Here is a 122,484-nt window from a genome sequence, read left to right on the forward strand (position 1 = left end):
TCAAGAAATCCACATTGAAAAACGATAGATAAAAGGTTTTTACATTGCATAAGATAAATAATTTTTACCTGTTAGGTGTTCTACGTGCTATTCACACAAAAAGGAGCTATAAACACAAATTTCGCAAATCAGTCCGAGTAGAGTCAATGCACTAATTTAAGGAATTTGTGAAGTTGTTGTTATTATTTAAACAAGATTAGTATACCGTTTGAATGAGGATAGACTAGAGAAGTTTTGATAAAATCCGAAGATCGCTATCTCTTTTAAAAAAAAAATTATACCCTTGTAAACTTAAATGTTCAGTCCATTTTTAACTTTTCGGAAAACTTCAAAGCTGAATTTTAAAAAAACTAGATGATATTTGCCAATAAATTTAGATTTGATGCAACCCTACATTAATGCACGTCAAAACAAAATATTTACTTTAGGGCTGCGCTTAGTAGTTTTTTTTGAAATCGAAATTAAATGATGCGATTTGGGTATTTTGGTGAAATTACTAAAAAAAAATAATTTAAAAGTAGCCGCCTGGTATGGAACGTGTTATGGGGGCTGAAAATATAGGAAATGACCCATTCTATCCGCCAAATCATTTTGGCACACGATGCGCCAAACACCCTGTATAACGATGTTTATTAAAAGTGAACGTTATGTGCGTTAAATAGGACACTGGAAACAACATAAATAATTTCGTTATGTACGTTCGTAAAAATAGTACATTTTGGCTCAAAAAAAAAACGGAAAGTCACACTGACTTCCAAGGATTTATATTGTTCATTTCAATAAAATCTATGAAAAAACAGCGAAGCTCATGAAAATTTATCTATGACTGGTAGCGTCTAATACCCCATTCAAGGTTCAACTATTTGCACGGTGTTCGCAAAACCAGCTGCTAAAGCGGCATCTTTGTGCCGCAATGAGACGTTAATGCAGCGCTTTAAGCAATCCTCGTCCTCGGTGCCATCTGATCTGAATCAAAGGCGAGCACCTGAGCTCCGCTGAAGCGGGTAACTGGACCGGGCTGGTTGTGCGTATGGCACGGTCGACAGTTCCAAAATCGCTCTTATTAATAAGAGCTTTAAAGCTACACAAGATCCCACTATGTATAGCTTGATGAGCTCTTGTTTGTACTGTACGTACATAGCTTGTGATAACGCGACGGCGTTTGCCCTTTGAGCACGTCTTATATTATTATGGATGTAGTTATGTTAGGTCTATAAGTTTAGTGCCTTGTCCGAGGTTCATTCTAAAGCGTCATAACTTATGTAGATCATGCTGCCAATAATAAGCCAAACCCCAAACCACGCTTCACCTTTCTTTTTCTTTCTTTCATGTCCAGAGTGTTCTGAAACTTGTGAATATCAAGAGCCTTACGGTATGCTGTTTCATGCTCTTTACTGTACGGCTTTGATCAAATCAAAAGTAAAAAAACTTTGTGTTTCTTTTAATTCAGCATGAGCGATAGAGACGAGAATAGCCAAACAAATGACGTACGTCATGTGATGTCTACGGTCATTTATTATAATTCCATTAATGTCTCGTGCGATCAAGGGATGCGGTCACTTACCGTCAGACCAGAGATCCGGCAGGTCGTGTTAATGCGTCGGCCGACTGTGGCCTTTGATCGAATTACCGTATCGATTGGACGCTACACACCGCTCTCTTGTCGGAATGCATCGTGCGTGCAATCGATTCAAAGGTCTCTGACAGTTTCAAACTATGTATGTTCCTAATCCACCTACGGGACCTACGCATTGAGTGTGAGCGTTTATTTCCTTAAGATTTGAATTTATTTTAATATCTAACGTGCAGCTTCCGCTCTTTGCGTCTTGTGATGTATATGATCATCTTAGTCGAAAGTGAAATATTTCTTTTTGTTTCGGTCTCTAAAGTGTAGTCTCCACACGTTGCGTCTTGTGATGTCTACGGCCATTTATTATAATTCCGTTAATGTCTCAAGCGATGTGGTCACTTACCCCGTCAGACTAGAGATAAGGCAGGTCGTGTTAATTGCGTTCGACATCTTAATCTCCCCACTTACAAAAAGGCTTATCGCCCTATATCTTCTTAGCACTTGCCATATGTTTGTCTCGAAGCGCTGGTAGGGCCCAAAAGATAAGGAGACATGTAAAGTGCCACATACTTAAGGGCTACCTTTTTTATTTACTGTATTTTGACGTTCATAAGTGCCACTAGTGGTCTAAATTGAATAAAATATTTTTGATTTTGATTTACTATAACCGTCACACCGACCATGAAACTGTCACTAGTCTACTGTGTCTAGTCCGCCATAAATTTACAAAATTGCGAACCTTTTTATATTCGGACAGAGGTGTTAAAACGGTATACATATTCAGCAATTTGATCACAGAACGTAACAAAAAACGTTTTTCACACGTAACTATCAAATGTAAACGCGCCTATTTGTTGAAATGTTGAGTGATGTAACAAAAGGTATTCGTTCAAATGAATTAGAAAAACAAAACATTTAAAGTGTGTTTCAATTTTAGATGTTATAAATAATACTCGCTTTTGTACTTTTATACATGTTTTTTGCACCATATTTAATCTTTTCATGTACAATAAATTTTATACATCGAAACCTAAAAGTAAGTGTTTATACTCGATAGTTTAACCTTCTTTTTTATTTGTACTTTGCTATCAACCAATACCGATCACTCAATGTCAAGTGCAAGAAATCACGACAGAACGAACAGCGTTTGTATTTATTCAATAATTTCAGTAAATATTTGTATTTACTTACCTATTTAATAAGTGTTGTAAGTCAGAATAAATATGTTGGTAAAGACATCGACACATTAAGTTAAATACTCGGACTTCTTATGTGATTATAATAGGGTCTATTTTGCTACAAATATGTATAGTCTAATGTGCTGTCTATAGATTTTTGATAAAACTACACTGACATCAAGGACAGGATCTGACCCCTGACACTTAATCGTGATTTATGTTCGGTTTCCAGTACTGACTTTGTAATGCGTGTGATTCAATGCTTGAACTACATTAGTGTGATTGATTTTTCTTCAAACATTCTTTGGAATACTTATAGATAGGTAGGTCGTCTTTTTCAAACATTAAAAAGTATTTGTTTTTCTTTCCCTTCAAAAGAATTTAAGAACTTAGAGAATAAAACAGGTTACGTAAGGTTTTCCAGAAATAAAACATATCTGAATATCGAATAGCCGTATGTAAATGGCGCTACATTCCAGACCTTGTTAAGGAATTTACAGCCATTCGGCATAAAATAGTGGCCATTTAGGCCGAACACCGCAATTTGGCCAGACGACAACTTACCATAACGGTGATATTGCCGCGGACGACAGGCCGAAGAATAAATTGAATAAACAACACTTTTGGAATGGCCGAACCGAAATACGGTTGTTACGTGACCCCCTCGCAAATGGACCCGATTATACAATAATACCTGCCTCTACAATTTTTCTTGGGTAGCCAAGGCAATAAGGGAAAGCTATTGTATTAGTTAAATTAATCTTTATTTCCAAAGCACAAATTGAATTTAAAAAAAGTTATATGTAAGTACAGATCTTTCTTTGCTTTACGCTTGAAGATGACAGCATATGAGTCGTATAGTTATGATGTGTGTAGAGACGATGGTGATTCTCACGATGCGAACTGCTCACATGTTCCGAAGGGCCTCCTCAATTTCAATAGGTGCTTGACGCGTCCACATCGTAGCTTACAGTCTCTTGCACTGTGCAGCCTCAATTTTGTGGTCTCAATCATGGTGGATCTGGTGATTTATAAAGGGACTTAATGTTTTACCCTTTAAAAAAATGAAAATCATGTAGGTTTACTTTAAGCGACCGTTTTTATGTTTTAATTAAAACCGCGCGGCGTTCCGCAAGAGAATTCTTCACTGTTGATATTTCCTGAAATGATTGATAACATAATTCCTCCGTTAAGCCGAAGGGGGCTTTTCTATCCCACTCCCAGCATATTCGCACACGATCCGATGATCCTTCTTAGAATACGCCGCATCCGGTTCCAAAGCACAGCATTTTCCAAAAGTATCACGTGTAATTCCTAAAAATATACACATAGCTAACGTGACACGCTGCGTAAGTCGTAAGTGCTTCTTGACACGAGTCAATCGAGTGAGTTGAAAGGCCTCTTCACCCTATCAATGGATACTCGTAAACACTATGACATGCTCTCTCTTTTTGTATACAACCATAATACAGCTAAGAATAGTGTTTGCCTACTTTGTATTGACAGTTGACTGAATTAGCCCTCGTAATATTACTTGCCAAACAGCAAATTACGCCAGTGGCCATATTTTATTTGCTGAGTAACTTCGTATCAGCAACTTGGCAGTTTAAGTTAAACGCGAGACGTTTAATTGAAGACTTGATTTCAATCAAACTTGTTACAACTCCGGAATGTCATTTGCGAAAAGCTTTCCGCAAAATGGCCTTAAGTTTTCTTAATTTATTTTCTCAACCGAAACGTCGTTGGGCCCGATGTTGTTAGAACGATTAGAATGTAAAATTAATAACTACTAGATTGAAAAGAAACAATGTAACTATCTGAAAACTCTTGAACAGAATTATTTTTCTTCTTCTCAATTTCAACTTCTTTCTTCAGATTCAAAAAATCAACAAGCAAAGAGCAACTTTACCGATGTGACATAATATTATCACAATATTGTACGGGATATACGAACGTATGCGAGGTAGGGATCTTGTGATCATTCGAGTATCGACAGCCAACGTCAAACCGCAAGTCGAGCACTGAAGCTCAAAATGGATACCATTGTATCTCTTAAAGCCTACGGAATAGGGTCGATAAGTGGGCACTCTCTGGGGCCTGTTGTACGCTTCGATGGCCTATTGTGGGGCCCAGAAAGCCCTTCAAGCCGCGTGAGTGGCTCGCAACGAAGCGGAGGGCTCATAGTGTGCTGTCAGTATGTAAGTATGTAGATCATAGTGTAAGCTTGGGTATACATACATCCTTATTAAAGCGAATTTTATTCAAGTGTATCGAGATTATTCACGCATTGTGAATATTGTGTACGTGCGTTTATTGAATCGTAAGATATCATTAAATATTTAGATAGGTCCTACTTTGATGATATCAAAGTTTTCTATCAGCTGTTCAAATATAATTATAAATCTCTATTGATAATAATTGTAGACGTTGATGTAGAAAAAAAAAACATCGTTTTGCGAAGAATGTAAAAGGTACAAATACCTGATTTGATTACCTCAATCGATTCTTGAACTTAACCGTCTCTAAAAGCTTTCATAAGTACAAGTTATTTACTCTAGTTTTACATTCATCGTGCCTTCTATTTGCATATTTAGACGGTGCACCTCGTCGCAAAAATAAATTTGCTAATTTTCAAGATACACGCTCAAAGTCAATGAACTTAAAAAGAATTCGCCAGGCGAATTACATTTTTCTCCGCCCCGAAACTTAAATAAAAATACTTGAACGACTATAATTTACAAAACAACAGAATTAATACGATTGTTGCATAATAAATAACCTGAGATTTGCGAACAACTTCGCGGCAGCTTTGAGAGGGACTTATTTATCGCTGAGAATAACTTGTTTCTTTGATGAAACTACATTTTGTTCGATGGAAGAAAACGTAATTTTCAGTTATTCATCATCGTTACTGTAGTTGAATTTGTTATTCAAAAATATGAAAATCAAATCCATTGTGTTTTATTGAAATGAATGTAATTTTTTAGTCTGAGCCCTAATTCGTTAACTAGAATGACCTGCACGACCTACATAAGTCTACTGCATCTACCGGCATTAAGAAAAATATTTCAACAACGACCGACGTACCTAATACACCTAATATACGATTTATTTACAAAATACTCTATAAGGTCCGTTTATTTTACACTAGCTTTCCGCCCGCGGCTTCGCCCGCGTGGAATTTTGTCTGTCACAGAAAAACTTTATCGCGCGCGTCCCTGTTTCAAAAACCGGGATAAAAACTATCCTATGTTCTTTCCCGGGACTCAAACTATCATAAACACTATCATATCATAAACAAACAGTATATAAAAGGTTGGGGATGAGTTGCCCTGATTACTTTTTCATACCGTGAACATTCAGTACTAATGTAAAATAAATGTAATTACTAAAGTATATGCCAGCGTGCTCGCTACGATGCCTACGGTGCTACGAAATGCGCAGAGCAAACCGTTTCGTAGTCGGTGAAAGAAAAATCTGAAATACTGTGAATTTTTTAAACCGCCTCCTCACTTTATGACGTAAACTTATTCATTACGCCTAAGCCGCAATAGCTACTGGCCGTGACATTTAAATGCATTGTGTTTGTATCTTCAGCGTACAATAGGAGCCTATTTACATACATTAATAATAGCATTGACCGATGACAACTTAGCATGTTTTGTGTCATGACAAAGACATTGTTTTTTAAAGTATGTTACGTAGTATGTAATTGCTGTAAAAAGTACATACAAAAACTCTTTTTATGCTTTTCTCGTTCGCCGATCGTAGTCCACTCGTAGCATTGTTCTTATATTACGATATAAGGGACGTTTTAACATGTTTTTGTACATATTGCAGTGCCTCGCTGCATTTGTATGAGTAAAAGCTGAATTTAATTGGACATTAAATTAGTATTATTCATGTAAAGTGAAGTATGATTTATGATGTTTTTCTAGATTTGTATTACAGTATAATTTCTTTCTCTAAGTCTGAGTAATGTGCATTCATTTAATGTAATTCTAAAGAAATATATCTTCTTTTACGTGTTATTTTTGTTTTTGATTGTCAGTTTTTGATGCGTTGTTAATTACGTTATTTATTGCAAATTATTTCCAGTTGATTTGTGAAATGACACCAGCTTTAAAGTATCCACACTATGACCTGCTTAATTTTTCAAATTATTCCTAAAACAAAAACCACTCAATGGATTGGCTTCAATGTAGTCGTTTCTCAAGTTTTTAAACTGGTATTTTAATAAATTAACCCGTCACAAGGCGGTGGTATGGTGGATTTATACCGGTCGTGTTGGCTCGCGCCGCCGGAGCTTGGGCCAAAATCACTACAAAATGGGTCGTAAATGCAAAGCGACGTCGTAAGTGGTCGCTACGACCGACTGTCTCCTTGCTGCAGGTGGGATAGGGTTACGAATAGTGTTGCCAATGTCAGTGTAATTATTTTCAGGACTTAAAAAAAAATATTTCCAAAAGAAAGGTGATACATATACCTGACAACATTACAATGTACGCTATGCACTAGATACTTTTGTTTAAAACTGTGATCATTTTCAGGACTCTTTTTGTTTTAAACTTTGATGTCAATTTTTTTCCATTACAGAATAGATACAGATATTACTCGTGAAAAAAAAGTGCTTCTTGTTTAATTTTACTGAGACGTTCTGTAGTGACTTCAACCATTTAAGAACGAAGCTAAGCAAAACACAAAAGAAATTAATGTTAACGCGTTCCTAAACTTCTGCTTAACTTGAATATCATTAGAAGATCCCATTGTTCTGAGAAACTCAGAAGCACGTTGTGCCGATTTTCTATTACACTAAAAGCATGATCTGTTAAAACATAAGTCTCAGATTTTCTAAAAAGCTCAGTAAGTACCTAACTACACAAAGTAATCACTTTAAGTTCTGATAATTCAGTAAACAAAATTGATAAAAGCCGACAAAATATAAATATTGCCAAAAATCCCTATGATAGATACAAAATTTCAAATAACCACAAGTTTGTCCTAGAATATCCCACGATCCCCAAATTCATGGTGACCCTATTGTAGGTATGCGGGAAATGTTGATGGGCTCCCGCTTACTGCCGGGATATGGCAGATGGTTAACATGCAAGACCTTAGCTTAAATTGAGACATTCGCCCTGGGGATGTATTTGTATACTACGTACGTATTTTTACAGCGTTCGGATTCTATACGATTTGCGCGATCCGAGCGAAAATTGTAATTTGCTAAAAAAATACATTTACTTAAGCTAGCAATTATAATGTACCTATCTTACTATCATGGGATGTATACCTACGTTATTTTTACAGCGTTCGTATTCTATACGATTTGTCCGATTAATTTGCTAAAAAAGTACATTTCATACATGAGCTAGCAATAATTGTAATGTGTAATATTGCATTAATATTCACATATCTATGCCAAACACCAACCAACTAGATGGTTGTCTTGTAGAAAGTTGAAAATTCAGCATTACATCGTATCAGCTGTCTGTCGAGTGTCGTAAATCAGTGCTAAGTGCAATACTATAACAAATTATGTAAAGTGACTTTCTTTAAAAGCATTTGTAATAATAACAAGATTGTTTTGCCATATGCGTTTACAAAATACTCGTAATATTTAAATTTAATTCTTGCTAGAAGTAGCTGGTAACACCGTAGAGAGACACTGCAAAATGTAATAACGCTGGTAACATTTCTTTACGAACAAAACTACAAGTGACACGAAGTCGAGCGCGAAATAATTTCACAGTCTCGGTTCACGACGGATTTTAGTGGAATATGTCTCATTTTCTTAACAAAATAATGTTCTGACGGAGAATTTCCAAGAAAATACGTTAGTTATATGTATAAACTATAGGATGATAACAGTAATAGCAGGCCTATTCATCTCCGCGAGTTTACATCGAAAACAAAACACGCACGATGGCCCACCTACGGGATACTATTCGACAAGGCCTCACATACGAGCGAACATTGACTCAAGCACGCGTATTCATGTGTATGATGGAAGAAAATAAAGAAAATGGTATACTAAATACTGTGCAGTATTTAATTGCCTAAATAATAATAAAAACACAGAATGTACTTCTTAAGTTGCCTCAAGACACTGAGAGGCAAATAAGTAGTTAATATTATTCATGATAATTCATGCTAAATCATGTATTTCCTCCGCCATTTTCCGCAGTTTGGCACCTCACGTCACATCATTTTACCGAAGTCAGCCCTATAGCTTCGGCGCAGTGCCGATCACTGACGTTTGTCAACAAAATGGTGCTTGATTCTTGAGACAGGCTAAATTACACCATATTGTTAACGACATTGAGCATACATTTTTTTAAATACCTTCGCGAAGTAAAACTTCTGTACGTAGTACTTATTATTATTCTGTGGTAATAGTTTTGTTATTATATGGCCTTACAAACTATTGTTACTTGTATAATAATGCATCATGCACATGTCACCACGCTTGACAACGCATGAAATGCTCGTCTTGATTTTACGATAAGCATTGTAGCAGATCGTAGTCCGTAGCACCGTAGCGCTACGGGCTACGAAGCTTGCGCGCTGATTTAGTGACGAGTGAAACAGATTTGCTTCAGTTAAAACAAGTTACATAAAGTGTATATTTATCAGTGTAGCATGTATTTATCGGTATAGTGTTAGTGTATATTTATCAGTGTAGTGTTTTTGCATTACTTCATTAATTTATTGACATTTAACAAAAGTGTATAATTATAACCATACAGTGTTAAATTAAATGTTAATTAACTGAAACAACCTCTGTAAATCACATTGGAATGTAAGTAACACAGTAATACGTATTCGTCAATCAGTTTGTTTTGACTGAACGTAAAGAGGCTCTCGTGAACCGTCGGCTTACGACGTGAGCGGCGTATAAACTACGTAAACCTTTTTTTAACTAGTTTCCCCGCGGCCCTTTACAAATAGAATTGCGGAAAACCTTCGCAAGTACAACTTAAACATTTACGCTACTTTGAATGGGGTAACATGATGTCCTTATGTAAACTATTTGGTGGGTATGGTTTATAAGTTCGTTTTGATATTTTTGTAAAAGAAGAAATACTCTTAATATTTTTTTAATTTCTTTATTTTAATTTTATTAAAAATACTATTAATGGGTATATGATTAATGATGATTACTGTCCGTGGTGTGTACTCGAATATATTTTATTTAAAGGTTATTAAACCTTTGTTTTGTCACCTGTCATCCGCTTTGCACTGGAGGGAAGTCGGACCTTCGAACTCCTATGTTCTTCTGATTAACTTCGTTGCGGGTCCAACGAAAGTTTAACTTTCCCCCGGGACAAACTTGACCTTCACTGGTTGGGTTTTTATTCCCACCTCTCGTAGTCCCGTTCTTCTATTCATATACGAGTATATTTATCATTGATTGTATTGCGCAACTGTACGTAGTGCCTACATATACTTGAAACAGTTGTCTGTACGTTAGTCACATCGCCAGTCTACAACTAGAGTTGCCAGCAACACGTGTAGACTAGAAATTAAGCGATAAAGGAAGTTGCACAGCGATCATTCACATTTACTGCACTGTATCGCATAACTGCGCTCGCTGCATGCGCCAATGCATAACTTTATCGATAAACTCAAATATTAACCCGAGTAACCGACCTCGCCTCGAGACTTCGGCAATTAGAGAACGTGTGGATTCGATTCGGCGATATTTCTTGAGAAAATAACTCCGTTAACGATTCAATTTGCGTTGCGTGCGATTCGATTCTGATGACGTCCGCCATTGTTTTCTCAAGTAAAATACGTGTAAAGAAAGCAAACACAATTTTATGATTGCTATTTATTTTATTATGAAATAAAATATTTATTACATTGATATTTACGCAATCCACAATCTCATGTTTGAGAGTTACTAAGTAAATGAATAGAAGTAACACAATAACTATATTTAACCTTCAACTTTAACGTCTGATATTTAGGCAACACAAGAATCAATATTCAACAATACTGTTACCTACTAGATAAGACTAAAATCGACTAATATGGGTACACATACGATGTGTATCTAATCAGGCTAAATGTGATAGATTGTTATTAATAGAGCACATTCGTTCCATGATTCTTTTATTTTATACGTCTGGATTCGGCTAAATACATTCTAATTAATCCTATTAATTGTAGGCGATGTTTACCGCGTCACCGTTTGTTTGCCCCAGGCCTGTTTGATTTGGCTCGCATTCGAAGGCCTGTGAATTGTGGCTGCTGTAACTTGATCTCTCTATTCCGCTTTCTTGTCTACTTCAGAGTACGGAACGAGTAGGGTTGTGGAGGTCTGTTTGGCTGGCTGCCGTAATGGCACTTGCGTTTCGTAAATTATGTTTTATTCATGCCGCGATGCTCGCTGCTGCGAGCAACTGGCTAATTATTGAGGTGTTCGCTTGTGAGATTTGAGCTCAGCTGAGCGGAGCGGGTCGAGTGTAGACCGGATCGCCGGGGGCGAAGCGAAAAGCGGAATGAGCGTGAATAGTGAATAACTCATTTGGCACATATTTCATGAGCTCCTGCACACAATGTCAGTGCCTCCACGTTAATTTAACGTTTAACTGAATTACAAGAAATGAGGGATTTATTTTCTCTTGCTCTCTAGTTTAGTAGCTCGGGTTGAACTTTACTAAAATGATTAATGCTAGAATTGTAAATTCGAATTAGCTAATTGAAATTTGGATTATTATTAGCCCATTAGAAATGTATAAAATTGGTTAATCAAAGTAAAATATTTTTAGATATTGTTTCCTTTTATAGGTTTTTGGTTCAGGGTTTATCCACCCCCGAAATTAGGCGTCGACGGCACGTGACGAAAATATTTTTTCCTATTTGGCCTAATTTTCTGACAAAAGACGAGAATAGCATTACTCTTCGCTGAATTGTTTTCTATAGCCACCTAATTGACAAACTGGGTTAATATAATGATATGCCAGCGTGGGTTGTATTGAAAAAACACTATTACAAAATTAGGCTTCTTTTTTCTTTTCAAACAAGAGATTATTATTTTATTGCGTCTTTTAACTGGTTTTTTTGTCATCAAATTCTTTTGTTTCGTTTTTAGTCAATAGAAAAATATTTTTGAATTGTTTAACTTAGCTTCTAAATAAGCCCGACTCAGTTTTTGTTTTTCGAGGCTTTTCTGTTTTCAAACACTTCTATTTTTCTTCTCAACTCTCACTGAAAATTATTTACTTTTGTATTTTATGTTTTTTCAATTTATACAGCTATTTCTTGGCTGAAAGCTAATAAGACCAAAGCATCGATGGCAGGGCTTCTGAGCGGGGCTGGCAGTAATAATACTGCCTCTTTATATTAAAGCAGACTGTAATTTTCTTAAAGGTTCAGGCTTTGGAGACGGTGCCACGAGATTATATTTATTTCAGACGTTTTTGTGGGTCTTCAAAATGTTCAGCTTTTATCTTATTAATACAGAACTTGGAAGTTTTGTTCTTGTCATTATAAGTTACAAGTTTTATCTGTGATTTTTCTTATCCTGAATTAGACGTTATTCTGTTGGTTTAAAGTTATTTTAATTGGATTGTGACAGACAAAATGGCCTGCAAAAGGGTATTTTTTTTTAATCAAAAATCATATCGCGTCAGTACACAACATAGAACATCAGAATGATTGTCGTTTTTAAGATCTCTGGCATAGGTTTCCATCTTCATCAGTGGACTTTTGTAATGCTGGATTGCGGATGTTTAAACTTTAAATAGACAGTTGGACGCGGTTTAACTTTTCTAAGCTTGACAGCAATCTGAGAATTCCGCGATAGTTCTAATCACTCAAAGAGATGCGTTTAATCGCTGAACGTTACGAAAAAGAAAACAATGACAATAATAATAATATAATAGAAAGTTAGTAGAGCTCATAGTGTTAAAGGATTACATACGAGGCAAACACTTGAGGTCAACGTTGCGCCCATACTACACCGGCGCCTTGACCGCGCGTTTGCGGTGCTTACGAAGTTACCAAGTTCTGACCAAGTTGGACGGCTAAGTTCGCAGTATGTTACTTTTTTGAACAACTTTGGTTATAAAAACTGCTTTTGAACTGTCTTTTAACTGAGAAGTTTAATAGTCTTCATAAAGGACTGGAAAGATTTTGAATTTTTATATAGATCCACACTGACAGTACGCGTGACACTAAAACCAGCCATAAACTGTAAATAAAATAGAGCTTGTTAGGCATTACAATTAGTTTCAAAATCCAATTGTTTTGCTTATCTTTTTAGTCATGATAAACATCTGCACACTTTAACACTTGTTAAACTTTAAATAGAATTAAACCTTTATACACCTAAATACAATGCAAACTGAAATTGCTAGTTCTTAAGCGCATTAGGGTTATATTTACCGTTATTAATTCTGAAAGGGTTAAAATGCTTTTGTAATAAACCAATCGCGTGTACGAGAGGCTTATTTGTCGACTTCCGCACTAATGGAACCATGCAATATGCCTTAATAGCAACGGAAAATCTTTCAAGCTGGAAATATTTTAAAATAATTGTGCTGCTATTTTTATGCTATCGTTCAATCTTAATAAAAGCTTATTTAAAAGTATAAAAAATATGTAATGCAGATTTTCAGATTTAGTTAGCAATGTTACTAAAAAAAACTCGTAAAACTAATTTATTTTTGCAAAAAGGCTTTTAAAAAGCACTTTTACACGTCCCAGTTTTAACCCTACCACTGCTTCGGGACAATAAATGGGCCAGTGCCCGCATTACTTAGTTTTTGTTCAGACAATAATACATACATGAATAACTAGGAAAGGTACTAAAGTTCCTTGAGTCTATGTCAAACAATTATAAAGTTTATGTTTAGTTGTTTAAGCAGGTAGTTAAATATACGAGTACTTAAGTTAATCCTCAAACTCTATGTATATTTAAATAACTAAAATTTTAGTCTAAAGATTTGACGTGATAACATCTTTCTTAGTGCAGAGATAAGGACAATTCGCCCTTTTAGCTGTCTCATGACACAAAATTATAAATTTTCCCAATTTAATTTACATAGTAAGAAATAATTTCAGCTAATTTGACCCTTGGTACATTAAAAAGTCTAAGAATTTTACTTCTTTAATGATAATGATATGATTTGAATGTAAATTATATTTCTAATGTTATTATGTATTAATTATACAAAAATATAATATTTTCATCAGCGAAAACGTTTTAATGACAGCTTACAAGGGCCCCAGATAAAAACGATGATTGTATAATTGATCAGGTAGAATACGGAATGGATAACTCGCCCGCGATTTTATCTCTAAGTGCTCTTTAAAATATTCACAAGGACATCCGAAATAATCTCACGAACCGGCGGCGGACAACACAAAGAATTCCGTTCAAAGGTTTTACTTTCACTGCGGACGTCAGATAAATTTCCAAATAAAATTTCATAAATATTCTTGATATATTCACGGTCAGGCTTTTTATACTTTGCCCGCGTGGCTTATCAGGATTATCTGCGGATTTGGTGAGGATTTTTTTAACTTGTTCGCGTTTTCGACCGCTTATTGCGTTCTCTCCGGCGTGATTTGCGCGAGGCCCTCCTGCAAATATGTTTAACGTGCCCTAAATTTCCCTTGTATTTATAGCCCTCCTTTGGACCCGAAACTTGAGGCTGAATAAACAGCCTCCCGTTGTTTGGACAAAGAATTATACATAACACACTTACTATTACAGACTGGGAAGGTTCAGTGTTAGTTCTTAAAGTTTGCTCGGTTTTATTAGACGTCTCAATTAGATTGAGTTCAAGACGTTATGTAAATGCATGTATGTAGTACCTACTCAGCTTTTATCAAGTTATAATCTCAATTGTTTTATTTTTGAAATAAACTTTTGTTTTATTTTTGAAATAAACTTTTGTTTTATTTTTGGTTCATTTGAATGTAAAATTTACAGAGAACTGCGAGCTAGCGACATAACTTTAAGTTTGCCGTCCCTATATGGCAACCGAGTTATGAAGCTGCTGAAATAGGGATAAACTTAGTTTAACAACTCTTGAATTTCACTGCACTGCAGTGTTTAATCGACCATCTTGGTCGGTCACGATAAACCGAATATCGGGAGGGTCTAATTTGTTTATGAAAATACGCCACAAGCTCGCTGCACACACACATCGTCTTTTTATGTTTATACATAAACATCATGAACTCCGTACTATCGGTAAACTTGTAGGTGGCCCAATTTATTTGTTCATCGTTTTTATCACCTCCGTTTAAATTACCGATGTTATTTCAAGAAGCTGAACCCAATCTAATTTTAGCTCTCCTTTTCAGGTAACGCGAGGTGGGATGCCACAGTGCTCGTACACAGACGCCCGCGTTGTATCATAGCAACGCGTTCACCCGGCCGCGTCGCGACCGATGCGCGCGCGCTCGTGACGCACCCCGTTGTCATGGTGACGGCATGGCGCGCGCTGGCGCTGCTGGCCGCGCTGCCGCTGTGCGCCGCGCTGCCGGAGGCGGTGTACCACAATCAGTTCGCGGTGCACGTGCCGGCTGGACCAGAGCACGTGGATAGCCTCGCGAGGAGGCACGGCTTCGTCAACCATGGGCAGGTGAGACGCTGATCTTGTATTGTTTTAGAATCAATGTATGTATGTTGGCGAGTTAGATAAATGACGATCGCCGTATGAGTATTCCTCTCGGTTTCTTCTAAAAACAAGTGAGTATCGTTCACCCGGCTGCGTGCCCGCTGGGCCGGAGCACGTGGACAGACTCGCGAGGAGGCACGGCTTCGTCAACCATGGGCAGGTGAGATGACGATGTTGTTTTGCAATAAATAGGGGTGTCCACTTTGAAAAAACATCGATGTTTTTTTCGATTCGATATATTGAAACTGTACATCGATTTCTTTCGATGTATTGGAAGAAAACATCGATGTTTTGTATAAATCGAGTACTTTTTTAAGATTTTTTATAATCCACTAATTTAAGCATTGTATTATTAAAAAAACCGGCCAAGTGCGAGTCGGACTCGCGCACCGAGGGTTCCGTACCATTGATTTATGAAATTAAAATTATTATTTTTTATTTAAGTTATTAGTATGAAAGATTACGCGGTAATAAGCGGTTTACGATTTACGAGGTATTAAAAAAAAACTACTTACTAGATCTCGTTCAAAACAATTTTCGTTGGTAGTTTTTATAGTAATGTACACCATATGTTTTTTTTAGATTTTTCATTTTCTTATTTTAGAAGTTTGAGGGGGGGCTCTTCGAACGCCTGCTGCTGCGCCGAGTCCGCCCGCTCGTCCCGTTGAGAGACGAGCAATTCGGATTCCGCAGCGGCCACTCCACCACACTGCAGCTGGTAAGGGTGTTGCACATGCTGGCCGACGAGAAGAACCAGGGCCACCGCTCCGTCGGGGTGTTCCTCGACGTCGAGAAGGCCTTCGACCGGGTCTGGCATGTCGGCCTGCTGTACAAGCTCAAGCCGCTGCTCCCTCCTGCGCTGGTGCACCTGATCGCCTCGTTCCTCCGCGACCGCACGTTCACCGTGGTCGTAGAGGGAGAGGCCTCCCAGCCGCGCAGCATCAGGGCAGGCGTTCCCCAAGGCAGCTGTCTGTCGCCGACGCTATACGCCACTTACACCAACGACATCCCCACCCTCCGCGACCATCTTCGAGAGGGAGAACGGGATGTGGCGTTAGCGTTGTTTGCCGACGACAGCGCCTTCATTTCATCATCGCGCAGCGTGAACGTGGCGACTGCGAGGATGCAGCGCCTTCTCGACCTGCTGCCCCCCTGGCTAGACCGCTGGCGAATCGCGGTCAATGTGGGCAAGACCGCCGCCATAGCGTTCGGGTCGGGGAAACCACCGCCACACCTCACACTACGTGACCAGGACATCGCTTGGGAGACCACGGTTACCTACCTCGGGTGCCGCATCGACCGCTCGCTGCGCATGGGGCCACAGGTGACCCATGTGGTTCGCCAGGCCCAAATCGCGCGCGCCATCCTGCGCCCGGTGCTCAGCTCGCGGCTCCCCTTGAGGACCAAACTGATGGTCTACAAGACGTATGTCCGGTCGCGCCTCACCTACGCGGCCCCAGCGTGGTACCCCCTCATCTCCCGAACCAACAAGGAGAAGATCCAGGCGCAGCAGAACGTGTCCCTCCGCGTCATCACCGGGGCGGGGCGATACGTCCGCAATGACGTCATTGCCCGGGACATCAACGTGGAGACAGTGGAGGAGTTCATCACGCGCCTGGCGCGGGTCATGTATGACCGCGCGGACAACGGCCCCCACTGCCATCTCCACAACATCGCGCCTACACCAGCCCGCCCCCCGGGCAACCGCCCCCTCCCCCGGGACCTCCTGCTGCCAGAAGCAGAGGACGCCGACACCACCCAGCCTGCGGCGCCTGCGAGACCCGTCTCCGCACCAGCCGTCACAGCACCGAAGCCACGCTTCAGAATAGTGACGGCCCAACGCCCGCATTAAGAGAACACAGCACCAACACCTACTGCAAACATATGACTGCCTGAAAGCTCCCTGGCATCCAAAAACCGCCCGCTCGCTGGTCGTTCACTGGGCCTCGACCAACGTCGACTCACCCGGTGGGCTGGTACCGCGCCGAGGGCGGGACAGTGGTGCCAGGTAGAAGCCCAGGCAGTCCGTCGCCGAAGCGACGACAAAACCACCGACTGGCAGTAGCTAGTCGAGATGCTGCACGGGCCATGAGCACAAGCTCGACGCCCGAACCGGCCAAGAAGGTCGAAGACCTGTGATCGATCGCAACGATGCGACTGACCTGGCACGCCGTCGATGTCTGGGTCAGCTGGGCGCGGCGCGGGCGCGGCGGGCAGGCGCCGGCCGGCAGCCAACCGGCGGAGCGCGGCGCCATCCAGCGGCCCGGCGCCGCCGCCGCCCTCCCACTCCTCGGATGAAGACGATCGCGCCGGCGACGCCGCCGCCTCTCCCGCGGCGCCGGCCGAGGCGGCTATCTCCTGCGGACGATACGGCGGGTCAAGCAAGAGACGGGGGTTAGTATGTATTATGTCACCGTAAAATTGTGAATTTCGTCAGATTATAATCTGACGTAGTTAAATTACGTCAGATTATAATCTGACGTAGTTAAATTACAACCTAACCTAACCTAACCCACTGTTAGTTTACAATCTAATGCGTTATATTATAAACTGACAGAGTTCACAATTTCACGTTGACATATACAGGGTTTAATTTTTAACAGATTTTAGTCGGTTCAATTCCTGGGCGTGGCAAGCTTTTTTGGAAATCTTTTAATGCAATTTTATTTATTTTAAAAAATAAAGGAATGTTTTCTTTGAGTAAAATTTTCTATCTATAGCCTGACCAGGAACATAAAAACCCTCGCCATGTTGCGGAAAATTAATGGTACTAATTTCTTTTAATGGCAACAGTAACTGAAAACTTCATTGACATGTCACCTTACAAGTCAGTCTATTGTTGTCAAAGTGTAAACAAACTTTATAATAAATGTGCGCAATTGATTTTGTGAATTAAATTGCTAAAATATTTTATAGTCGTGAAAGAAAAGTGGTTCACACACAATGTGTAAAAGTATTTGTCGAAGAGAAGTACTAAGGGTTCGGACAATATTTTCATTGAATAATGTTTCCGACAAAGGTTGTCAAATTGACTGACATGTTTGTCGTATAGTACAGTCAACTATGAAAATTTGCTGTGGTTTGTTTCAACCACCTATTTTAAAGTTTTTTGTCACTTTGTAAGTGTTGAATTTTATGGAATTGGGAAAGAAGTACCGAGTTTGAAGCGTTCATGAGCAGACATTGTAGTTGAATATGAAAGTTTAGAATTTGATTATTGATGAATAATAATAAAATCCTACTTGCTCGATCGAAGGTTTCATTTAATTTATTTAAACCAGTTTACCTGTTTTATAATATTTTTTGTTACTTTATGAAAATATTAAATTAGCCCATAATCCTGAATCCTGATACATAAAGTTAGCCTATTAATTTAACACAGGTACGACTGTACCCAGTGTTGCACTATCAAATGCAATTGACGCGCCTCTATGCCAGGGTTTTTATGTTCCTGGTCAGGCTATACAGTATGAAAAGAGGTTTCCCTCCAGGTGGCATTACAAAATTCTACCCTGTATATGTTACAGTCGAAACCACTTTAAAGTACAAAAATCAAAAGTAGCCACTTTTGTTTAACTGAAAAATATAATCAAAATTCATACAAAGTACTATAGTGAAAATTACTTAGATTTTGAGACTAACACTACACTGTACAGACTGTTTTTTATTGCAATAAATCTTCATCTTTGCTTGGCCCATTCCTATTTTATTTGGGGTCGGCCCTCCGTATCATGTGTCTCCGTCCTCAGTCCTGGGTCGTCGGAGGAGTAAAGAGGCCCAAGTAAACATCGATGTTTACTTGGGCCTCTTTACGGTCCTTATTTGCTACGGCCTTTATTTAATACTAGCTGTGCCTGCGACCTTGTACGCGTAAAAACTCGTTTTGGCAACATTTTTCATTGTTGCTCTGGTCCTATTACTCGTAGCATGATGGTATATAGCCTAGAGCCTTCCTCGATATATGGGCTTTCTAACACTGAAATAATTTTTCAAATTGGACCAGTAGTTCCTGAGATAGCGCGTTAAATAAACAAACAGACAAACAAACTCTTCAGCTTTATAATATTAGTATGGATTGCGATAAATACATAAGGGAGAGTCCGGTAATTTGGACCAGTTTTTTTCAATCCCATTTTACACATAGTTTTCTTTTGTTATTGCTAATGTTCATGGTATATAATTAGAAAGAAATTATTGAACTTACTGTTTCATAGGTATTAATCAACACAATTGTTGTATATTTAGCACAAATCAACAAAATACGAGTTCAGAGCTTCGGTCCAATTTAGCCAACCGGTTCGATAATTTGTACCACAGGTTACTAAATTGGATTTCAATAAATTTCAAGCCTATAAAAAAACTATGGCAAAACATTATACGATACATCCTTAACAAATTAGGTAACGAAAAGGAACAGTAGTTAATAACATAGACAATCGATATTCTTTTACACGTTATCACAATTTTAAGTAAAAGTTTTGTAATTCCAATTATCGTAACGCACACTTGTACCTAATCTACTTTGCCAGTCTTTTGCTTTCATTTATTGTTAGTCAAACATAACTACGCTATTATAACTTCAAAATATGATTTACTAAAAAAAATTCAAAATCCTTTGGTAAAGTTCCATACAACTTGATGTGGTACAATTTAGCCGACTAGGTGATAGTGCTTTTAAAAAATCGGTAAAAAATATAGCATATAAATACCGAAAAATGTTTTAAATAATTGTAATCCGCACTAATTTACGCTTCTTAATAATATATTAGAAACACCCTGTGATTAAATTTAACAAAATTATAAACTAAACATGCATTGTCAAAAGTTACTTGAAAACAATGAAAAAATACTTTTCAAAATAAAACACACGTGTTCGTTGTCACGGCAAAAACCACATGGCCGATATTAATTGAATTTAGTTGTGTATCGCTGAGTGTTGCAATTACAGACATTCAATAAATACTTTACGAAATATGAGGGTGGTACAATTTACCCGGCGGTACAATATACCGAACTCTCCCCTAATATTTAAACAAGGTCGGGCTCACCTTCTCCTGTCCGAGGAAGACGTCGTTGATGTGCAGCAGGAAGTCGGTGGGGTACACGGCCCAGTCGGCCCACGCCTGAAGCACGCGCGTGACGCGCGCGCGGAACCCCTCGCGCTGCAGCCGCGAGGCCAGCGCCTGCCACGCCGCGTGGCACGCACGCATTACGTCCGCCAGGCGCGGCTGGAAACTGGGAACATTCATTTTTTGATAGATCTGTTGCAGTCAAAACCATTTTTGACTGATTTTTGCAGTCAAAAGTGGTTTGCCCTTGGTCAATATCACTTTTGACTGATTTGAACCTGTAATACTTCTTATCATATTTTTAAGAAATCTAGGTATTTGTCAGGCAAATATAAGTAAAATCATTACTTTGTTTGAAGTTTCAGAGTAAGCGCACACCGTTGATTTTTAGTTGGCCGATAGTTGTGCCCGATTTCAAATTGTATGAAGAATCGGCCAAATCGAATCGGCGTAGTGTGCACACTCCCATACATGCCCATACTGATCAACAGCCCGACTAAAACTATCGGCCGACGAAAAATCAACGGTGTGCGCCTACTCTTAATCAGGCGAAAGCACTTTTGACGGATCTTTGCAGTCAAAAATGGTTTTGACCGATCATGAGTGTTGACTGTAACAGATCGATACCATTTGTGTGAGCTCGTGAAGCACTTTTAGGCCCAGAACAGACGGTGAAATGCAACTGCAACGAAACTGCAACTTTGTTATGATTCTGATGAATGAAACTGAAACTGAAAGTTTCAATCTGGTCGCGTCATATGTGGTCTCTCAACGGACGCTATGGCAGAAACTTAGATGCAACTCAAAAGTAACTAGCAGTTGCAGTTTCGTTGCAGTTGCGTTTCACCGTCTGTTCTGGGCCTTAGGATCAATAAATCAGTTCTACGATATTAAATATTGTGTGGCTGTACTAAATGTAAGCTGAAAACATTTAATTAGATCCAGTTTATTCTATACTCTATTATAGATACTCAGCGGGTACTCAGGTAAGTACTCACGCGCTGCGGAAGGCGCTGGCGTTGGTGAGCTTGGCGCCGGCGCTGTGCAGGATGTCGGACAGCAGGTAGAGGTGAGTGGTGGCGGGTACTCAGGTAATGAGTGGTGGCGGGTACTCAGGTAAGTACTCACGCGCTGCGGAAGGCGCTGGCGTTGGTGAGCTTGGCGCCGGCGCTGTGCAGGATGTCGGACAGCAGGTAGAGGTGAGTGGTGGCGGGTACTCAGGTAATGAGTGGTGGCGGGTACTCAGGTAAGTACTCACGCGCTGCGGAAGGCGCTGGCGTTGGTGAGCTTGGCGCCGGCGCTGTGCAGGATGTCGGACAGCAGGTAGAGGTGAGTGGTGGCGGGTACTCAGGTAATGAGTGGTGGCGGGTACTCAGGTAAGTACTCACGCGCTGCGGAAGGCGCTGGCGTTGGTGAGCTTGGCGCCGGCGCTGTGCAGGATGTCGGACAGCAGGTAGAGGTGAGTGGTGGCGGGTACTCAGGTAATGAGTGGTGGCGGGTACTCAGGTAAGTACTCACGCGCTGCGGAAGGCGCTGGCGTTGGTGAGCTTGGCGCCGGCGCTGTGCAGGATGTCGGACAGCAGGTAGAGGTGAGTGGTGGCGGGTACTCAGGTAATGAGTGGTGGCGGGTACTCAGGTAAGTACTCACGCGCTGCGGAAGGCGCTGGCGTTGGTGAGCTTGGCGCCGGCGCTGTGCAGGATGTCGGACAGCAGGTAGAGGTGAGTGGTGGCGGGTACTCAGGTAATGAGTGGTGGCGGGTACTCAGGTAAGTACTCACGCGCTGCGGAAGGCGCTGGCGTTGGTGAGCTTGGCGCCGGCGCTGTGCAGGATGTCGGACAGCAGGTAGAGGTGAGTGGTGGCGGGTACTCAGGTAATGAGTGGTGGCGGGTACTCAGGTAAGTACTCACGCGCTGCGGAAGGCGCTGGCGTTGGTGAGCTTGGCGCCGGCGGTTGGCGAGTTAGATAAATGACGATCGCCGTATGAGTATTCCTCTCGGTTTCTTCTAAAAACAAGTGAGTATCGTTCACCCGGCTGCGTGCCCGCTGGGCCGGAGCACGTGGACAGACTCGCGAGGAGGCACGGCTTCGTCAACCATGGGCAGGTGAGATGACGATGTTGTTTTGCAATAAACGTCCTCACGTAAAAGACAATTGACGGCGTTGGCGAGTTAGATAAATGACGATCGCCGTATGAGTATTCCTCTCGGTTTCTTCTAAAAACAAGTGAGTATCGTTCACCCGGCCGCGTGCCCGCTGNTATTAAATGGTGCCAGCGAATGCCAGACAAGTTGGTAACAAATATTAAGATTTATGGTACAATTCCAAGACGGGCCGCAGACCGCAAACTGCAACCGCAAACTGCAAAACTACGAAATCGGTAGCGCGGCATTGCAGCTGCGGCGTGTATACTGCAGATTTTATAGAGTTTTGCAGTTTGGAATTGTACCCTTAGACTCCGCCTTTATCCGAAACTATCCGTAACTTTTGAATCAGTTTCGGTTACGGTTATGGACATTTTTTTATTTCGGATATCCGATAGTTTCGGTTACGGTTACGGATATCCATAACATCCCTGCTTGGTAAGATGGCCCTCTCCGTCCCGCTCATACCTTTTGAAATGGCTTCTCCACCTCACTTAAGCCAGAAACTGGAATTTTGGGCACATTAGAATAATATTTTTAACCAAGGTAGATAAAGTTAAAATCGGGATTATTTCCAATAAACAAAAATTGTCGACAATTTCACCAAGATTTTACAAAGTGTTATACCATTTTGGAATCCTTACTAAATGCGCCAAATTATGACGTCACTTGCCACACTCGCGTAGTACAATTTTTTTTCAGTACAGTCAGTTTAAATTAGGCAAAATTTTTATTTTGATATTTTTTTGGGGAATATTGTATTTTTTTCATCCAAGTTGGAACAGCTGGTTTTGTAATTTTGATAACAATTTAGAAAAGCTTTATTCAGGGTTACATAACAAAAAAAACATTTGGAAAAAGTGAAGACCGTCACCGGGAGTAGAATTTTTTGATTTTTTTAAATGCATATTATTTTGACAAAATGCCACATATATTTTTTTTTTTATTTTTCTGATAACCAGCATAACTTGCCTCAACACCCAGTTCCGGCTTGACGTTACATTACGGGACACCCTGTATACTTGAAAATGGCACAAATCAACTCGACCTCGACGTGTATTGCCAACATCATCAAAAAAGAAGAAGAAGAAGGCTACTGCCATTGGCCTATGATCGCGCCGGCGATGACGGTAGTATTAAGTAATAAGTATTAGCAAGTGTAATGACGTCACCTCGCCGGCCGCCTCGGCGTGCTCGAGGCACCAGGCCATGGCGGCGCCCACGCTGGTGCGAGCCGGCGTCAGCCCGCGGATGAGCTCTTCCAAACGGTCACGCTGGCTGCAAAGGTTACAAATTGATTTAAAAAAAATCGCATAGACTTCCCGCAGACTAAAGCCTGGTCCGTGAGCAACCGTCGCCGAGGCGGAGAGCGAGTGAGTGCGCGCCTTTGTACCGACACACTCGGCTAACCGGCTAATAACTAAAGCCCGGTCCGTGCGCACGTAGAATTTTGTCCAATGACCCCAAGCTACCCATCCTTATCGCTCGCGCGTAATTATATTGCTGTCGCGATTGTGCGACGGGCGCCCGCAGTGGGTGTGCGAGCGCGACAGCAACATAACTACGCGCGAGCGATAACGATGGGTAGCTTGGGGTCATTGGACAAAATTCTACGTGCTCACAGACCGGGCTTTAAAAAAAATCGCATAGAATCCCCGCAGACTAGACTTATAGTCGGCCGATAGTTGGGCCCGATTCTAATTTGTATAAAGAATAGGGATAATGACTGGGTAATGAAATCGAAATTCTATTTAGTCCGTCAGATAGATAATAAAAAAATTCTGGGACATATTTTTTAATTTTGTAATAATCGAATAATCACAGTATTACATTGAGTTGAAATGTCGCGTGACGTCACTCTTTTTAGTAATTTGGCCATAACTACGTCAATTTTTGTCGTAGAACAAAATTTTTTGGACTGTATAATGTATATTAAGGATTTGTTAGCCCTATAAATCTGCATGAACAACTAAAAATCGAAATGAACCTCATTCTGTGGCTCGGAAAGGCAGTGAGTACGACCAGAGTAAATACAAATGAGAAGGTCATCTTCATAGAAACGCACCGAGCGCGGTTTGTATGTGAGCGCGCCAAGATACGTATGCGGCGCGCACGCACACACTGACAAAATTCGGCGCAACCACAACTGGCTCCCCGCTAATCCCCGCTAAATTTTGTCAGTGTGTGCGTGCGCGATGACCTACTCATTTGTATTTACAGGTACGAGCTACTCGTGCTCGGTGCGTACGTACTTGTTGGAGAGCGTGCCGCGGATGTTGTCCTTGGCGTCGTCCTCGTCCACCAGCTCGTCCGGCATGCCCGCCGTGTACAGGTTCATGACCGGCGGCCGCCACACCGACCCGCCTGCAACCAACACAACAATACAGCGATCAGCCAGGCGCACACGTCGTCGCTTGCCTCTCTAACTGACGTAACTGACATTTAGCAAAAGGACATCATCCATTTTGGTCCAAAAATCAAAAGTGCCGGCCAAAAACTTATTTTTTATTGGCCGACATTTTTGATTTTGAACAAAAAATGTATGAATCGTCGATGAATTTTAGATCTCAAATACTCGACGCATAGTGGTGCTACAGCTTTGGTGCCGTAGTAACAAATGCTAAGGCGGACGTATTCTGTCAGAATATAGCACTTTTTTTTTATTGGCCGACACTTTTGATTTTGAACAAAAAATGTATGAATAGTCGACGACTTTTAGATCTCAAATACTCGACGCACAGTGGAGCTACGGCTTTGGTGCCATAGTAACAAACGCTAAGGCAGACGTATTCTGTCAGAATACAGCACTTTTTTTTGTTGGCCGGCACTTTTAATTTTGGACCAAAAATATATGAAACGTGGATGATGTCCTTTTAAGGCGATTAGACAGATCGATTCGTCTTGCAAAATTGATTAAGATTGCGTAGCGTAGATAACTCAGTTTCGAAAAAAAATTCAGATACGTCAGTTAGAGAAGCAAGCAACGACGTGCATAAACTTCACTATAAACAAATGCTAATAATACATTTGATAGGTAGATACGATCGAGCCAACTTTTATAAAATTGTGCGATTTCTTTGACGCCGAGTGTATTCTTCATGCCAAATACACACGAATGCGACACTATCAATACTCCGACACAATGTTTTTTAGCCTTTTTTCTGCCCCAGTTGCACCTACTTACACAAACATAATACACGTGCGCCGGCACTAGGGTTGCCAGGTCCAAAAACACAAAAGCCGGACTCTGAGTTTTATTTGGCCGGACATTTTACCCTAAAAGCCGGACAATGCATTAGTGTCATAGCTCACGACACGAGTGAGTACTATCATCATCGGTTGCCTAACATCCTGATGCGTGCGCTTGATATTATCCTGTAGCTCAACTTTCACCTGGCACGGCAGTCACATAATAAGCCTAACAAAAGCCGGACAAGCCACTATTTGGCCGGACAAGACCGTAAAAATGCAAACATGTGCGGCTAAAGCCGGACTCCTGGCAACCATAGCCGAGACTGTGTAAGTGCTTGTTCACGTAGGCACGCGCGGGCGCGGGCGCGGGAAACGTCGCGAGCTCGTGTTCACATTGACGAACAGGCGTTCGCGCGAGTGTGACGTACTATCGTTTCTAGCGACAAGTTCAAACTGGTTGAACTTACCTGACGTCGCGAGTGAAACGCGCGCGCCGCCGCTAGTTTGACATGAACACACACAAACATCTTCACGCGTTGAAATTACCGCGAGCGCTCCGCGCGCGCCAGTCGCTAGCTTGCCCGCTAGTTAGACCGCACGTGCGTTTCGTACGTGAACACTTGGCATCACTACATATGTTTGATATTTCGTCACCGCGCCCGCCACTGCGCCCGCGAGTCAACGTGAACAAGCACTTAGAGCAGGAGCCGAGTGTACCTTTGAACATGCGGAAGTCGTTGAGCGCCCACTGTTTGGGCGAGTCGCCCTGCAGCATGGAGTACAGCTTCCAGCGGTAATACACGTGCGCCGGCGACTGGTTCTCGAACAGGAACCGGAAGAACGGGTTGCTCATCTCCTTGTTCATGATGATGGCCTCGAACATCGGGCCTTCCCGGATCACGAACTCCACCATCCGGTGGATCAGCATCAGTATGTTTCTGGAAGAGATGCAGTATTTTGATAGTGTTTATTGTCGGCCGTTTGGTGTAGTGGTTCGAAACGGACTACTATTCCGGAGGTAGCGAGTTCGATTCCCGCACAGTACAAACATTTGTGTGCATGAACTTATTTGTTTGTATTGGACTGGGTGTTTTCTATGTATAATAAGTATGTATTTACAAAAAAAAAAGTATTTAAGTATGTTTATATCCGTTGTCTAGTACCCATAGTACAAGCTTTGCTTAGTTTGGGACTAGAAGCGCAGTGTAAATGTCCAAGGATATTTATTTATTTATAGTCTGGTCGCCGAGCACGTAGAATTTTGTCTAAGCTAACCATCCCGACGGGCGCTCGCAGTTAGTGTGCGAGCGTGACAGCAATAGCGCGAGCGATAAGGATGGGTAGCTTGGCGTCATTGGACAAAATTCTACGTGCTCAGAGACCGGGCTTTACCAATCATTGCAAGGCGTAATTATTAAATAAAAAAACACACACATTAGTCTGCGGGCACGAAGCTGGCGACAGCGGAGCGATTGGCGGGACTACGCGACGCGGACCGGCGGCGATGAGGAATAGTATTGCGTATTGTTCTTTGTAACAAAATATTTGAAAGTATTGCGTCTAGCGCCATCGAGTGTTAAGTTGTGGAAACATTTTGACATATAACTGGTTCTATAGTTCCAAAATACTGAACTGTCCTATGCATGACATTGACAGTGGGGCGCCACCGTCAATACCGGATCGCTGGTTCCGATTTTTGCCATGTTGGAAACCATATAGTTGAACGATGGTAGCGTCCTCCTGTCATTGAGTTTGGTGGGACAGTTCAGCGTGGGTCATCTATATCTATACTAATACTAGCTGACCNCCTTAATGTTGCGATCGCCTCGCTCCGCCGCCGCCAGTTCCGTGCGCGTCACCATAATAATATACTGTCATGTTGTTGTACGCATCGCCCCGCGCCGCGCCGCGCCGCTCTCCCAATGAGGGCTATCGTTTTAGCGCTCACCAGTTAGCGCCACTGTAGAGTAAGGTCCTGTCACTTGCTAGTAGCGAAGACAGTGGCACCAACTGGTGAGCGCGAAAGTGGTAGGAGGACTATCGCATTTGCACTCATCAAGATGGCGCCACTGTAGAGTAAGGTCCAGTCAATCGCCAGGGGTGCCAACTGTTAAGTATAAAAACGATAGCCCTCATTGCGCGGCCCGTCGCCAGTTTCGTGCCCGCACACTTAGGGCTATATTTCTCCGGGACACCATGGCGGCGCAACCAGTCGCCGGCTACCAACAAAATGTATGCAGCTTTGCGCAACCACGGACACCAGGTGAGTAACTCTCTATAGACGTTTGTCGTGCGTTTGCAGGACCGCACACGGTAAATTAAAAATTTGACAACTGCGTGCGGTCTTGCAAGACAAACGGCCGACGCGAAACGTCCAAATTGAAAGCGCCCTAATGTGTGTGTTTTTTGTAGGGTTCTAAAAACTAAATTTTCAATTTAAGGCAATAATTAAAGTGAGTCAATTCGTCGCCGACGCAGCAAAGGGGGGCGAATATTTTTTTGTAAAATTATTCAGGAGAGCAAAAACGACATAATGTAGTTCCTGAAGAATAAACGAACGAACGATACTGCTCAGTGTTTTTCAACATGACGCGACCCCCCTAGCATGAAAAAATATTTTGCGACCCCCCGACCGCTCACTTTTTTTCCATGCATTTTATAATGTTACAAATATGTTGTAGGAATCGAATATTTAAATCCATACAACATTTATTTTATGATTTTACTGAGGTAGTTTTAACCACCTCTCGCGACCGTAGAGGCTTGGCGACCCACAGGTTGAAAAACACTGCTCTAACTGTTTAAAATGAATTCATATAAATTATTTCATAACTCTTACCTTTCTGTTGGCACCACAACTTTGACTATTGATTGAGATAAGATCTGCAAAGCAATAAGATTTTTAAAACTCTTTTTGAAAAAATAATACAGACAAACGTATCACATCAAGTTTAACACTGTGAGTGACATCTTGTCTCATTGTAATATAGGCTATTGCAACAAAAAAATATAGTCGGTTCAATTATTATAGCGTAGCATACCTGTTCATAATCTTTCCGGTCATCAGGATCACTGGGATAGTAGTCGCCGGGACGGACTCGCGGTATCTTAAAAAGTAGAATTAAATATTTAATTACTTAAAATATGTAGGTACAATAATTTAATTTTATTTCATCACTGATTTCGACTCATTTTGGACGAAAGACAAATAAATATACATCCGTAAGCTATAGCAGACAGATACCTAGTATTATATTGATTTGAATGTCGCGTAACGCGCCATTNATAGATTACCTACGCACCGTAGTTGGCCTTTTCCAAAAGTTTTAACATTATAATGCAAGCGAATTATAAATCGAACTATTTGATTGGGCTAATATGATTTCTATACTAATGTACTGAGTACAACACCTATAATATCTGTTTAATGAAATAATAGATTATGCTAAATATTTGCTTAGATAGGTAATTACAGTCATGATAAACTTGGAAACTTTCAACTAACGGAAAAATAAATAAGAATGACTCTCTTATGATATTCTTATAAATAACGCAACTTTTACTTTAAAAAAATAATTTATTCGAACCAAACTAAAAAAAACAATTATTGCAAAAATAATCGAAAATAAATCGGAAGTAAATCGGGCAGAGCTTCTGGCTTGATGTTTCTTCTCCGGCGGCTGATGGGCAAATGGACGAGAGACGGTCGCTCCCGCCTTTATATACAGGTCGTGACGCGCAGCGCCGACAGCAGCGCCGCCAGGGGTCTCTTCAGTTCCAATTAGAGGTGGGCGCCGATATAAAATTGGCCGGCGGCGGCGCGCCGACTTTTTGACCTCGACGGCGGCGGCGTCGGCGGCGTGACCTTGTTTGACCTTTGTTCATTAGGTTTTTTTTTTTTAAATCTGCTTTTTTAGTATCTGTCGTCAAGACTAATCGGGTGATTTGCAGTTGCTTGGGGTTTGAGCCACTAAAGCAGTGGTTTACATAGATAGATACTTTGATATTTAGATAGCGGGTTTGGCTGAGATCAGGTTTCGTGTATTTCCTAAAGGCGAGCGTACCAATGTGCCGATAAAAGTACCCATAACATGTATTTTTGAGCCCTTTGGAGGCACATAGTTAATATTGGATTAGCTGACTGTCGGTGGAATATTATATTCAGTTCTGTTTTATTTATATTTATGGTCTTTCCATGTCATCCTACGGTCCAGGATTTTAAAGCAGGTTGATTGCAGCAATGTGTCGAGGTCTAGATTGGCCGGAGGATAAGTTTCACGTCTTAAATGATAATATGGTGAGACTTCGGGGCTTAATTACATGCGCCACTTGGTCAGCCAAGCAGCTGAAATTGCAACAGTCTAGTCGCTTTAAGATCACAGTTACATTTGAGGAAGGCCGCAGCTTTCTGGTGTCTGGGCTACTTTACTAGTAGATGTTATACAGTATCGGACCAAGTACAGAGTCCTGGGGTACTCCAGCTCTGCAGCTAAAAAGAGAAGATTTTGTCACCGAGTTTGATTTAAAACTGTCTGTCACTGAGATAAGAATCCATGAGCAGGTGGTAGTAGTAGTGTGCTAGAAGGTACTTTTTAATTTCATAGAGTAGTCCTTTATGATTAACCCAGCTGAAGCCGCAGCGAAAGCAGACGTACAGGATTCTTTCTTTTCCAAACATTGTACTGATTATGGTTGGTATGGTTTCTGCCAAAATTTATGGTCGGGTATACTATATTACATGGGTCATACTTAGGCAAGGGAATAAACGAGCAAGAATGATCCTTTTACATAATTTTATCAATACAAATGTCAGATTAATTGAGCGATAAGAGAATTCGTTAGGCGACTTGCCAGCCTTATGGATCATTTCCAAAGTTAAGAGACTTGCGAGGTTCTTCTCACTAAGTGTGGTCATTGTCAAGACCATGGACTTCATGGTGATCAGATTAAATGCAAGTGCTATACGAGGGTCCATTTTGGCTATTTCTTTAGCTTAGCCATCTTTCTTAGCGTTAGTTCTTTCGTTTCAGCCGAAAGACGTCCTGCGCCGCTCGCATCCAGGCACTTCCTGCGACCTTCCCCAAATCGTTGGTCCACCTAGTGGGAGGCCTGCCCACGCTGCGTCTTCCGGCTCGTGGTCGCCACTCAAAAACTTAATTGCCCCAGCGGCCATCAGCTCTACGAGATATGTGCCCCGCCCACTGCCACTTGATTTTAGCGATTCTGTGGGCTATGTCAGTCACTTTGTCCTCCTGCGTCTTTCGTCATCAATTAGTGTAGTAGGAATCAATCTTCTACTTGAACTTGAGGAGGGTAAGCGGAAACATGGCGTCAACTCCTCAGATAGTCAAGTACAGAGATATCCAGAAGCAGCATACGAAAAGATGCAAAATGAGCCCTCTCAAATCACAATGGGAAGGTTTAGCAGCACAGCACCTATAATGGCGGGAGATTGTGTTGTGTAGAGGCGAGTCCGCGAATTCAACGAGCAGCGCACAACTGAACTCGACGCAAAACGCGATGATGTAAATCCCGTCCATCTGTCGCCATTCACTATAATTATGTTGGCGGGTAATTACTCTCAATGTGTGAGGAGTACTCTCAATGTGTGAGGAGTTTTCCGCGAAGATCGGCTATGTAAGCCATCTTCGGGCGTACCAGCGCCGCTAAGACAGCTAAGTCGAAGTGGTCACCATGACCGAAATCGGTCGGATGAATCATCATCATCAGTAGGAATCAAAGGCAGGCATAGCTGCAAGTCTCGGATCAAGTCCAATGCTTGATCTTTTTTTTTTGATTAAATTGTAGCCAGACGAAGGCGGGAATTTTTTCTTGACAGCAAGAGGGACCGGCGCCTCTCGCGATCAATTATTTACTAGACCAAGCAGTAACTTGAATGATGTTTTTTTTTTATGCATAACAAGGCAGGTATTTGACCACAATCGCACCTGATGTTAAGTGGGATGCAGTCTAGGATGGTACATATCTGCCCTGTAAGTGCCTATTCACTCTCGCCTTGAAGAGGCCCGGATAATAGTTTTCGGGAAAGATAGCAGCAGATGATCTTCTTGATTAACTGTTAATATAGTTAGTATTAAGTTATTCAATCAATTATTAGTATATCAATGGCATTAAGTTCGCCTTGTGTAACAATTTATATGGCATTAAAGAATAAATATTAAAGTTAGTTCTTCTGTTATATGGTTTACTGATGGGTCAAAAATGGGCCCTAACGTAGGCTTTGGCGTGTATGGAGAGCAGCCGAAGCTTAGGCTATCTCAAAGTCCGGGTAAATTTGCATCTATCTTTCAGAAGTCTACCCCATTATTGAATGTGCTAATCTGCGAAAAAATTATGCCAACCACATAATTTACATTAACTCAGACAGTCAGGCCGCGCTGATGGCCTTAAACTCCAACTTAATCACCTCATAGTTGGTAGAAAACTGCATGAGTCGACTGAATACCCTAGGAAAACGTAACAGAGTAACGCTGAGATGGGTTCCAGGTCACGCGGGAATCGTGGACAGTGAAAATGCCGACGAACTGGCCAGAGCGGGAGCGGAGGGAACACAATATGGTCCAGAACCCTTTTGTGGCATTCCCAAAAGTCTCGCTTGAATGACCCTGGAGAACATCTATTTAAACAAATCCTTTAAGGCATGGTCAGACACGCAAGGATCAATCTCTCAATCCATAGCTCTTATAAAAACCTATGACCGAAAATGCTCTAAGCAGATCATAGGACTGAGTAGGATCAAAATGCGCATCTTAGTTCGAGCCTTCACTGGACACAGCAGCTTAAACAAGCATTTGTCCACTATGGGACTGTCCGAATCAATAACGTGCAGGATGTGCCAAGAGGGAGATAAAACGCCACTACACATTCTCACGGACTGCGGACCTTTGATGCGCAAGCGGAATTTACACCTGGGCAAACACATCCTAAGCCCACAAGATGTAAAACATATCGCCCCCCAAAAAATATACTGCAATTCCTAATGGATGCAGGACTCGGAGGCGAACTATAAGGAAAATAGCGGCGATCACAATAGATCGGTACCGGTCGCAGTGATACTAGGACTTTATTTAACTAGAATAGCCGCTCAACTCAATAAAAAAATAGTTCTTCTGCGTTTGAAACACAAATTAGTACAGTATAGGAGAGGAATAAATTTCAAATAGTTCGTACAGTATCAGTATCGGCGCGCCGACAGCTGGTCGTCGGCGGCGGCGGCGTGAAAAAAATCGCGGCGGCGGCGGCGCGCCGGCGTGGCGCCCACCTCTAGTTCCAATAATATAACTTTATTTATGTTACTAGAACTATTTAAGTACCTACTCTATTACCTGATAGATAATATTATAATTAATGAATTATAATATTAATTAAGTAATCATTCAAATAGATGCCTGTGAAATAGACGTCAGTCAAAAAGTTACCCATTAATTAAATTGTGAGCTCATTAAGCGACTTCAACAAAAGGAGGAGGTTCTTAATTTCGATTGTTTTCGATTTAAATTTTAAGACATAAAAAATATTAGGTCATACCCTCAGATCATAGAACTATGATCTGAGATACAAATCTATTGTACCTTCTCGTCCGTTTGTTTCTTTTATTTTTCTTGTTCTTGTTGTGGTGTGCAATAAAGAGTTATTATTATTATAAAATCTAAGATTTTTATCAAACTTCTATTTAACAGTTTTATTTTGCTTTTCAGGATACAAAAGAAACAGCAGAACTAACTCGCAAAAACTCTCCCTTCTCTCTCACAATCGCATTGGAGAGAATAAGCGTTGTCACCAACGGTCTTATAGAAATAGAGGTCTTTCATGCCTTGGGCAGCCTTTACATGTCGTCAAATATGACAGTAAACTTTGAGGTTAATCATACAGAACTAGAAATAACAAGTGAAGGTGATGATTTCGACGTATTCTGCGGTCCGGAAGCGGTTTGGGCAAATATGGTTACAGAAATCAAAATATACGGCCTGGACGACAATCAGAATAACTACGATAATTACAGAAAATCCACAACAAATATTGACTTGTGTGACTTGAATAACGGCGTTATTGCTCACGATATTTTCAGTGAATCTAATAATTATATAATTTATTTCGTTGGAGATAATTAATAGCAACTATTGGACTGTGTACGAGTGCAATGCTCGCTTGTAATGCCTACACCTTAAAAGCAAATTTTGCTAACTAATTTAACTGTAAAGCTTTGTGTTTTGTTCTATTGTTTGGGACCGCCGCTAGGTAAACAATACCTTGTTAGTTAAGGCGTACGTAATGATTAAATAATATTATTTTAATTCGCTTTTATTACAACTCCCACTAGCTACTATCCCAAGGTACAATGTTACAAAAATAACAAGGGAAAAACTAGAAGTAACTAACTATGAACTGCCAATCTAACTTAGATATTTTATTGACGAGTTACTACGAGTACAACTATTACAACTATTACTATATGAGAATAGGTACAACGAGAATTCGAGAATATTTAATCGCTCACACTTTTTCCAATATGTCCCTAACGGTAATGGATAGGTACCGCATTACCGCAACCCCAGCTGGTATTTAAGCCTGTACCCCAGGCGCACAATTAAAAGTAATTTCGCCGAACCCCAAAGAAAACCAGAATGGTTACTATGGATACGAATTACAAATTAAATGAAAGCTCTTTCAAAGTATTGATTGCATCGTTACCATATTTTATTATTGAGCAGTTACATAACCATAATGAAAGTGTTGTAACTATTACGAATATTATCACAGACTTACGCAAAACAATATGAACCGTTGTTTGTGTTTACTGGACAGATAACGAACTGTATGTACACTTCCATTGCGGGGGACTCTGATTACCGGAGACCTGATATCTTGACCCCAGATTGATAAATCAGTTTTAAATGCAGACAAGATCATTCTGTGTCCGGCAACTGGACTGAGAAGATACCGCTTTTAAGAACTCTTAATGAAACCTGAAGATAGCCAGGAGAACCCAAGAGAAGAAAAACAAAGAAAAAGTTTCATCAACCCAAGCCCAAGGATGCCTAACATCAAAATTTTCACTGGCACTTCTCACCCAGAGATCGCCAAAAGGATCGTCGCAAAACTAGGAATACCCCTCGGAAAAGCGACAACAAAATACTTCAGCAATAAGGAAACAAATGTGGAAATTGGGGAATCAGTCAGAGGAGAAGACGTCTACATCGTCCAAAGTGGGTGTGGGGATATCAACGATAACCTAATGGAGATGTTTATCATGATCAACGCTTGCAAGATTGCATCAGCGTCCCGCGTCACAGCTGTCATCCCTTGTTTCCCATACTCCAGACAGGACAAGAAAGAAAAGGCAAGAGCACCCATCACAGCCAAGTTACTCGCCAACCTTGTATCAGTAGCTGGAGCTGACCACGTCATCACCATCGACCTCCACGCGTCCCAAATCCAAGGATTCTTCAACATCCCAGTCGACAACCTATACGCAGAACCAGCTATCACGAAGTGGATCATGGAGAATATACCGGAGTGGAAAACCAGTGTGATGGTATCACCAGACGCTGGTGGTGCTAAGAGGATGACTGCTATAGCTGACAGACTAGAGATCGACTTTGCTATAATCCACAAAGAGAGACAAAGAGCGAACGAAGGCGACTCAACAGTGCTAGTCGGAGATGTCAAGAACAGAATAGCTATCATGGTAGATGACTTAGCTGACACGTGCGACACAATAGTCAAAGGAGCGGAGAAATTGCGCGAAGCTGGAGCTAGCAAAATATACGCGATATTGAGTCACGGAATATTCGCTGGAAATGCCATTGATAAGATCAACAGTTCATGTTTGGAGGCTATTGTGGTGACGAATACGATACCTCAGGAGAAACACATGAAGTTGTGTCCGAAATTGCAGACCATTGATATTTCAGTGATGTTGGCTGAAGCGATCAGACGCACGCATTACGCCGAATCAGTGTCATACTTATTTACTAATGTGCCGTATTAAGGTTTGCTGAAATTTTACTAAGAGGTTTTAAGAAAACTTGTGATCTTGACCGAAGATGGATTAAAGGGGTACATTTAAGAAGCTGTACATACTGTAATCAAAGAGGGTAACATGGAAGAGCATGAAAATCATAAGAAAATGTATGTCGATATTATTTCCATTATGGATATCTGACTAAATAAAAAAATCTGTATTAAAATAACGCAGCCTTATTCATCGATTTGTCTACTACCTACGATCCACTAGGTACTTCGTCATTAATCTTAGTAATTGAGTCATTTAATTCCTTTTGACGTCAAGTTACGCAACTTTATTGAATCAAAGTAACAATACTACTTAGACATAGGCACTCAAATATTATTTCTAGAAAAAAAAATATTACCTCACGACAGAATAAGATCAAATTAATATTATATCTCTATAATCTAATTGCAAAGGTCAATCTTACTTTTACTTTTACTTGTAGTCATGAATATTATTTTCCCAAACCAAACTTACACTAAATGAGTTAATCTCGAATTATTTTAACATTATTGCCTACGTAAAGACAAACAAAAACAGATTTGTAACATCAAAGGTCAACTTTGATACAGAAGGTTAAGCCCCAAACGTGATACAAAGACCCCAAATTATAAGGTTTCGTCATTTGTCCAAGCGCTTGTAATTAATGACGTAGCAGATAATGGCAGATATCAATGTTGTACCTAATACATTAAATTTATATTTACCCTATCTCTTACCCAGGTCGGGTCAAAATACCTCTTATGATAAGTGAAATAAGTAGGTAAGTATCGTTTATGATGTAACCTTGGTATTGTTTACGTAAAATGACTACCTACTTTATTGGTTGATGGGTAAAGTGTAAACAAAACTAATTAAACAAGATTAAATAAGAATATTTTTTTAATTAATTGCCCAATTATGTCAAAAAAGGTAATTGCCTTAAGCCCCTAACTGAAGTTAATAGCACGTTTTTGGTTAAAACACTTTTGCCGTAAGAAAAGGTTGAGTTTCTAAAGAATTAGTAAATGAGCGTGCCAGTGTATTTATTTTAATTTATGAATAATCAAGAATACTTAACTTTATCCAGAAAAGAATACTTAATCTGATATAAAAAATTAGAATTATAAATGTTACATACAGACAACCTCACTTCAATCATTAAGTGATGTCCATAATGCAAAATGGCATGATGATAAGGACCTACAACTACACCTAGCTATTTAATTGTAGTTTTAACGCCTTTTCGGTCAGTGGAGATCGAACTAGTTTTAGTTAGGTACCTTCCTATGTATTACTTTTCTCTATGGGTACCACTTTGGCATTCTATGGTTCTACGAGTATTATTTTACATCTCCAGAAAAACCGCCATCTGTGGTAAGAGTTACGAACTAAACCGGTACGTAGAACAACAAGCGCAAGATAAATCTTTATCTTCGCATAGCGTTAATTATCTTAGGTCAAAGTACTGTACAATCTAGCTAGTAGAATAATACAGTGAAATCTTTCGTAAATTAATTCTATTTACGTACACTTGTTAAAAATTACAGTTTATTCACCTGCATGCGCCAGTTTGTTACAATTAATTGAAACCACATAGGAATTCAAGGTACAACTGTTAAATTTGAGGTTATGTGTTTGTTTTGTTCCTGTTTTTACGAAAAAGAAATTCAGAGATAGGTTTTATTTAAGTTAATCATTATTTCAGATTATAATAGGTAGGTGTTTAACAGAATATTGTCTTAGAACGCCCAGACGCGCAACAATTTGATATTCGCATTACAGATTGACCTAATAGGAATCGATCCCGGGGCTCCTAGAGTCACGGTGCCATCACGCAACGCGCAACCAACTTAGTAGGTATGTAGTTGAAAAGTGTTTAAATTCACTAAGAGTCGATTTAAAAAGTGTGGAAACTCGTTATCCTGGGATTTGCAGTTATATTAGAACTTACTCGTCAGATTCGAAGTTAATCTGTACAAAACTAGCGTGATCGGGCTTTAGCTGTAGAATCTAGCTTAATTATTCTAATAAACTGTGCTTTTGTGAACCAAATAAACGATTTAAACAGACTGCAACCAAACGCCCTTATAGCTCAGAACTTTTTAGCCTAAATTCAACAAAAAACCGCAATACCAAAGACAAAAAAAAACTATTTTCTTCTTCTTCTTCAGTATAAAGAACAGACACAACTCACAATGAAGACCATATTGTACAAGACTGATCAGAGCCCTCCAGCCAGAGCTGTGAAGATGCTCGTTCATATCTTGGGACTAGATATAGAGCAAAGGGACCTCAACCCAATCTTGAGAGAGCAAGATACGCCGGAGTTGAGAAAGGTAAGATTTTTATAAACAATCAATACCATCTAGTTAAAAAATCGAACCTACTGACTCCACAGAAATATCTTTGCAACACCCTATAATATTATCACCCGGGCGATAAAATTGGAATAACCTTTTTGGCAGATTGGTTAGAATAAATAAAAACTTACGTAGTGTGGGCAGGCCTCCCACTAGGTGGACCGACGATCTGGTGAAGGTCGCGGGTGGTGCCTTAATGCGGGCGGCTTTACCGGTCTTCGTGGAAATCCTTGGTAGAGGTCTTTGTCCAGCAGTAATCGTCTTTCAACTGAAACGAACTTATGAAAAGTTATGTAGCAATATATTCGTTTTTCCAGAAAAATCCTATGCGGACTGTACCATTTATAGATGAAGGAGATTTCGCTCTGAGTGACAGGTTAGTACCCTATTCTTCTCATTATAAATTAAGTAACTTTTAATTAATTATGAAGGTACTTACAGCTTATTTTGATGCGTATTTCAAACTTCAATAGTATTTATGCTTGGTAGAGGTGCAGTTGTGCAGAAACCTCAGCAGAAATCCAACCCAGGTGTAGCTCATAAACTTTTCTTTATGACTATTTTACCGCCACTATAAAAAGTAAAATTATTTGCTAATGGGTATGACATCGATTCGGACTCGTAAAATATAGTTCCTCGGGGTCAGAAGTCAGATTTAACGACTCTCCTAAACTCGTAAACTCAACTACGGAGCTGATAAAGTAATTTAAAATGTTTAATACATAATATCACCTTTATTTATTTTAGTTATTTTTCAGCCATGCAATCGTAATTTATTTGCTGGACAAATATGGCGGACCGGAGCACGAATATCTCTATCCTAAAGATAGAAGAAAACGGGCGACTGTCCATCAGAGGCTATTTTTCAACTGTGGTGTTTTGTTTCAACGGCTTAGAACTGTGATGGTAAGCTGTTCCAATATTTTTCTTGTTTAAACAGAAAAGTACCCTATGTTTTTTCACAAACATCAATTTCTTATTTAAAAATATTACTATGAGGTCAGTGCGCATGGACGCACTGGGTGACACATGAACTAAAGAGCTCTATTCAACACTGTGCGTTCGATTTTCTGCTTCACTAGCAAGCATCGTTTGTGAATACGGGCGTTAATTTCAAAAAATGCCCCAACTCCCAGTCTCTCACAACTGGGAATAACCCCACAAACTGTAGTTGTTGATTGCCCAAAAATAACAAGTAAAATACTTTCGTGGTTCGAAAAACGAACGTCAACTACGTTCACAAAAAAAAATCATCATACTTAGTCCAGTCATTACGTACATTCAAAAAAGAAAATGAATTTGCGCTTCTAATTTTTTAATATGTTGTAGGGGATACCTAGAAAAGCTTAACTTGAGATTGTCGACCAAGCTTTCCTAGGAGCTTTCGCCGCCATGTTGAAAAAAGGGGTAAAATTAGTTTTTCGGCAATAACTCGGCTATCCGATGAGACTCGAAAATTTTTGTAGGACACTTTTTGTAGCTTTCTTTGTGCTCTACAATAACGCCCGAACCATTTTTAGCGTATCATGCATCGTTATCGAGATATCGATCGATAAAGTCAAAAATTTTGGACACAATTTTTGTTTTTTTCTTTTTTTTTCTTTGGGTCTTAATAAATATAAAAAATTGTGGAATTCAAACTTGTAGAGCATATTCAGACCTACAATTTCCTTCTTGGATTTTTTTATGTTGGACAAAAATTACGATCTCCAGCGCGCCGCAAAGTCGGTGAATCCACGCTCAGCGTCGAGCGCGCTCAAGTTAGTATATCGTATCGTGTTGAGCTTTTGCTGTGCGTAGTGTAAATCGAGGGCACAAAAAAAGCTACAAAAAGTGTCCTACAAAAATTTTCGAATCTCATCGGATAGCCGAGTTATTTATATAATAATTATTTAATTATTTATATTGCCGTGTGGGGACGGCCGTAAAAGAATACTTTTCCCCACCGCCCACAGGAGGCGTGTCGTAAGAGGCGACAAACTCCTGTAGCACCGGACGGGCAGCAGCGTCTGCGTGCGAAACCAAGTAAAAAACTGCGATCGCCAACCCGCCTGCCAAGCGTGGCGATTAGGGCAAAACCCTCCAAATGGTAGCACAAACAAAAAAACGGCCCCTAGTCCCCGGCGGCCCCACTATCCCGGACCACGGTAGCGGTCACGGTAACGGTGGGGCAAGGGGTGCGAAGAATCCCCGGGGGATGCCAGGCTACCAACACCGACGACCTCTGGCCCTGGCAACCTATAACGCTCGCACACTGCGTACAGACGTGAAGCTAATGGAACTCGAGGAAGAATTGAGCAGGTTACGGTGGGATATCGTAGGATTATGTGAAGTCCGAAGAGAGGGGATGGCAAGTGGTTATCAGCAATATCCTGACGGAGTAAGAAGAAGTAATGATCCAGAACTTTCAGTAGCTGCCATGTACAAGTTAGCATTAGAGGAATGTCGTTCGGTTATTACAAGTGGAACGGCACGTTTAGAGCCAACTTTTGAGGGGCTGTGGAGAAAATACAATCAAGAAAATACAACTGCAGGAGGAGAGTCTCTTTGGGAAATTCCCTTTGCTGATTCTAGAGGAAGAATGCTGTTTACTTTTGCGGTTAGACATGATGCTGTTGATCAATTTCAAGCTATGGGAACCAATAAGGGAGGAGTTAACGGACCATTGCCATTTGTTTTTTATGACTATGATCAAGCTGATACTAGAAGAGATGTAACTTGTGTTCCTTATAAATGGGGTGCTGCGGTAAACGGTAAATCAAAACAAGAACTTACAGATTTACAGACTTGGTATTTTGGTAAATATCGTTTTGAATGGATGAAACGTATTGCCAGCGCACCAAATGACGATGGTGTAAACAAAATTTACATGCGTTATGCAGAAGTACTTTTAATTGCGGCTGAAGCTGCTAACGAATTAGAAGGAGCAGGATCTGCTGCAGTTTACCTAAAAGAAATTCGCCGCAGAGCATTTGCTCCAGCAAATCAAGCTGTAAAAGTAGATGCTTATGTAGATGCATTGACAAGTAAAGATGCAATGATGAATGCTATTATTGAGGAAAACAAATTAGAATTTACAGGAGAATTGGAACGTAAATATGCATTGATCCGTTGGAATTTGCTAAAAACAAAATTAGACGAAGCTAAAGTTAAAATGACAGATCTGAAAGCGCGTACTGGTAAATATCAAGATGTGCCTAAAACATTATATTACAAATATCAAGATGATGGATTTACATTGGATATTTATGGTTTAAATCGTGGCGAAACTCAAGCCCCGGTAGGTTATGAACCAAAGTAACCGACATAGCTCGCAGAATTGCTAAAATCAAGTGGCAGTGGGCGGGGCACATAGCTCGTAGAGACGATGGCCGTTGGGGCAGGAAAGTTCTCGAGTGGCGACCACGGGCTGGAAGACGTAGCGTGGGCAGGCCTCCTACTAGGTGGACCGACGATCTGGTAAAGGTCGCGGGAAGAGCCTGGATGCGGGCAGCGCAGGACCGTTCATTGTGGAAAACCTTGGGGGAGGCCTTTGTCCAGCAGTGGACGTCATTTGGCTGAAAAAGAAAAAAAAGAAAGCCGAGTTATTGCCGAAAAACAAATTTTAAGCGTTTTCCAAGATGGCGGCGAAAGCTCCTAAGAAAGCTTGGTCGACAATCTCAAGTTAAGCTTTTCTAGGTATCCCCTACAACATATTAAAAAATTAGAAGCGCAAATTCATTTTCTTTTATTTGCCTTTTTTTCGGACGAAATGACTGGACTAACTTTGCTTCCAGGTGCCAACATACATGGGCCAAATGTCAGAGATGCCCAAAGAAGCGGTGTGGGGAATCAAGAACGCTTACTCCACCACGGAAGAGTATCTCTCCCAGACTACCTACCTTGCCGATGACGTCATGACAGTAGCTGACATCTGCGCATTCTCTACGCTATCTTCGCTGGATGGGCTGGTGCCGGTTGATGGGAAGAAGTAAGTTTTATCGGCTTTTGTAATAGAAATAGGGTTTTAAAAAATGACCGGCAAACTTTTCTACCCAATAGATTATGTACTTTTTAGTTGCATTTTTCTATGTACTCACTCATTATGTGTGTGACAATAAAGTTTGTCTTTTTTATCTCAAACCACGATAGCACCTCAAGCCTTCACGGTAAAGAGTCATTCGGAATAAACAGATTAGACTTGAATATTGATAAATTTATTGTAGGTCAATAAATAAATTCTATTTAGCCATAAACCATAAAAATCGAATTCCGGAAGAACTTAATATTTTATAATACTGTGTATATTATGTATTAATACTTTTTTTCAGGTACCCGAAACTGAAGCAATGGCTAAAAATAATGTATGCTAAAGACTTCAGCAAAATTGCAAACGAACCAGGGTGTAACGACCACGTGGCCTACCTTAAAATACTAATGGATCACAACAGACAGAACCAAAAATCAAAGCTATAGGATTGTCGTAAAATTATTTAATATCGAATTAACTTTAATGTACACGGCAATATATTACAAGGACTACCAAAGTATTCAAAACGGTGACAGATATATTTTTATACTACTAGCATACTATGTACTCGGTAAATGAATAAACATGCGCCGGGTTAGAGGGAAAACCTATCAATTTTCTGTATTTTATTTTAAAATATACCATTCAACTCTGCATTTGATTTCATATCTAAAGTCCGGTCGCCGAGCAGATAGAATTTCGTCCAATGACCATAAGCTAATAACGATGGGTAGCTTGGGGTCATTGGACGAAATTCTATGTGCTCGGCGACCGAACTATAGTGATAGTAAAATCAACAGACTTGTTTGGCCTAAATAATCGATTTTGCCTCTAACCCGGCGCGATACTGTAAATATTACACGAAGATATTGAGGAGATTAAAAGACGGCAAATAAGAATCACAGGTTTTCTTTTATTTCCATAACTAAAAAGAAATGCAAAGAATTTTCCAACTTTACACTCCAGTAACGTCTAAGGCTACTCGTGGATAACTTTGTTTTTTTTTATGAGAAAATTAATGATTACAAAAAACGTTACACATTTAAACATTTCCTATAAGTCTTATGAAGTCTCTCGCGAGGTCGCGACCGCCCGCACTATCAGAACATTAATAGCACTTAACATTAAAGTACACATACATAGTCGAGATATCATCCACATAGTCCATTCAGTCGGCTTACACATAGACGGCGGAACCCGGCCCAGGGCGCCGAGCCCGGCATTAGCCGTCCTCTTTCGGAGGTGTGAACCAGCCTGGAATGCAACATTTTTGAATCAATCAATATGCCAAATTAAATTATGATACATACATAGTGCGTCAACAAGGTCACCCAAAGGGCGATGGAGCGGGCTATGCTTGGAGTTTCCTTGCATGATCGAATCAGAAATGAGGAGATCCGCAGGAGAACCAAAGTGACCGACATAGCTCGCAGAATTGCTAAAATTAAGTAGCAGTGGGTAGGGCACATAGCTCGTAGAAACGATGGCCGTTGGGGCAGAAAAGTTCTCGAGTGGCGACCACGAGCCGAAGACGTAGCGTGGGCAAGCTTCCCACTAGGTGGACCGACGACCTGGTCACGGGAGGTGCCTAGATGTGAGCGGCGCAAGACCGGTCTTTGTGGAAATCCTTGGGGGAGGCCTTTTTCCAGCAGTGGACGTCTTTCGGCTGAAACGAACGAACAAACATCATAGTGCGTGTGAAAGATGAAAACTAATCAATCGCGTCATAAGTTCAGTCCTGTAATTGGGCTAAATATTGCAGATCAAACAATCTAAAAGCTTCTATTCGTCTGATTGAATCAAGTTGTCAGCTTCGTTCGTAATATGGACCGTAGTGGCTGTGGTACAAGATTATTCAGTTTCAACAGACAGAACTAGCTATGAGACTGATAAGTAAGTACATAAATCTACCAAGAGCCTAAAATTAGATGTAGCGTCCATTGAGGTGAATAGTGCTTGGCCTCTATCTTTCTTCAAGTAACATTCGTGAATATTAATTTCGAAATCGTTTCACGGAGCGAAGTACAAAAAAAATATCCGGAGCAAAACGGGTTTGGAATTTTGGACTAGGCCGCAATGATAGCGCCAAAAATAAAGTTTTCTTGTGGCGTATCAGTTTTGTCAAGTGTTAGTCGGGAAGTACCTGACTACATTGATTTTTCCAAGTTTAAAAAAGTCCATGTAAATAAAAAACTATACTGACCATTCTTCTCATGTATCTGCACGAGACATTTGAAGCTTTGCTGCGCGCGGGCAAGGCTATACTGGGACTGCGAGACAACCTTGGTCGCGCCGAATTGGATGCGCGCTTTGCCTTTCACCAGGGTTGCCGCTATCTGCATGATGACGGCTTCTACGGTGTACGCGGACGACCAGCCCTGCTTCGTCAGCAGTTCCATACATATCGCGCCGCCTACTAGCACGTAGCCTCCTGGGAAACAAGTTTTTATGATTAATTAATGTTTTCTTAGCCCAAGGCTACGTCAGCGTCAAACGTTGCTATTGACGTCCATAGGCCGATCTTAACGTCTGAAAGTCCTCCTGACAACGTGTCAGTTAATAATTTCACTATAATGTGGGCGCTATTGTGAAATAGGGCGCGGCGAATGTTCCATGTGGAAGCAATTCAAGGACCATAGTTAACTAACGTACAACCACCCTTCCTTCGTTTCAGCCAAATGACGTCCACAGCTGGCCAAAGACCTCCCCCAAGGATTTCCATAACGACACCCACCCACTCCTTGAACATAATGTTGAGCAGGGTCTGACGCAGAATGTGCACTTCGCATAATGTGCACTGCGCAAATTGCGGATTTTTCTATACAAATGTAAAGGCTAAATAGTTTGTATAAATATTAGTATGGAAAAGTGCCCATTTCGCGAAATGCTCTTTTTGCGAAGTGCAAATTCTGCGTCAGACCCGTTGAGCAGGATGGAGTCTTTGCCCTCTCTATCCTTAAGTAGTAGCAGGTAAAGTAAACCCAACTTAGCTCCCTTTCAATAAAACACATTTTTGACCAACCTGAGATAATGGGGTAGACGACGCGAACGAACGGCGGTTCAAACGGGTACGTCTCCTTGAACATGATATTGAGCAGGATGGAGTCTTTGCCCTATCTCTCCTTGAGTAGTAACAAGTGAGCTGACGTAAAACACAACTTAGCTCCCTTTCAATAAGACACCTTTTCGACCAACCTGGTACGTCTCCTTGAACATGATATTGAGCAGGATTGAGTCTGCCTATCTCTCTTTGAGTAGTAACCACTAAGCTAACGTAAAAACGGCCTTACTCCTATTACACAAAACACCTTTTTGACCAACCTGAGATAATGGGGTAGACGACGCGAACGAACGGCGGTTCAAACGGGTACGTCTCCTTGAAAATGATATTGAGCAGGATGGAGTCTTTGCCCTCTCTCTCCTTGAGTAGTAACAACGTAAAACCGTCCTTACTTCCTTCCAATAAAACGCCTTTTTGACCAACCTGAGATAATGGGGTAGACGACGCGAACGAACGGCGGTTCAAACGGGTACGTCTCCTTGAACATGATATTGAGCAGGATGGAGTCTTTGCCCTCTCTCTCCTTGAGTAGAAGCAGGTCGTTGTGCAGCGGACTATCGGGGTCAACTGAACGCAGCCTGATGTTCCACTCGTATAGCGAGTCATTTACTAGTTCTGGAAGAAAAAAATCACACATTAGAAACAAAGTTAACAAACGCATTTTAGCTTTTCTAAAAGTATAGTTGCAGAATGACCAGAGATATAGAGAGATGCCAACTAATGCGCTGAGTTCGAAACTCAGTGTCGCATTAGAAATTCACACACACGAATCAAAATTTGTGCTCATTATCCACTGCGGTGTCGGTACTCAACGTTCGAATAATCTTTAGTACTACGCAAGCAATGTAAACTGTTCACATTATGACGTCGCTGCTGTCATCATTGCGGTCACGAGGAATGTGTTCTGTTTTTGGGCATATTGCTGCGACACCGGCCCCGCCCCCTTATCACATCTCCCTTTAGTTTCTGTGATCTGTGAGAATGACCCTTATTCATCATCAGATCATTTAGCTCAAATTAGCTCCTTTGTAGGAGCAGGACTCATGAAGGATTTGGCTTTTACGCCCACGCTGGCCAGGCGGCATGAGATTCGCACATTTGTCCTTTAGATACCTTTTTGAAATCCACAGGAAGAGTCTAAATAAATAATAGAATAGGAAAACCTATTCTACTATCATTGCATTATTAATATACAAATACAACGTTTGCGTATCGCCTTTATTAGCGTATTTTTTTTTACTTCCACCAAATTAAATTAAAAGGTACACATTGCTCTTTATTTATTCATATTATAGGTCAATGTCCGATTCTAACTGTCAATAACACGCGAAATCCTCGAATCAATCCACGCATCAACAAGCGCAGGGTTAGCGACCTGTCTAGTGTATAACGATTCAATACATCGCCAACAAACTCGCTATCAATAACTACCGTTCAATACCTCTAACTAGCGCATATTTCAATAAGGGTGTTTTTATGACGTCAAACGTGAACGAGACTTCTAAGGGCATAGTGCGAGTTTACATCAAACGTATTTGATATCGAGTGCGAAAAAAATACATTAAATGTATGACGGATTGTACAGGGTCCCTAACGGATACTTTCAAGAACTTAAATTTTCATAGATTTTTTGACGCACTCGAATTCACAGTGATTCAGATTTAAATTCACATTAAGCCCCCAGATGCTATGATGCTTCAAACGTTTATGCTGTTACGTCATATATCACCCCTCCCGTGCCGTTCCAATTCTCAGGAATACTCAGTTATGTGCTAAACACAGGTCTAGCTTAAGTAAAGTACAGACCTTAGGCCCCGGTTACTAACAAGGCCTGAGCGAAGCGGTGAAATGTTTTGAATAACCAATCAGATTTCATTCAATCTGAATGTAATTCCGCTCCGCCTGGAAACCGGGCCTTAGAATGAGTCTAAAGCTGTCAAAAACCACTCACCAATAGAGTACATGTTATTCTTGAAGGAATGAGAACGGTATATGTCTCGGAGCTCCTTCATGAGTCTATCAGTCGCCTGCAGGCTGCCAGATACACTGCCTGACAGATAATCCTGCCGCTGGTTTTGCCGGAGTCGTTCTAATGTCGCTAAATGTTCCGTCTCCATGTCATCCTGGAATTTAAACGTACATTTAAATAAACAGTTGTATTTAGAGACAAAACAATGAGAATACAGAGTTCATTTAAATAAGATTTCATTATCTAAATTGATCCGGCCGGCAATGCTCGGATAATGAGTTCTGTATTGTTAATTTATACTACAGAGCGCCACAGCAAGTGAATTTATTTTAATCTTTTAAAGTTATGCAGACAAAGTAATGAGAAAATTTAAGTTACTTTCAAAAATAATAGCATCATTTTGCTTTGCATTGACCGCTTTAAAAGTCTTTTTACTATGGGATATTTTTATGACGAATACGGAATTTTGGATTTAATTCCGCGTCAGATACATTTCTAAGCAAGAAGGCATATAATTTACACCATAACATTCCACTTAGCTCTCGCAATAAAGATTATCCATTGTCTAGGCGACATAAGACAACAATCCTCGCTAAGTTTATGTAAATGATATAGATCTAAGTAACTTGTAGGTGGAATATTTTGAAGATAAATATTTTAGTATACTGCACGGTTCTATTTTTAACAGTATACAGTATTATACACTGTATTTATGAATAAGGAAAATCTGTAATTAGCAATACTAATTTTAAGTACTTGATAAGGGTATGCATTAGTATTACGCAGTTGTTTTTCTAAATAAATAAAATCAGTCTATCTCTAAGCCTAGGCCACCGACTTTTTGTCGGCCGATTGTTGGATCGGGCTATTAATCAGTATGAACATGTATGAAAGTGCGCACTTTACACCGATTTAGTATCGGCCGATTCCTCAAACAAATTAGAATCGGGCCCAACTATCGGCCAACTAAAAGTCGGTGGTCTGCGCCTAGGCTTAAGCCTACATAAATGAAACAAAAGTATAATAGACTACGAGCTAGTGAACGCCAGACCTACGTCATTTTATAAAAGCTGAAAGTTTGTCAGCGTATGCTTCCAATATAGGATAGAATGTTGGTGCATCATGAAGTTTCATTCATCGTGGCTTTGGACTACCCTAAAAAAATTGTCTGGCAAGGAGTTGGATCTGTCAAGACTGGATTTGGACTGGATATGCGGTGTTCCACTTCTGCGAGGAGGTCATGTCGCAGAAAGAAGCGGCGAAGAGGGAGCGAGAGGCCTCGCCTGACGCTCCACCGAACCGACGCCGACGTCCAGGACACCGCAGGAGACACTACCATCTCCATGCCCCCTCTTAACGGTCCTCGGCCACTAGACACGGGGGTGTTTGGTGGCCGCTAAAGGAGAATCCGTGGCGGCGGCGCGCGTATGTGTTCACGCGCACCGTTAGCGAAGAACAGGGGAGGTACTACTCCCCTGAAGCCAGTCATCGCTTGTTCCACAGTCTGGGGCGGAGCCACGAAAGAATGTCTAGGCCAAGGCTGCTCAACTCCAGGCCCGCGGGCCACACTGTGGCCCCCAAAAGAATTATAAGTGGCCCGCGCATGTACAGTTTGAAAAAAAAACGCACCAAATAAAAAATCCCGCCGAGCACAGTACAAACTTTAAGATCTCTCTGAAGTTAGCTGTCAAAAATGTAGGTGGCCCGTCGTTAACAACTGAATCTACCGTTTGGCCCGACTCTTCAAAAGGTTGAGCAGCCTTGGTCTAGGCCGACTAGCTCGGAAAATAACTCGCAGTTCCGTCCCAAAGACTTTGGGAGGACACCGTCAGGTGGATCTGGACAGGATCATCTCACCTTGTTGCTGCGGCCGGCGTCGTCAACCATCTCCAGAGGCAGGTCGTCCTCTCCCTCGGACTCGTCTTCCTCTGCCGCCATTTCTTCGTCCTCCTCTGTGCCGGATTCCGCGCCGTTGGATGTCACGCTGGGGACTCTAGAAGAGTGGACAAGAGAATAAGGCCTGCGTTTCCACCAGAGATGTGAATAGAATTCATTACCGAGGCGAGGTAAATGTAAGCGATTGTATTGGTTCTTTACAAACACATCCTCGCTACGCAACCTCGCACATATCTGGCGGAAAGGCTGCCTAAGTGAGAAGCCACACGGTGCAGTGCGACGCCGCATCGCAAATATTTGGCCGCATCACTGTACACGTGTAGAATAGAATATCTTTATTCAGCATTTAACATTTAGGTGCATACATGTACAGAGGTTAACATTATTGAGCCATGCTGAAAAGGCGCCCGCTCAGAAAAATCGTAACATGACACAGGTCGTCAAGTCACGAAGCTGGTTTGCGGGTACGAACGCACCAACGGGGGTTACATAATACTTATTTAATTAGTAAATGTGGTATGCGGCGCCGCAATACGGCACCGTCTCGCTCAATCGAAGTGCGGTGTGCCTGCGGTGCGGCGCCGGATCGCATCATCTGGCATTATCATTAATTTTTTATACAGGACGCCGCAGCGACATCGCTACGACGCCGCGCCGCGACCGCACCGCACCGTGTGGCTTCTCCCTAAGGCCTGGTTCAGACACAGCGATGATCGCGCGGTTGATGGGTAGTTCTTATACATTTGCATCAAGCCCGTAACCGCACGCTCACCGATTGCGTTCAATTTTAATACATGTTTTTATTGTCAAGGTATTGTAGCAAATTAGCATCAAGTAGTAGTTGTAATGTAAAAAGAACGGCACAACAAGGTTCAACCTAATCACTGTGGCATCTTGTTGTTGTAATAAGAACGATGTTGCAACATACATGTTTATGTCTGCTGTACTATCGCTATACATACATGTGCAACGCTTCAATGGCGCCCTATGTCAAAAAGATGCCCTTGAGTCAAACTTGAGCAAAAACATTTGTTTACATGTTGCGGAAAACTACGTTCGTAAAACAATGCAAATACAGATGGTAGATTTGCTTATTTGTGCACATTTTAAAAATTGAGGTTAACCACGTCATGGGCACGAGAAGATGTTTTGTAACATCAAACGTCAGCGAGAATAAAATTCAATGTCCTATCCTATAGGTGGGTCCGAAGTTTGGGAACTTGTATTAGACGAGTCGTAGCCCAGACAACTTTGGGAACAATTGTTCTAGACCTATAATATGTTTTGATTTACTGCCAGGCTTTGCCATAAGTTTTTAATACACTTCGAGCTAAGGGCGTGTATAGGGGAGCGGTCGGGCTCTATAAGAATGGACACCGGGTCACGCATGATATACAGCCCTTTGCACTTTGTATTCTAATCATGCACGAGCAGACTGTACTTTAATCAAATATATGAGCTGATATCCAATGACTGATTTATCACCAGTATGCTTTATTGGATAAGATTGCTGTCGAATCGATTTATTTTGTGAATTCATAGAAGAACTAGGAGCTTTTCAAGCAATAATCGAGACAAATCTTACAAAAATGTAAAAGACCTTGCTGCAATTTGGCATAAATTGCTGAAAGATATTTGCTGTCGTCGTTTATTTTATCTTACGTGTGTAGTTTGGATGTGCATCGCATTTTCTCATGTCATATGAGACACTATTATTATAAGACGACACAGATTGCTTATTTGACACTAAGAAGTAATTCAATTGACACTGATTACAGTAAGACCTAGTTCTTTATTGGGATGCAATTCTGATCATCAACTAAACTGCTTGCAACTCAAATGTATTGCATACAAACAATCAATAAGCTCGACAATGTTGTACGATATCATTTTATTACGACTGCCGGTTTGACGATCCGCGTACCGAAGTTATGAATAACGACAACAGCTAAGGTTACGGATTCGAATCCCAGAAGTGGAAAATTTTATTGAAATCGAGCTTTATTACATAGTTGCTCCATTACAAACTACTTAATTTGAGTGTGATTGTTGGAAACATTTCTTGCCTTATTTACAACACACCTTTATCATTTGGATACAAATGAGCAAAAGCAAAGTGGACCGACGACCTCATAAAGGTAGCAGGAAGGCGCTGGATGCAGGCCGCTGCCAACTTGTCATCGTGGAAGTCATTGGGGGAGGCCTATGTTCAGCAGTGGACGTCCTATGGCTGAAATGATGATGATGATGAGCAATTTTTTTTCCCATAAGATAATTTGAGGAGTGTCTATTCAAAAGGGGATATTTACATTTTTATTATTTATTAAACTGAGTATGCAGTCTTGTTCTTAGTGCTGAATACTCACTTTCGTCACTTGAATCTTAATCAAAACGGGATATTCTCCCAAGTAAAGCAGCTTCAAATATGAGTGTTCATTTCAGAACAGGATATTTACACTTACAAAATTAAAAAAATAATAGTTATTTTTCATTTCATAACAAGAGAGGATATTTACAATACAAATATTTACACTATACCAATTAGCCGTTTCAAAACGGGATATTTACTTTTACATAGTGTTTTATTTCCTTTAACTTTATGCTTTAGGATTTATTTTTAGACATTTTACTCAACGGAACGCAAAATTAACGTAAAACGGAACTATGTTGTGTGATTGTCTGACACCTGATATTGGACAAATCAGCCCCGATTACGGTAATATTTAACGTCTACAATCCAGACACGCTTCTTCGATTCTGCGATGCGATTGGTCAAAACAGTCAGCTGTCAGTCAACGTCAGCTGTTTTGACCAATCGTATCGCAGAATCGAAGAAGCGTGTCTGGATTGTAGACGTTAAATATTACCGTAATCGGGGCTCAGGATTTGAATGTCTAATAATTAAAAAAATATAATTCTGTTTAGTAGCGTCTTTAATTTTGGTCATTATTATTATTTAAAAAAAAGAATAATCTGTGTTTTATTATCATTTAAAATTTTGAGATGTACAATACAAAAGAGGATATTTACAAAATAGTAGGCTCAACTAAAGGGGATATTTACAGTAAGTACAGAACAAAGGGGGATATTATAAAAGATCCGTGTCAAAAGAGGATATTATGATTTTTCTGAACTCTGTAACTTTAAATTAACAAGTCATATTTTTTGGCAAAAAGTGTAGTTAGAACACTGTAACGAAATAGTTTCATAACAGAAATAATGCTTTTCGGTAGGTCTGCAAATATTTCCCATATAAGTTTTTCCAATTTTGTGAAAAATAAGATAGAATGTAGTTATCCCCTTTTGAAAAGACACTCCTCATTTATAGTTTTTAATTTTTAAGACATTGTGATATAAACTGTAACACTGGAATCAATTTCTATAGCATGTCACATTCTGGCTCAATCATTATATGATATGCTTGATTACTCGATGGCATTTAATCTTCCATCTTGTGTAAAATACTTTGTAGAGGCTTTGTCCTTTGCAATGAGCAGTTTAATGACATTCTTATCAACGTCTCACAACCGCCAGACCCTACAAGATATGAATGTTGATAAACAATGTTAGAACTACCTACTAAGTCTGCTTAGGATTGCAGCATTTTAAAATTTAGACTTAAAGACTCCTAGTAGGATAGAAAACTAAAGAAAATAATGGGTCCTAGAAGACTTAGAATTGTAGCACTTAAAACCTGTCAAACCAAATCATTTAATCACTATTTAAGCCCTTTCCAGGGCTCTTATACGTTATACATTTCAGGACAGGCTGGTGCCTAGATTCTTCTATTTAGCTAACATGAATCAGTCAACTATCTTGTGGGTTATAACAACTAAGTAGGTAGATATTGCACATGGGAAAGGAGATAATGTGTAGACAATCTAACAAAGACGAATAAAATAAGTGAGCGGTGTAAGAAGCAATATCATAGAAATTACCTTTGTTGTGGGGCAGGGTGTAGCGGTAGCGACAAGGAGTCTAAGTCCGGGGGCTCAGGTACACCGTGTAACTTGCATAGCTCCCTCAACAATATTCCAACCTATAAATAACAATGACTTTAATGACAGTAGGTAATGCTTATTATTATTGATTTATATTATCTATATAAATACAACAATAACATTCTTGATTGTATTAATCTTATTACACTATACTTTCAATTAAAGACAATGCACTCTTGAAATCACATTTCATAAGTACAGATAACGTAAATTAGGTTCAGTGTCTGGTAATTGTAGTATGAGTACAATCAGATACTGAAATTATAACATTTGATTTTGTAAGATTTGTTTTTCTTCATTATTCGTTTGACGTTAAAAAATACCTTTGATGTGCACTGTAAAAGTGGAGCATCTTTACAAAAGCTTTCATAAGATTCTTAAGAATTACATCATCTTGAATGTTCTCAGCACTGAAAATAAGGTCCAAAATTCTTTTAAAATACGTAAACCGTTAAAGAATGGAATGCTTTACCTGATTTATGACGTGATTGTCCCTGCCTTGTGTGTTAGTGAGAATCTGCACTGCGTTTGTCACAATGGGGTCTTCGCTGTCGGCGAACCATACTGGCGGTGTGTTTGGGTATGTCTCCTATGAGAACAATAGAAAAAATAACACTCAAATGAAAACTGAAACTCTAAGCTAAGCCATAATGCCAGGTAAATAAAAAAGGATTCACTCATCATGTGTTGTTTCTGAAATAATCAAGAAATCTTGAATCATCTACTGATTTACAGTTAATCCTGGCATCTTAGTCACTTTTATAAAATGATACAGTCATCGTATTACACTTCCATTCATTGAGAACATTTTAACTCGTCTAATAGTAATCTATTTGGTATCTTCTTAAAATAATAAAGTTTAATTTAATATTTAAAAATCTAAATGAAATCACTCAAAATCAAATTGGAACTAATAACAGTTTGCTAATTAACAAGATTCACATTAGAAAAAAATGTTACTTGAACACAGGTAGATACTAAATAATCAATATAGTAAACAAACATGATTAGTAATGTGTTTACATAAATATTTGATTACATTACTGAGCATTAAATTGCATGGATCAGTTCCAAGAAAGCCAATACCAGACTTTGTCACTGTATGACAAAAAATGCAGTGTTGGGGGACCATCAAAATGTCTACACAACAAAAAACAGGTAGATGATGACTAAGTTGCGTCTTTGTCCCAAAAACGCGGTCGCATACCGTTATCCAAACAAAACAGATGTTAGTCAGTACAAAACATAGCTGTAATGCGGCGAATACCCCAGATTCGCCAATACGAAACATAATGATCGATTGAATTCGTGTGTGCCTTGTATGCGTAAATTATAATGATAACAGATGGTCTAGTATTGACGTTTACATTCAATGCAGTTTTACATCGATTGCAGTTTTCATAAATGCAAACTTGTTTATCTACCATTCCTTTAGCTATAAACGAGCAGAGTGCATACCTAGCTGAACAGGGAAAAGAAAATTAACTTCCGTAAACCTCTATTGACAGCCCTGCCCTCATAAACAACGACCCTTTGTCCCACCTAAAGATAATCAATAAACATACCCTTATGATAGAAAATTATGATATATCTCTGTTTTATAGTAATAAATGGTACTTACAGTAATATTTGCATGAATTTCATATTTCTTTCCATTTCTGCCAACGAATCTGCAGGTCAGTTCGTCGACACTAGCAGACATTATCTGAAACCGTTCATGATTTTTTGGAAACACTTGTTCTAAAGTCTTGATTTCTAGCTTAAGTGTATTTAAGCAAGCCATTAGTGTACAAAAACACTAATTCTAAACTAAATAACAGTTATCCACGTTAAAATACATGGGCTTAATTTTTACGTTCACTGCACGACCAAGCAAAATGGCGGAACGCAATGGCGGAAATTATTTTAATGATTTCTGACAACTTGCATAGAGGGCGTTATTAGCTTATTTTTTTAAATTAAATTTATAAAGGACTACGCACACTCACTTACTACTTTAAAAAGGGATCGTAAACTGTAAGCCTAGGCGCAGACCACCGATTTTTTGTCAACCGATAGTTTAGTCGGACAGTTAATCAGTATGGATGGGCATGTATGAAAGTGCGCACATTACTGATTGATTCTTCATACAAATTACCGACTAAAAATCGGTGGTCTACGCATAGTCGAGCGAGACTCGAGTAGTTCAGTCTTCTTGGAATAGCAAGTTAGTAACGCCTATACATTATGTATAGCCTCGCCTAGGAATAAGTTTATGCCGGCTGGCTATACACTCGTCCAGGACTGGGTTTAGGGGAGGGCAACCGAGGCAACAACAGCCCCTGGGTCTTAGCCGGTGCGCCAGGCGAAAGTCGAGCTACAGAATAATATCAAGCGCACGCATCAAGATGTTAGGCAACTGATGATGATATAGTACTCACTCGTGAGCTATGACACTATTTGATATGAACCCCAATGACATGTCCGACTTTTAGGGTAAAATGTCTGGCCAAATGAAGCATAGTCCGGCTTTTGTGTCTTTGGACCTGGCAACCCTACCTGGGCCTTTACAAAAGAGAGGCCCTCACAATAGACTTCAGAAAAAAAAAATAGTTCAGACTAGAAAACTACTTTTCCTTTGATATTTTTTTCGCGTTTTACTTTTATTTCCAATACTTTGTAAAACATGAAAATAATCAATTATCCATTTTATTTTTATTCAGATGACTGGCCCTGGCCTCCACTCCTTTCTTGCCTCGATGGCCCTCCGATTTCTAAATCCGGCCCTGCGTGCCGTGGCGCCTATTCGTATAGCCGAGGTGACAAACAGGCGCTGCTGTGGGTCTAGACAAAGTGCAAATTATAATCGCAAACCAGTCGAAAAGTGGTCGAAAAGCCCCTTGTTTGTATGGAGTTTTGACGGATTCCATTTTCGATTCGATCAAAAAGTGCGTTTTGTCTAGGGGGGCTGAATCGTTTTTAGGCTAGCTGTACACTCTCGTTATTGACAGCCCCATGTGCTAACACGGGAGCAATGAGCGAGCAAGCGATAGCGAGACATCCTGAAAGGTCGCTGAGCTCCCCTGAACAACCTCCCTCGCACTCAGCCTGTCCATTGGCTCTCGGCGAGAGTGTACAGCCGATTTGTACGTTACGTGCTTACGATAAGCCCGATCTCCAGTCTCCAGTGCGTATTTTGCCCTACACAATCAACAAAAACATGTCAACATTCAACATTTTTTGTAGGCAATTTTGTTGAATGCTTGTGTAGGGCAAAACGCGCGCTAGTTAAAGACCCCCTTTAGGTTGACACTTAGCCTAGTTGTAAGCCTAGGGGCAGACCACTAACTTTTTGGTTGGGCGATACTAGTTGGTGGATCGATTTCCAATATAGTGTGCTGTGTGCGCACTTCCATACAGTCATGTTCATACTGATCAAAAGCCCGACCCAGCTATCGGCCAACTATGATAAAAATCGGTAGTCTGTGCCTAGGCTAAGGCTTTAAGCGAGAGGCGATACGGTTACGATCCCTTTCCATGTTATTAAGTGTGCTATGACCTTTATTCAACTTTAAACTGATTTTTTAAAAATTGTGCCCAGGGCCGTAAAACTTTCTTAAAAAAAAATGAAGTTGTCAAAAATGTCAAGTGTCAATAAATTGTCAACTGTCACTGTCAAGTTGTCAACTTCGAAACGTTGTTTACTTCGTGTGCCTTTTGATTGAAGAAATTGTGAATTTATGTTTAATTTATGCTCATTAATTGAGTTTTAGAGGAATGGGGAGAAGTCCAAGCCCTCGACGAGATAGATATAAACGGAGACGTTCTCATTCCCGGGAAAGAAATAAAATTAAAGTCAGAAAAACCTGTCCATCTTCTTCGGCACAACAAGCAGACTTCAGTTTTCTTGATTACAAGAGAGAATTAAATAAAATAATACAATACAGCAGTGGAACTAATACTGTAGCTAATAGTCTCAATGATTTCTGGATTTTTGTGACCAAATATGAAGCTACTCTGAAGAAAAATGGCAAACCTATTTTTGTTTGTGAGGATGAAAACGTTGAAATAAACGAAATTGGTGCACCCATATCCTTTTCAAAGTTCCATTGTATTAATTTTAAAACAAATATAAAGTATTTTGATACTGTAAATGATGATCGTGATAGGAAAAGGTTGAATAAACAAATATTTGATGCATTTTTAAATATTGTATCAATATACATAGATTTTAAAAACAAGGAAAAGTTTGATAAGCTTAAGAAGCTGAGGAAAGCACAGCAAGAATTACCAGTGGCCAAATTCAGGTATCAAAAGTTGCTCATATTATATTAAAACAGAAGAAACAAAGTTTAATCTTATCTCCAAGTATAGCTACTTTTTTGATGAAAAGAATACTTTAGGTATTTTTTTCATACTAGAGTTGCATGTGGCCAGTTAAGCTTACAAACCTTAGTATAACTTATCAAAAGATCTTAAAAACAATATTATTTAATTATGGTGTTTTTTTATTCACAGAAATGAAATAGTCTCCGCAGTTCAGAATGAAAGAGTGGTGGTGGTGGCTGGAGACACAGGATGTGGGAAGTCAACTCAAGTGCCGCAGTATTTACATGAAGCTGGCTTTCAAAACATTGGTAAGTATACATTAGGCTGGGTTGCACCATCTTACCTTAACTTTAACAATCGTCAAGTCTGTTAAACTCCATACAAAAAACACTTGTTATGGTTATAGTTACGGTTAAAGTAAGATAATGCAGCCTTATGTTCTTATCCTGCCATCCTGCTTGCAATTTAATTTTCTTATAAGCACAGTCACAAGAATTATTAAAATAGTGCTTGGAAAAATAATAGTTGAAGTCTATTCTATTTCTTTGAAGATTAAACCACAGAATAATAATAAGTACATTAAACTACTAAATGTGCTCTCGGTAAATATTAATTGTAATTTTAAATAATCAACTTGAAAAAATCGAACTGCCTAAGGAAATCGAACCCATGACCTATCGCTTGCCAGGCTTGGTAAGAGCAGTTGCCCGGAAAGATCAATTTTTTCAAGTTGTTTATTTAAAATTTAATTTGAGAAGCGACTAATCGCTAAGAAATTTTAATAGCAATTAATTGTAATATTTTTTCAGCTTGCACTCAACCAAGACGAATTGCTTGTGTGTCGCTATCAAAAAGAGTGGCGTATGAAACGCTCACTCAGTTCGAGAGTAAAGTTGGCTACCAAATACGGTTTGAGAAGAGCAAAACAGCTGACACCAAGATTTGTTTCATTACTGAGGGATTGTTGTTGAGGCAGGTAAGTTTCTAACTTATATTTATAAAAGCCAAAGGTCACTGATTGACTGACTGCCTGACTCACTCATCGCAAAATCTCAGAAACTACAAGTGCTAGGAGTCTCAAATTTTGCATGGGGGTTCCTTTTAGAATGTAGGTGCTCACTAAGAAAGGATTTTACGAAACTCTACCCCTAAGAGGGTAAAACGGGATCCACGCGTACGAAGTCGCGGGCGGCCGCTAGTAGTTCATAGAACTGAAATCATGTCAATTGTTCTGTTTTGAAGAAGTTGGTTGTCCTTATGATATATGACATCAACCTACTTACTTTACTCATTCAAATGTGTTCAAATGCTCAATCTCTTGCTCCACTAAGTCAAAACTTCAAAATACTTGTCTCTATGTATATTTCTCTATTTACAGATGTCATCTGAAAATATGCCGAACTATGACGTCATCATTCTAGACGAGATCCACGAGAGGCACCTCATGGGAGACTTCTTGCTGGGAGTGCTAAAATGCCTCATACACACGAGGACTGACATCAAGTTGGTGCTTATGTCTGCGACGATAAATATTGAACTCTTTGAGAGCTATTTTTCCGCTGAATCTGCCGTAGTAATACAGGTTGGTATGTTACTTTTTTTTAAATGAGATGTAAATGTGATAACTATCACTCCAATTATAGTTCTTGTAACTCACGATGGCGAGTGAGCTTTACTTGTGTGTTCGTATACATGCACATAATGATTGTGTAATGTCTATCAAAACTTTTGAAAATGATCAGTAGCGTAATGTCTATTGAAAATGATCAGTAGCGAGCCACCACACATGTAAAGCTCACTTGGCTATACCTAGTTGTGAATTAAATAGAGCCACAGAATGAGTGTATGTCCTTTGTAAAGCTCGTTCAGGCAAGAACATATAAGTCAACTACACAACGGCACATACTACAGTATTTAAAGCTTGATGGGTCTTCCTCTAAACTGTTATATTAAAACTACATATTCCATAATATAAATCCTGTACATGTGCATAGTTGTATTTTTATGGATGATCCTATTGAGATTTTTTTTAAAAAGTTTATAAAAAGGTTAACTTATTTTCCTCAGGTCCCAGGCAGACTGTTCCCCATAGAATTGAATTACAAGCCAATTTTCATTGAAGAAAAACCAACAAGGGATGACAGGTTGGACCCTCAACCCTATGTGCAGATAATGCAACTGATTGACAGCAAATATCCAAGCAAGTATATTATCAATTAATTTATAAATAAAAAATTACAAGATGGTGTCTATACAGGGTGGAAACGATAAGTGATCTCACTCGATTATTTCTAAACTATAGTTCATTCAACTTATGATGGTGATTTAGACAGATAAAACGTTTCGTTTTATGATTCTAACTTTCTATGAATAAAAATATTGAGTTGTAAATATCAATTACTTTTGTGTGTTTTCATCCTTCCAAAATATCAATCACTAATCTTTCTCAATTAACCTAAACAAGAATTTCTATTTATTTATTAGTTTATTATTTAGAAAAAATTGTGAAAAAATATTAAATGAATTGCTTCTGCGTTAGTCGGAACTTTTGCTCATAGGGATGGGACATAAACAATCGCAATAAATCAGTAATCGGCATGGTGGTCATCTTACCATCGAATCACGACACGATTATTATCTCTGGCAGGTCAAAGCTAAGTCAGTACGTGTGCGTTTGCCTTTGATGACGGTTTTGTTTTATGCGATTTCTCCACGTATTGTTTGTTATTGTTATTTTGATGTTTTATTGAATAAAATGCATATATTTAATTCTTTGTGATTTATTTTGTACCACTAAGAATATCTAAATATATAAAAGGAGAAACTGACTGACTGACTGACAGATCAACGCACAGCCTAAACGGCTAAACGTAGGCACTTGAAATTTGGAAGGAACGTAGCTTAGGTACCGTAGAGGTGCACTAAGAAAGGAATTTCCGAAATTCCCACGGGAACGGGAATTAGCGGGAAAAACGGGATTCACGCGTACGAAGTCGCGGGCGGCCGCTAGTTCACGTATATTCCATTTCCAGATAGTTCAAATTCATAGATATAATTTTGATCAAGATTAAAAATCAAACAAATAAAAGGCGATTAGATTTCTATAGAAAATATTCTCGATTCTAAAAAATATCGATTAGGTTTATAAGGAGCGCCTCACTAAATAGAACTGTCATAATCACCATCTTACGCTGAATGGACTATATTCAAGATATCGAAAAACTGGTTACTGATGGAAAATATTGATCTGATTCCTATGCAACAGTTTCTCAGTCAGTCCTGAGTTAGTGGGATGACTACAGGCCAGAATTCCAGTCAGACTTTAGAAAGTCTTGGTTTGTGGACTGGATATTTCATTGCTATATGATTTCATTGCGTATGGAGTGACGAGCATCATGTCATCATCAGCCTATACTCCACAGCTGGGCATTACGATGCTCCCATAACGCGTGCCATTTTACTCTGTCGGCTTATCGCATCCTTTTTATTGGCGTTCAAGCTGTAGATCCTGGCTACACAGGAGTTGCAGCGGTGGGTATAGTCCCGTAGCCGGAGATACTACACGTTAGATAGTGGTTATAGCTATTTAAAATTAAATTCTTTTTATTTCTATTGATAGGTGACGAAAGAGGCGACTTACTGGTATTCATGTCGGGAGTCCAAGAGATCACGGCCATTTGCGACGCGGCCCAGCAGTATGCGGAGAAGACCAAGAAATGGATCGTCTTGCCGTTGCACAGTGGACTATCTCTTGTTGAACAAGATAAGGTACTAGTTTTTTTTAAAGATTATTAGTAATAGCTTTAATTCCGCCCGCGGCTTCGCCCGCGTGGAATTTTGTCTGTCACAGAAAAACTTTATCGCGCGCGTCCCTGTTTCAAAAACCGGGATAAAAACTATCCTATGTTCTTTCCCGGGACTCAAACTATCTCTATGCCAAATTTCATCAAAATCGGTTGCGAGGTTTAAGCGGGAAAGCGTAACAGACAGACAGACAGACAGAGTTACTTTCGCATTTATAATATTAGTTGGGATTAATTTGTTATTACACAAATTACTAATACTCCCGTTAGCCCCTCGTATTAAGCTAAATATGCTTGTGTCACGAGTGAGCTCACCACAATAGTCGAGTGGCGGCGGGGACCGAACCCGCGTTCCCCGGATCACGAGTCGGCCAGTCCGACCCCTTCACCGCTCAGCTATCATGGCTCTCAAAATCTCCTTTATTTCTAGCATGGAAAAGAAGAATATTTCTGTCATTACAAATCGTATTTCATCTAGCTATAGTCCCAAGTATTATGGCAAAAATTGTGCTACTACCAGTTAAAGGGTCAAATGTTAACCTTTGAACAGTCCTAGTAAATCAAAATAATGTTTTTAATACTGCCACTGCTTTTAAAAAGTTGAGACGATTCACCAGTACATACAATAAACCGTGAGTTAAAAGGATTTAATCTCACGAAAAAAGCGTTTTGGATGAGATTAAATTAGAGAGAGCGACTCGCGCTCTTTTTACAAGCTTTATTGTTTGTATTATTATTATAAAGAGGTGTGGTTTTCTGAATAAAGAAAAATAAAAATAAAATAAAATAAATTATATTGACTTTATTTACGTTTGGTTCAACCGGTCAATAATCCCAATCCTAGTTAGGCATTTGCGTTGTAGATCCCTGAATCCTGTTTGATACAATAATTTATTGCAGGTGTTCGATTACCCCCCAGAAGGAGTTCGCAAATGTATAGTTTCGACGAACATTGCTGAAACTTCTGTCACTATTGACGGAATCAGATTTGTCGTCGATTCCGGTAAGGTAAGCAATATTACCTACTATTTACAGTAACTAAATTACTATTGATTGAGCGTAACTAAAACATATTGTCGTATGAAATAAAGTGCATATTCCATTGCACTGAGGTGACGTATTAATTTCTGTTACGCGGTTTGTCGTCTCGATTTGGAATAAGCACCTTATGCAAACGACATTTGGGTCTTACTTGCTGAAAGACGTTCTTTCTAATTTTAGGTCAAAGAGTTGAGCTACGATTCAACAACTAAAATGCAAAGGTTGAAAGAATTTTGGATATCAAAAGCGAGCGCTGACCAAAGAAAAGGCAGAGCGGGGCGAACAGGTAATTGAAAAATAACGTTATCGCATTAAGGCCCGATTCGACCAAACTCTTATCCGAGAATAACTCCTGCTATAACTGGCACATTGACAGTTTCAGGGAAATATGTCAAAATGACAAGTATAAACTTCTTATATTATTTAAGAATAATCTTCAGTTAAAAGTTATCCGACGATGGTAAAATCAGCCCTAAGTCAGAGGTGGAATTGTGTAAAGCAATCGTAATCATTTGACAGTTCATAACGTACGATAAAGTCAGTTAAACAAAGCGTTTGACAGAATAATCGTACGTTATGAACTGTCAAATGATAACGATTGCTACACATACATATACACATACACAATTCCACCTCTGATCAGAAAACTTTTGTTGTGGCGTTTCTTCTTAACACATGTTTAAGTTAATCAATAATATGTTTGACCCTTAGCGCTGGCACAGATAATATAATACGCGCTGGTAACCAAGGATATATTCATGTAAAGGGGCCACCTTTTTCTTACGTTTATAAGAGTTAAATCTCGGTCAAAATTGATAAAGACATTTCATTTCATAATTTTGGAGTTGTTCAAATAAGGAGGGTTACCTTAGGAATCAAAACAAGTCACGTTTTGCTTATTTCCCTGAACTGCTAGATTGTTTATTTTTCCCATATGGATGCGGCTTATATGCCTAGACAAAAGGGTTACGTTGGAAATGAAAATAAGTAACTTTTTGCTGTTTTCCTAATCTGTCCATTTATTCTCCCATTCAAGGTCCCGGTGTTTGCTATCGCATTTACTCAGAGCAACAATACACCGACATGGAAGCGTTCAGTACTCCCGAAATGTCGCGTGTGCCGCTTACAAGGCTACTGCTTCTGATGGGAGCGCTGGGCGTGGGCGACGTACGCCGATTCCCACTGTTGGACGCGCCGCCGGCTGCTGCATTAGAAGGGGCATTGTTAGAGCTCAAGCAACATGTAAGTGTTACTGCTAATAATATTAAGTTACTTACAGGTTTGGTGTGACTCTACAAGGAGTCAAATCTTGGACCTCTGAGTTGAGAGTGACCCACTTACTAACTAATAGATCAAGGAGCTCCAGGTCAAGATTCCAACATCAACTTTTAGATCCAGGAGCACTGGGTCAAGAAAGTCAACCATACTCATATCATAGGACCACGTAGGCTACCGAGGTACTAAAGCTGTCTTTATTAGGTAAAACCCTAGTAAATATCTCTTGCTGTCAGGTTCTCTTAGTAATTCGACAGCCCGTGACCTGACCATAGCAGCACCGCTATTCCTTATATCGTTCGTACCTTTCAGCCAAATGACGTCTACTGCTGGACAAAGTATTTTCACAACGACCGGTCTTGTACTGCCCACATCCAGGTACTTACCGCGACCTTCACCAGATCGTCGGTCCACCAGGTGGGAGGCTTGCCCACACAACATCTTCCGTTGCGGCCCGTGGTCGCCAGTCGAGTATTTTTCTGCCCCAACGGCCATCAGCTCTACGAGCTATGTGCCCCGTCCACTGCCACTTGATTTTCCTGCGGATCTTCTCATTTCATGCATAACACGTTCCATGCATCGCCCTTTGGGTGACCTTGAGTCTTCTTATATGGCTCATAGTTTTCACACGATAATCTTTATTTCAGGGTGCCCTAACATCAAATGAGAAGCTGACCTCTCTTGGCAAAGCCATAGCCGACCTTCCAGTAGAAGTCTCCCTAGCCAAAGCCCTAGTCTTAGGGAGTGCCACGATCCCTCCCCACAAGAGGGACTCGGCGATAGCACTGGCTGCCGCTTTGGGGATCCGATCTATATTCACTACAAGAGCGCACAGGGACTTTGAGTGTGAGGTGAGTAGTGTTGAAAATGACTAAAGCGGCTGAATTTGACTGATCGTCATTTACGGTCAAATTTATCAAAAACAAGTCATAAACTATCAAAAACAGTCAATTTCGGTCAATTTGAATTTAATAATAGTTTAGAACTTTTTTAGCTTTTCCTAGATTTTATGATTGATAAAAGTCTACAACATCTTAATTGAAATAAAAAATGGTTTGTAATGATTTATTATAGTTAAACATTTTACAGTGAGTCTACAACTTCTAAATTGAAACAATAAGTGTTTTGTGATGATTTATTGTGCTCTCTTTCTTACCCTATGCAAATTAACGTTCCTTAATTTAAAATTGCATATAAATTGGGTACCTAAATAAATAAATTATTCGGTGGTATTACTGTAATATTGAGTCAAATTGACTGAGTTTTTGACTGGCCATTTATGGTATTTGACCATCGTGACCGGTCAGATTCAGTCAATTTACATCTCTAGAGGTGAGTGAACCTTATTTAAAAGCTGTTAAAGACTATTTTCCAAGAACAATTACTGTTCATCATCATCATTTCTGAACTGAACTGAGCTGAACATAGGCCCCCCCCAATGCTTTCCGTTGATCGATTGGTAGCGGCCTGCGTCCAGCGCTTCCCTGCTACCTTTATGATGTCGTCGGTCCACCTTGTTTACCACCAATAAATACTGTTACTATTTCTTTATTATGGTATGCGTATTAAATAACTTTAATATTTTACAGAATGCGAGAAAACCCGATGAATCCGATCATGGCGATCCATTGACTCTCCTCTCGCTATACTGTGCTTGGCTCAACGTAAAGGTAACGGACGGCACAAAATGAAGATAATCTATACTAATATTATAAATGCGAAAGTAACTCTATCTGTCTTGCTTTCACACCTAAACCACTGAACTGATTTTGATGAAATTTGGCATAGAGATAGTTTTAGACCCGGGAAAGGACATAGGACAGTTTTTTTCCCGGTTTTTTAAACAGGGACGCGCGCGATAAAGTCATTCTGTGACAGACAAAATTCTACGCGGGCGAAGCCGCAGGCGGAAAGCTAGTAGTTAATAAGCTGTTGATGAAGCAGCTCAAAAAAGGGCCTTAAAACCGCTCTATTGTAGGCAATACTGGCGAGTGATAGAATCTTATTCTGCAGCGCCATCTAAGTGAGAATAACTGCATTAGTTCACATTACTTAAGCGCTCTCTATCTTAGCCATTACCGAGTGTCAGAGCAGTTGGCAGACCCTCACTCTATAGTGGCGCCACCTCATCATCATTATCATCATTTCAGCCATAGGACGTCCACTGCTGAACATAGGCCTCCCCCAATGCTTTCCACGTTGATCGATTGGTAGCGGCCTGCGTCCAGCGCTTCCCTGCTACCTTTCGGGACTATTCCCACCTCTCGTTCCCACCACTGCAACTCCTGTGTAGCCAGGATCTACAGCCTGACCGCCACAAAAACCCAACCAATGAAGGTCAAGTTTGTCCCGGGGGAAAGTTAAACTGTCATTGGACCCGCAACGAAATTAATCAGAAGAACACAGGAGGAGTTCGAAATTAAGGTTCGACTTCCCTCCATTGCAAAGCGGATGACAGGTGACAAACAAAGGTTCCCTGCTACCTTTACGATGTCGTCGGTTCACCTTGAACCTTACCACCTTACTGAGTGTAAATGACCTTCGGAGCGCCACTAAAGTGACAGGATTACTATACAGCTTGAACGATAGTTATTATTGTAATGTGTATTTTTATGTAGGCGGAGAACCGTGGAGGCAGGGACTGGTGTCGCCGAAGGGGCATAGAGGAGCAGAGGCTGTATGAAGTCACCAAGTTAGTTGCGCAGCTGAGAGGACTTTTGCAGGTAATATAATAATACACATTGTGGCGGACAGCCGCTCGGGCGTGCGGAAATAAGAAAAACCTTCGGATTAAAATGAAGATATATTTCTGCAAATAAATGCCCACAACGGCTATCAAAAACACTAACTTCAAACTAAACAAAAGGTATCAAAAGTAATAAAAAAAGTATAAAAAACATAGACAATATAAAAAGGAGGTTGGTCCACCAATCGGTTCCCAACACACATCATATTACTTTTAAGGAGTAAAGAAAAATCCTTTTTTCATGCAAGACAAGGCAGGTATTTGACCACAATCTCAATAAACCGCCTCTGTGGTCTAGTGGTAAGACCACCTGCTTCAGACGCAGAGGTCCCGGGTTCGATTCCCAGTGGGGGCAGATTTTTCTGTTCGGTTTGGTTGGTGGTAGGGCTTGTTCTAAGTCCGCTTGGCTAGCTACCACCATCTTACCTAAGTCTGTCGCCATAACAACAATGTTAACAGCATTGTTGTGTTCCGGCAGTTAGAGGTAAGATAGCCAGTTCCTCCGTGGTTGAGGATTCCGGGTGAAGCTCGCTTCCACCTTCGGCCTGATCATCACTTGCCATCAGGTGAGATACATGCCAAGAGCTTCCTCGTTGTGGATAAAAAAATCGCACCTGGTGTTAAGTGAGATGCAGTCTAGGATGGTACATATCTGCCCTGTAAGTGCCTATTCACTCTCGCCGTGATAAGGCCCGGAATGTAGTGTTCAGGAAAGACAGCAGCAGGCAGCGAATTCCAGTCCCTGGCTGGTCGCATTATAACAGACTTATCGAAACGCTTAGTGCGAGCTGGTAGAATTATCATGGGTTTTAATAAAGTCTAAAATTAAGTGGCAATAATGCAGCCATCATCAGGCCAAGTGTCAAGAAAGTTTATGTTACGAATTAATACAAAACATCTGAGATGTTTTGTTAAACGGAGAAAAGACGTGCGAATCGGACTCGCACACAAAGATTCTTGTATGGGGCCTTACTGTATTTTATTTTAAAAAATCTTGACAAAGTGACAATAGATACAAACACACACGGCTCATGAACCTTAACCATGTTGGTTGCAAGCAGGCTATAATGTTTGAAGCAAGTAAATTAATGATTTCCAGGACAATAACTTATTGGAGACTGTCGAGCCAGAAACGATGTCATCTTCCGAGCGAGCTTTACGACACGGTCAATTGAAACAACTCAAGGATATGAGAAGGTACACATTTTTAATCAGTATTTCTTCATAAACCAATAGATATTACCGATTAGAAGTGGTATAGAACAAAGTATCCAATTTGCAAAAAAAAAACACATACTAAAATACTGTTTCTATATAACAAAGTTTCGTTTTGATGTGACTATCTTTCGTACAATATCCTTCCTGCCACCTTTATGGGATTGTCGGTCCAGCTTGTCGATTAACCATAGAGAGAGTTATAGAGAGATGCCAACTAATGCGCTGAGTTCGAAACTCAGTGCCGCATTAGAACAAACACAGACACAAAGTAATCAAAAACTCAACGTTCGAATAATCTTTAGTACTACGCAAGCAATGTAAACTGTTTACATTATGACGTCGCTACTGTCATCATTGCTGTCACGAGCAATGTGTTCTGTTTTTGGGCGTATTGCTGCGATACCGGCCCCGCCCCCTTGTCACATCTCTCTTTAGTTTCTGTGATCTGTGGGAATAACTAAATAACTTTATAAGACAAATATTATTTTCAGACAATACAAACAAAAGGCAGCCGAAGAGACCAAGCGAAAGAAGCGCCTAAAAGTAGATTCTTGGGAGATAGTGGACGACAAAGACGATACAAATGACACTCTTGATATAAGGGACATAGAGTTCAAAATGACGCACGACGCGGGCAGAATACGCTCGCTTCTAAGCGGCGCTAGCGCTTCTGGTGGGCGGGACCTAATAGTGCTAAAGGTATGTGGTACTTTTAATTCGCCGTTTTTTCCTTTTTTTATATGGGACTATAATCGATACCGTATCTATGAAAGTGACGTCAAAAAGTGGATAGTAGACGACAAAGACGATGCCCTTGATATAAGGGACATACAGTTCAGAATGATACACGACGCGGGCAGAATACGCTCGCTTCTAAGCGGCGCTAGCGCTTCTGGTGGACGGGACCTAATAGTGCTAAAGGTACGTGGTACTTTTAATTCGCCGTTTTTTCCTTTTTTTATATGGGACTATAATCGATACCGTATCTATGAAAGTGACGTCAGAAAGTGGATAGTAGACGGCTAACGACGCTCTTGATATAAGGGACATAGAGTTCAGAATGATACACGACGCGGGCAGAATACGCTCGCTTCTAAGCGGCGCTAGCGCTTCTGGAGGGCGGGATCTAATTGTGATTAATAATAACTATGTTTTATTGTTGCAGATAGTCTTATGCAGGGCGTTATATCCGCAAGTGGCAGTTGCAGACGAGTTCAATCACTGCAAGGTAAATATTTTAGTAAATTAATTTTGTATCTTTCATATTTAAATCAAATTAATTAGTCTGTAAAATATGAAACTTGCTCGATGGTGCATCATACGTTAACAAGATGCTGACAGTAGCTGGATGTAAAAAGCAGGTGTTCTTGCTGTATTCCTTATGAAAAGCTTACTTCCAGCAGTAAACTGCCATAAGCTGGAATTGTGGTGAACCCACACGTGACAAGCATATTTAGCTTACCTCGAGGGGCTAACGGGACTATTTAATTTGTGCAATATAATTTACTAACAGTATTTAAAAAAAATTAACTAGAGTAAATATGCTTTCAATCTAGCACGAATTATGTATTAATATTATTATGTTTTTTTCTTCTCCAGTCAGTAGCAGAACAACTATACCACACTTGGAGCAAACCGTTCGTGTATCTGCACCCGAATTCATACTTTGGCAAGAATCCCCGCACTATACAACTAGACGAAAGTGATATACAGACTGACACTCCTGTTGGGTTCAAAAGCAAGCTGCCTGTGTCAGGGAAACACCAGATATTGTGCTATTTGTGAGTATGTATTTTATTTATTACATATTATGTTGTCTTAGCAAACGTAGCATAATGACATGTAGTATACCCCTTAATAAGTAACCCTTTGATTGATAATATGTATGACCCCAACTATAAAATGTCAATTGTCACTCCACCCAAATAGTTTTCAAATATCCGTAAAATAAGACTTTTTATACATTTGTATTTGAGATGCAAAAGTTCTAGAAATTCAAAATTGATCATAGAATTATTTTATGCCCGCTATTTTACATATAAACTTATTTCTCTATTGCAGATCACTCCTAGAAACAACAAAGCCGTATATAGTAAACTCCATGCGAATGCCGGCGGCACAAACATTGTTGCTATTGGCGCATTCTATAGACACAAACATGGGTTTTTCCAGGTATGTTAAAAAAAATCATTTACGAGTGATTCAGAAGAATAGGGATGATGACTGGGTAATGAAATCGAAATTCTATTTAGTCCGTCAGACAGATAATTAGAAAATATTAATGTTTTATTTTTTTCCATAATCGAATAATTACAGTATTATATTGAGTTGAAATTTCGCGTGTCGTCACTTTTGAGTAAAAATTCTAATCAAGCGTGACGTATCGCGCCATTTCAACTCGATGTAGCACTGTTATTATTTAATTATGAAAGAAAATAAAAAATATGAGTCTAATATTTTCTAATTATCGGTCTGACGGACATTTTGTCATCTAGCCTATTATGTTTGATAAATTAATAAAAATAAAATGGCGCTCCTGGCGAGTAAAGACCCAATATACTGAACTGTCCCACCCGTGACATTGACATTGGGGCACCACCGACAATACCGGATCGCTGGTTCCGATTTTTGCCATGTTGGAAACTGTATTTGAACGGTGGTGGCGCCCCTCTGTTAATGAGTTTGGTGGGACAGTTCAGTTTTGGTCATCTATAACAGAAAACTTACTCGATAGTGGTAGGCTAATACAATAGTCCTCTTACTGCTTAAATGCTCACCACTTGGCGCCATTGTCTTGGCCACTCGCTAGTGGCGCCAACTGATAAGCGCAAATAAGGTAGCTCTCATTAAATTGCAACTACACAAATTGTCTAGGACACTTTATTCTTAGGAAATAAAATGAGTTGAGTTACTTTGGAATTCGCTGTATATCTAAATAATATTGTTTTTTTCAAATGTAATATCGTTCTACAGAATCATTTGTGACGCCTGGTTGCTACTGGAGTTCCCATATCCAGAAACGGGATTGAGTTTGCTGTTGAAGGCCTCCAAACTGCGGCAAAGATGGGACGCTTTGATCAACAGGAGACTGTCAGGTAAATAACCAATCAGCTTTTCTTTAAATTTAAATTTTGAATCTATCTGGCTACTAAAAGGATAACGTGAATCCAAGTTATGGGGGACTAAAAATATACTTCTAAAAACTTCGTACGCGTGGACCTCGTTTTACTACTTACTTCATAAAATCTGTTGTTTGATATTATGTTGATAGATGGCGTTTCACGCGTCCCACGCATGAGTATTTACGAACGTCAAAAACAGTAGTTTGTCCAGCGCTGTAGGTGTTAACCAATGACGATAGATGGCGCTTTTTAGACACGTCTTATTTATTTATTGAAATTTATTTGTCACATATCGTCATAAATTATAGCCTATATGTTAATCTGGGTTATAAACAATAATACTATAAAGTTTCAACAAAATCCGTTCAGTAGTTTTTGCGTGAAAGTGTAAAAAACATCCAGACATCCAGACATCCAAACTTTCGCATTTATAATATTAGTAGGTTGTGCCTAAAATATAATTGAATCTAACAAAATTAATACATCTCATTGTTTCAGACGCAAACCCGAACAAAAGCGTAGAGAATGAGCTTCAAAAACAGAACACCAAAATACCCTACGAAGAAATTCAACACCAACTATCCTGTGACATCAGTTCTTACATGTCTACTGAAGTGTACTACACTATAAAACGTCTACTACCCGGCGATCTGAAAGTACTATACTGTGGTCCGGAACAAGCGCACCCGATTGTCGACCCTAACCCGTTTGAAGAAGGTTACGAATGCCATCCCCATGAGAAGAAGGGAGGGGTCTATGTGACGGACAGTATTATCTATAATTGGTTTGTATTTTTTTAAATTACTTATTACAAATAAGTACAGTCACTAGCATATCAACCTATGCATTGTTTAGAATCGTCCATTTACGATCAATTACATAATGGCGTTTTTATTTATTTTGATCGTTTTGTCAGCACAAAATGTCAAGCACTACTTTTTATTCCAAAAATGTTACGCCCGTATTTACAAACATTACTATGAGGTCTCACAGTAAGCGTGGACGCACAGGGTGACACATGAACCAATCTCAGAGCTTTATTCAACGCTGTGCGTGCCATTTGCTGCTTCACTTAACCAAACATCGTTTGTGAAGACGGGCGTAAATCTTTTTTACTGTATCACTCATAGATAACAAAGAAAATAAACAAAGAAACTTAGATACGTCTATGTTAGTTAGTTACTAGTTAGTTATTTAAAATAACTTGAATATTACTGATTTTCATAAATATTGAGTTTTAACTATCCAATCATTAATTTTTTTAACTTTGATTTTAATTCGATTTTTATTACAGTGTGGTTGACACAGACTGGAGTTATAATACTTATGAAGAAACCTACTCGCTACCTTGGTCGTGCCCAGACTGCAGTATAGCCTTATGTCTTTCTCCAATAGAGCGTCTTCAACACAAACACTTCATGTGCTCATCTAGAACAGAACAGAAGGAACCAGAACCCACCACAGCGCCGAAGGATAACCGACCTAACGCCAAAGAGTATAAGTGCGAGAGTTGTAACAACACGCTGTATATGACGCCTGTGGAGATATTGAGACACAAAAAGAGTTGTAAGATGAAATAAAAGATGTTGAAAGTATAAACGTTTATTTATTTACTTGTAGAAATTAAGTTTTGTTATTTATAGGTCGCGCAGCAAGAGTTGAGACTTGAAACGTTCAACACAAGAAAAAATTGCATCTGTATACGCTTCTCGAGCTGACGTCTTGCGTATTCTGATCGATTTACGTGTTATGAATTCAAATATTAATCAAAATCAAAATCAAAAAATCAAAATCAAAATCATTTATTTACATACAGACACGGTACATTTGCTGGTAAAAAATAAAATAGATCCACATGTCTCGCCATGGTATGGCATGTAAAAATAATAAGTAGGGTAATTATATAATATTATTATAACGTTATGAAATTTAATAACTCAATTTTATCATAGTCATATTATAATGTCATAACACATTTATTAAAGTAGTCAATTATTATGGTCATATTAAACATTGCTATCATTATTTTATTACAGTCATATTTTAAATTTATTATTATTTTATAGTAATACTAGCTGACCCGGCGAACCTCGCACCGCCCCAGCGCAGAGATTTTCCCAATATTTTTTTCCGCAAGAACCATCCTTGGACTTCCACAAACATTCAAAAAAAAGAATCATCGAAATCGGTTCAGCCGTTCACACGTGATGCCGTGACAACGCGAAACGGGCTTCATTTCTATATATATAGATTATTAAGGTAAATCGAATCATTTCATTAGTTCCTTAACATCGTAAAAATTATTATCTAAAAGCCATTCGTACAATTTATTTTTAAATAATATTGGTCCTAATGTTTTTATATTTTCTGGTATTTTATTGTAAATTTTTATGCACATATTTAAACAACTTTTCATGTAAAGTGCAGTCCTAGGAGAAAAATGCAACACAAGTCGATCGGGATTTTTCTTGTTTCCATGATAGACATCACGAGCTTTATAAAAAAGACCAATATTATTTTTTACAAATTTGCAAATTTCGAATATGTAAAGGCCTGGCAATGTTAATAGCTTGAGTTCTTTGAAGAGCGGTTTGCATGTTTGGTAGGGTGGTATACCAAATATTGCACGAACACATTTCTTTTGTGCAACAAATGCCCTATGTATATCTACACTATTTCCCCATAGAATCAACCCGTAGCGCAATATAGAAGTGACATATGCATGATAGGCGGTAAGTATCGTACTACGATCTGTTATGTGGCGTAGTCTTTTTAGAACGTACACGAATCGATGAACCCTGTCACATACTGATTCAACTTGTAATTTCCAATTCATACTCTCATCTACATTTATCCCCAGGAATTTAACTGTGTTAGCTTGATTTATGCATGTGTCTTTATATGAAATATTTAAATTACATTGTCTTAAATTATTAAATTGAATAAAATTGGTCTTGGTTAAATTAATTTTAAGATTATTATTGTCAAGCCATTCAATAATGTTAGCTAGTGTATTATTAATTTCAGTTTCGTGCTTCGTCAAACCATCTTTGGAGTCATTTGTCACAATAATAGAAATATCATCTGCGAATAATATAGACCTATGTCGTGTAACGTTTATTATGTCATTTATATAAATAATAAATAAAAGAGGCCCAAGTACACTTCCTTGTGGCACTCCGAATCTGTTTACTATATATCTTGAGTTATATGATCTCATTAAATTGTCTTTATCGGTTTTTGTTATAATAACAGACTGATATCTATTTTTAAGGTATGACTCAAACCATTGGAGAGGTAGTCCTCTAACACCTATACCCTCTAATTTCCGAAGCAGGATGCTATGATTAACCGAATCAAATGCCTTTGACATATCCAAAAACAAAACTGTTGTAAGCATTTTTAAGTCCACCCTAGTTACAACTTCTTGAAATAATGCGAACATGGCTAGTGTAGTTGATTTTTGTTTTTGGAATCCGTATTGGTTTTTATTGATTAGGTTGAGATCTGTACAATAACTCATCAATCTGTCAAACATACACTTTTCAAAGATCTTGGAAAAAATTGGTATCAGAGTTATAGGTCTGTAATTGGCTATGTCATTCCTGGAACCTTTTTTATGTATTGGCTTTACAATAGAGTATTTTAGTCGTTGAGGATATTCACCTCTTTCAAATTATAAATCTGTGTGATAAATATTGAGCAAATAATAGTATTATTTGCCTCAACTTTTGTTGCGCGACCTATACGTGAGTAAATGAAAAAATATAGTTGTACCTTGGTGTCATTAGAGACCAAAGTATGCTGCTTGTTTGAAAGCTGATATTAATAGAAGAAACAGTAGTGTTTTCAAGGATTATCCCATTATAAGGACTCCTAATGCCATTTATACATAATCTTCTAAAATAAATGCAATGCCGATTTGTAAAGTAATTTCGCTCGCTGAAATGATTGTGATTCCTGATACATAGCATATTCCTTGGTGCGTGCGAGCGCTGGCCGAAGGATTTTATCAACCTGTATAAAAAAAGCAATAATGTGCATCATCTGTCGCAAAATCCCGCGTCGTGACTTGCCCGCCGGCTGCGTTTCGCACGTATTAAACAAGTGCACGCGCACCTTAATAACTGTCCCTTATTTTTAAGGACATAAGACTCAAATTCTTCTACTTCAGTATTTCAAACATAACGCACTCGACCGGTTTGCACTGCTAATTTAAGACGGAGTGAACTCTTTAATTATTGTAATGGGATTATTGAGACGCGTTTGTTTTTTTGCTGGGAAAGTCATTAAAATGTATGTAAGGGTGTGTTTAGGAATAGCAACAAGTGCATTGCTTATTAAATTTAATCAACAGTACGTGTGTAATTTAAAGATACGCCACCGATAGAAACATTCGTAACGCTGTAAAACAAATGCGCACACTGGTGGGTTCTTACGCCCGTATTCACAAACGATGCTTGCGTATGTGAACAGGGTGTCCACATTCTGGAAAGTCAGGGAAAGTCAGGGAAAAGTCAGGGAAGCTCATAGCAGTCAGGGAAAGTCAGTGAAATAGAGGGGTCACCTGGAAAGTCAGGGAAATATTGAGATTTTGTCTACCAAAACACTGTTTGTCTCCCGAAATTTCCCAGTGGTTGTAAAATGAGGGATTTAATTAATTTATGCTCTAGAAAGACCTTTGATCTTGACTATCGAAGCATTTTTTTTTCAGGTTTGGAGTGATCTACATTATGACTTTGTTTTTAGTCATAATTATATTACTCCTTTTTAGTTTTTTATCTAATGAAGTGGATTGATCTAAATTATGACATAATTTTGTTCATCATTAGATTACTTTCATATAGTTTTTTTTTAGGATTAGAGTGATCTATGTTATGTTTTTTTTGTCATAACTAGATTATGTTTTAATAGTTGTACTTTTTTGTTTCAGTAAAATGATTATATTTTCTATTGTCGATGTGAAAGTGCAACTTATAACTTGTGTTTATTTATATTTTTTTTTATAATGATTTATTGATTTGATTATTGAGTGCAGACTAGTGAGCAGTTCACTGTGAGTGCTATTAATACAGGGTGGAAACGATAAGTGATCTCATTCGATTATTTCTAAACTAATTGATTAAAGTAGTAGAACGAACAACACTAGTAGCAAAATTTGACAGACGAATGAGAAGTTGCGTGTACAACGAAGTCGAAGCGATGCGCGACAGTGGCGCTTGTCCGTTATACATCGCCTCTTAACACATAACGTCAGATCAAACGCTCAAAACAAACCCGGCAATGTATCGTAAAAAATTTTTTGAATGGTAAGTTATAGATTTTTAGGTACAGTCTTGAAACCACAGCTTGGAATACTTAAAAAAATGTTTTAAAATGAATTAACACTTAATATAATATTAAAATAACTTACCCGTGATAGGAAATATGTCCTTGCCTTTGGGAGCTCGAAATTTTTGGCTTATTGCAATTAATTATCACACATTGAGGCATTTTTCTACTTTTCGCGGCCGTCCGCATGCAACAACAGACGCGCGTGGACTGTAAGCAGCGGCAGCTCATTCCGATGATTTATCGGGATCGGGACACGCGAAGTAGGTGCATTCGCGTTATCTAGGTATATCTATATCTGTGGTATTGGTTTTTATTGATTAGGTTGAGATCTGTACAATAACTCATCAATCTGTCAAACATACACTTTTCAAAGATCTTGGAAAAAATTGGTATCAGAGTTATAGGTCTGTAATTGGCTATGTCATTCCTGGAACCTTTTTTATGTATTGGCTTTACAATAGAGTATTTTAGTCGTTGAGGATATTCACCTCTTTCAAAAGATAAGTTTACCAGGTAAGTCAAGATAGGAGTTAGTTCGTCGATACATGTTTTTATTACCTCTGTACAAATTTCATCAGGTCCTTCAGATTTTGTATTATTCAAAGTGAGTATTTGTCTCCTTAGTTCATCATTAGTCACAGGTCTTAGATACATAGAACCACCCAAGACACTAAAACTAGTTTCCTGATAAACATTTGATTTATTTGTTTGTAAATTCGATGTGTCAATGAAATGCATATTAAATTTTTCAGCTATACACATCGGTTCGTAAATTAATTCTAAGCGTTCGCTTAGTTTTACAACTAAGTCTTAGTCCTGATGTTATCCATTTGTTTCTATTTTTATTATTTTGAATTTTTACTTTAATTTTAGGAAAGCAAAGCTTGTAAAAAAGAAGTATCATGTCGTGAAAAGCATCAAATGCCTTATTGAAATCGTTTTCCAGTAATACTTCACTAAATGATAGCTTCTTTAGGCAAGTCTTAAATATTTTTAAATTATCTGAATTGTAATCTCTTTTTAGTATATAAGTAACATCCATCGGCTGCGGAATGGTTCTCATCTTATCTCTGCGGTCGGAGACAGGCGGTGCGAGTCGGTCGAACATGCTCGGAATGGAGAGATCTTGCAACCGGCGTGCCTCAAGGAGGTATACTCTCACCCATCCTTTTTTCTGTCTTCATTAACATCCTTACTTCTCACCTTTCTTCATCCTTTCATCTCTACGCTGACGACCTCCAACTTTACGTACAAGCTGAACCCTCTAATATTTCTGATGCAGTCTCGCAGCTAAATTCAGACCTTCGCAGTATTGCTGATTGGTCTGGTAGGTTCGGAGTAAGGGTCAATCCCGGCAAGTGTCAGGCGATAGTGCTGGGGGGCTCTAGGCAACTGGCTAAATTGGATCTGGGATCGGCTCCCAGTGTTGTCTTTGACGGAGTTGTTGTCAACTATTCTCCGTATGTGAAAAATCTTGGACTCGTCATTGATAGCACTCTGAGTTGGTCTCAGCATGTCAAGGAAACCAGCAGAAAGGTGATTGGCACACTGCGGGCACTGTACCGCTTCAAAAACTTTCTACCCTCCAGCACAAAGACCTTGCTTGTGCGGTCCCTGATCCTGCCTATTCTTGATTATGGTGATATATGTTGTACGGACATCTCACAGGAACTTCTGAACAAGTTGGACCGCCTCCTGAACAACTGCATCAGATTTATTTTCGGCCTCCGTAAGTTTGACCATATCTCGTCTTTTCGCTCACAGCTTGGATGGCTTCCCATTAGACAGCGTAGAAACATTCGTTCTCTCTGTATGCTTCACTCGATTCTCTTCAATCCTGACTCTCCACCTTATCTAAAAGAGATGTTCCAGTACCTTCATTCTACTCACAATAGAAATCTTCGCTCTAATCAGACTCTTCAGCTTGTCACCCCTCGCCACACCACCGGCTTCATGTCTAACTCCTTCTCAGTCTCAGCAGTACGGCTCGTTACAGCGGGCGAGGGCTGCCCTCCCTCCGCGCCTCCGGCTTTTAAATTACACTCTAGGGGTAGGGCAGACAAGACTACGTGGAGTCGGTTTTGCAGCGATTCGTTTCTGTCACGTTAGTTTTGTGGCACAAAATATTGCCTGTTTTGGACCATTTCAAATTAATTTAATGTTAAATACGATTTAATACGAATATAGACATCATGATTTTCAATAATATGGATAAATACACTTATGAGTAATAAATTTATGAAAACAAATATTAGGATACATCACATTTATGAATATTATAGTTATTTATTCGAATGATTATGAGTTTCGATCATTAGTATAGAAAAATATATGAAAACAAATATTAGTAAAAACTAAGTGTATGATTAGTGATATTATGAATATCAATGATTATGTTTTTAAATAAGTAGGTTTTAAATTTTTTATGAGGAATGATCATTATGGTATCAAATTGTATGAGAAATATTTTCGGACCTCCAATAATAGGAATTGAAAAGTTATGTAAGAAAATGCGCTACCATTTCAAAGACTAAAACCTTTTTTTTTTCTTTTTTTTTTCTCTTATCTCTGACAGGTGTTATGTGTACGCCAATATTATTATTATGTTTATGTATCTAGGTGTATGTCTATTATATTAATATGTATTCGTATGTTATTTATTTTATCTAATGCTATGTAAGTATATTAATTAAACGTCATATTTATTACACCGCCTTAGTCTCTCTGCTCGACCTGTGGTTGACTGGCAGATAATGCCACCTGGCATTAAGTCCGCCACTGTACAGTTGTATGTGCAAAAGTGTAAATAAAATAAAATAAATAAAGTAACTTTTGGATTATGCTTTTTACTTTCTACTGGAAAATGAAGCAGCTGTGCAGTTTCATGATCCGATAATCCTAAATGTAATACATATGCTGAAGTGTCATCAATATTGCTTAGAATATGATCTATACAAGAGGATCTTCGTGTAGGTTCGTTTATGTGTATAGTGAGGTTGTAATTTTTTGTAAGATCCTGCAGAGATTTAGTTACTTTGTCAGCTTTTAATGTATTAATGTTGAAATCACCCAAAACAACAATTTTCTTTTTTCTATTACGATTTAAATCATGTAACAACGAGTCTAGATTATTCAAAAAAACGTTTACGTCAGATGCCGGAGTTCTATAAAGACAAACAATTATCAAATTATTGTGAGGAATTTCTACAGTACAACATTCAAAAACCTTTGATTTGGCATGTTTCGCAATATTAACGTTTTTTTGTAAATTAAACCTTTTTTAACGAGTATACAAACTCCCCCCCTTCTATTTGGCCTGCTATAAAAGGAAACTAGTTCATAATTTGAAAGTCTGAAAGTTTTCATGCCCAGCTTTTAAAAATGTTTCGCTAAGACATAAAACATCGGGAGTATTATTTGAAAGTTTAAGATCAGCCAGTGTCAATTCAATAATGTCCATCTTAGATAAAGCACTTGCTATATTTTGGTGCATTATTATAAAAAAAATATTGTTTACAGATTCGAAAAAAAATATTTAAGTCATAGTTTTCACTATTAATTTCATCATCATTACAATTATTATTATACATAACTATGTCATCAATTAAATATTTAAGATTAGTCATAATATTTTTTATCCCCTTAATATTAATAATACCCTGTGGTCCACTAAACATCTTGTAGTCATAAGTGAGATGTAAGTTTGAGTCCAGTAAATATGCATATTCATGTTGTTGAATATCCAGGTATAGGAGACGATTAAATATTTCAATTCTTCTGTTAAATAGTTGAGTTAATCTTCCACACTTGAATGTCGGTAGACATATTATGACGTTGGTATTATTTAGAGCAATTAGTCTGTTCCTTACATTTTTTACCAATTCTTTATAGTTCTGCGATATCTCAAAGTCTTTTTCACCAACCATAACAATGCAGTAGTCGTCCTTTGTGAAGTCCCTTGTTTTTTCATGTATGGTTTGTAGCAAATCAAGTATACTTCTGTGGGGTGTTTTATAATGACAAAAGTCGTATGAATCGAAAGTATTATTAGCTGTTTTTAGTATATTGTTGTATAAGTCAGAGCTCAAGATACTGAGTCTCGGTTTTAGTACATTTCTTTTGCAATTATCTTTTTTTTACGGCATTAGTAACTTTCTCTTCTGACGATTTATGAAAATGTTCAGTATTCAGGGAGTTATTCATTTGGTTTTTAGACTTTTTTCTAAAGGATTTTTTGACAGAGTCAGATCTACTTTTTGCTGCAGAAGGTTGTTCTATATTTTTGTATATAGAAGTCAAATTGCACATTTTTGATTTGTATTCTTCTATTTCCTTTTTTAATGACAAGTTTTCTGCCAAGAGAAGCTCAATTTGATATTCAGCTGATTCATATTTTAGTTGTAAAATATCAAACTTTGCTTGTAAAGCTTCATAGTCTAGATGACTCTTTACTATAATATTCGGGCAGCTTCTATTTAGTTGCTGAGGAGTGCTACATGAGATATAGATCTTGCTCTTCATATTCATCCAGATCAGTTTGTAAAGAGTCAAAGGAATTGTTAGTTGGAATATTGACTACTGTTTTATTCTTTTTTCGATAAGTAATATTTTCAGTATCATCATGTAGCGGTGTGTCAATTGGAGTAGCCGAAGTAGTTGCATTGAATTGAAGGGATTCACACTCCTTAGATTTTTTATTTGTGATTTTTTTGTTGTTATTTTCTTGAGATTTCTTATCCGTAGGCTTGAAGCTAACAGGGGTTACGTTGTTCTTACTTTTAGGCCCAGTTTTACCATTACTCTGTTAGTTATTCTCTAAATGAGACATTACTTAACCAGTCATTAAAGTTAACAGGAGTGCTAACAGCACTGTTAAATTTTTGTGTCCCATGGTATTATTTTAACAGACCATTACGAAATCATACATTAAGTGAATGGAGTCTCAAATCATTCACTCACTTTCTAAACCGACCAAAACAAAATGTCATTGTATGTAATAGAATTGCTTCGAAAACCAGCACTATTCTCTTCAGTCGTATAATGTTTTTGTGACATGTAAGGCGACTGATTTAAATACCACGTATTTTGTAGAATTCATCAGAAATCGGGTTGCATTTCATTTTGCTGGTTGAATAAATGTCAAAACATTTGTTTTTTGTGTGACTGTGTCTGTGAGTTTGAGCAAGATTGTCTTCAATGGATTCCAACACATCCAAAACAGATTCTTTCGAAAGTCGAAATCTTCCGCGACATATTCTTCGAATAATGACGCCGTGCTTTTAAATATTTTGAGTCGTCGTACTATACAGTCTGTTTGGGATAGGGCTAGCGATCATTTAAGGCGATGTTGTGATGCCAATTTTATCAAAATGTCCCCATATGTGGGCCCAACCATGTGACTACATAAAATTTGTTTGTATTTCTTATGTGCCCGTCTTACAGATTAAANTGGCGCAGTCGGTAGGATAGTCGAGTCAGTGCGCGATTTCACACTTCGAACCGCCTGATAGTCGTTTCGCCGGCGTGTCGACTATTCCTACGAATCTACGTGAAGCAGTCGTCGGACGGAGAAGAAGAATCGACTTCGAAAACCGGCGCTAATCCAAAAATCGATGGCCAAGCTAAGCATCCTGCTCCTGTGAGTTATTTTTTTTATAAGTTACGCATTCCTATTGGTTGCCAGCGGTCCCTTTCCTGTCTCCCGTAGGACGTAATATTTTTTTCACATAGTAATTTCTAGTATTTTTTTTATTAAGTAGTTTTAATTAGTTTTCAAGATTTTTCATCCGAGGAGTGATAGGGATATCGGGCCGAATCAACGGCGAGGTATCCGACCTAATTCTAGAGAATTTAGATTTTATCGTGATTTTGAGACTATAGCAGAAGAAATGGCGACCGAGCAAATGCCTGTTGCCTATGATAAAACAGAAAGAATTTGGAAAGCTCTAAGACTAGTACCTGAGTTTGATGGAAATTCAAATGTTTTAATCAGATTTTTGAATATTTGTGACCAGCTCATTTTGACATATATCGATCCAGCCCCGGGCAACGAATTAAATAATTCCGCCTTAATTAATGGCATTTTAAATAAAATAACCGGACAGGCCGCTAAAACATTAAATACAAATGGCATTCCCCAGGACTGGAACGGTATTAGAAATGCTCTTATTAACAGCTTTTCGGATCACAGAGACGAGTCCGCTCTATACACTGATATGTCTATGTTAACGCAAGGTTCCGACAGCCCACAGATATTTTACGAACGAGTCCAAAATTTATTAAGTGTAATAATGACTTATGTAGAGTTACACGAACCAATAAAAACCACAGTTGAGGCTAAGCGCGACCTTTACAAAAAATTAGCTCTCCAGACCTTCACTAGAGGCCTAGCCGAGCCATTGGGCTCCCGCGTGCGTTGCATGCGTCCCGATTCTTTACAAAAGGCATTGGAATTCGCCCAGGAGGAATTAAACGTATTATATCTGCAAAATAAAGTCGGAAGCCCGCTCNAATCAGTGACGAATAATGCATGTAATTACTCGCCTTTTAATTTGCATGATTCACCCATGGCGCCAAGACAGTTTAATTTTGCAATACCAACGCGTCCATTTAGACCATTTAACCCATTGATGCAACAAGGCAATTTTCCCGGAAATTTTTTACCTAACCAAGGTTTTCCCAATAACAGTTTTAGGCCTACTTTGCCTCCTCAAAACCTTTTACACCAGCAAGGACCTTCAAGGACTCAACAAATTATGAGAGCTTTACCACGTTCCAATATGTCTACAGGTTTCAAAATCCCACCACGAGGAAATCAGGCATATAATAATTTTCAAAATTTCCCAAAGCCTATGAGTGGCGTTAGTCACCCAGTTGCTCGCATATTACCACCCACTCAACAAAATTCACGTCCTCAAATTAACTTAAATGAATTTTATGACCCCGAAACCATGTACTACAACGACTTTGACTACGGCCAAGAGCCTTCACTACCTGAAAATAATTACTTGACTGAGGAAATGACCGAGACAGCTGACCAGAATGATCAAGAAAATTTTTGCTTGACCCCAGATCAGATATCCCCAACATAGAGTTGCACCTTCAAAATCAAAGGCAACTACCATTTATTCAAATCCATGACCCCCCTTTGAAACTTCTGATTGACACTGGTGCTAACCAATCGTTTATTAGCCCAGAAGCGGTGGAAAATTTTTTTTCATCGTATGACCTGAAATATGACCCCTTTATCGTCACGAACATTCATGCTACAACCAGAAATAATTATTCTGTAACTATTCCATGTTTTCCCGAATTCAACGACCAAAGGCCTATAAAACTTTTTGTGTATAGATTCCACGAATATTTCGATGGTCTGATTGGTCTAGATCTCCTAGAACAGTGGCAATCTAAAATTGACTTAAGCTCTCGCGTGTTAAAGACCCAATACGCACAAAATCCAATCCTTATGTACAAATCAGGCAGCATTAACCTATTTGAAACCGTGATTCCCGCGCAATCATCTCAGTTTGTACAAGTTCCAACTAACATTTCTGAAGGTGATATATGCATAGAGTCGCAAACTATAAGCGGTTGCNATGCGTCAACTTTTTAAAAAAACTTGCCGCAGTAGTGTTCATACTTTTTTTTTACAAAACGATGAGTCAAAGTGCAGTGAAAGTAAAAATCGTTCAAAATTTTAAGGAAATAAAATATTTTGATTAACTTTTGTGTAAAAACTGCAAGGATTCTGGGGGTTTTAAGAGTTGGGGTGAACAGCAGCACTACTTAAGTTGCCGATATAAACAGAAAACCAGGAATAATTGAAAAATTGTGGTCTTGGTAATGTAAAATATCATAAGGGGTGTCAATTTTCGTTGAATTGCATAATTTATTCTGTAAGTAAAAAATAATTTAGATAGATTTTTTTCCTTATTTTTCCTAAAGTAGTCATGACTATGTCCATCCTGTGGTGTCGGCTTATCCTTGAATTTTGGGATACGTTGTATACATAGTTGGTCAGGGAATTTTGAAAAAATTGTCAGGGAAAGTCAGGGAAAAGTCAGGGAATTTTTTCGAACATTTGCAGTGGACACCCTGGTGAAGCAGTAAATCGAACGCACAGGGTTGAATAGAACTCTGTGATTCGTTCGTGTCACGCCTGTGCGTCCACGCGCACTGTGAGACCTCATAGTAATGTTTGTGAATAAGGGCGTGAAAGTTGCTTGATAGTGGTTGATATTGATAATCGTGAGCAGGTAAGTAGGCACCTACGTAATCATTCTTTGGCGTCAGGCGTTATGAGAATGACGTAGCGTGCCTATATCTGAAAACTGGAACCCACCAGAGACCTAGGCGTTTTCTTTTGATTTGTTTTTCACACGTGGGAATCGAACTAAGGACCTTTAGGTCAACTATGTCGAACTCTTCAACCGTAAGCCAAGCTTTTCTGTTGGGAAAATTAGGTTGATTCAATCCAGAAGATTTTTGAATCGGTTGACCAAGTGAACCAAGGACCTCCGGTATGGAATTTTAACTCTTTATATCGTTAGTTTTTTCTAAATCGGTGTTAATTTTTTTTTTACTTAATGCAAAAGAATGTCTACTTCTGAACAAAGGGCTCCCCCAAGGATTTTCATAATCGTCACCTAGTGGGGCTTGCGTGTGGGTAGATACTGTTCAGTGCTAGTCGACTATTGTAATTGATGTAACTGTTGATGACCTCTGACTTTAATATCTTTAACCCTTTAACATTGGGTCACTTCAAAGGTAAACATTAGTTTTCAATGTTACGATCAAGGCGGGTCGGGCCTTGTCCTACGCTTCTCAAGCGTGTTAGCTATAACATATAACATAGCAATTATGTGCAATTAGCTGTTTGTCCATATGTCGACCTCGCTCGATACAATGTCGAGCAATTTGGGTGTCGGCCAGGAAGCTAACGTCTCGATTGATGTGAAAATTACACCGAATTTTGTAGGCTCGAGTTTTTAGCCATTTAATTTTGAACCGAATCCGGATAGAGCTAGAGTTGGGTTTCCATTGGTTTTATAAGTGTTCTGGTATTAAAGGATAGTTATTTGTTAGATAATCAGCATTGACATTTAACAATCGTTTATTCTAATGCTGGAATTAGCCGTTGTTTGATCTTGATAATGTCGACTATAAATTGCTGTCGAATACCTACTTAATTCGGACAACTTACTTGGAATTCAGTGTCTTTGTCATAATTTGTTTGTAAACTTATTTTATCACGTGTTAAAAAGCTGAAGGGATTTAGATGGGATTCAAGATTGCAATTAGGCCTTGGATGACATAATATTATTTACTTCAGAAGTCAAAATGTTTTGAAATAAGTAACCATATTTGCAAATCAGTAAGTAGGTAGGTACTCAGTAAAAAAACTGTTGAGGCGATAACTTCCTAACGATAAGACCGCCTAAATTGTGCCGTTTTTATTTTTTATCTTGATTATTATTTGTCTTTTTTGTCACATTTTGTGTGGTGTAGTTAATTTTATCTACATTCCATGCATGACTAGAGCCGATGAGTTCCTGGACTTCCTGGATAGCTAGGTGCTAAACAAACCTATCCAGATTGAACTAACGACCTCAATTGTGTGTTCGGAACGATAAAACCTTTTAAAATACATAACCAACGTTTATCTAAACCCAGTCCGCATCTCGAACTGATCTCTGGAAGATGGTGGTTAACTTTTAACCTCCCATCTCCGTTAAAACCCATTTATCTTTGCAGTTTTGTTAACCTTTATTTGTGGATAAATAAGGTAGGCAATAGCGTGTTTGTTGGGTGATATAAGTTGGTAAGAGTTTAAAGGATCGCTGTCAAACCGTCACCGCGTAGGAAGCAGCGTACAGCATCTGTTGTTTAATGAAATTATGAAGTGAAACTAAATCAGAGTGCGGCCATGCGCAGGTTAAACGAATTCGTGGCGAAATAAAGGGAGTTCAGCGGAGGTCCGTCAGTCAGGGATAACTAGGTGTAGTGACAGATTATTTGCTTAGAATTCGAATTGCCTTGGATTGGACTGACCTACAGAATCATGGGTGAAGTAAAAGCCGCTATGAGTAAGTAAGGTATGTAATTTTAGTTAACACAAACTTTTTACTTAGTTATAAAAATCCCTATAACTATAATAAGTGCCTAGGATTCAGAATTAAAAATAAATTTAGATTTTAGCCCTACGCGCATACGTCTTTGCGCATAAAGTTGCTAGCAGTCCAGAAATATCTTCTTTTGTCTTAATTTGTGCTTGTTATGTGTTGTTTTGTAACTTATTAAATGAGATAGTGTTCGTTTTTCTACATATTTTTTTATTGGGACTCGTTTTAAATACTGCAGTCCCATAAAAAAGATTTGGATTTGTAATATTTTTTACCCTAAAAATACCACTTGCATTTAATATATTTCATATAATCTTACACTAGCAATTAGGTAAAGTCCCAGGATTTTCGATCTGCCCAAGATTCCCAGCATCTCTCCCGTGATTGTGCCCACTTAAGTCATGGTTCCCATGGCCCGAACAGGTGTTAAGATGGCCGATACAAGAGCACTAGTCTGGGACACGCAATACCGTGACCAGGGGTCTTGCCGATCTGTCCTTTGCAGGGGTCTACTACGAAAACCGTGAGTAAATTTGTACGGACGAAATTTTGAACTACATTATTTCACCAGTAGAAAGCTATCTATATTATTCCTGACTGACAAAGGCTTTAAAAAATCTACGCAGGAGAAGTCGCGGACAAAAGCAATAGTGCTATGTGCTAATAAATCTAGTCTTGATCATGATTTACAGTGACATTAACCTGATGATGCTGAAAACTGGAGGCGGTCGATTTTTGTAAGTGAAAAATGTATTAAATCGTGCCGTTTGCATCCAGGTTCCAACCAGCATTTTAATCCAAAAAAGTGGATTTATTTACGTGTCGTGGCGGAAAAGCCATGTCGAAGTTGTTTTTCAGAGTAGAACCCCGAGCTCTGTGAAGATCTTTAACAGACAATTAATAGCCGCAGCTCTTTACCTGATTACGCACAAAGCAAATTCTTCTTAATCTAGGATTGTTAAGGGCAAGAAATCTGGACAAATTAATGTATGATAACGACATTTTTCGAATAAGTAACACGGGCTACAATGAGCATGTTTTCTTTTTTTAACCTGTGATCCCGTACTAAAACAATGAGATTCTTTTGATTCGGAGGCTCTGCCGTTGCTCTACTTTCAGGTGTCTCAGGAGGGTGACACTCACACGACAAAGTTGTAAATCACATTGTGTACTTATTTGTTCCCAGTTTGATCAGGAAGATTTTACAGGCTTGAAGCAACCAGATTGTCAGAAAACGAAATCAAGAAAGATTCCTTGCTAGTCAGGGCACGTTAAACCATCTGTCGATTGAGCGATGTCCGACGCCTGTAGCGGTTTCTCCTCAAGTGGCTGGTCGCGAACTCATTGTTACACACGATAATCGAAGACGACTTTTTTGTTATTAGGCACTTAGGCTGGGTTGCACCATCTTACTTTAGCTTTGACAAACGTCAAAAATCTGTCAAACTCCATACAAAAAACACTGGATATCGTTAAAGTTATGGTCAAAATTAGGTGGTGCAACTCAGCCTTAGTCTTGTGTTTTTCAAAGTACATAATTTGTTTGTAAGAAGCATTTTTTCCGCTGTAGAAACCTATCCACTACGATGTTGCATAACGATCTCCGGCAGACAGATAGCCGGGCGGAGGTGGTCGTGCGATTTGTCGCTGCGATATTATCGCGCTCGTAATTCGGCCGCGACTGCCGTGCGTGTCGGCAACGCCGCGATTTCTTCACAAGGGGCTGGGGCGCACTGGGAGATACATCTACCTACTGTAATTTTATGTCTTGTACCTATTAGAAACGTAGTTTAAAACTAGAAATTGAAGAAGTCTAGCCTAAAACTATAATTTCAAATTATTTTTTATTTCAGGCAGATCCAGTAAAACTCAGGTTAATATCAAAGTCAAAAAAGATTTCAGCTATGTACTTATATTCGTGAGCGTAGATTCATCATCACCTTAGACACAGGCACGTCCGCTGTTGAACCTAGCTAGATTTCTCTTAACCTAACCTCACCCGGACTGGGTGGGCGGGTGCAACCAGTGCAGCGGCTTCCTGCAATCATTATAAAGTAAATGGTTATGTCTTCAATGTGGACACAGATTCATAGTTAGGTGCAGGCTGGACAAGGAACGTGGGAGTAGCAAACGAACCGTGAACGAAATCGAGCAACATTCGTTTCCCAAGCTACAAGAATAGCAGTCTCTAATCCTTCATCAACCACGTTTTATGTAAAGTGTGCTAATGCTAACTTATTTATCAAAGTATTAATTATTGTTTCGTTTGGCTTTCATGTTTAAAGCAAAAATAGCTCCAACATGAACCCTGTACTATCTACAATATTATCAAGTACCTACCTTCAAAGTTATACTTATACCCCTACTTATAACTTGCCCTCACTGCACCACCGGCCTAACGGCAGGTCCGAGCTCCTACACTAGATAGGGCCGGCAGAGCGCTCGTGAGCGATGCTCACCCAGATAACAATTGCTTTGTTTCGCTGTAAAACTCGAAAATTAACATCATTTGCCAACGCCCGATCGCGCCGCCGATACCGACACTATGGACGCAGTGGTTAAGGCATAGGATGAGACGGAAAACAAAATCAAATTAGTATACCTTGAGAGAAATGTAGCGAACAAGAAGTTTGGCGTCCAAGAACTTCGGAAGAAGGACCAGAACCGATGGACGGAGAACGGAGATAGTGTCTTGCATTATGACAGTCCTCAGAAAATTAAAGCAAGGCTAAAAGAAAAGCTGCCGGGAAAACTTTTGATGTGTTGGTTAGAGTAGGCGCACACCGTTGAGTTTTCGTCGGCCGATAGTTTAATAGGGCAGTTGATCAGTAAGTATGGGCATGTATGGGAGTGTGCACACTACGCCGATTCGATTTGGCCGATTCTTCATACAATTTAAAATCGGGCACAACTATCTGCCAATTAAAAAGCAACGGTGTGCGCCTACTCTAAGCATGAACTGATGATTTTCGGGTCTACGCCCACCTCTTGTTCTCGCCGCTGCGCTGCACTCCTCGAACTCGAAATATCCTAATAAAAACTCGGTTATTGATTTGACAGTGAAACCATAGTTTTTAGAAAGCATTCACACGATCGCCTTTTATTTTCTGCCAATATTTGTCCAGGCGGTCTATGTTCTTCCTTCAATAAACTAGTTTTTAATTCAGTGGTAGAGTCTTTCAGCAGATTCTCTAACGTGCGTTCAAAAACTTCTCATATCTGCCGTCAGTTTTCACGATAGTCCCGTAAACCTTAAAATGAGAAAATTTATGTAAACTACCTTTTTTGGTCTAAAAAGGCGCTATATGCCCCACAATCGCATTCTCCAACAATTTGCGCCAAGCCCTGGAAAATAATGTGGTGTTTAGTTTTAATAGTCGCGGAGATGTAGGATTCGTGCACTTATTGCTATTGCTGAGCTGGTAGCCGACTGTCTCGCTTTTTAATCTCAAAAAGTACTTACGGACAACAATTTACGGTCAAATGGGAGTTCGTATTAAGCACCATGAATTCGTTGCTTGCCTTCGTAACAAATTACCTTTCTATCATAAAAAGCGTGACATTGTTAATCGAATCAATAACAAATGAATGTTTAACATCAAAAAACTTTATATTTAACATCAATAAGGCTTATCTACAAAGTGTCGATCTAGAGTCATATGCTATAAACATTCTAAAATGTTTTATGCTATGATCATTGTTTCGAAAGACACCACGTTATCTTCGATCGAGTAATCTATCCACCTAAAAATAGAATAATAGCCACACCAATTACGCATCCGAGCATTCATGCTTTGTATGTTGCAAACACAATAACAATGGCTTCAACAAAGGCAAGACCACGCCGAAATATAGTATGTCAATCGACAATTATGCTCAATTGTAATGCAATTACATTTCTGTAATGTTCACTGAACAATAACCATCTTTGTTATGGACAAATGCAGATATGACAAGATTTTGACGATTGGACCTCCCGTGTAGCAAAATACAGGCCACTGAGAAAAATAAAATTATTCGTAAAGAACAGCTACAGAAATGTCTATCTTATCACCATCTCCAGAGGAACTAGTTTTTGAAATCCGATACCAAAGTTATGGTTGCAGCAAAATTCTGTTCCAAATTCAAATCCACTGGTAACTTCAACATATCCACATCAAAATGGTCTGTAAGACAATGAGATAGAGTCACATTCACATCGTTGTCGATAATTTGTAAGTGGCGCTAAGTTGGACAAGGGTCGACAATGGAGGATTTAACGCGATTTCGAAATATTTTCCGCGTCATGAGCCCGACAATAGTAAACCACTGCGGTAGTAAGCACGCGTATTTTTTGTGTTAAGTCCGTAAAAGTCGCCACAGTAGTGAATAATGTCAAAAAGAAATAAGTACTACTTACAACTTTTTCACATTGTAGATTGGTGTACAGTCAAAGGAGGAAAATGTGGCTGTAGAAAAGTAGAGTCAGGCCTTTACGATACATGATGATAATAATAGTATGATGTTAAAACTTTTAAGTCTATTACTTGACTCTCTTTGTAGTACCTAGGCATACTTAATCCTAACACCTGTCATTAGGACGTATCTTTTGAACTGTTCTATGAAAAAAAGTGTGATAAAACACAACTTCTGCTATAAAAGAAGGATACCGCTATAAAAACCTTATTATCTATCTATTATACAGTGTGAGTCACGTTAAAGTGTACATATGAAAATAGATGAAACTAGACCTATTTTTATCGACAAAAAAGAGGTCAAAAATTTTTTGAGATTTTTTTTTAATTTTTTATAGAATTTTTTTTCTTCCAATTACTTATTGTAAAGAAAACGTAATAACTTTTAAACTAAGAGGTATATCCTGATAAAATAAAAACAGTAATAATGCTAAATAACAGGCGATACTAAAAAAATACATAAAATACACAAAAATGCCAACAAATAATAAAAAATGATACTTTTTGAAAAAAATCTGCTTTTAAATTCGTGTTTTTTTGGTTATTTGATAAATTTCTCCAAAAAATGCCCCTATAATAGGTGGTTTTTATTACTTTGTATTATTCTCTATCGTATTATCTTTGTAAAACTGAAAATCGCATGTCTCTATCCCTATCACAACATTTGCTATGATCGTTTGAACAAAGGCCTGCCACAACATTATTCTCCTTTACAGGTAGAGACAATTTTAATTTTAACTAAAATGCTTATTTTTCTTCGAAATCTTTTGTTTTTATTTGAAATTTAACTTGTTTTTATCAAAATTACAATTCTAGAGCCATTTTCAGTTTCGTTGTTAACGAAGCGTTAAATGGCGCGCCCGGAGAGGCTTAGTTCAAACGATCATTGCAAACGTTGTGATAGGGATAGAGACATACGATTTTCGGTTTTACAAAGATAATACGATAGAGAATAATACAAAGTAATAAAAACCACCTGTTATAGGGGCATTTTTTGGAGAAATTTATCAAATAACCAAAAAAACACGAATTTAAAAGCAGATTTTTTTCAAAAAGTATCATTTTTTATTATTTGTTGGCATTTTTTGTGTATTTTATGTATTTTTTAGTATCGCCTGTTATTTAGCATTATTACTGTTTTTATTTTATCAGGATATACCTCTTAGTTTAAAAGTTATTACGTTTTCTTTACAATAAGTAATTGGAAGAAAAAAAATTCTAGAAATTTTTTTAAAAAAATCTCAAAAAATTTTTGACCTCTTTTTTGTCGATAAAAATAGGTCTAGTTTAATCTATTTTCATATGTACACTTTAACGTGACTCACACTGTATAAAAGAAAGTCGTGTTAGTTACTCCACTTATAACTCAAGAACGGCTGAACTGATTTAGCTGAAAATTGTCAGGGAGGTAGTTTAGAGCCAGGAGAAGGACATAGGATACTTTTTATCCCGTTATTTATTTCCATTAAGGCGGAACAAAGTTCGCCGGGTCAGCTAGTATATATATAAAGAAAGTCGTGTTAGTTACTCCACTTATAACTCAAGAACGGCTGAACCGATTTAGCTGAAAATTGTCAGGGAGGTAGTTTAGAGCCAGGAGAAGGACATAGGATACTTTTTATCCCGTTCGAAATAAAAAAAGGCTGCTTATTTATTGCCATTAAGGCGGAACAAAGTTCGCCGGGTCAGCTAGTGTTTTATAAAAATTGGTTCTATAGCGCTCTCCGAAGTAAAAAAATCGTAATAATCGTAATAGATATCTGGATCAAGCCAGAAATGTCATAATAACCATTATTGGGAAATTGCAAATACTTAAGTAATAACTAATAATAACTAAATAATGCAAACTTTGTGAGTATGGGACACTACTTAGGGAACTCAGAATCTCTGACTCCAAACAGCCCATCCAGATTCGTATCAAAGATCTTCTATAACCTTTCCAGAGACAAATTCGTGGACATTCTAAGCTATGCTAGAATCATATCGACCGTGAGAAAAGGAGTGCAGTCACAGTCGAACAAAGAGTGTCGAGGATATAACGTGCTTCGAGGAAGGCACGGAGGCTGTGCGTTGCAAACAACGGTGTTTAATGAATTGGGAGGGACAGCAGAATAAATGGAGCAAAAAATTTACATTTTTGTTATTTACCTTTAATATAATTTACATAGTTAACAATTATGGTGGTTGGATGTTTGAGTGCGTAACCTTCGTGCGTTTTTTTCAGCCAAATAACGTCCATAGCTGGGCAAAGGCCGCCTTCTAGGATTTCTTTAAGTTAGTAACCTACCTTCAGTTTATACACCTGCCCACTAGGTCCTTGCTCCTTACTTACGGCAACGTCGCTGAAAAGTATTTAGTTTTCTTTCCATCATATAAATCGTTTTGTAAGTGTAAACAAATCAACTCGAAATAATCAAAGTCAAATAGTACATGTATAACGTCTTTTCATCAGGACATCATGACATCATTCAGGACGTCCACAGCTGAGCATAGGCCTTCGCCAATGATTTTTATTGTCTGATTGATAACAGCCTGCATCCAGCGCCTTCCTGCTACCTTATGACGTTATTTATCTTTAAGAAAAATACAAAGATTTCTCTGCTATCCGTACACGACAATTAAGGCCCGTGCAGTGCGCCAATCGCTCGATACGCAAATTGCCCGGCGGCTGTTTACAAAGTTCCTCCCCCCTGGCCTGGGGGGGAGCCAGGGGACAATTAAACCACGCACTGCGCAGGGGGGGAACTAGGGGACAAATTAGACCACGCACTGCCGCAGTATGGCGAAGGTCGGAAGGACCTAGATGCGGCCAGCGCAGGACCGGTCGTTATGGAAATCCTTGGGGGTGGCCTTTGTCCAGCAGTGGACGTCATTTGGCTCAAGCGAAGCAACTACTTGCCTTGCTATATGACCCGAGATATCAAAGATGAACCATGTTGATAAAGGTTGCAATGGGAGCTAGGGGAAAAATAGACCACGCACTATGCAGCAGTATGCCAGCGCAGGGTTATGGTTATGGGGCAATGTTTCTACAGGGTATCCCATAAAGTGCGTGCCAAACTTAAGGGGATGGTAGACTAATGGATGACCATCGTCATCGATGGATATCAAACAATCAACAATGATGCCCTATAATCAAGTCAAGTAAGTATGAATTGAACAACAATGCTGGAAGTCTAAAATACCTTGAAGTAAACGCCATGTTATTAAACCTGGAACGAATTTCAGCGATCGCGATCGTAATGTCCAAAACAGACTCGAACCCTAAAATGGCCCTATAAACTCCCAAAAACAGCGCGACGAAGGACCGGTCCAAGATCCGCCACCTGAGCAAATCCTGCAGTTTGCGCGCACGTAGCCGCGTGGGAACGAAAACTCTTTACCGCCCGACGCACGATTACGTAATTAGTGACGCGGTAATACATACATACTTTGAACGAATTTACATACTTAACGTAACCATACCTTGAAATTGCGACCTTATTGTCCTATAACTTTTTACTTTTCCCACAGGAGTGGAGACCATGTTTCTGTAAAAGTTTACTTTATGTCTTCACAAAGTTAAAAGTCAAAGCTTTTATTAGGCTTAGGCCTTTTCCAGGGCGCTTATACACGGCTCAAATATAGCTTACCCTACCACTACTTCGGGACTACATATGGGCTGATGCTGAGAAGAAGTGGCGAAAGAAACTGTTTGTATACCTATTACAAATAAATAAATAAATAAGTAAATAGTACGTTAACGTGAAAATCAAGTATCACAATGAAGTCCAGTGATTAACAAACACCATCATAGATATCATTATTCAGCGCTTATTTAATTTAGGTATAGACTAGTATGATTCTGTAGCTGTACTAAACCCATTATTATCTACAGTATAGCTATAATATTTAGTATGATCAACATAATTACATTTTACAAATTGACTCGTTGTTGTTGTCAAGATGAAAACTAATTTGCAGACAGCCCCAAGCACCCAGTTAAAACCCTTAAAAATCATATTTGTATTTACATGACATATTTCTCTTCTCAATTTACGAAGTTCCTTTATTGCGGCTATAAAAAGTTGTAAAAAGCGATATCACAGTCAAGATTGCATTGACCACTTCAAAGGCATTAAGATTAAGAGCCACAATTTATTCCTTCGCATATAAACGCGGTGCAAGAATGTCTTCAGCCCTCGGGCTTCGTGGCAGCCGCCATATAGCACACTTGGTCACATTCTCCGACTACCCGCGTGAAAAAACGACGAATCGAATCATTCGCCCCGCGGCGGTGGAGCTGAGCGGACGTCTCTTGTCGCTCCGTTGTGGGAATTGTTGATGCGGTCATTAATTACAAGGCAATGTAGAGGGCGTTTGATTTTTTGATATCTGTAGATACTTATGGGCGTGATTTGTTGCTCTTTAAAATGGTGAAATGCATTTTTCTGAAACCTTACAATCATCTACTACTTATTGTTCTTAATTTCGGCTCTACATTAAGATATTCTAGAAAACGAAAGTTTTGAAGGGATATTGTGGTTGTGTGTTTGAAAGCATGAAAATGATAGACATCTATGAGCCTTGTTAACTACAATTTTTTTCAGTCTTTATTGCCTGAAAGTAAGCCTGAAAGTATCCGTACACTACAAACTTTTGTTTTCTTCTTTTTTCTTTATGGCCAATATTTCAAAATAGAACATACTTTTTTCAAAATACTTTTCAAATGAGCTGTTCGGTGTGACAGCCAGCCGCTAAATGTCACGGCTCGGCCGATAAAACGCAACAATAGCGCACCGCGGGCGCACGCATTGTGAGAATACGCACGACTTCGTAATAACCACCGTTCTGGAGCGCATAAGAGAGATCGCACGATAAAAGATGATTTTTTGGGAAAACATTTAGTTTTCTTTAAGCGACAGTGGTTTTATGGAAAATTATCGCTTTTTTTCTGTCCAAAATTTCATACTTGATGGCTTTTTTTATCATATCGAAAAAGTAGAGAAATTGTGAGAATAAACATGACTTCGTAATAACCACCGTTCTATAGCGCATGAGCATGTAGAGATCGCACGATAAAGATGTTTTTTTGGGAAAACATTTAGTTTTCTTTAAGCGACAGTGATTTTGAGGAAAATTGTCGGTCATTTCTGTATAAATCTCATACTTGATGGCATTTTTTTTATAAAATCGAAAAAGTTGGAACGAAATGCTCTTTCGGGAAAATATGCGGTTTTCTTTGAGACAGGGTTAATGACGAAAATTGACGCTTTTTTTGCAGTCTAGAATTTCATAGGTGATAGTTTTTTTTCAAAGTAGAGTAAGATCAAATAGATGCAATAATATTTGTTTTTTGTCTTAATTTTTATAACTTAATTTTGTACCATTATAACTGTCTATACTAATGAGCTAATGTTTCTTCTTCTTCTTTTCAGCCAAATGACGTCCACTGCTGGACAAAGGCCTCCCCCAAGGTTTTCCACAATGAACGGTCCTGCGCTGCCCGCATCCAGGCTCTTTTTTTTATCTTGGCTCTTGAGCTAATGTTTATTCTCAAAAAATAATAAGTCTAACAGTTTATGTTGTTGTGCATAATTTTCATCATAAAATTAACTTTTCAATTATTGGAACTTCTTGCAAATTGCATTTTGCCAATAAAAAATACGGCTTCTTAGTAATTTTTCTGTCTTTGTTTCGACCCATATATCACGAGAGTTCTTTAAAACGGTAATTAGTATAATTACTGATGCACTTATGTTCTAGGACGAACCTGTATTCTGTTATTAGGAGACGGCTGTGTCTTGAGAATTTAAAAATGAACTGCATACGAAATTGGTTCTTATTGAGTAAGTCTATTAAAGAAGCAACAAACAAAGTTTAATATAATGACATAATTACTCATTGGACTTTATTGACTGATATAAGGTAAACGGCTACTAGTTCGTGATAGTACGTAAGTTCGTAAGTTTTTTTTCTAGCTCAAATAATAAGCAAATGGAATGTTATTTATAAAAATTCTTTATAACTACAAAAACTCTATTATTTGAGCTATCTAAAAAACCAAGTACCTACATTGTGGCGCCAAAAATGAGAGCAATATGAAGCTTCAAACTCTCAGAGAGCCAAAAACAGCCGTGGGGCGTGCAAATGTTGCTCTCACCGTAAGGTTAGCGCTCCAACATCTTAAGCTTATAGAAAGGCGAAGGAACGTCCATTTGCATAAAACTTGTAATAGTGGTTTCATGTGTTCCTTGACAATTGATTTGGCTTAGAAAAAAGTTGTATGAAAACGTAGAACTCCTTTAAAATTGCGATTAACTGACTCACGAAATAGCGTACATATTATTTTTCGGGTGTCCCCTGTTTCGTGATACTACCGAATCAAGGATATTATTGATAAAATTTTGATGCTTGGTTTTTAAATAATTATTTACGATAATTGAAATGTAAGTTATGAAACAAATAATACATTTATTTAAGTTTCTCATGATCTAAATTCGGTATATGTTTTGTTCACTAGAATTTATATGACACGAGTTTGAAGTTCACATATATGACCAATTTTAAGATAAATTAGCATAAGTACTACCAGCGTAATTTTGGTTTTAATTCGATTTGTTTTATTTATCTTGGTTTATTTGTATGTTATATGGGATAAATAATAGTTAATTGACACAATTTGACAATAATCCATGAATTTTACTTGGGGAATTTGGAATAATCAGTATCACGAAACAAGGAACCGTATTATTGTTACTTTTTCCCAAGTTCGTGATATATAAATGTATAGTGTTAGGTACTTGTATGACACATAACATCAAAGAAATCGACATATTTTTTAGTTTTTAATACTTACCTACCTAAGTAATTAATTAAATAATTAATTTTTATTATGACTCATTCGCGTATATGGGGTTATTTTCAGCGGGGGGAGCTACCCTCACTTGAAGCAGTTCCAAGGGTGGGATTAGGGGGAAGGGGGTTAGTCCCCCCCTCCACATTTCTAATGACTTGTATAAATATTTTCACATATCGTTAGAAATTAAAAATCAAAATTTTATGGGTACGAAGGGGAGGGGGAGGGGGGTTAAGGCCGCCCCACATTTCTGATGGTTATATAAATATTTTCACATATTGTTACAATTAACAAATCAAAATTTTATACGAAGGTGCGTACCTAGCTAAACAAACTCACATTATTTCTCATGAATATTTTTTCAGGTAAGTAATATCGTCAATTTCACATAATTCTTTTAATCTAAATTTATATTATCGTTTTTAAATTTATTAAACCCATAATCATTATTAAAATATCCTAACTCGATGCATAAAACCTTATCCCGAAATAGGGGACATGAGTTCACGAACTTGGAAACAGAGCAAAATTTTATCACGAAACAGGATCCAAACAAGAGGTCCGCAGAACAATTAATATTAAAAAAAGTTCAAACAATATAACTATAATTTATGTATTAAGTTACTGTCAAAAGACCGAAGTTTAGCATACAAAAGCTTTCATACTGATATCATGCTTGGTTATTTTTAAATAAATTGTTAAAGTCGTAAGAGCCTTAATATACCGAAGTAGGGGGCACTTACCTTAATTTCATTCATACTTAACTCCACGGAATCCATGAAAAATCAATAGAACTGAAACACCCACACGTTCTATTGATATAACTATGTCAATTATTTTTCACTCGACATTGGCAGAAATTAACCTCCCAGAGAGGTTTGGTTGCCATTTAAAAAAAAAATTCATTCTGTTTAATATAAAAATAATTATTAAGCTGGTATTTCGTCGTAGTATCACATGAAGTTATAAAGTTAACCTATAATAGGCTAACTGTTGTGTGTAAAAATACTTGAATCTTTAATTTTATGATAAAATAACTTTATCAATAAAATAATTTACACATAAAATAATCTTGATAAATATTACGTTTTTTAACCTAGTGATGTTCGGCACCGCTGCTGCTGATTTAAAATCAGTGGCGTTTTTGTCACTTCAAACGTCACGATGCTTCAGATGTGTTACAAACGTAAACCGTTACAGCTCTATTACGTCGTCTGTCCGCCCTACAACTTTGCTACACTTTGCCCGTACTTATCAGTTTCGAAACCTAATTAAGCTTACAAGTTCCACACAATCTCAGCCTTCAGCGTTATTAAAAGTAACCTCACAAAAAGCGTATCCCTGTAACTAAACTGTCATTTGTGCCGGACACCGGTAAATAATGATGTTTGTGCGTGCACAGCGGCCATAGATATCTAATAGACGCGTCACGAAACGTATCATTAGGCCTGGACTCCACCAAAAAGGTGTGCGGAGATGTGCGGAGCGGAGACGTGAAGAAATATTTTTCAGCTAGTCTATCTCTATCAGAAGCTGTGCAGAAACCAGCACGGTTAGATGAAGTAGAGAGAGATGTATTGGGGCGGCGACGCTCATTACACGCCGCTCATCTTCTCGTCTAAGTATGCTGCGCCTTCTATTTTTTTCAGGTGGACATTGCTGATAGCCTTGAGCCGCTTTTTTAGCTGAATGTTATGATGCGTCGCCGCTCAGTAGTATCATCCACTTTAGGCCCGGTTATCACCAAAGCGGATTGATACAAAAGATTTAATTAAAACGCTCTCTTCTCCTCTCCGCTTTGGTTATAAATACAATCAGATTTCGTTATTTCTACATCTCCTCTTGATTCAAAAATCTGATTGGATATTCAAAACACAATCTCTGTCTCTTCTCCGAGCCTTAAGCTGAATGGAGACGAGTGGTGTAAAAACTAATAGGGATGTTTCCTGGGTCAAAAAGCAAGAGTTTTAATTAGTCCGTCAGTTAACTTATCAAAAAATACTCTACACGTATTTTTCACTTTTTCCAACTAATGAAAATTTAAAGAGATAAAGCTCGCCAAAGTTCATAAGAAGAGGCCCGTGACGTCAATGCGTGCATAAAAGTGCCGCACGTTGTGACGTCGTGCCGAACTTCAACGCACCATAACTATGTAATTATTTGTTAGATTGACAAATAAAAATATACGTGTCCAATATTTTTTGACATTAAACATGACGGACAAAAAATTTTTTTTTAGGAAACTAGTCTATTCTATCAGTTATTTAAAACATATCTCCACTCCGCTCGCCTCGTCTCCGCTTCGGTGGAGTCCGGGCTTTACGCGTCTTTTTGTTGCTGCCGTGTATATCTGTTCCGCGAAATGAGATCACGATTTTTGGTGTATCGGCTGAACTGTTCGCACGATAGTGATTGTAGGGATCTTGGTCGTTTGTTATGATGGGTACATGAGGTACATGATTCGAAGTATACCTTTTACTAGGGAATAAACAACACGACATTGTATCAAGGAGCTCTTTAGACGATCTTTTGACTCGGTTGCTGCTTCGATTTATTTATTTTTCCTATCTAGTCTCGCACTTATACAACAACAGCTAATTATCATCTGTTTTTTGTTTTCTTACCCTACGTAGATTATAGTGACAACACCAAATTATAGGAAATTCGCGTAATACTTATAATTCTGTTTTAGGCAAATTACGCGACCACGTAGCAGGAAAACTCATCTAACGTCCACGTCCGAAAGATGCAATTAGCATATCATTAGCTAATGATTGATGCATGTCCAGAGCTGGTCGAGGAAGTCCCAAATGTCAAGGGCAACTGTCACTTGAGACAAATGAACGCGTCAAACAATCGATCATACAATTAAAATGGTAATTCCGAGAACAATAATGAAGTTAAACTGTGATTGCCGATTGTCTGATGCGGTTAAGTTTTGTTTTGGTATGTTAATGTTATATTCCGGTTAGTTAGCCCCAAATTAATAGCAGCTTGTACTATGGGAACTATATAAAAAGTTTCAAATAAACTAAGTAGGTAGTTATAAAGATTTTTTACCTCTGCTTAGACTCTGAATATAAATACTCGTGCTCATAAGCCCCAATGTCTCTGGGATTCAAACCCCCACTCTATCCGTTTCGCTATCAAAACCACAACTTTAGAAGATTGCTTTTGTAACTTCGAAAGCTACTTAAAAATGGAAATAAGTAGGAATTTTCATACAAATATCTAAATGAAACACTTAAAATGGGGGACTTAAAATTTAAACAGGAATTTTATTATCCGAATAAAAATAAAAAGTATCGAAGTAAAGTTTATCGTTTAAAAATTAATTAAGTTTTTGGTACCATAGGAAAAAGTTCATGTCCAAAGTAAAAAAAAAATCTCGTATTTTTTATACACCAAAGCTAATTTTTCTACGTTAACCCGTTGACAGAGCCCATTAAGCGATAAGTCGTAACGTTCCAAAGCCGACCCGCCCCCGCGCGCGATTGGCCGATACAAGATGCGTACGCGCAGATACTACGACGTACTCGGGTTCAAAGTTGGAATTTATGAAAATAAAAATGAAAAATTTATTGGCACGGCGCCGCAAAGGTTAAGTGATGATCGGACATGTATAATATTGACTCATCCCGTTATGTAGGGTTTTAAGTGTGTTTTTTCCTTTATCTTAATTTACTGTACTTACTCAATATTTATATTCTTCGTAGTGTATCTAGCTACTATTTTTACGACTCTCTTTTCTTGTCAACGTAGGTATATTTAACGTAACGTTATTTTCCTTCGTTCGTTCGTTTCAGCCGAAATACGTCCACTGCTGGACAAAGGCCTCCCCCAAGGATTTCTACAAAGATCGGTCCTGCGCCGCTCGCATCTAGGCACCTCCCGCGACCTTCAACAGATCGTCGGTCTACCTAGTGGTAGGCCTGCCCACGCTACGTCTTTCGTGGTCGCCACTCAAGAACTTTCCTGCCCCAGCGGCCATCAGCTCTACGAGCTATGTCCTATTCCCATATATGTATCTCCTTTTCCTGTCAACGTAAAAATAATATCTTGTTGGACGCGAAAGAAATCAAAGAAACCGGGAAATAAGCAACATCGGCAACGTTTTGTAATTCTTATTACGTCAAACGGAACTCTTGTTCCGTTTGCTTATCGAATCCAAAATCTACAAACGGTTTAAATAAATAACCGAAAAAAACATTAGAAGATCAGTTTTTGTTGTCCAATAATATACTATAACCTGTTTGTTATAGCTCTAAGAATTGCTACGATACGAATGTAGTATCGTACTATCGTAGTCAGTTTCCGTAGCACGTAGTAAAATCTTTTGTTCGTTTACTACAGAAAGCAAACACAACCCTTATGTTTTAAATCAATGTCTCATTACCTTGCCATTTCTTTTAAAATATTTTTTTTTATAAATTTTATCCTGTAAACCCCTCGTAGTAAGCTAAATTTGTTTGCTTTGCAATCAATACACTGCACAACAAAATTGCAACTTTTGGCTGATGATTGACATTCATTACATGATGTTTACTAATTTGACGTCGCTGATTCTGAATCTGCCGTCCATTTTTTCGTAGCAGCTCTTGTTTACGTGTTATAGCTTTCACTCAAAAATTGCTAAATTTCAGTCTTAATTCGCCGACAGTTCAAAAAATACTATGTTTTCTTTGTATAATTTAATATGGTAGCATTAAGCAGTGTTTGTGTGAATTATCTAAATCAATTTTGTTTCATTTGCGGAGAGGATATGTTTAAATAATCCGTTTAAATGTGACAAAGTTCATAAAATTGGCTTAAAAAAATTAGTTTGGGGACCCAGTGGAAATGAAAGATAAGCCTTGAATTCCGCAAAAGGCGTGGAAAAGATGCGTTGAGTTTTTACGTTTATAAACAAATAAGAATATGTGTAGATTTAGGTACGAAACCGCTATGATCTGAAAGGAACCCTTGAACCATCGCGACGACTGTTATTTTTATTTTTGAACAAAAATGGTATTAACCAAAAAATATTGAACTAAATAGTAATTCCTTGCATACGTTTGGCATGTAGACGTCTTTTCAACCCTAAGAAGTCACCTGAACCTCATGTTGATACTTCACATGAGGATTTTGAGGCGAAAACTGTCAGTGTGGTAGAGACTTTGAATGTGACCCGAAATTTTCAAAACCATGTAGCCAAGATGGTTTAAACGATCGTTTTAGAGATTTAGGATCTTCAAGTCTTCCGAAAAGACATGGAATGAGTTATTTTGGCATTTTAATTTTTTTTTTGGAAAATCCGAAAAAATCTTACTATTCTTACACATCGAACAACGTATGAGTCACTTACAAACATGTTTTTTTGGTTGGATGTAATATAAACATCGAATTACACTCTCTTCGCAATCACCTGAACAATTTTATCACAACTCTTAAGGATCTAAGTAAAGAACATGGCAAGCAAATCCACCAGGGCCTTTGTACGATAGAGGGACGCTATCAGGGCCACTGCAATGCACACATGATGGCTGACTGCTGTTGAATCATTCAGAAGAGCTGTCTGCCTTCAGCATCAGCAAGGAAGTCAAATAAAAGAAAGTTTTTTCAACTTAACAACTTCATAAAATAGGATCATCTATAAAAAAAGAGTGTTTTTTTACAAAAAGACCCAAGTGTCATATTTTTTTAACCAGAGCTGATACAGATATTTCAATCACAGATTTGAAATCGTCATTAAAAATTGGACCAATATCATGTAACATAACCCAATCATCAGAAATGCTGTTGTGCAGTGAATCGACCGGTGCCAAACAATCCAAATTAGCTCACGATACGTGCCAAGTGCCACCGCGGCGCCGGCACATGTCATAATGGGAACACCAAACGTTAAGCGCTAACTGTTTGGCGGCAATGAGTGTGGCATTAGCGTGCCAATGCCAGTTCGGGAGTGACTCAAGCGACAGAGCCTCGGACCACTGTGGTAAGACCTTTGGTTTAGGGCAGAGAGAACAGCCATCTCAAGCAGATGCCAAGCGCTGTTTGGCGGCAATGAGTGTGGCATTAGCGTGCCAATGCCAGTTCGGCAGTGACTCAAGCGACAGAGCCTTGGACCAGTGTGAGTAGACCCTTAGCTAAGCGCAAAAAGAACAGCCATCTCAAGCAGATGCCAAGCGCTAACTGTTTAGCGGCATTGAGTGTGGCATTAGCGTGCCAATGCCAGTTCGGCAGTGACTCAAGCGACAGAGCCTCGGACCAGTGTGGTAAGACCTTTGGTTTAGGGCAGGAAGAACAGCCAAGTCAATCAGAATGGCAACAGCAGAAGCCAAGCGCTAACTGTTTGGCGGCAATGAGTGTGACATTCGTGAAAATGCCAGCTAGGCCGCTTCGGCCGGAGTGACTCAAGTGACAGAACCACGGACCAGTGTGAGTAAACCCTTAGCATTGGGCAGAGAGATCAGCTAAATCAAAGTGGCAAAAGCAGACGTCAAGCGCTAACTTTTTGGCGGTAATGAGTGGCATTAGTGTGCCATTGCCAGTTTAGCCAGAACCACGTAGTAAGTTATGACCCTTGACTAAGGGCAGAGAGATTAAAATCGTCAGTGTGGCAAACGTATACCGGCAAAAACGCCAAATAGGTGACTGAGCGAATGACGTAACTGATAATGATGATGATGATGATCCAACTTGACAAATTCTAGAAAAATGCTGTAATTAGAGGGTCAGTTTATTTTGATACAGAGCTTCTTTACGCGAACTATTTATTAGTATAGTTACTTTCACACAAAACAAATGTAGAGTCCTGAATTCCTGATGTGGCTGTTTTGTTTGAACTACACCCCTTTTGTAGTTCCACTATAAGCACGTCCAAAGGTAGCAGGCCCCTGAAAGCTGGCGGGTAGTTGCAAAAGTGCAATTAAGATTAATTAGCTGGCTGTTTTGAATGGCTCTAAATGAGAACGTTAACTAAATGTGAGCCGCGTTTTGTTCGACGGCCGTTGTTTATTATCAAAGAGAAAGAGGTTATTATGTAGTACCGTATTTTCTAAACTGAGTGCCAGAAGTGAAAATTACTATTTTGGTTGTAATTAACTTCCTTCGTGTAACCGTTGATGAATGTGGGTAGGTGTATCTTATTACTTTGTAAATTATGTCATCATCATCATCATTTCTGTCTTATTAGGATGTCCACGCCTCCTCCAATGATTTCGAATTGGCTGGTTGGAGGTGGCTCGCATCTAGGGCCCCTGCAACCTTTATAAGGTCATCTGTCCACCTTGTGTCAAATTACATGCCTGTGAAAAATTAAAACCGATTCATGGATCTGTTTTCAGAAAAGATTTTGAATTCCTACTTAGGTTTAGGCTTTTTAAGTACTTAAGTTTTGTTATTATGACTCTCACAGCCACTCTAGTTAAAATCGACGGTTTCAATTCCAATGACTTTGGCAAAACATTATAATCTCCCCCGTTACAAGTCAGAAAATGCACTTAAACGATTTCAAGCGTCATTTAAATTAATCTCGGGCGAAGGAAATCGCCCGTTCAGCCTTCGTAAGTCACTGGCAGCCGCGAACGCTTCCATAAACAATGCCATTAGCGCGAGCGTTACGCGGCAGATTTTAAATTTGGAACGGGCGCCATTCGTCATGTCGCCGCGCGCCCGCGACACCGACGCCGCGGCGCTATTGGGGCTATGCCGACCGATGTGATTTGGTACTTTCGCAAATAGGGTGCGTATCAATACGTATCATTCTAAATAATTCGCTGAACTAAATCTAGACTTAGTTAAAATCGACGGTCCCTACGTACAATTCAGTATCTACCAGTTCCGTGATTTGCCGTTTTTGTTTGCAAAACCTTCAGAGCACCCAAAAGTTACGGCTCAGTTAAAAAAACATACAGTTTTTATTCAAATTGAACCTTAAAACGTCAAAAAACAAATCCCGCAACTACAAAATTAGAACGATTTCCGCAGTAAAATAGCATTAGTGGCAGTTAAGAAATTTTACGTTGGAAAGCACGCCTTACTCCGCGCGCCCAGCCCCGCAACAGCCACTTTCATTCGTGCAAATCGAGTGAATTGATACGTAATTTATGAAGGAAATAGGTATTATTATGGTTTCTGACTTAATTTATTTCACTCAAACTTATACCAACGGCAAATTAATCAATTAACTGTAGGTATAAGGTAGTTGCGTTGTTTTACTAGGGAAATTTAAAGTTACTATGATAAATAAGTGGCACTTACCTATTTTTACGTCGGAAAATTTAAGTATCTTATAGCCGTAACTGCCACTACAAATGTTTTACTTTGGAAAAGTTTGTTTTATGTCTATAAGTTAGTGCCAGTAACGGTGTTTTACGCTGGGAAATTGTATTTTAGCAATATCTGGTGGAGATTAAAATGAAGACAAAACAATATAAAATATGATATACAACACGACTGAAGTATTTAGGGTCATTTATTACACTCAACACAACCAATTTCTTCTCCTATGCTACTTTATAATACAAAATACAAGTAAAAAAATGTAATATTTATTTTATTTATTTATCAAGCATATTAAGGCATTCAGAATTAAATATAAGCAAGTAACACTTTCCAACAAAGTTTCCTTTAACTGCATTTAGAAGCTACTATTACATGATAATGCTTACATGATATTGCATACACCCCCTAAAAATACCCTGGTGCCCCGTCACTCACTATAAGTGCTAACTTTGAGATTCCGGACAAAGACCTCCCCCCTACACGGCGACAGTTAAAACGACAGCAACTGGAAGTACACAGCTTTCCCGTACACACACTCACCGTCAGCAGACGGTGGTGGTGGCCTATGCAATGACTCCCGTGCGGCCTCACTCCCCCTTTACGCTGGTCATTACCTAGGAAGGAAGATAGGAGGCAATCATAATGTTACCTTCCCTGGAGTGAATCTAAATGGTTCGTTGTCAGGCTATCGTACCGCAGCTTCTTGCGGCACCTTGTCTTCTCAGATAGAGGTGATTCATTACCACCTAGGTTTTGTTACCGTCCACATAGCTTTGACTATGCTATCCCGCAAGAATATGGTGTGTCGTATGCTCCTAGCCACCGCAATACAGGTAGGGCTCGAAGGATCCGTGCCCAGTCATGGTGCGATCGCTCAAGTAACCTTAAACTTAAGCACGAGAGCGACTAAGGTTCGGTGACCCAACTTAGCCACTGCGAGGTGGTTTATCAACTACTAGAATACAGGACAGTCTAGCGAGTCTCACGTTTAACGGCCTCTCTGTCCTCCTAAGGCGGAGCTTTCACCTCGTTCTTCACGCTGCGTTAAAGCAGACGATGTAGTCCTGTAGACTTTCTGGGCCTATTAAGGTCTTAGAAGATGGGCAGCGTTACCCTTTCCTGCGAGGGAGGCTTTAGATTTGACAAAATCATGCTTTTGAGGGTGCCAGTATAGAGCTCCCAGCCTTTCTCCATAGCTTTCCGACATAGAGTTTTTGAACCTCCAAATTAGGGAAGCAGCCACGAAAAAGCAAGCTGTCTTCCATACGCACGGCGACGGATTGGTAAAGTGCAAGCTGCCACTGGTTATATACAATTAAGGTCACCGCACTCACTACTTGACGCCACTGGTGATTAACAGGACCTTACTCTTAGATATTTGATCTGGGCCTTAGCTTTGACAGTGATGTGGGCGTCAGGTGAAAGTGTCAGGGATGCCTTTAAATATATGTGGTCCCTGGCCTGGGGCGATCATCATGCCGTCTGTGGCGCCCAGGCAAGTCGCCTCGCTGTTAGAGGGGAGGCTCTGAAAGGTATGAGGATATTCTTGTAATGATGAAACTGTCTGTATGACAGATAATATCTTGAAATGTCCATACCCTTGAAAAGGGTTCCATTTATTACCCAGTTGTATTCAATGTTCCATAAGATCGAACTCAAAAAAGACCTATGTGGATCTTTGGACTCGATGTCATGCTGTCAAACCTGGCCGGCACTATTGACAAAGAAAATTTACCGGTTCTACAGGTATTCTTCAGTCAAAAGACGCCTTACATAAGGAAGAATATTAAGGTATTGAAGTGCCTTCAATATGCAACTATCTGGGAAACGAGGCGGGACGTTGCTATGCCTCATCAAGCCGGACTATGGGCCTAGAGTGAGAGTAACGGTCAGTAGTGGCTGAACTTTGTTCCCATGTACAATCACTTATGTGGCAGTTAATAATTTAAACAAATATATTACTCCAACGTAAAAGTTAGTAAGTACCACTTACGTTATTTGTAATTAGAAACTTTCCGATGTATAAGTGAGTAAATGACAAATAACACACTTATTGTGATTATTTTTTGATAATTCTTCATGTTTTATAAAATATACCTCATATAAAACTATTGTACCAAATTTCATCAATGTATGATAAATAGAACGCGAGCTACACATGTTTAAACCTTCAAACCGCTCTCCTGTAAAATTGGCCGTTTTCAGATACGTTATTATACGTAGGGACCGTCGAAATATGGTCATACAGGAATATTTTAAAAAGAACTCTACAGAGAAACAGATTTTTGACAGGTCATGAAAATTGTCTCAATTTGTTGTTAGTATCTGACTCTTTAGTATTATCATAGAGTCGAGTCTACAAATCCAGTAGCAATACAACATTGAATAGTTACTGATAAGAATCTGACAAATAGAAATTACTGTCTTCTAGTATTAACTTGAAGACCGTAATTTCTGTAAGATGCCTTTTTTTTTTAAAAATTATGTGACAGAAGGCAAACGAGCAGACGGATCACCTGATGGTATGTGATTACCATCAGGTATACATACATACATACATAGGTGCATACAATGCCTGCGATTTACTGACTAATACCAATCGTTAGAATAATTATTATTTGCGGGATTGCTACCATGTACCTTTTCACCAAACGTAGTAACCACGACACTACACTATTAGTAGCAGAATCACTTCGTAGTAAAATTACTTCGGAAAACTAATAAACCGCTGTGATAAATTAAGACTGGACAACACACGATATTGGACGCGTGTAGGTCTTGCTTTTAAAGACTTTTATTTTTGGATAAAACGAAGTTTAGAAACCAAACTCAAGCATATAAAGTATCAAACTCTTTTCAGTGGCGTATCCCCGTTGACTAATGACGTCATGTGTCCCGCGCACCGATCGCGAGCGGCGACGGCAAATGACTCGAGCGAAATTTAAAATTTGAACTTGGAACACTAACGAGGGAGGCGTACCGTGAGTTATCGTGAACTGTCGCCGGGGGTGCAGTAGGGCGACCGTTTTGCACTTTGTCATTCAACGCGATGGTTATTATGACAGCGACTTCTACTTTCGGAGCGGAACAAATGGAACAAGTGAAGATCAGAGGAGTATATCACAAGGAGTATTTCACTAGCTAGCTATTAGGCGATGATTTTAGTTGTCACGTAAAGGTTTCTAGTAGCTTTTGGCTACGCTAGTTTTCCTTACAAGCTTAATTGCAACGTCAATGGTGCTACATGGTCCTTCGAGCCGGATGCTGTGAGGAGGTACTAGCATCCTAAGGAGTGGATTCCTCCTCCACGCGAGCAGTGGACTGCTGCTGTGGGGCACCTCAGAGGTCCAGAGGAGGGCCTCAGACGGCGCTGAGCTTAGCCGGCGTGCGTCAGGAACCGGTGCCATTTAGAATCTTAATAAATACATAATACTTCATTTAGGCTGCTCAATTTTCATTTACCTACACTACATGTCACGCATGAGTGTCAAAACAAAAAACAATATTTCCATTATAATAAAACCCCTGAAATCTTGATGTAGGACGCCGGTTTGGACTGTGTCATTCAACGCGATGGTTATTATAACAGTGACTTCTACTTTCGGAGTGGAACAAATGGAACAAGTGAAGATCGAAGGAGTATTTCACCAGCCAGCTATTAGACTATGATTTTAGCGGTCACATTCGGCGTTCTAAGTGGCTATTGGTAGGATTACTCCATGGTTTTTCCAGTAGTTTTCAATCTAGAACTTTTCTAGTCAGCATACTCGTACTTCTTGTTAGGTGTCTATGTGTCAAATAAAGAGTTTCTTATCTTATCATAATGCACAATCCTTTTGTGTGAGTATCAAATTGTTGAACTAGACCAAACAATTTTTCCATTTATTAAATTCCTGATGATGAAGTATCCAGGTAACTTATTGAGTATTTCTTTGGTTTTCACAAAAAGCGACTTAGATAGAGATAGTTTTTCTTTATTGCACATGGAAAGAACATAATCAAATTGGCGGTCTTACCTCTGAATAGCGATTTCTTCCAACAATCCTCCTGGAGAGGACAGTTGTCTTAATATTTCTAGCGCTAACTTTTCGTTTATGAATAACTAACAAACAGTAGCCCACTGTTCTGGCAAAGTTTAAAAATACACAGAGACGACGCGGGTGGCCGGAGGGAATCAATTAATGCCTAGGAATTAACACGCACGCAAAGTCTGAACAAAACAGCCAGTACAATCTTGAAAGGGAAAAGAAAAAACCAATAGCTTTTACACTTTTCCAACTGCAACTTTTCCACTTTTATTTAAGTTTTTCATGTAGATACCTACCTAACCCTATGAATAATTGTAGATACCTAACCTAATAAACTGAGTCTGGCGAGATAAGTCACTGGTGCAAACTCAGGCACTCATAGACTAAGTAGTGAACGCCAGACCTACGTCATTTTATAAAAGCTGAAAGTTTGTCAACGTTAGACAGCGACAGACAGCAAGTTAGACTTACGTTATACCATAAAATCTGATTTTTATGTATAATTATTTGGGCAATAATTAGAAGTATTTTCCCCAACAGCCAGACAGTTTTGACAGTTCCAACTCCTTGCCAGACAGTTTTTTAGGGTAGCTCCCAAAGCCACGATGACCCAAACTTCATGATTCAGCAACATTATAATATCCTATATTGGGAGCATACGCTGACAAACTTTCAGCTTTTATAAAATGACGTAGGTCTGGCGTTCACTAGCTCTTCGTCTAATAACTTTTAGTTCTCAAATAATATTGTACGATTCTAAGATTTATGATTTACAAGTAATATCCGTTGCAGCAATGTCCTATATCAAATTCCTTTTCAAAATAAATGTAGCATATAAGTAGGTATTGTTTTAGCTTTGATGTGGTGTGCTGGCTGTTGTATTTGACTTTGAAGTAAGTAAACCAAGTATGCGGTATGCGCGTGAATACACAAAATAGTTTGGTTGCTATGACAACACATGAGTTTGTTGCTAAGCAAAAGACACAAATTTTTTGGTTGGATAAAAAGATAAAAACGCATCACACAAGCACCCACATAAATTCAACCAAACCCGGTAGGAGTTAACGAAAATATTAAGTGTACTACAAATTACTAATTTTAGGCACTTGCTCTGTATAAAAATGGTAATATGCCTACATAGTGGTGACCACACAAAGTGGCGGCGTTGGTTTTTAGAACTAGGCAACCACTTTGACTGCTCCAGAGTAAGGCAGCAGTCACATTGTTAGGTTATAGCATAATTATGTAGAGTCCTAATTTATACTTTTGCTATGAATTGTATGTCCTGTCCATTGTATGTCCTAACTGGCTTTATGTCCTACTTTATTCCACTTCTACTGAATAGTGGATAGAAGTAAGCTGCTGCTGTTGACTTTCAATATAACAAACATGGATATTTAAAATTACCTATGCCACAATCTGCCACATAGGTAAGGCAAGACATAGGTTTTTAGTAGGTATGTAAGTAAGTATCAGAGATAAAGTTCGTAGCACATCAACCCGGAAAGGAGGCGGTCAGTATTCTTTGTATGAAACTCCATACTGCAACGCACACTTAGCCGCACCATATCGCCTCGCCTCACGGTTGACAGCGCAGAAGGCGGTGACAGCTTGCGAAAGGCGATACGGTATTGATCCCTTTCAGTGTTGATAAGTCTGCTATGAACTTTAGTTCGCATTTTTTAACAAAATGAAGCGTTAAAAGTCTCGGGAAAGAACTATGCTCATTTTCCACTATGGCCAATGCCTTGTGCAATCCCGAAGCGTCTAGAATCCTAGAGACAGGGTTCCCAGCGGGATGCATATGTTCAATTAACCACCACGGGTTCCGTAGACGGAAGAATTAAGCCTTTATGCGACCCTGCGTATTTAATATTTGCCACCATAATTTGAACCTTACTCCCTTGTCATAAGGCCCAAAGTTTTTGTGTAGTGTGCAGTATAAAGGGTTAAGAACTGCGCTTGCCTCTTGATTAACCTTCAACTAGCTGACAACTTAACAAACTTAATCTACGCTTAAAATTGGATGTAATAGAGTAATTCGCCACTAAATTTTATAAATTAAAGTGTTTCGAGAAATGTGGATTTGATTTCGAATGGAAATAGCAATACGCTGGATTTATGATAATCTTGTTATCAATATTATCAAGAAATACAATTTTTCTTCTAGCACCTATTGAAAAAACAAAATAATCATTATCAGATTAAGTTTTAAGTTTGGTGTTGAAAATAAATAATGTCAGAATGTCAATATAAAAGTTATCTCACCACTGAAAAATTTTCCCGTAGCTTATTATATTGACAAAAAAGTCAAATTAGCGAAGTAAAAAGTATCCGAATGTAACATTACTAGCATAATATGTATAGCTTGTGAACGGATTACAATAATTGTTCACAATAATTTTAATAACAATGAAATAGCTCTTCACAAAACGAAATCAAACTCATAAAGTATTCATTACGGCATCCTCCATCTACATTCTATTCACCTTTTCAGTAGTTCCATCCATTCAAAGTTAACCCTAAAATAAAGCACGCCACTTGAACATTCCGCCAACTACACTCCGCGGGTACTCGTAAACCTAAAAACGAACCCTACCCTTACCTACGCTGTACCCGAATAAAAATAAAACGACAGTAAAAAAGGTATAAAAGTGTCCAGTAGTCAGTCGAAATGAAATGGAATGCAAATGTAACTGGGTGAAGTAAAATAAACAAATGAACGTACCCGCGCCTTTTATAGAGGCTCTGAGTGGAGGGTAGATGATGTAAGTCTTTGAACACCGTACGATATTTTTCTGTGCGTTTAATCTTGGCTCTTGTATAGGTATGAAGGGTACTTGTGTGTTGCAATAATTCGGACTTTTTAAGAGATTGGTACCTAATTCGTTTGATGCGGGTAGAAAAGAGTACATTTCCAAATGAAGGAAATTATTCGGAAGTTAACGTTCTGGATTTTTATTTTGTTTTATGTACTGACAATAGTGGAGTTTTGTGGTGTCTAATGTGACTAGAGTGTTTTGAAAAACAAGAAATTAAATAATCAAAGAACTGTGGTACGGGTTTGTTCGTTTCAACCAAAGGACGTCTACTGCTGAAAACTTAAGTAACTTATTTTTTAATCTATCTTTACAGCTTAAATATTTTGTTGTTTGAGGTATTCATCAATTTGCGTACTCTGTGTCTTTTAGGTTCTTTGTTTTTATTCCTTTTTGATGAGACCACGTCTGGCCCTATATCATTGCAATAGGGTTCAAACTGCTTTCTCCTCTCTGCATAAGTGAACGTAGTCTAGGTACCTATGCCTTACAATAAAAGTTTATGGCGCCATAAGGCCAGCTCCTGAAAGCCACTTCGCCAATGAGCTTAGTAGTTGATAGAAACAAAGACTTGCTTTAATTGTCTGAAGGTTTGGAGATGATTACCTACTCACTTTATTATTTTATTATACTTAATATGTTAGACGCCATGCGGCTCTCCGGTGAGCCTCGAAAAATAACATTTCTATTGGTCCTAGTGTCTCGGCAGTCAACGACTTAAGCATTGTCAGGACTATTAGGTAACACTGATCAAGCCCGTATTATGAAACGACACCTGAGTTTAGTTGAAATTCAATTCAGAGGAGTTTGAATCTATGTAGTTTTGGGTTTTGTGTTGTGCCTAATTCGGGCTCAAGATTCAGGGTTTTACTTAGATATGTCAACGTGAAATTGTGAACTCTGTCAGTTTATAATATAACGCGTTAGATTGCAAACTAACAGTGGGTTAGGTTAGGTTAGATTGTAATTTAACTACGTCAGATTGTAATGTTTCTGATGTCATTCTTTCCTAATCGGTTGAATACTAATATTACTATGTCTCTTTGTTACTTTTAGTCCCGGGCCAAAATCGTCACTAACCCTAAAATACCTGTTGATCCGCGGTTTTACGACCACACGTAAAGTTTTATGTCGTGCAACCCTCTACTGCACTACCCTTTTACCTCAAGGGGTTTTTTATTCCCCTCATACTTTCTAAGACTCTGTAAGAAATGGGCTTGGGAAATCAAAGTAAAACAGCAGTATAAATAAGACTTGAGTGCCGATGCAGGTATAAAATGTTGATTGAAACAATGTGCTTAGGTCCTGAATTGAGGTTGTTAAAATGTTAGACAGTGGATTTGAATTTAGCGAGCAGGAATGTAGGGTTCGATTACCCCATAAATCTTGGGTAGCGAATTATCTATAGGATTAGATTTGGTAGAAATTGGCATTCACTTCTGTGTAGACTAGTTCATTACCTTATTTGACACATTTCTGTAGATTTGTGATTAATTAATCAGACGAATATCTATGCTTTAGGAATGAAACATTTTTGAGTTCTTCGGACCAAAAAAAAAAATAAAAACGGCTATTTTTTTAAAAGGTTCTCATTACCTAAATTGGGTAATCAAAACAATTCCGCCCACAAAATCCGGCAATAACCGCATACCCGTCAATTAAGTTCGCATTATGTCTGAAATGTGCCCGCGCTAAGTCATTTGTCACCCCGCCGCGCCGCAATCAATAGTTTCGCGCAACTCCAGCGAGACACTGGCAGGCTACGACAACACGCCAAAAACATTCTTATCAGCAAGATTTTCGTTAAATAGAAAGAAAAAAATTGCATTTGACCTATTTTCAGTACCGTATCGCTTTTCAAGGGTTAACTTTTTGAATTTGGAACTCTACATTTGGCGCGCTTTTAGTCGCAATCTCAACAAAAGTTATTAGACATTATTATTCAGATGTCTCAACGAATTCGAAATTTAAATTTCAAACTGCGTTCCATACCTACTTCGTTCAACTCAATTTAAATTTAGAGCACGTTTTCCGCGTTCTAATTTGAAATAGGTGGGCGTGGTCGGGCCAATGGTGAATGTCGCGCGCTGCGACACGGTGACACTTTGGGCCAATCATGGCACGGCACGCGTGGGTGTTGGTGACATATTTAACCAATGACAGCGAATACGCCCACGTCGTTTAGAATCAGTTCCGTCTTTTTTAGAATTTTAAAACGTGATTTGACTACTACAAGCTACAAGTTTAAAATTTTGGTATACCATGAAAATAAATGCATAGAAAGACTAAGGAGTAGGGTAATTTTTCCAAAATATGAATTATTATTTTTACGATCACTAAAGAAATAAACGAAAAACTTTACAATTAATATCTACTTATTTATCAAACTTTCTGTGTAAATTGCAAAACAACAGCTTATTCTCAATAAGTTATTTGATAAAAATTTGTTAGACGTCTCATAACTTAACATTTTTTAATTATTTCTAATCCTATACCATTCGTAAATCGAATTCTTACGTTCCTTTTGATAACCCAGGAAAATGGCTTGAAAATAGTCTGAAAATGGTAAACAATATTTTTAAGTTGGTGGTTACTAATTATTAAACACATAATAATACCAACAACATCGTGTGAGAAAAAGTAAAGACATCATCAAAGCAAACGAGCGAATAATAGCTGTTCATAACCACAAAAAAATGTCACAGAAAAAATATCACAATGACATCTTCGGCCAATGGGAGCGCAAGCTTTCGTCATTGGCTAGCGGTGACAACGTCGCCTAGATGTCACTGTTTGTCGCGCTCCCATGAAACGGGATAGTCATACGGAAATAGCGCAGCGAGTGAGCGGGATAGCACTGCATGAAATGTATCTGGCACATCATAAAAAACATAATCGCGTGAAATTTCGAATTAGGAAGTACAATTTAAAAAATTAAAGTAGCGTGATTTGAAGTAAGGGTTTAAGTAGCAACCTTTTTTCTGCTACCGGAGGCAAAAGCGTGCGTTTCTCCAGAAGCGTGCTCCTGGATTATCAAGTTTGAATTAAGAACAATTTTTGTATTTTGGCACGAGCTCCTGTTGGCATTCGAAAATCAAAAGTGGTGCGTGTGGATATTTTGGCGTGATCGGTAATCTTTTGTTTTCGATCAAAAGATCGGTTTATTATGTTGGAATCTCGAATCGAAAAGCTTTTATCTGTAACACGAAGATCTTATACACGAAACTTCTGTTTTTTAATTTGATTAAAATATAATCGGCTTGAAAGCTTGATGAACGTAAATAATACTTTAGGATTTATAGGATACGTTGGAAAATAAAAATGTAGAGCTAAAAATAAACGACTGAATGAATAAAACTACTACCTGAAAAGAATATAGGTCAGCCAGTTGCGAAATCGAGGGTAATGCATGCGTTTTGTTGCGAAACCAACGAACAGGGTAAAATTGTCGAGCACTTTGTCATTTTGACAATACTCGTATTACGCGTGGCACGGTTTTTGTCATTTTGACAATGCTCTTATTACGCGTGGCACAGTTTCTGAGGAAAACTTTTGCTTTTGTTTGGAAATTTTTGCGACGTACTCAAAAGGCGTCCTTATGTCAATTCTCTTTTTAACGACATGTAGCGCAAATTACGACGTTTTGTGAGGTCTCGGATTCCAATCATCTTTTGTATCTAAACAACGCCTTTGATATGCGAATAATGTGACTCAGACAATCAGGCATTCTTTAAGAATTTTACAAAAATGATCCTTTTTCGTTTTTTTCTAAATTAAATATTCGAACCATTATCTGAATGCGGTAATTTAAATTTGCGGAATTCTCACGTGTCCTTTGAATTCCCAGCGTTCCAAATTTAAATCTGTTGTCCCTTGAGGGAGTGACAAACTGTGAGAACTTTCTCTCGTGATCGGTGAAATTCTTTATTTGAATTACTTAATTCGAATTTTGAATTTCGCTTGCGTGATCGCCTGCGTTTTTCACATACCTTCTGAATTTCAAAATGTAAAACAGATTTAAATTCTCACGACGAATAGCATTTTTGAGCTTCTGTACATTTTTTGCATATTTATTTTGGTGAATTATGGAAAATTCAATAAAATTTGCATTCCAAATTGTAGTAGGTAGACATCAATTTGATTTTGAGAAATACCAATTTAACATAAATTCTTATGAGGGGTGTGGGAAAGATGCATAACAATAGGAATGATCCTTAAGTTATGTAGAGTCACGTATCCCAACCATTCATTCAACGTTTTATTCACTAGAACAGCTCAATTTCTAGCCAAGCAATACTCGTTATAAGTATGTAAAGGAAATCCGCTGATTTTAATTTATTATACATGCTCCTCTAAATAGTCTCTATCTACTTAGATTCAGAGAAAATATCCTCAGCTACCCATTCTGATGAAATGACGCAAAACATACTATTTATTTGCAAAATAGCTCCTACTAAGTACATACGAGATGCACAGTTCATGTGCAGTAGATGTGACATTTTCCTGATACGATTAACTTGATTTTACCTCGATAATTATCTTCGAATAATGTCAAGTAACATGAGAACCGTTGATTTCTATTCAATGACCATCAAAACTCCTCTATAATGTCTATAAATTCAATTTTATTTTACTTAACTCACAATTCGCAATATCAGGCTGCGTTTACTGTCTCTATCAAACGCTTCACAAATTCATATTAGTTAATCGTGCTACTGCCGAATATTGTAAGTTATAATTTACTAATGACCTACATTCAAAGAAGTGGGTCTATTTATTGTTTTTTGACCTTGAGGTCGTGTCCGTTAGTGATCTAGCGTCGAAATAGCTTAATGATGCGCCCGCGCATCGCGTGTGCAATATGGCTGAGCGGTCGCGTATTTAGTACCACTGCATTGGTGTAACGGCAGTTGCTGATTTTGTAGTTGTCAATAAATTATACCAACAAAATGTTAGTAGGCACTGTGTTTTATTTAGACATTTCTTTCTATCTTTAAAACGGTTTTTAAGAAATAGAGTTGTTAAATTTAATATCGCTAGGTTGTACTAATACCAATTACCATGGTAATCTCTGAATCATTCATGGACATCTGAAAAATATTTCAGTAGGTAAAGTTAATCATTTTGAATGCACTATGAGGTTGCATAGTTGTCAGAAAAAAAGATAAGGTCCTAAGCTCTACAATGCTGAAAATGTGGTATTGTCCAAATACTTTCTATACAGTCTCTTAACAAAATGCAGTTTTTGGTCTCACCTATCTTTAAAAAAAAATATCTATCCCTCATCCCTCTTTTTAAATACAATATGCAGTTTTCGGTCTCACCTATCTTTAAAACGCCTTCTCTATCACTCACCTCTCGTAGACATAACAAATACGCATCCAGCAAGGCTTCCAAATTCGAGCAGGCGCCGTGCCGCGGGGCAGAGTTCGCGTGACCGAGCGCTCGACAATGAGAGGTCGAACGCGTGTAGCCTGTAGCCAGCACAGATACAGACGGTTGAGCAATGCCGTGACTTATGGGGTTCCTTGTAGGGGTATTGAAGGACCGGCAGGTGTGTATTGTAGAGCTTTCGGTTTTAGTAACCATGAGATCTAAAAAAGCAGTAATTTAATTGGACTGTTGCCTGTAGCCAGCTGAGTAGCACAGATACAGACGGTTGAGCAATACCGTGACTTATGGGGTTCCTTCGGGAGACCGGCAGGTGTAGGTATTTTTAGTTTTAATGAGTACGATGAGATCAAAATTACAAATAAGCCATAATAGTAGCTATGTGTACTTACATAATTTCCTTGTAGCCTGTAGTAGTCAGCTGAGTAGCATAGACGGTTGAGCAATGCCGTGACTTATGGGATTTCTTGTGGGGGTATAGAGGAACCGGCAGGTGTTTTTGGTTCTGATGAAAAGAGGTCAAAAAGCGTAGGATTTGTTATAAATATTCCAAATGGGTAAGCTTACAGAAATTGCTATAATTTTCCTCTAGTATGTAGCCAGAATAGCACAGATACAGACGGTTGAGCAATACCGTGACTTATGGGGTTCCTTGTGGGATCAGCAGGTGTAGGTATTTTTGGTTTTAATGGGTACAATGATATCAAAATTCTAAATAAGCCTAAATAGTAGATATATGTACTTACATAATTTCCTTGTAGCCTGTAGTAGCCAGATGAGTAGCATAGACGGTTAAGCAATACCGTGACTTATGGGGTTTCTTGTGGGGGTATTGTAGGACCGGCAGGTGTCTTTGGTATTAGTACCTACTTACCATGAGTAAAATGCCTATGAAAGCAGTAATGTAGTAAGGACTAGAGCCTGTAGCCAGCACAGATGGAGACGGTCAGTAGATCCGGCAAGTGATTTTTGATTCTGATACAATGAGGTCAATAGCGTAAGAAAAAAATCCAAATAAGCCTAGAGAAATCTATAATTTTACTGTGAAAAAAATACTAATAAAACAAATATTTGTGCTAGAACTAAATGACGTTAGATTGATAACATTAAAGGCGAGTGACATAGGATAATAGATTGGTTAACGGCAACTCTATTTGTCTCTCTACACTCTCTACACTATAATATCTATACAGTAAAGATATCTACTGCTGAAATATTTTTTTAAATCGGTTCAGTAGTTTCAGAGGTGACTTAAAAATTAAAAACTCACTAAAATTGTGTATAGATCATTGGTTCCCAAACTTATTTGAGACGCGCCCCCTTTCGACCATACAAAAAATTTCGCGTCCCCCCTCCTCCAGTCAAGATTATTTATTGTTCGTATCGAGCAGTCTGGAATGCATTCTCTCAGCGGTCGCAGGTTTCTTACAGGTGGCCCGTGCCCCCCTTTAAAGGTCTTTGCGCCCCCTCTGTGGGGCGCGCCCCCCACTTTGGGAACCAATGGTGTAGATAATAAAACCGAGAAGGTAGGTTGATCAATAGATGGGCACATCATTACAGTCATCGTGGAAGGACATTGAACAGTGTACCTACCATGAGTTTACGTTAGGTGTGCTCGCTAGCGAAAACGTCAAAAATCTCTATGGAGATTTTGTTTCTTGAAAGTAGCCGCTAGGGGCGCTGCACAATATGTCATACAATTAGGTGTCATTTTTTTACGCAGTCGCTAGCGAGCACACGTAACGTAAACTCATGGTAAGCACACTGAGTAATGATGCGCATTACATTGTATTACCGAAAATAAGAATAATAAAAATGTTAGGTACTGACATGTATAGTGTATAATTTATTAATAAATCATAGTTATGATCCTATTCTGAGCCTCGAGCCATATACAAAATTCACCTTGGTAATTGTGGGTACATAATATGATGGCACGTTAAGTGAAATAAGTAAATTATCTGTCTTACTTAAGAGCTAAATTGCCTTATTAAAAAAAAAAACAAAAGCCATGGTAACTGAAATTAATTGTTTAATATAATGAACACCTGGTAAATAAGGGTACCAAATATTGATTTGTTCAAAGTTAGATCAAACTAAAAAACTTCAGAAAAAACCATATCTATTGATCGACTCTACAATAGATTGGCCTACTCGTGTTTAAGTCCTTAACCCTCCACACCCTGATATTAAATCACCGCAGTATCATGCCCAACCCTAAATTGCCTAACGTCTCCCGTAATAACCCCACCGGCTCCCTAAGAAGCCACACGCTCATTAATGATGAAAAAAAAAACAGCGGTCTAGAAAGCCCCATTTCGAACTTTTCAAATTCAAATTCGGAACTCGCATAAGGCTGCGGTTACAACGTTTAAGATTTAAAAATGTTAATCGATTTTTAAAAACTTTAAAGAAATTAAAATCAAATAGTTTTTCATGCTTTCACGCGTCACTGTTTAACATCTTTTTAATGTTGTAGGTTGCTGAAAAAGATTGTTTTCAGGCGATAGTCGTGTAAAAAGTGTTATTTAAGTTTCAGTCACTGGTTATAACGATTAGTATGAATGATTGCTAGACTTCAGTCAAAAGTTTTAAATAATGTCTACTAACCAACGTAACTTATTTTACGTCCAATGTAAACCTGCCTTAATGTCGTAGCTTGCGTGACGATACTTTTTAAAAATAGAAGGCTCGTTCTTTTTGCGAATTAGAAGTGTTCTCTCTTCAAAACAAATTGCTGACAAGCGGGACGTTCGAATTTCTTATTTTGAATACGGCAACTGCGCACCGTTTCCGCGCCAACTTCTAATGTAGTCACTGGCACTGATTTGAACCTTATTTTGTTAGTCTTTGGGGTGGTTTAGATGGTTAACTTAAGTTGGTTATGAAGTATTTTGAATTTAATTCGTGTGCGTTTCGGATGCAAATGCCGTTGATGAGAGTTGATTATGTAAATGCGGACTACGGTTTCGAGAAGTGCGTATTGTTTGGCCGTGATACCGGTCTGTATTGTGATGTTTTACAGAAGCGAGATTACTGAGGACAGAAGCTTTAGAGACTCGGCTTATGCATTGATTACCGAAGTTGTAAGAAAGTTTGTGGGAATATCATTAAGTATTTTCAATGTTTTTATTGAATCCTAAACAGTACCTCAGGCATTTTCCAATGTCGGAAGCGATATTATGTAGGCCTAGGATGCGCGCCGCGGTAAGCGTTTATCACGTCATTTTATCGATTTTATTTTACGTGATAAGCCCATACATTTGTCGTCCAAAATCATCGATAAGATTTTATCTCGAGATCCTAGCCCGCCTGATCATCACTTTGGAACCACTATTAACGAAAGTGTTTTGCAGAAGCAAGCCAAGCTAACTGAATTTCAATATATCTCTATTTCCAAGAATGCAAACACACAACTCATGTAAAAGACGTAGCAGGCAATACATTTCACATGGCGCCTGTGATTTATTTTAAGCCGTGTCTACACAAGGCAGCAGTAACAAAGGGTAAAGGAAATACAAAATAAGGCGATGTGTACACACTTTATTGCTGACATTCACTTGTCGCGTTCGCGCGACTTTCTTATAGGGCTGGCAGCTATTAAAAAGTCTACAGTGTTGATGTTTTTAATTCCAACTATGGATTCATGTTGATTCATTTAAAGTTTTTTCAGTGTCTCTATAAATTGTGATCGGTCGCCTTAGTTTTACGTATACTGTCTCTGGCGTAAGTAGGTATATTTTATTTAGAAGTAGAAGTGTTATTTTTGGTAAGGTAATTTTAGTTGGTATATAAATGGTAGTTATTAATCTCCCATTTAGTGCTGAAACTAATCGATTTATTAGCTTCGACTATCTCTTACTTTCTACAAAGCTCGCTCCTGCCTTCGGCCTGATCAACAGCAACTACTGGTGGACTGGAAAACAGGTGAGATGTAACCCAAGAGTTTCTCCGTATGGGGTAAAAAGTGGACTGTAATTGTTAGCAACCCTGCCTGTAGTCGTGACATTTAGGTGTCACGGGCGTGTCACGCGACGTCACGTCGCGCCTGTCGCGTGACAGCGGCTTGTTAATTTTTAAATTCCCAATTATCGGGACTTGTTAGGGTGGATAGTAAATTGATTTTGAGTTTGAGACCCCTTAGTGATGACTTAGGTATACCTACGCAGTATTTAATAATTAATAAATGTTGTCATTGAACTCAGAATGTCGAAAAAGTCAGTATCTTCAAAGTAAGTAACCTAAGTGTGCTACAGAATAAATCCTATTTGATCTGAGAGGTTCAATAACTTCTTGTATGGTACTAAATTGGTAATTTAAAAAAAGGCACTGATACAGACTTTAACAGTTGATCCGTCAGTTACGCAGAAGTGCAAGCAACCACTGATTTGCCGATGTTATGTTTTTTTATAGAACTTGCAAATGGCCAGTGTCAAGGTAAATATTTCTTTTTTTTTGCAAAAAGGATGTCATTCGAAACTTTTTTGACAGCTGATCCGTAAGTTAGTAAGAAGTGCACGCGTCTAATCTGCCGCCATTTTGAAGTGTTTTTCTTTATGTTTTGCAAGTGGCCAGTGTCAAGGCTCTTAAATGTTTGTTTTATTTTTTCGAAAAAGAA

General features: G+C 38.9%; 6 protein-coding genes across 8 annotated transcripts; 3 read left to right on the forward strand and 3 right to left on the reverse strand.

Moving 5' to 3' along the window:
- Positions 1 to 17,325: 17,325 nt before the first annotated feature.
- On the reverse strand, positions 17,326 to 22,402 carry LOC114354136 (U2 snRNP-associated SURP motif-containing protein-like). The gene is made up of 4 exons (XM_028306391.1): positions 22,367 to 22,402; positions 20,438 to 20,624; positions 17,552 to 17,747; positions 17,326 to 17,444 (listed from the first exon to the last, which is right to left on the reverse strand). Exons 2-4 carry the CDS (start codon positions 20,597 to 20,599, stop codon positions 17,326 to 17,328), a joined length of 477 nt encoding a protein of 158 aa, XP_028162192.1. The 5' UTR covers positions 20,600 to 20,624; positions 22,367 to 22,402.
- Positions 22,403 to 23,736: 1,334 nt separating this feature from the next.
- On the reverse strand, positions 23,737 to 28,896 carry LOC114354137 (U2 snRNP-associated SURP motif-containing protein-like). The gene is made up of 5 exons (XM_028306392.1): positions 28,834 to 28,896; positions 28,632 to 28,675; positions 26,510 to 26,730; positions 24,853 to 24,964; positions 23,737 to 23,878 (listed from the first exon to the last, which is right to left on the reverse strand). Exons 3-5 carry the CDS (start codon positions 26,718 to 26,720, stop codon positions 23,737 to 23,739), a joined length of 465 nt encoding a protein of 154 aa, XP_028162193.1. The 5' UTR covers positions 26,721 to 26,730; positions 28,632 to 28,675; positions 28,834 to 28,896.
- A 4,610-nt stretch (positions 28,897 to 33,506) lies between these two features.
- Positions 33,507 to 36,006, forward strand: LOC114354141 (ribose-phosphate pyrophosphokinase 2). The gene has a single exon (XM_028306401.1). It carries the CDS (start codon positions 34,773 to 34,775, stop codon positions 35,802 to 35,804), a length of 1,032 nt encoding a protein of 343 aa, XP_028162202.1. The 5' UTR covers positions 33,507 to 34,772; the 3' UTR covers positions 35,805 to 36,006.
- A 1,215-nt stretch (positions 36,007 to 37,221) lies between these two features.
- GSTe6 (glutathione S-transferase epsilon 6) lies at positions 37,222 to 43,178 on the forward strand. Of its 3 annotated transcripts, none has more exons than XM_028306397.1 (7): positions 37,222 to 37,413; positions 37,590 to 37,668; positions 37,979 to 38,143; positions 38,485 to 38,543; positions 38,926 to 39,073; positions 41,944 to 42,137; positions 42,478 to 42,647. In XM_028306397.1, the coding sequence occupies exons 3-7, from the start codon at positions 38,003 to 38,005 to the stop codon at positions 42,620 to 42,622; spliced, it is 687 nt and encodes a 228-aa protein (XP_028162198.1). In that variant the 5' UTR covers positions 37,222 to 37,413; positions 37,590 to 37,668; positions 37,979 to 38,002; the 3' UTR covers positions 42,623 to 42,647. The 3 variants fall into 3 exon arrangements, with proteins under 3 accessions (XP_028162198.1, XP_028162197.1, XP_028162199.1); XM_028306396.1 differs by having other exon boundaries at positions 37,590 to 37,664; XM_028306398.1 differs by lacking the exon at positions 37,590 to 37,668 and having other exon boundaries at positions 37,223 to 37,413; positions 42,478 to 43,178.
- LOC114354138 (ubiquitin-conjugating enzyme E2 Q2) lies at positions 43,070 to 54,993 on the reverse strand. Its single transcript, XM_028306395.1, has 8 exons — positions 54,725 to 54,993; positions 53,576 to 53,692; positions 53,041 to 53,141; positions 49,064 to 49,199; positions 47,189 to 47,360; positions 45,661 to 45,852; positions 44,380 to 44,607; positions 43,070 to 43,430 (listed from the first exon to the last, which is right to left on the reverse strand). The coding sequence occupies exons 1-8, from the start codon at positions 54,884 to 54,886 to the stop codon at positions 43,399 to 43,401; spliced, it is 1,140 nt and encodes a 379-aa protein (XP_028162196.1). The 5' UTR covers positions 54,887 to 54,993; the 3' UTR covers positions 43,070 to 43,398.
- A 1,759-nt stretch (positions 54,994 to 56,752) lies between these two features.
- LOC114354143 (probable ATP-dependent RNA helicase DHX34) lies at positions 56,753 to 72,211 on the forward strand. Its single transcript, XM_028306403.1, has 20 exons — positions 56,753 to 57,389; positions 57,601 to 57,719; positions 58,221 to 58,387; positions 58,790 to 58,993; positions 59,479 to 59,611; positions 61,031 to 61,179; positions 62,115 to 62,222; positions 62,436 to 62,541; positions 63,292 to 63,497; positions 64,178 to 64,381; positions 65,120 to 65,200; positions 66,149 to 66,253; positions 67,376 to 67,473; positions 67,986 to 68,193; positions 68,660 to 68,722; positions 69,094 to 69,275; positions 69,556 to 69,666; positions 70,468 to 70,589; positions 71,115 to 71,400; positions 71,911 to 72,211. Exons 1-20 carry the CDS (start codon positions 56,860 to 56,862, stop codon positions 72,194 to 72,196), a joined length of 3,468 nt encoding a protein of 1,155 aa, XP_028162204.1. The 5' UTR covers positions 56,753 to 56,859; the 3' UTR covers positions 72,197 to 72,211.
- Positions 72,212 to 122,484: the final 50,273 nt, after the last annotated feature.

This window comes from Ostrinia furnacalis, unplaced genomic scaffold (assembly GCF_004193835.3).
Source record: "Ostrinia furnacalis isolate ACB-3 unplaced genomic scaffold, ASM419383v2 OfSCF1921, whole genome shotgun sequence".
Taxonomy (NCBI): domain Eukaryota; kingdom Metazoa; phylum Arthropoda; class Insecta; order Lepidoptera; family Crambidae; genus Ostrinia; species Ostrinia furnacalis.

What these genes read in the sequence shown, in the direction of transcription:
- LOC114354136 (XM_028306391.1), bottom strand. Translation starts at nt 20,599, where the DNA reads ATGCGTGCGTGCCACGCGGCGTGGCAGGCGCTGGCCTCGCGGCTGCAG. An exon ending in TCTTCCTCGGACAGGAGAAG is followed by an intron (nt 17,748 to 20,437) that starts GTGAGCCCGACC and finishes TATCGTCCGCAG; the next exon opens with GAGATAGCCGCCTCGGCCGG. An exon ending in AGACATCGACGGCGTGCCAG is followed by an intron (nt 17,445 to 17,551) that starts GTCAGTCGCATC and finishes AGCTACTGCCAG; the next exon opens with TCGGTGGTTTTGTCGTCGCT.
- LOC114354138 (XM_028306395.1), bottom strand. Translation starts at nt 54,886, where the DNA reads ATGGCTTGCTTAAATACACTTAAGCTAGAAATCAAGACTTTAGAACAA. An exon ending in ACGCCGGCCGCAGCAACAAG is followed by an intron (nt 47,361 to 49,063) that starts GTGAGATGATCC and finishes TTTAAATTCCAG; the next exon opens with GATGACATGGAGACGGAACA. An exon ending in GAATAACATGTACTCTATTG is followed by an intron (nt 45,853 to 47,188) that starts GTGAGTGGTTTT and finishes TTTTTCTTCCAG; the next exon opens with AACTAGTAAATGACTCGCTA.
- LOC114354141 (XM_028306401.1), top strand. Translation starts at nt 34,773, where the DNA reads ATGAAACCTGAAGATAGCCAGGAGAACCCAAGAGAAGAAAAACAAAGA.
- LOC114354143 (XM_028306403.1), top strand. Translation starts at nt 56,860, where the DNA reads ATGGGGAGAAGTCCAAGCCCTCGACGAGATAGATATAAACGGAGACGT. An exon ending in AGCTGGCTTTCAAAACATTG is followed by an intron (nt 57,720 to 58,220) that starts GTAAGTATACAT and finishes ATATTTTTTCAG; the next exon opens with CTTGCACTCAACCAAGACGA. An exon ending in CAACTCAAGGATATGAGAAG is followed by an intron (nt 67,474 to 67,985) that starts GTACACATTTTT and finishes TATTATTTTCAG; the next exon opens with ACAATACAAACAAAAGGCAG.
- GSTe6 (XM_028306397.1), top strand. Translation starts at nt 38,003, where the DNA reads ATGAAGACCATATTGTACAAGACTGATCAGAGCCCTCCAGCCAGAGCT. An exon ending in GATTTCGCTCTGAGTGACAG is followed by an intron (nt 38,544 to 38,925) that starts GTTAGTACCCTA and finishes GTTATTTTTCAG; the next exon opens with CCATGCAATCGTAATTTATT. An exon ending in GTGCCGGTTGATGGGAAGAA is followed by an intron (nt 42,138 to 42,477) that starts GTAAGTTTTATC and finishes ACTTTTTTTCAG; the next exon opens with GTACCCGAAACTGAAGCAAT.
- LOC114354137 (XM_028306392.1), bottom strand. Translation starts at nt 26,720, where the DNA reads ATGCTGATCCACCGGATGGTGGAGTTCGTGATCCGGGAAGGCCCGATG. An exon ending in CGACTTCCGCATGTTCAAAG is followed by an intron (nt 24,965 to 26,509) that starts GTACACTCGGCT and finishes TGTTGGTTGCAG; the next exon opens with GCGGGTCGGTGTGGCGGCCG. An exon ending in CGCGGCACGCTCTCCAACAA is followed by an intron (nt 23,879 to 24,852) that starts GTACGTACGCAC and finishes TAACCTTTGCAG; the next exon opens with CCAGCGTGACCGTTTGGAAG.